This window comes from Diabrotica virgifera, chromosome 8 (assembly GCF_917563875.1).
Source record: "Diabrotica virgifera virgifera chromosome 8, PGI_DIABVI_V3a".
NCBI classification, from domain to species: Eukaryota; Metazoa; Arthropoda; class Insecta; order Coleoptera; family Chrysomelidae; genus Diabrotica; species Diabrotica virgifera.
In genome coordinates, this window is record NC_065450.1 from 40,860,517 (window position 1) to 41,004,695 (window position 144,179).

Genomic DNA, 144,179 nt, shown 5'->3' on the forward strand with positions numbered 1-144,179 from the left:
GTCGCATGATACCAACACAAAATATTTAGGCGGTAGGTCTGTTCCTTTTTAAAATAATTTAGCAGAGTACACTGGAATTACAGCCACTAGACATATTTTATTATATACGCGTAGAAATAATATTGGAAGATTTCTATTAATGTACATTTAAAGAAGCATACCCTAACTATATGCAAGTGGAATATAAAGCGTTTTTATAAAGCACACACTTGTTCTAATTACACTCTAACTGCGATCGAACAAAGGTGACATTTTGGCATAAATTGGTAACACTTATTTGAGAGTTGCGGTGATGACATTTCATATTTGTTTTTATTCTTTACTATAAGTATTTGTTTTATTATATTTATCGCTTTTATTATTTACTTTAACATAAGATTATAACTTAATTATTGTTTTTTATTTCTAAAGTTTTTACTTATTTACATTTAATATTAATTTGTTTTGTTGTATAATCCACTTCCGCAAAAATTATGTGATATATTCGAGTTAAAATGAATTCAGGATTTTTTTGTAATTGGGCAACAATGTCAACTTAAATCTCTGACTTAGATAATGACGTGCAACGGTAAGTATATTAGACGAACTGTAGAGTATTGAAACTGAAAAATTTATCACTAACTTACTAATAAGTAAGTACGGGTACTAATTATTACGTATTTTAAAGGAGAAAATTATTAAACACCTAATTTTATATTAAAAGCTCTACTTACTGAAATGGACGGTTGTAAGTGACTTGATAGTATATTAATGTCCGACTGGTATATTATTTGACAAATAATGACATGATTTCGAAGTCAGTTAAGTATAATATATTTCCCTAGGGCGTTATTTTGAAAAATAATTCCCTAGGGTATTAAATTTAAATAACTAGTTAAATACTGTTGACAAATAATAAGAACCTAAGTAAAACTATGGTTACCACAATTACGTTACTACTATTGCTGGTAAATGTACTTATTTTAAAACTACTTAATTATTTAAAAATTCATTCAAATTTTTTGCGTATAAAGTATATTTAGTCGGACATTAAACGTTGAAGGCACCACGGGTATTATAAATAATAACGCTTTCGGTCAACGTATATTCCTCGGAACAAAGGCCCTCGGTATACACACCATTGACCTCAAGCATTATTATCCTTATTTATTTAGCGTATGGCTAAGTAATCACAGAATATATATTTAGATTTATGCATTATAAAATGCATCACAAACAGATGTCCAGTTTTTTTTTATATTCGATTGACCCTTCGGTTGCCATTACAAAGTCTATAGGGTCGCCTGTGTATGCTCTGCGTGGGAAGTCCTGAACAATGTGACTGATCGTCTGTCTTGCAGCGCCACAATCACAAGAAGGCGAGGGAAGTTTACCCCATCTGTAGAGGGAATCCTCCACAGTTTGTTCGAATTTGATTAAGGGCTGCTCAAATCTTACGGGCACGTTTAAATTCGCCAGGTTTTTCTATGATGTCCGGTAGATTATGGTAATGCGGATCTGTCTTACTATCCCAATCTTCTCTCCATCGGGTACTCAAGTCAAAGTTGGATTGCTGAAGCGCTTGAGCAGATTGTGTAGGGGGTAACCTGGCTCGGAGACGGTTTCCAAGAATATCGGGGATGTCGTTGTGGACTAGAAGCTGGCGAATGTCCATTATTATGTTATATTCTTTAACCAATGCATATTTGCGGCGTAGATTGGGTAGTGCTATATTACTAAGGGTAGGTAGCCACATTGTAGGGGTGGGCTTAATTGTGCCTGTTATCATACGCATAGCACGGTTTAGTTGAGTGTCGACCAGCTGGGTATGCCTGCTATTTAGCCACACTGGTGCACAGTATTATGCCACCGGATACACCAGACCAAGAGCAGAGGATCTTAAAGTTGATACTGTGGACCCCCATGTAGTGCCGCAGAGTTTCTGTGTTATATTGTTGCGTGTTTTCAATTTTTCTGCTGTTTTCGTCAGGTGTTCTATGAATGTTTGCGTTCTGTCTAGAGTAACCCCACGGTATTTGGGGTATTGATTGTGTTTCAACAGCTTGTTATTAAAATACACTCGCAATTCTCTGTTTTCCAGCTTGTTGTTGAGATGAAAAGCTGATATTTCAGTTTTTGTAGTACTTAGTTGTAGTCTCAATTTCTTAAAGTATTCGCTGAGGATGGATAAGCCATTCGTGAGAGTGATTTCTGTAGTTTCTAAAGATTGGTGGCTTGTTGCAAGGGTCCAGTCGTCAGCATTTATTTTATTTATTTATAGTACTGTACAACTGACCTGGCCTGTTATGACTAATCCAGGTCGTTTCCTGATGGGATTACAGTAGTTTATCTTTACATCATTTACTTTAAGAATTTTCTATATTTGACTGATTAACAATAGCTCTAATCTACTACTAATTATGAAAACTACAAATTGTAAACAATTCTAATAAACAATCCTAATGAACAAATAATAACAAATAAACAAAAACTAATAAACAAAATATAAATTATTAATTTTTTTTAACATATAATTTTTATGAAAGTGCTCCCATTTCTCATTCTCAGATGAGAAATGCCAGCACTCTTCATCTAAAAATAGTCACGAATAATTTTAAGTGCAGGTCTAATCGACTTTATGATATTCTTAATGGTATATCGGTGAGCCTCAGACCATTGAGTTTTAAAATTTCAGGTTTTTAGTTTAATTTTTTTTGTTTGATTAATAATTTTTTGATTTTTGATTTATTTTATTTTATATTTGATATTAATTTTTAATTTTTTATTATATAAATATTTATTTAATTATCCCAATATTTTATTTTATATTTTTATATGTAATTTTAATTTTTTTGTATAATTTCTTATTCAAATTCATAGAATTTGGATATTATTTACTTGATTTCTTCTTCGTCTAATATTATATAATTAGTTGTCAGCATATCCAAACTTCCGAGATTCGGTTTCAGGCATGTCAGCAATATAGAGGCTGAAAAGTAAAGGGACAAGGACAGAACCCTGTGGAAGGCCATTGTTAAGTTTCATCTGTCTACTCGTTTCCTTTCCCATTATAACAGGGAAGGCTCTGTTTGTCAGCATGTTGTCAATGAGGTTAATTATCTTTCTGCAGGGAATAATACGTGCCAGTTTATATTCCCTGTCTCCAAACAGTATCATATTATCCTGCTGTTAGATCTATGAATACTGTTGCTGTCTTTTGTTTCTTTTGAAAACTAGCTTCTATAAAAGTTGATAATGACAGCACTTGGTTCGTACAGCTTCGATGAGGGCGTAAGCCAGCTTGTTCAATGGGAACGTTTTCTAGTATCCTGTGACTAATTCTGATTGAGGAGAGCTTTTCTAATAGTTTATATACCATTAACCTTATAATACCCTTGGTACCTTAATAACTATATATCATATGAAAGTAGACTTAAATTGAGGATTTGATTATATGTATTGTTGTGGAATTGTTTTTTAAGGAAATTCAAAAAATTAAATTTATATCAACGACCATGAAATGATAGTTTTTCATCACCCTGTATATGGCCAAATTTGTTTAGAATTTAATTTTGCTTTTTAAACAAGTGTTTCGGAAAAATTAAAACGATTAGTGATAATTATTCGACGAAATGGTCGGAACATTAAACAAAACATTTCGGTGATTAGAAAGTGGAGAGATCGTTGACGGGACAATAACGTTTTTAAGATCCTTCCGGGAAGGTATTTTAATGTGGTATACAAACGGTATTATTTTAGTTATAAGAGTAGAAAGTAGAAAATAACTAATTATGATTTTCCTTGAATTTGACAAATTGGAAAAGTTATGTGGAAGAATATTGGGTTTCTTAAGAAATAAATGGTTGGAGAGAGGTTGTTGTTGAGTGGACGAAAAATATCGGGAGAAGGGATAATGGATGTGAGAGTATGGATTGGAGAGGAAAATAAAGTCACTGTGTAATTGACATCAGAAGAAGGCAGTCGAGTTTTAAAATTGTATAATCAGTGTAGAGTGGTGTGATCAGCCTTTGCGAGCAGAGTCAAGTTGAAACCAAATCGTCGACCGGTTGAAGAGTTAATTTTCATGGTCCGAGGGAGATTCCTTTGTTTTGTCTAGAACGAGTAGCTGATTATTTTCCCTTTGTGCACTAGATATTCGAGCAAGTCCTGTGTGTTTTTCTTGGGAGCAGTTTTGACGAGGGGGATTTTTTCGCAACAACCAGAGAACACGTGTTGAGAGAATCAAGGACAGCGCAATCCAGAAAACGAGGAAGTTAAGAATAAAAGGTTAGTCAAATCATTTGTCTGAATGGAGAAAAGTTATTTATATCAAGACCATATTTGTTTACTTGTTTATTGAACAATATTTTTGTAACATAGTTAGTCATTTCAAATTTGAGAAATCAATTCAAAAGAAGAAAAGTAAAATTCATTCAATTCAGTATGAGTAAATAAGAAATTAATTAAATAAATAATTTTGTCAAACCAAGGAGATATCAAGGAGATAATTTATTAAGGTAGAGATTGTTGCAACAAAGGTAAATTTTAATAATTTTAAATCATATGTACACGGCATTTAATAAAAACAATAGATTACATGTATATAAATTTGACTGTTGTCAATTTCCCTGTTTCTAGAAGAAATAAAAAACCAGAAATACTAGAATCCACACATTACTGGTATTGGATCAAATACAAAATTAGCCCTGACAATAAAATTGATTGGAAAATTTAATTTGAATTTAGTTATGTCTTTACATAGGCAATAGATAAAATAATTGGGTAATCAATCAAATTAAGAATTTGCTAATTAATCTAAATAAATAGAAAAGGTAGAGAATAACAGTATATTGAATTATATATTGGCAAAAGATAATTTAATTCACGTACCTATGTTAGAAATTTTATTTAGAAAATTAGTTCGTATTAAATGGTAAACTAAACAAAACAACAAAACAATAACGTAACAAAAATAGATAGATACTATGTATTATTGGGTGCGTTCGGACGACCATAGCGGCTGGCTGGCAGCAGAAATCGGCTGAGTGGTTGCATCCAGCCGTGATAGGGAAAGCTTAGTAAATCTCTCAGCGGCTGGCTTCCAGCGGTGACGTCTGACAGCTACTGCTGGCTCAGCTATCCAGCCGCTGTGGTCGTCCGAACGCAACCATTGTTTTGAAAATTTGGCGGGATTTTTGATTTGTCGGGATTTTGGTCATCAGGATTTTGGCTGTCGGGATTTTGGCGTGTCGGGATTTTGGTCGTCGGAATTTTAGTTGTCGGAATATTGGCTATAGGGATTTTGGGGTAGACCCATAACAATATATTAGCTTTGACATTTTGTGTTAAAATTAATTACGTATATTTGTAATATGTTATTCTCTGGCTATTAGTTTTATCTTTAGTCCATCCTTTGACTGCAGAGCCAACGATTTGGGTTCAAATTCAATTGCATCAGGAGTTGCTTCACATTTTTCAATATTAAATTTTAATACGACATTTGAGACACATGCAGCAATAGCTAGGAGTCCTAGGCGTTTACCTAAAAAATAATTGACTTATATGCATGCTTATAATATAATACAACCTTACAAACACAAAATATTAAACACGGGTTTTTTGGTTTCTCATTTGGAAGTATATTTTTCTCGAGATATTAGACCGTTTCTATAATTTACCTAGGGTATCACGATAATTCCTTTTTTTTCGATTATAGCGCCATCTATCCACGATTCGAAAAAATGTCTCGAATAGAAGTTGCGTACTTTTACCTAAGGAATCCGAATCTACAATAAAAAAATGGGGGTTCCTATTTAAGATTTTAAAGTTACCCCTCACCCCACCAGGAAGTAGTATTGGACGGTCGTAGTTGATGTCATTCGATAGATTTTTGGAAAATATTGAACACGGAATTTACTAAAAAATGAATAAATATTTTCAATTTTGTTGCAAACCGAAACTACAGCCGCATCATCATTCCAGTTCAATCAGAGAGTGCAGCATAGACCAGTAAGGATTTGCGAAAAAACGTCTATTTTTAGATGTGAGAGGTGGCATTCGGATTTTTGCAGATAAAGTTAGGTGACACCTTCAGTAATAATAATGGACTAATAATGCCCGGAACATTAATAAAAAAATTAAAATATTTAAAAATTTCGAAAAACATCGATTTTTGTCTGCTTTCTTTGCTTATAACATTAAAACAATTCGTTTTGGAACAAAGTCGTAAAAATATAAAATAAAGATAATTAAATTTTGTATGATATACGACTGGTAAAAAATGTCTTAAGTTATTACCTTTTCTGCAATATAGCAATAAATACAAAATAAGGGGGCAAAATAAGTCTGTTGTTATTCAATATTTTTTAACCACTTTGGTGACACTTAGAACCTTAGTAATTCACATAGTAAATTCTTTGTAACATACTTAATTCGTGTACCAAATTTCATTAAAATCGACTCAACAAATTTTGCATAATAAATTTGCAATCTAAATGTTTTTAAAAAAGTTAAATTTTTTTAAAATCTTTCTGAACAAAAAGTAGACCATTTAGAAGGTGGCTCATTTTTTTACATATAAAGTGGTGCTCTACCTATCTAATACACTTTACAGAATTAAAATCAGATTATTTAAGGAGCCCCAGCAATGTTTTAAATTTATAAACAATGTTTTGGCTTATAAAAAATAGCTTTGTTTAATAATAAAAAAATTAATTTTTAGCAATGCAAATAATTAAAACCGGTATAATTTGACTTAAACTTTCAAATGGTGTCAGCAGAATTGCTATTTTATTTTTAATCAAACATTTTTCGCGTTCAAAAATTGCAATTTCTCGATTTTTTGAAAGTTCCACCGCGTCTATCTCGAAAACTATGCATCCTACTAAAAAACTTGTAAGAACATTTTTTGCTTAGAATTACCCCAGAAATACAAAAAAAGTGTTTTATTTTGCGAAAAACCGATTTTATATAATTCCTCAAGTTCTGTGTTTATAAAAATCTTATCGACATCCGGATCAACTGTTACCAAAAAATTCGTGTTCTACGGGTCAAAATACATAAAAAACTTGGGTAAGTCCATCTAAATAAAGGAGCCCGTAGCACCCCCTCCTGGCCACAGCACTAATTTGTTTATAAGGCAAAAAATTGTTTATAACTTGAAAACATTGCTAAGGCTGTTTAAATAATCCGATTTCAATTCTGTAAAGTGAATTAGACAGGTGGAGTTCTTCTTTATATGTAAAAAAATTGACAAATCTTTGTATGCTCTAGTTTTTGTTGTGAAAAAATTTAAATTTTTTAAAAAAAGTTTAGATTGCAAAATTATTATGCAAAATCTAGTAAGTCAATTTTAATGAAATTTGGTGTGCGGTTTTAGCACATTACAAAAATTTTCTAAACGAATTAGGAAGGTTCCAAGTGTAACCAAAGTGATGGAAAATCATTGAATAAAAACAGGCTTGTTTTGCCCCCTTATTTTATGTTTATTGCTATTTTGAAGCAAGGGTGATAAATTAAGACATGTTTAACCAATCGTATCTGATAGAAAATTTAATTATCTTTGTTTTATTCCTATAGAACTTTGTTCTAAAATGAACAGTTTTTAAGTTATAAGCAAAAAAATTAAAAAAAAAAGAAATTTTTTGAAATTTTTAAATATTTTATTTTTTTTTAATGTTTCGGGCATATTTGAGATGGTGCATAAATCAATTATTATTAACGAAGTTATCACCTAACTTTATCCGCAAAAATCTGAATGCCACCTCTCACATCCACCTAAAAACAGATCCTTACTTGTCTAGCAAGTACCTTTACCGGTTTCGAAACTTATTCGTCTCTCATCAGGAGGCATATATGCTGCTCTCTCTCTGACCCAACTAGGAAAAACCCAGGCGTGCAGTCACGGATTGCAACGAACGAAATGGCAGGGATGCCCTAGCGGCAACTGCTAGCAAAAGACTAAGTTTTCAATCTAATAGCACATAAAACAACACCAAAAAATGTTACTCTACATCCTACCAGACTGAAAACAATGGGAACTTCAGTCTGGTACGATGTAGAGTAACTTCTTTTGGTGTTTTTTTATGTGCTATTAGATTGATAACTTAGTCTTTTTCTAGCAGTTGCCGCTAAGGCATCCCTGCCATTTCGTTCGTTGCAATCCGTGACTGCACGCCGGGGTTTGTCCTAGTTGAGTCAGAGAGAGCAGCAAATGTGTCTCCTGACGAGAGACTTATAAGTTTTGAAACCGGTAGAGGTGCTTGCGGCACCCTCTGATTGAACTGGAATGATGATGTGGCTGTAGTTTCGTGTTGAAACGAAATTGAAAATGGTTATTCCTTTTTGATTTACATGTTTACTCTGATTGGAGTACGAAGGGAACCATTCTCGTGGAACTTTACCGCGCTGAGCAAATGGGACGTGAATTATAAATTGTAAAATTCCCTCAGCTTCCTTAGTCTCAGCATCCGTTATGGCTTACAAATTGTAGAAGCCTCGGAGGCGTAACCAGAGAAATTTCCCATTGTTTTCAGTCTGGTGGGATGTAGAGTAACATTATGTTGTTTTATATGCCATTAGATTGAAAACTTAGTCTTTTTATAGCAGTTGCCGCTAGGGCATCTATGCCATTTCGTTCGTTGCAATCCGTGACTGCACGCCGGGGTTTGTTTTTGTTGGATCAGAGAGAGCAGCATATGTGCCTCCTGATGAGAGACTAATAAGTTTAGAAACCGGCAGAGGTGCTTGCTGCACTCTCTGATTGGACTAGAATATGGTGCGGCTGTATTTTCGTTTTGCAACGAAATTGAAAATGTTTATTTATTTTTGAATTATTTCAACTTGAAATAACCAAAAAATAATGCACTTTTTTGGAGAAATAAAAAATATTATTACAACTTTTTTTAAATATTTAAAAAAATATGTGTACCTGTTTTTGAAAAATGTTTATATCATCAAAAGTAAGCAAGTTACGCTAAAAATAAAGTTGATCCCTTTTTTTTTGGTAAAAAAAACTCGGAAAAGTCACCCCCTAATTACAATCTTAAATCAAATTAATCATTACCGCTTCACAAGTTACTGTGCTCATGTATTATTGATATGATCTGTAAGTATCATCGGTTCAAAGGGCTTATTTAAAAAGCAAATTGGTTTTAAAGTAAATCTGTTTTAATTTTTAATTTAGAAAAAAAAAACTTTTTTTTAAATAACTTAAAATTTATTAGTGTGATCATAAATCACAAAGAGTAAAAAAACATAGTTTTTGCTTTTCTGAATATTTTGGATTTTTTACTTTTTTTTGGACGGCAAAAATTGGTTAAGACATGTCTGTTCTAAATTTGCATACAGTCGTGATTATTGACTAGTTAAAGTCCTTTTAACTACAGCTCCTTCAAAAATAAGCACTTTGAACCGATGAAACTTACCGACATAAACGACACATACACGAGTAAAACAACAAGTAAAATGGATTAATTTCATTTTTGATGCTAATTAGGGGGGCCTCCCCATGAGTTTTTTGACCAAAAAAAGAGACTAACTCTATTTTCAGCGTAACTTGCTTACTTGATGCTACAAACTTTTTAAAAAACATACAGGGTGGGGCATTAGTGTGACAAAGTCCAATTACTCGTTTGTCGTAAGAGATACGAAAAAAGTTATTTAGGTAAAAGTTGGGGCACACATAGTAGCATAATATAAAAATATTTTCAAATACACAGGGTCGTCCGTATTGACAGGGTGACACAAACTTATGTTTTTTTAAATAGAACACCCTGTATATTTTTACATTTTTGGATTCTCCTCGATGTTTCATTTCTTAAAATATATGGTTTTGTAATATTATACGAGGTAGTTTAAAAGTTAATTACGTTTTTTTGTTAATTTCGTAGCAAAATCTACACCCTGTAGAATTTTAGTGATTTGACATCAAATTTTTATTTTATGTTCAAACGATTTTTAATATAGTCTACTATTGTTAAACATCAACAGTATAGCGAAATGTGTAATTTTAGTATACAGGGTGGGTCGAAACTCGGAATGAGTATTTTCTGAGTTTTCTTAAATGGAACACCCTGTATTTAAGTATTGTAATGAAATGATATTTTATGGTACTATTTTATTTCTTAAGTATTCCCTATACCTAAGTGCTTTAATTTGTAAGTTATTCGTGATTCTTTAAGCCAAATATTAATTGTAAGAAAAATTACGTGAAATTTTATTAGGTGGCTGTGAAAATATTTAATCAAAAATAATTTTTGGAAAAGAAAATACATCATAATCTAGTCTGATCCTTAATTTATTACTATGGGATGAAATATCCAAATAAATTCGTAGTTAAAGTTGTTGGTGCCTAAAATATTAATAAAAACATACAATATTCTACCTAGTCGGCTATGACACTAAATTTCCTTAAAAATTTGACATTATACTATTTTTATAGATCCAGTTGCTTTGTTACCATTACTAATATGTATTTTTCTTATGAGAAACTGAATAATAAGATTTTGGTGCTAGTGGAATATAACAAAAATGTGCTACTAGTAATAAGAATTTTTCATCAAAAAATTCCCTGATAGACGACAACTAAGAAGAGAAACGTTTAAAAATATACTAGAACGGTTTCAATGGAATGATCACTTAGATTATGATAAATCTGCTCGGATAAAAACTATTTTAAGTGAAGTAAACAGCAATTAAATGTAATCCTTAGTGTCACTGAGGATCTGCATATTAGTACAATCGTTCTTACAATCTAAGTATCTAGTCTGTTGAAACCGTTTTAGTATACTCTCAAAAGTTTCTCTTTTTAGTTGTCGTCTATCAGGAAATTGCTGATGATAAATTTTTATTGCAAGTAGCTCATTTTTGTAATACTCTCCTAGCACAAAGCCATTTTAATCCGTTCCTCATTAGAAAAATTAGTATTAGTAATGGTATCAAATCAACTGGAACTATATAAATAGTATAATGTCAATTGTTTAAGCAAATTTTGTGACATAGCCAACTAGGCAGAATTTTGTATGTTTGATTCATATTTTAAGCACCAACAACCTTAACTACGAATGTATTTGGATATCTCATCCAATATTAATAAATTAAGGATCAGGATAGATTATCATATATTTTTTTTTTCGAAAAATTGCTTTTGATTGGATATTTTCACGGCTACTTAATGAAATTTTACGTAATTTTTGTTGCAATTAATGTTTTCTTAAAGAATGACGAATAACTTACAAATTAAAGCACTTAGGTATAGGGAATGCTTAAGAAATAAAAAAGTACCATAAAATATAATTTCATTACACTATTAAAATACAGGGTGTTCCATTTAAGAAAACTCAGAAAATACTCATTCCGAGTTTCGACCCACACTGTATACTAAAATTAAACATTTCGCTATATTATTAATGACTAACAGTAGTAGACTATACTAAAAATCGTCTGAATGTAAATAGAAAATTTGATGTCAAACCACTACAATTCTACAGGGTGTAGATTTTTCTACGAAATTAACAAAAAAACGTAAATAACTTTTAAACTACCTCGTATAATATTACAAAACCATATATTTTAAGAAAGGAAACATCGAGGAGAATTCAAAAATGTAAAAATATACAGGGTGTTCCATTTAAAAAAACATAAGTTTGTGTCACCCTGTCAATACGGACGCCCCTGTATATTTGAAAATATTTTTAAAATATGGTACTAGGCGTGCCCCAACTTTTATCTCAATAACTTTTTTTCGTATCTCCTACGATAAACGAGTAATTGGACTTTGTCACATTAATGCCCCACCCTGTATACATATTTTTTAACACTTTAAAAAAGATGTAATGATTTTTCTCCAAAAATTGCATGATTTTTTGGTTATCTCTTTTTTTTTATTTAATGGCATAGACGTTAGTCATTCAGCCAGTTGCAATAAAGACTATACAATCCTATCCCGAATACAAAAATAAACACAATCAATATACTAATACAATAAATAACACAATACAATAATAATACAATAAAAACAATTATGGATTTCTGATAAACTGATATAATATTTATGATAAAAGGATTCAAATCTGAACATAAATCATAAAAAATTTCACTCCCGCGTTTTTTTTTGAAGTTATACTTCTTTAGGCGCGATTGAAAGTAAAATTTCCTAATTCTGCGCGCATGCGCACACAGACAGTATGACGTTTAGTTGCCGAATCTTTCAAGTTATGTATAAATATATCAGTGCAAGAAAAGGTGTGAAAAGAATATATTAGTGTTTTTAATAAATATATTATTTATTATAATTTTTGTGTCTTTGGATTTGTCTTGCCCGGGAATAAGATATTTTATAATAATAGTAAGTATATTATTTAAAGTATTTTTGTATTACATTTGTCAGTATGAATGAGAAATCTTGTAACCTGTCATAGCAAAAGGGAGATAGCGCAGTGGTAGAGCGTGTGACCGGAGATCAAGAGGTCCCGGGTTCACATCCCGGACGATTCATATTTTTTTTTATATTTTTGGTATGTAAAGAAAGTTGGTTTAATATTTAAATAAAATACAAATAACCTGTTAAGTAAATTAATTTCGTTGAAATCATAATAATAGAAGTATAACTTCTTACGTGCGTACAAAGTACACACACATTCTTTTTTTTTTTTGGTTATTTCACGTTGAACTAATTCACTTTGAAATTTGACGGATATGACCTATTTTTTATTAGCTAGAACTTTGTTTCTATTAGGTCTAGAATGTTTTTTTCAATAAAATACTTACTGTTTGAGTTATTTGTCAAAAACCGCCTAAAATCGTATTTTTTTGTTGAAAAATGAAGGTATTTACTCGAAAATAAATCGAAAAGTATTACAGTGAACTCTCCCTTGAACGGACAGTGGTCGTTCCTCATAAAGTGTCCGTTTAAAGGAGGTATCCGTTGAGGAGAAAAAATATGTTACGTTAAATTTTTTTAAAATAAGTAATTAGAAATATTAGTTGAATATTACATACAGTTGAGTCCGCGAGTCTTTACCCGTGCGTCATTAATACCTGGCGAGATAAAACACATACTTTTTATCTCTTATAGCATCACTCCCTTCCACGCATGAAGCTCATGACAAACCAGCTGCCGTTTGTTATTAAGTTAAAACACATGTTATTTTTGTGAACCATCTAGACTCTGCATTGAAAAGAGATGGGTACAAAAAAAGACGATTCCGTATGTTTTCATAGTTTAAGTCTAATTTGTTTGACGTTTCTGCTTTGTTTACTTTTTGGGGCTGTCAGTCAGTTGAATTTTTTGCGGTTTTTGTCGAATTTTTGCGTTTGGAAGTTTCTTTATTATACACAAACAGTTGATTTCACAACTAATTTTATATTGGACTTTAAAATTTTAAGGTAAGCAATTATATTTTGGCAATTAATATTTAAAACCTACAAAGCTAACGTCATTCACACAGTAAAGAAGTGATTGTGTTTAGCTTTCCGTCAATGTGAATAAAATGACAATTAATTAGTTAGTACAGTAAAACCTGTGTTACCGGCCACCTGCCAAAAACGGCCACTTGTACTAACGACTAGTTTAAAAATTCTCCAAACCAATTATATGTAGACTACAAAAACTGGCAATACCGGCCACCTTTCTATATCGGCCAATAGTTCTTTCATTTTTAGTGGCCGTTATTGACAGGTTTTACTGTAGTTATACACTGTTACTAATAAACCAAGTATAAAAATTATACCGAGAATAAATCAGGTATACGCTCTGAGCTTCGCTGGTGGCGCTCCTAGCGGATTACTGGAATTATCTTTCACCGGTCATTTTTAAATTTATTATTTAATTGTTATCGCTTAACATTTACAACGCAAAAAATTAATCAAATTGTAATCGATTTTTTTAAGATTTTGCTAATCATTTTGACGTTCTATTGATAAAATATGAATTTCTTACTTCGGATACTTTCACAATTATCGTGTAGATGGCGCTAAGATTTTTAGATTAAATTATAATTACATATTACGGAACATTAAAAAAACTTAAATTCAGTATTTAAAACGTAAGTATATTTAAGGTAAAAATATATACCACAGCTTTGACCAACTAATATTTTTTATAATTAATGTTTTTAATTTAATTTTACATTAATCACTTTGACATTTATGTCAAATTTCCGGTAAACGTTTACAGACTTGCCACTACTGGCGCTCGAGAATTTGTAAATATCCCCTCTACGTACGAGCTCACAGCGGATAGGCAAAATCACTATAGTTCAGAGAAATAAGGGGAAAAATAGCTTGTTGGTGACACAACCCCCTCCAGGCCGAAACCAAATTTTTTGAGTAATATGGACATCTATAATAATAACCTATATATTTCCTGCAGCCGATTTTGATGATATACATAGTTATAAACAAATGAAGATCAAAAAACGGTAAATTTTCGCTTTTTTCGTCTATTACTAAGAAAATAGTCATTTTAAACAAATTTAAGAATAAGAAACTCATAAATGGTATAAAAAACTTCAATATGGCGTTTGCTTAATATGTCTATCCTTATTGGTTGCTTAGAAAATTGCAAAATAAATCATAAATTTTGAGTTTATATAAATATTTATAACTTATGTAAAAATTAACTTAAAACCTTCTTATTACACGGAATGCTGAGACTTATGGTGCTTAATTCATACCCTAAATTTCGAAGAAATTGGTCAAATAGTTTAAAAGTTATTTAATTTGTTTATCCCAAATTTATTTTTTTTGCAACACTGTAAGTCAGAAAATGATGAAGCTACAGTAATACTTTGGATAGTTTATGGAAGAAGGAAATTTACAGTATTAATTTAATTAAAAAAAAATTACAAAAAATAGTTATAAACATTGCAAAATTATTTTGCAAAAACATGTGGATTAAATAAATGGGGGGGCTAACTTTGTCCCTAATTGTCCTAGGGCAGTTGTTTTTCTTTCTAAATGTGTATAAAAATTCAGTCTTTCTAAATATGAAAAAATAATTTTTCTACAGGTAACGGTTAAAAAGTTATTCTAATTGTTTATAAGTAAGCAAAAAATCGACATGTTTTTTCAAAATAATTTTACACTGTTTAAAATTATTTTTTGTCATTTATTTTTAATAATGGTAATAGTATAAATGTTCTTCTTTCATAAACTGTCCGAAGTATGATTGTAGCCTCATAATTTTCTGACTTGTAGTGTTGCAAAAAAAATGAATTTGGGATAAACAAATTAAATAACTTTTAAACTATTTGACCAATTGCTTTGAAATTTAAAATATAATTTAAGTACAAGAAGTATCAGCATTCCGTGTAATAAGAAGGTTCTAAGTCAATTTTTACATAAGTTATGAATATTTTTAAAAACTCAAAATTTATGATTTATTTTGCAATTTTCTAAGCAACCAATAAGGATGGACATATTCAGCGAACGCCAAATTGAAGTTTTTTATACGATTTATGAGTTTCTTACACTCAAATTTGTTTAAAGTGCTAACTTTTTGGTAATAGACGAAAAAAGCGAAAATTTAGCGTTTTTTGATCTTCATTTGTTTATAACTATGTATATCATCAAAATCGGCTGCAGGAAACATATAGGTTAATAATATAGATGTCCATACTACTCAAAAAATTTGGTTTCGGCCTGGAGGGGGATGTGTCACGAGAAAAATCTTATTTCTCTGGACTACTACCAATAAACATGGAATAACTTAGATATAGGTTATACGTGGTATAAGAATTTAGTCCAAGTTTATACCGACCCACACCCTTGTTTAAGTCTGGTATAATCTATTTTATGACTGTCAATGTCATCAGAGGCAAAAATATATTATCTTTTGATTTGTTTTGTGAGTAATTATATAATAAAAAAATGTGTTTAAGGGGTGTTGCGTTGCGGCTGTCGAAGAAGTTGATAATTTAATTAACATGATAGAAAATACACGAAAAAGGAAACTTCTCAAAGATAGAATAAATCCCTTTTCACAATACACCGATAAGGAATTCAGAATTAAATATCGGTTTTCTAAAGATGGTGTACGGTTTTTAGAAAACCTAATAGGTGATTCACTTATTTGAATTTGATATTGCATGAAAAGTTGAGTAAACAGTCCATATAATGCACAAAAAATTTCAAGATGATTCGTCAATTAGTTTAAATTTTATTCAATTTGTTTACCCCTAGGAACTTTTTTTTGCAATATTATTGTTCAGAAAATAATATTGATACAGCAATTCTGTAGAAACCATATGAAAGAAGAATACTGGTATTTTAAACGTATTTAAAAAAATCAATAAAAACTCATTTTTATCATTCCGAAAAGTGTTCGCCTAGGTTAATTTGGTTTGTCAGTTACAGAGAAAAATCAAAATTGACATATTTGACACAATATATCATTGTTGCAACGTTGCCAAACTATTATTTCGGAATAAAGTGGGAATACTTATATCTAACTTATAGCGAGTTTATTAGTAACGAATTATTTTCGTACTATATCGACCTTATACTTAGAATAACTATTCTAGATATAAATACGGAATAACCTTAGAATACGAGTGTTTTATTAGTAACAGTGATAAAATATAACATTATTTTCTATAAAACTTTTTTAAAAATTTTACTTTGATTTTATCAGTGGGTAAAATTCTTCTTGTCCTTAGTCAATGGCATTACTTTTGTTTATTTTTGACACTCAACATATTGCAAAATACTTTAAAATAAATAATAATAAAACCTATTACATCAACACACTGTAAACGTTGTTGTATATTTAATTTTATTTCCTATAAATTGTTTATTTTATTAATCACGAATGATATTAAAAGAATTTATTAATGTACTTCAAATGTAGCTGCAATTCTGCCAAAAATTTTGAAGCAAAACTTACATTTGACATTCTATTTATTTGATAACGTCAAATTTTATAGTAAAACCCGTAATCGGAACAGTAGCCACTTTCTCTCACTTGTTGTTGCGTGAAATAGATTTCCGACTTATTTCGTATGCTTTAAATGATGACGCACGGGTAATGACTCGCGGACTCAACTGTAACACAAGTTGTGGATGAGACGCAGCATTCTCTAGGAACAAACGAACTTTTCGATTTTCTCTCTGCATTCTTCTATCAAATTTATTTAGCCAGTCTGTCATGATTTCCCTTGTCATTTGTCATCCATGATTTCTTATTGCTGTACCATTCGATAGGTAATTTTTCTGCGTGTGAAACCTTGAACCAACGTGGACTTTTAGTGTTCCCTGTTACCAATGGCCTTTCGTTGTTCCCCATTATATTGGTGCAAAATATAATTATGATCCTATCTTTAGAAGCCTTACCTCCAGTGCACCTTTCACCTTTCTTCTTCTTCTTCAAATGCAAATACACTAATGGATGTTAGCGATCACATTTTCCATTAACTCTCTATTTCTTCCAATGTGTATCAGAGATTGAATGTCGTTAATCTCTGTCCGTTGCCTTATGTTTCAGAGCCAGGACATTTTCTCCTTTCAGGGTATAACTTTACTTGGTTACTGCGGTAAACTCTAAAAATTAATCCCGTCTCATCTGCGTCAAAAATGTCTCGCGGAGAGTATACTCTCTTTAAAGTGAGCAGTTTTTTTTCCAGTTAGAAACCACTAATAAATCTAGAGCAGCTGCTTCGCTACACACAGATTTGAAGGAAATATATGGTGTTGCTTACAAATTTCTCAAACCATCCACCAGAAGTTTTCACATCATCGCTTAGTTCACTTGCAACTTCTAATGCATTTTCTTGAATAATTTTACCAGAAGCAGTAATATTTTTAGACCGCACTTTACAAAATCAATCGAAAACAATTATTTCTAGGTCTAATGCAGCACCCTAATCGACTTTTTCTTTCAAACTTAAAACTTGTTTTTGGGCGGACCCCATATTATTCACGTTGCAAAAACACTCATAAAAGTTACTACGTCTATTGAAATGGCTTAATCAGAAATTTCGGTTAAAATTCTTAAGTCCTTGTTCCAGTCAAAACAATAATTTAATGAGTTCCCGGTGTCGCATTTCTTTCATCGACGGACACAAACATTAAATTTTTATTACTTAGTGTTGAACCGTATCAAATAATATATCACGTCGTAGACATTTTGTTGATTTGAAATAATAAAAGTATTATACACATTTATATTGCAAAATATTACAATAAGAAGTAATCACTTAAAAAAAAAATGTTAATTTTTTTCATTTACTGTCCGCATTTACCCTCATTTACTGTCCCTGTACGTTGTTGAGAGTGTCCGTCTAAGGGAGTTAAAGGGTACAGGTTAATATATCGCCGAATGATTTTTGTTTAAAAATCGTCCGTATAGAGGAGGTGTCCGGCGAAGAGAGGTGTCCGTTAAGAGAGAGTTTACTGTAACTTGGTGAAAAAATGCTATAGAACAAAAGGTGCTTAGAATTAGACGTTTTATCCATTTCCGAACTTATTTTAAATATATATTTTTTCACCCTTATAAGGGGTGAAACTCACCACCACCGGGACAAAAGCACACAGAGGCCCAATATCATTTTTATTCTTTGACCCATGTGTTATTTATGTGTTTGCCCAATTTCATGTCAATCCAAGCGGTCCTTTAAAATTTAAAGCAAAAAACCGTGATTCAATGTATTATAAGTTGCTAACCGTTGGTAAGGGCAACCGACATAATAAATCATATTCGTAACGAAAAATAAATCTCCACTACACTTTCAAAATCATTTTTAATAATTAAATGTAATTTTCGGCTAAAATAATTTTTATTTTAAGATAATATAAGTCTTTCTTTTAGTCAATGACTGTGAAATAATTGCTTAATTGTTACAAATAAAGTCACCACGATTTAAGGAAACAAAAACAAGTATCTCGGCTTCAGTTGGTCGTAGAAAATTTTTATTTTGTTTTTAATCCTTACTTTGTCTTCAGCAACAATAATCTGCAAATTAGAAACCCATAGGATCTACATGGGCGGCTTCAGTTCTAAACGTTTATAACGAAATTTGCCCCCTAATTTTCAAACCCGAAATAAGAGGTTGAAAAATCTTATACGCATTTATTTACATTAGAATATGGAAATATAAGTCTTTAGAAGGAGGGTGGATCGTGGAATAACTCTCTACGATTTTTTTTGAAAAAGTTATAGCCTTCGACATTTGACCCCTTGGGATAAGCAAATTATAATATCTAAGCAACAAGTTTACCAATCGGGCCCTACAAATTTTTTGTTAAGGTATAATGCAATTGCAAAAAAACGGCCATTTTGGACCTTTCGCAGGCTGTTTTGCAATAACGTATTTACGTAATGAAACTTGCCATAGCTCAAATTGCAGTTTTTTTAATTTACTACAATTTTATATTTAAAAGTTTTTCTATAAAATGAATATCCTAAGCTGCAAAATTAAAAAAAACTTTAAAAATTGCAAATTTAACAAATGAAAAACGTCATACCTAAATAAAAAACCGCACAAAATTTTTGGGTTACATTTTAGTAGAAGTTATTCCTGCCATCGTCCTTTACAACACCTGGTAGGTTTCAAAAATTCCTGAATTATATCACGTTTTTTCATTCACAGCCTGGCGTATATGCGCTGAACGAATATTAAGGCACATATACATATGCGCTCCGCTCGGTGTGCGAGACGCTCGTGCGTAGCATGTTCGTCAGATTAGTATGTGTTTTCAAGTGGCGCGCAAACGGCACACACACGGCGCACCACGATCTAACTTCTGTCGGTTTTTCAACAAACGCTTTGATGGTTCGCAATATAGTCGATACGCTAATCTGAGATACAACTGACTACACTACAGTCACAATAAAAATTCAAAAAACCAATACATAAGTAAAAACTTCGAGATGTATTCTGGTATAAAATCGTTTATTTAAAACTATAAAATGTCATGGATTGCAGAACGTTTTCGTTTTAAACAGAACATCTTCAGTGCCTAGAATGAAGTATTTCCACGTTAGTTTAAAGCAAAAGGTTAAAAATGTGACTGTTAAAAGGAAAAATGTGGGAATACTTACACCCTGCCGAGTATTTTGAAACTAGCACACTGTAAATAGTGTTAACATCATCATATATGATTTACATAATGTAATATGTTAAAATGTTATGACTACAAGTCGATGTTAATAGATAAAGTGGAACACATGCTAAAAGGGTGCCATGGTTCCCTGCTCGAAGATGCTAGGTACTTGCCAATTCAATGGGCACAGACCAACTGAGAAATTAGGAAGTGGATATACAATTTGACAAGGGTGACATGACATGACAAGATAAAGCCAATTTTTGGTTAAAGTTTCATTTGATTTTGGATTTTTTAATAAAATGCAAAGGTTTGTCTGCAAAAATAATTTAAATTATTTGAATAATAAAATCTACTGTAAAGTTTAAATTAGCAACTCTCTATTCCAGAATAACTTATAAATTCATTCAATTTAATGCAGATATATTACATGGTTTAAGTTGTGACGTCATCGGATGTGAAATGACGAGATGAAAGTTGAGTTTTGTTGAAACAAGGAAATACACTACATAATAAAAGATAATTAGACTTACGTGGAAAAACAAAGCTAAACAAACCGAAAAAACCAGAATTTAAGAGTATTTTTATGTGATGAAATGTTGGTTGCCTAACAAGGCAAGCAGGCAACAAGTTGAAGGTAAACGGTAGAATATTGCGAGAAAACAGTATATATACAAAAGGTGGCTATTTATTGTGTTAAATTTATTATTATACTATTGTAATGAATAATTATGTCTGTTAAAAGTTGGAAAATAATTGTTAACAAAATTAAATAACTAAAGATTACTGTTAGTGAGGTAGATATATCGCACCTTGAAAACCATAGGGCAGTAACTGCAAAAATCATAATATCGAGTTATGAGCATTTTAAGTTTTTGTAAAGTTAATTTTATTTCCTGTAGTTCCAAAAATTAAGCTACAAACCTGATATTTGGTAAAATTGTCTTTAATTTTGCATATTTTTATATGAATTAAGAAGTACATAAAATTTCCTCCAGGAAATAGGTATTTTAGCACATACGGCCATATGGTTTTAAAGAATATATCAATTTTCGCAAATGACGCAGTAAAAATGCATATCAAATAACAGTTTTTTATTTAAGATTGTACTTATTTATTACAAATTTTTAGTGTTAACACTTAATTAAAGTCTTGCATATTATAATCTGTCTGTTCGGTTTCTATTGTTGCATTGGTCACGTGTAAATCCGCATAAACCTATGATAGTGCTTTTGAATAACATTAGCCTTACATAGTGAGAGTCTACATCTTGTTTTTTGAGATTGCATATTCCTGGTGGATGCGAATATGCTTTACTTAGTTCCATCTTAGCCACCATCCCTCGTTGTCTTTGCCTTATATTAATGGTTCTGAACTCTGCATCGTTGAAGCTTGCCTTAACCTGAAACTTATTTTTAAATGTCTTCTCCACCTAGCTCATCTTATGTCATTCCAGACGACCTGATTTCCTTCTTCGTCAATGTTATAATTGTTCCCCATTTCCTTACATCGTTTTTTAAAGTCCAATATATCCGATGTACACCTTTCATTAATTTTATATAAGGTTCACCTGTTCTTTCGCTGTTTGAACTACTGTGAACCATTGCGCAGCCACGTAAATTGGTCATCTTTTAAAGCCTTTTTTGTTTGTTTCTCAATCAAAGAATGCACGTTATCTAGCGTATTTTGGGAGTGACCCGTTATCAAAAATTTGTGGGTAATTTTAGGTATGTTCAATTTCTGTACTGCATATTGATAAAGATAGACAATATACACTTGTTCTTATTTCGCCCACAGTAGTTATCTGAGTATAATATTATTTCTTTTTCCCTGGCATGGTTCCTCAGAAATTGTAATAGGAACGACGCTATTTCATTCGAATCACGATTAGCAATTCGCTTGAACCAAAGACAGAAGTGTCCTGCATTTGTGGTCCGGTAAAAATTGTGAAATTAAATAATGTTGATAATCTGCTTTTGTAATAAAATAAAGAGACTTCGCCTGAAGGCGTCGCGCGTCGGTAGTAATGATTGTAAATCAAAACAAGAAGTCATGCAATTATTGGATTTTGCAGATTTTAAGTCATTTATTTCTCTTTCCTATTGAGTTCCACTTCCTGACGGTGAGTATTATAGGCTGTGTCTAATGTCGATTTATCTAATTAATTTCTGTAACTTTCTCACAGCAAGCAAAGGTATGTTTGGGCTTAAAGAAGTGTATATTAAATTCTGTGTGAAATATGGTCATCATCGTAGCGTAATTTCCGAACACCGAAACTTTTTCTTTGCAAAATTTTATATATAATCGCGATGAATATCAGCAAGAGTTTTGTCATCGCTGACGAATTATCTGGTAGTTTGTTTCCTTAGGTATTCTCCTTTTCATGAACATTTTTCAGTGCGTCACAAATTATAGAAAAAAAGGTAAGTCCGTGATAATACACATTTATGACATTTATTCTAACGTGACATTTTAGTTAAATCTGACAGTTGTCAAATTTTATTTTCAATTTGGAATAAAACCAAATCAATTGTGTCTATTGCATTTATAAAATGGTATTTTCTTTCATTTGTATAGTCTTATAAATTGTACAGATTATATTGATAATGTTATTATTTTATTTAATAAATAATTCTTTTTTGATTATGGCGCCATCTATCGACAACTAGAATAATCACCGAACTAGAATAATTACCGAAGTATTCCCAGACGTGCCTTTTTTTTCTGTCACATACAATTTAATGCGTTAGAGAGAAATCGAAAAACTGTGACGCACTGAAAGATGATCATGAGAAAAAGAATAGTGAGATTTCACTCTAAGAATGGACTCGATGTAAATCATTATGTTTTGTTTCACGACTTCGTTGATTCTTTTTCCATTCTTATGAGTTCTTCGCTTTTCTTTTGGGATAAACCCATCTGCAGTATGACGTTGCATATTAATTTGTTATAGTCTTGTCGCTTATTTCCAGTGTTGCAATGAAATCTCTATGCAGCACTCTTATGTTTTGTTGCATTCAAAGGATTTTTCCTTAGTACATCTCGCTTTTATTTTACGAGCGTGGGTCACATTTTGCACATATTGCCATATAGATCTAAGTTTTTGTTCCAATTTTAGAACCGTAGAGCATCAACTGCAGATAATGCCTGATGGTTTAAAAAGAAGAATCGATTTTTGATAAAAGCCATAGGGATGTATCTTTCTGGTGCCGAACTTAAAAATTTTTTGCAGATGCTGCTATATAGCATTAAAAAATAGATTTTTTTTCCTATTAGACTGCATTCAAAGGTCATTTCATGAAAAAATTGAAATTATTGCCATATGGTTTTCAAGGTGCGATATGTGTGAAGGATATGATTGTATATAGTATTGTGAAATGAATAAAAGTATGTAATAATATAATAAAATTAAACTATGTGACATAAAGTCTAATTCATCTTTATGTAGTTTTGAAAGGACTGAATGAATTGGAAGTAATGTATCTTGATAGTCTACCAACGTAGAATAGTGAATAAAATAATTAGAATGAGAGCTACCAATATAGGTCAAATTGTGGGTTGATGTCAGTATGTAAAGAAGAATCTAAATTGAATAAGTATATGAAATAGAAAAGTATGAGATTGATTTCTATTGGTGATAGTGGAGTGAACAGACTGAACTAAATGAAATATATTTAAGTGCAGAACTTTATGAACGTATGTGATTGCAACTGAAATCAAACAAATGAAAAATGTGAAAAAATTATTTTAAATTGGGATAAATGGATATTGGAAGTTGCCTGATATGAATGGAAATGAAAAGATAGATGAAAAAAGAAGAATAGTGAATGCATTAAAACTTAAATGTTATAGTCTAAAAGAAGTTTGACTGAATGGGTCGTAATGGATGTAGGTGTGCAGTATCCTATTGTTAAGTAAAGTCTAAGAATCTAAAAAGAAAAAAGTGACAGAATGTTACTAAGTAAGGAAAGTGATATATATGACAGACCAGAGTGATTGGATGTACGGTGTTTTTTATTATTGTAAACGGAGATGAGAGAAAATGAGTAAGTAACATAACAGGCAACAGGATAAGGGAGTGTGAAGAACATTCCAAAGAGACAATAAACCAGACCGATTTAAGGATTAATAATAATAAGAGCCATTTAAATAAATTATAAAAGAAATGGTGAGATGAGATATAGACGATATAGATCAACGTATTGTATCTAACTCTTCTGAGAATATACATATTTCTTTCAAAGTTGGAAATACCCTTGGCCACTTTTTGACAAATACTAAGGATACAATACACTATATGAATCGTAGTGGTGTTTATAGACTGACTTGTTCTGATTGTGATGCTTCTTACATCGGCAGGACTTACAGATCACTCTCAACCAGATCTGCTGAACATTCTAAAAGAGACACTACATCAGCCTTTTCCCATCATTTAAAAGTTAATAATCATCATCTTAACATCCCTGATGGTGTTAAATTAATTCATAACATCCAAGACAGAAACAATCTACGCCTGGATTTGTACGAGGACCTTGAGATTTCCAGAGACATGAGGACCAGCCCCAATTGCGTTAATCGTCAAACAACTTTAAATCGTCCTTTTACTCCTATCCATCGACAACTATTCCCTTAATCCAACCCTAGTTTTCTCTCATTATTCCCCTCACCCCCCTTCCCCTTTACTCCTATTCTCCATTTTCCCCCTCCCCCTCTTTTTCCACTACCCCACTAGTTTCTAACAATCTTCTCTTTCCACACTAATCACCCATTAACACATATCTCAACTTGCAATTTCTTTTCAACTTCATTACTGCCTCCCCCACTATCCCATCCCTAACACAGTTTTGATTCTTCTATTTTCCTATCCTTCATATTTTTCTCCACTCCTAGTCATTTCTGGTTTGACCTGGTGTCTCTGTCTCTTTTTTCAGGTCCTCTATATCTCATCTCACCATTTCTTTCATAATTTATTTAAATGGCTCTTATTATTATTAATCCTTAAATCGGTCTGGTTTATTGTCTCTTTGGAATGTTCTTCACACTCACTTATCCTGTTGCCTGTTATGTTACTTACTCATTTTCTCTCATCTCCGTTTACAATAATAAAAAACACAATACATCCAATCACTCTGGTCTGTCATATATATCACTTTCCTTACTTAGTAACATTCTGTCACTTTTTTCTTTTTAGATTCTTAGACTTTACTTAACAATAGGATACTGCACACCTACATCCATTACGACCCATTCAGTCAAACTTCTTTCAGACTATAACATTTAAGTTTTAATGCATTCACTATTCTTCTTTTTTCATCTATCTTTTCATTTCCATTCATATCAGGCAACTTCCAATATCCATTTATCCCAATTTAAAATAATTTTTTCACATTTTTCATTTGTTTGATTTCAGTTGCAATTACATACGTTCATAAAGTTCTGCACTTAAATATATTTCATTTAGTTCAGTCTGTTCACTCCACTATCACCAATAGAAATCAATCTCATACTTTTCTATTTCATATACTTATTCAATGTAGATTCTTTTTTACATACTGACACCAACCCACAATTTGACCTATATTGGTAGCTCTCATTCTAATTATTTTATTCACTATTCTACGTTGGTAGACTATCAAGATACATTACTTCCAATTCATTCAGTCCTTTCAAAACTACATAAAGATGAATTAGACTTTATGTCACATAGTTTAATTTTATTATATTATTACATACTTTATTCATTTCACAATACTATATACAATCATATCCTTCACACATATATCTACCTCACTAACAGTAATCTTTAGTTATTTAATTTTGTTAACAATTATTTTTCAACTTTTAACAGACATAATTATTCATTACAATAGTATAATAATAAATTTAACACAATAAATAGCCACCTTTTGTATATATACTGTTTTCTCGCAATATTCTACCGTTTACCTTCAACTTGTTGCCTGCTTGCCTTGTTAGGCAACCAACATTTCATCACATAAAAATACTCTTAAATTCTGGTTTTTTCGGTTTGTTTAGCTTTGTTTTTCCACGTAAGTCTAATTATCTTTTATTATGTAGTGTATTTCCTTGTTTCAACAAAACTCAACTTTCATCTCGTCATTTCACATCCGATGACGTCACAACTTAAACCATGTAATATATCTGCATTAAATTTAATGAATTTATAAGTTATTCTGGAATAGACAGTTGCTAATTTAAACTTTACACTAGATTTTATTATTCAAATAATTTAAATTATTTTTGCAGACAAACCTTTGCATTTTATTAAAAAATCCAAAATCAAATGAAACTTTAACCAAAAATTGGCTTTATCTTGTCATGTCATGTCACCCTTGTCAAATTCTATATCCACTTCCTAATTTCTCAGTTGGTCTGTGCCCATTGAATTGGCAAGTACCTAGCATCTTCGAGCAGGGAACCATGGCACCCTTTTAGCATGTGTTCCACTTTATCTATTAACATCGACTTGTAGTCATAACATTTTAACATATTACATTATGTAAACCATATATGATGATGTTAACACTATTTACAGTGTGCTAGTTTTAAAATACTCGGCAGGATGTAAGTATTCCCACATTTTTCATTTTAACAGTCACATTTTTAACCTTTTGCTTTAAACTAACGTGGAAATACTTCATTCTAGGCACTGAAGATGTTCTGTTTAGAACGAAAACGTTCTGCAATCCATGACATTTTATAGTTTTGAATAAACGATTTTATACCAGAATACATCTCGAAGTTTTTACTTCTGTATTGGTTTTTTAAACTATGGTATACAGCCAACTATTGGGATTTTCCCATTGATTTTTTAATAAAAATTCACTATATAGAAATAAACAAACCAAGACACGTTGAATGTTCGAGGAGCACTCCCAAACCATGATATGGGAGTACTCCTCGTGCTTGTTTATTTCTAGTGCATCTTTATTGTGATTGTAATGTAGACAGTTGTGTCTCAGATTAGCGAATCGACTATAGCGAATCGACTGTACGTATTTGGACGGGTGTGTGAGTGGTTTGTTGGTTTTGGCGCGCCTGAGTTAAATATTTGTTAGTAATGGAGTGGTCGGAACTGTCGGAAGGAAATATCAAACTTATTGATGTTTACCGTGGAAAATCATTATTGTGAAATACTCAACAAAGGACCATTAAAGCCGATATCTGAAGGGAAACAGAAGCTGAAATAAAAAATATACATGCGGACCAATGTAAAAAAAGGTCATTTCATTGTTGTCTTCTTACCGGGCGGCGTGAGAAATACAAAATAAGATTTACTATTTTATTTGGGCATAAGCCACAATTCGAGTTTGAAATCAAGTTTACTTGACGTTTTGACTTTCACTTCGGAAATCGTTATCAATATCAAAAAAACATTCATAAATTAAAAATTTTACTTTGTTTCTGGTGAAGTAACGCAGTTGGAATAAGCAGATATATTATAATAATAATTAATATTAGAATAATATACTAATTAATATAAGAACCTATAGTTTTCTAACTTCGTTTCTGGTAAAGCAACGGAGTTGGAACAAGCAGATATATTATAATAATTATTGTGTCACCGGAAAGCGAAAAAGGTAACGCACAACTTTGCCTATACTTCGTCTAATTTGCTTACCGTTGCACGTCATCCTCGTAATAGCCTGTGACGTCACATGATACCAACACGAAATATTTAGGCGGAAGGTGTGTTCTTTTTTAGAATCATTTTTCCTAGTACACTGGAATTACAGCCACAAGACATATTTTATTATATACGCGTAGAAATAATATTTGAAGATTTCTATTAATGTTAACCTAAAGAAATACACAATAATATGTTTCATTTAATTTGTATAAATGGATTATAAAGCGTTTTTATGAAGCACATTTGCTCGGAACACACTGTAACAACTGTAATCGAACGAAGCTGATATTTTAGAATAAATTGGTAACATTTATTTGACAGTTGCGGTGATGACGCTTCATATTTGTTTATATTCTTTACTCTAAGTATTTGTTTTATTATATTTACTGTTTTTATTTACTTTAACGTAAGATTATAACTTAATTCTTGTTTTCTATTTCTAAAGTTTTTATTTATTTACATTGAATATTACTTTGTTTTGTTTTATAATCCATGTTTACAATAATTATGTGATCTATTTGATTTAAAATTGATTCAGGATTTTTTATACTTTGGCAACTATGTCAACTTAGATCTCTGGCGTAGATAATGACGTGCAACGGTAAGTAAATTAGACGGACTGTATAGTTTTCTAAGTTCGCTTCTTGTGAAGCAACGGAGTTAAAACAAGCAGATATACAGTGATGAGCATGCTAATAACCGGCAAAATAGCGCAAAAGATGGAAAACCTATTAAGTTGTGAAATAAAAAGTAATGAAACTATTCGAGCTGAGAAATTTAGCGATATTAACATATAAATTCACATTATATTGATTGTTTCCCACCTTTACACCTATCCGAGGAGTATGTCAACTAAAACTGTCACTGTGTGACAGTGGCAGTTGCAAAACTCGTCCGATACGTCTAAAGGTGGGAAACAATCAATGTAATGTAAATTTATAGGGTAATATCGCTAAATTTTCCTGCCCGACTAGATTCATTTCTTTTTATCTCACAACTTAATAAGTTTTCCATCTTTTGTGCTATTTTGCCGGTAATTAACGCGCTCATCACTGTATTATAATTGTGTTACCGGAAAGCGAAAAAGGTAACGCAGAACTTTGAAGAGCCTACAATTTTCTAACTTCGCTTCTGGTGAAGCAACGGAGTTGGAAAAAGCATATATAGTATAATTGTATCACCGGAAAGCGAACAAGGTAACGCACAACTTGGAAGAACCTATAGTTCTCTAACTTTGTTTCTAGTGAAGCGACGCATTTGGAACAAGCAGATATATTGTAATTGCGTCACCGGAAAGCGAAAAAGGCAACGCACAACTTGAAAGAACCTATAGTTTTCTAACTTCGTTTCTGGTGAAGCAACGCAGTTGAAACAAGCAGATATATTATAATTGTGTCACCGGAGAGCGAAAAAGGTAACGCACAACTTGGAAGAACCAGTAGTTTTCTAACTTCGTTTCTGGTGAAGCAACGCAGTTGGAACAAGCAGATATATTATAATTGTGTCACCGGAGAGCGAAAAAACTAACGCACAACTTGGAAGAACTTATAGTTTTTAACTTCGTTTCTGGTGAAGCAACGTAGTTGGAACAAGCAGATATATTAAAATTGTGACACCGGAAAGCGAAAAAGGTAGCCCCCGAAATGTCCAGGAGTGAAACAATCGCTTATCGAAAGGCCACACGGTCGATAACTTACGCCTATTAGTTGTATAACTCCTATTTCATCTACATAATTGGTGAAGGAGTTAGTCAACCAACGGATTTAATGCTCTTACGGCGCCGTAAATTATCGCCCGTGTAGCCTTTCGCTAAAGTTAGAGAATTTTTACGATTTTATATCAGAAGAGCAGAAACGCGAAAGGGTTGACTTTATTGCAAGATGATAGTTCATTCGATTACATGAAATCAACTTTAACTTAAGAATATCCGAAAACCAGAAGAAAGAAAATCAGAGAATATCAGAAAAATCATAAATGATTACAGTGAAATCTTCTGTTAGTGATCCCATAGTAAATAACGATGAAAAAAACCTCATGATACGATTCCAAAAAAGGTAAACATTGGGCCTTACATTTAGTTTTCTCGCAAAATCAACACGAAACGTTTGAATTATTTTATTAGAGATATTTTTACTGTTTATTTGGAACGTCAAATAAACTTAATTCAAACTCAAATTGTGGCTTATTCCACATAAAATAGTAAATTGCATAATATGCCGTATAGTCTGGGCTGATTATCGGAGAATAGGCCATTTTTGGGAAAAGTTAGGTATAAAAGAATATAGGTATGCAAAGTCCGCAGATAGTGTGCTAATTTTTTTATAAACAAAATGGCGCCCGAAAATCGTTTTTTTTTCAATTTTTGCTCTATAATTCCAAAGATTTTAACTTTACACTAAAAACACTCAAATAAGAATTCACCGAAATTACATTCTGCATAGAGACGTGTTTTTCCCGATTCACTTTGACGAAAACTTTTCCCGGAAAAAGCGGGTTTTTCCAACAAAATCTTTAATTTTTAACTAAAATTTTAGATAAGTAATTGTTAATCAATAATTAAATAACCTGGTAATGTAAAAGCCCTTTTCGTATAGATTTTAATTTCAAAATCCAATAAAAATTGAATAAACAGTTTAGCAACAATTGAATTGTTAATTAAAAATTTACGGTGGCTATAATAACGCAAATGATTATGATGCATAAGAATAGCTATGATTTTTTAATAAAAAGATACTATACCTATCTAATGTACCTTGCAGAATTGAAATTGGACTATTTAAGCGGCCTCAGGAATATTTTAAAATTATAAAGAATTTTTTGGCTTATAAACAAATAGAATATCTCGAGAAATATTAAATTAAGTTAAATTATAAAAACGGTATTCAAAAAACATCGGCATGACGCTTCTTCTAAAAGGAAAAACGTTTAATTATGATGAGTAGTTCCTGAGATACAACCGGTCAAAATTGACCGAAATTTACGGCAAAGATATAAACAATATGATCATAATTTTCAAACCGTCACCTTTATATTTGTGTCCTCTTTCTCCACATAAATTTTCATATCCTTAGAATACTCATAACATATATTATTATAATAAAAACAATCGATAATACGTCTGAAAATTGCCAAAAATAGCTGAATTCCAATCAAAAATTAGGTTGGAGAAAATGTAACCCTCAAAGTTCAAAATCGGTATACGTTAAAAAAATGCATTTTCTCGGCTTCCCATGGAGCAATTTCCTTCATTCTTTTATTGTTCCCAAGTAACTCGAGTAGAGCCATCGAACTAACGTATTATTAAATGTCAAACTTGCTTTTGTTTTGTTATAATAAATTAATTTATTTATTATAACGCAAAATTTTAACTTGTTTAAATAAAAATTGTTTAAATAATTATAGAGCTTTCAAATGAGAATATTTATGTTTTTAACTTTTAAAGGTACACTTGTTGTAAGTTTATCTAAAAAAAAAGCCTACAACTGGAAAAATATGTAGTTTTCTGTTCTTTTAAATAAATTAATCTATTATAACAAAACAGAAGCAAGTTTGACATTTAATAATGAGTTAGTTCGATGGCTCGGCTCGAGTTATTAGGGAACAAAAAAAGAATGAAGGAAATTGCTTCATGAGAAGCCGAGAAAATGCATTTTTTAACGTATACCAATTTTGATCTTTGAGGGTTACATTTTCTCCAACCTATTATCGATAGTTTTTATTATAATAATATATGTTATGAGTATTTTAAAGATATGAAAATTGGTGTGGAGAAAGAGGACAAAAAACAAAAGGTGATGCTTTGAAAATTATGATCCTATTGTTTACATCTTTGCCGTAAATTCCGGTCAAATTTGACCGGTTGTATCTCAGAAACCACCCATCATAATTAAACGTTTTTTCTTTTAAGAGAAGCATCCTGCCAGTATTTTTCGAATACCGTTTTCACAATTTAATTTAGTTTAATATTTTCCGAGATATTTTATTTGTTTATAAGCAAAAAAATTGTTTATAATTTTAAAATATTCCTGAGGCCGCTTAAATAGTCCAATTTTAATTGTGTAAAGTACATTAGATGGGTATAGTGTCTTTTTATGAAAAAATCATAGTTATTCTTATGAATCCTAATTATTGTCGTTATTATAGCGACCGTAAATTTTTAATTAACAGTTCAATTGTTGCTAAAGTGTTAATTCAATTTCCATCGGCTTCTGGAATTATAATCTATATGAAAAGAGATTTTACATTACCAAGTTATTTAATTATTGATTAGCAAATACTTATCTAAAATTTTAGTTGAAAATTAAAGATTTTGTTGGAAAAACACGCTTTTTCCGGGGAAAGTTTTCGTCGAAGTGAATCGGGAAAAACACATCTCTATGCATAATTTAATTGCAGTGAATTTTTATTTGAGTATTTTTGGTGTAAAGTTAAAATCTTTGGAGTTATAGAGCAAAAATTGAAAAAAACACGATTTTCGGGCGCCATTTTGTTTATAAAAAAAGTAGCACACTATCTGCAAACTTTGCATACCTATATTATTAATACATGCAATAATAAGATTCGATTCCAGCAATAAAATTGCTGGTAAATAACTTTTCCTTGTATTTTGCTAATTAGCCCCGAGTAGTAAGAAAATAGTTTTAAAACAATACCAAAATAAGATATAGTAGAAGTACAGGACAGAAACATGATTATCTACAATTACTAAATGTTCGTAAGTTTCCTCTGGATCGCGGAAGGTTCGTCAAAATGAAAAATTTTAACGAACATTAACCGCGCCGCGAATGCGCGGCGCTCACACGACGCGGAGTTCGCGGCGCGGATATCTATCTCCGCCTTTAAGAGAATACCAAACCGAGCTAAGACCGTTCTGCTTAGAATGGATAAGATATATTTATACAAAGATGCCCACAATCAGATATGTTGAGAAGGATAACTAACTGGTCACCACTATGGCCCAGGTGTAGGGAAGACCTAGAAGTAAATGGCTGGATGATGTAGAAGACATAAGAGCGATGCATGTGATAGACTGGAAAGTTTAGTGCAAGGACAGTAAGAAATGAAAAAGAGTCACGACAGCATCAAAGACACTCAGCAAGTTGTAAATGACAGAGGATTATTCAACCTTACCCAAGAATAGGATTTTGAACGCGATGTCATTATCTATAATCCCTAGAGATTTTAACGTGAATGAATGAATGAGTGAATGAATGAATGAATGAATGAATGAATGAATGAATGAATGAATGAATGAATGAATGAATGAATGAATGAATGAATGAATGAATGAATGAATGAATGAATGAATGAATGAATGAATGAATGAATAAATAAATGAATGAATGAATGAATGAATTAATTAATTAATAAGATTAAAAGGTCGAGAGCTTAAAGAGTCTTGCACCTGCCTTATATCTGTGCTTGTGTTTATTACCGTGACCAGATATCTCGTAACGCGATAGTTCGTTAACCGGACAATTGGTAACGGACAACTCGTAACAGGGACAGTTCGTAACGGTGACACTTCGTAACGGCGACAGTTCGTAACTATACAAATTCGTAACGGACAATTCGTAACGTCCAAATTGAATTATTCTGTTTATTTTTGTTCACGTCGAAACTACCTAATTGAAATTTTGTTTATCAATTTAACGAAACAGTAGGTACCTGGATAAATATGTTGAACATATTTTATATTTCTTGTTTCAGAATATATTAAAAGTCTTTAAACACATACAATCTTTCAATATTTAAATACATACAAACTTTTAACAATATTTTTAAATCCCTCCTACTGTTCCTTAAATTTGCATATATCTACTTAGACAAAGGAATAATGAAGTAATTTGGTGAAATCCTTAAGCCGATAACCGTCTTTAGACATTCCTAACTTTCTAAGTAAACATTTTTTAAGTAATAATTATTTATCATATAAGTGTTAAAAGTACCCGTTTAAGGCACGCATATGAAAGTTTGCAGAATGAGCGATAGCAAGCTCTGTAATTCACATAAGTGCCTTAAAAATGTACTTTTTAACACGCATATCATACAATATTTTTTCTACAAACGTAATTACAGAACAATATCTACAAAAACTTTTACTTGAACTTGACTGACATTCCATTTTTATATTTTTTTGACATTACATCAAAATTGTCTATACGGTCAATACGAACTGCAGTGCCTTAAAAATATTTTAAAGCACTAGTGCCTTAAAGTAGCATTTTTAACGCTCGTATGGAGTGCTAAAAATTGCATTTTTAACACGGTTGTAGAAAAAGTATTTTATTTACATAATTTTTATTTGCGTGTTTAAATACTTTTATTATATTCTGAAACACAAAATATGAAATGCCTTAAAATGTTTATCCTGATACTGATTCGTTAAATTGATAAACATAATTTCATTTATAGTTTTAATAACAGTAGTTTCCACGTTACCAAAAATAAACAGCATAATTCAATTTGGACATTACGAATTGTCCGTTACGAACTTGTATAGTTACCAACTGTCGCCGTTACGAACTGTCGCCGTTACGAACTGTCGCGTTACGAGATGTCATGGAACCGTTTACTTCATGTCAATGCTTCGTCTCATATTTAATTTCCTTTTCTATTACTTCGAGCCTTAATCTGTCCATCTTTGTATATGGGCCTCCCCTTCTCTTTTCCCCTGGTTTCTATCCAGCGCGGTGGTCATCCATCTTGATCCGGCATGCTTTTAAAGGTCGTCGCTCCATCTAATCTGAGGCCTTCCTCTCCATCTTTTGTATTCTTATGTTCGCCAGTAGATAATTTGCTTGTTCCATCTTTCATCTGCTTGTCGGATGGTGTGATCTGAAAATTTCTATTTGAGTTTTGCCACATGTTCCTTAACGTTTCTATTTTTGGTTACTCCTCTGATCCAAACGTTTCGTTTGCGAGCTTTAATTTTTGCATGCAGCATCTGTCTTTCCATCGATCTTTGCGCTTTTGCCACTTTATCGATACTCTCCTTTGTAAGTGTCCAAACTTATAACATCAGGCCAGTCTGATTTTTTATTACGTATATAAAACCCATCCAATGCAGACACACACTTAGAAGAAATATGTGACTTACCTATGCATGCTCTTGGTCCCTCTCCGAATGGGAAAAAGGTGTAACCATCTGAATTGAAAGTATTATCAGCAAATCTTTCTGGATTAAACTTCAGGGGATTTGGGAAATATTTGGGATCCCTAAACATAGCAAAGTAAGGAATGTAAACTGCTGTTCCCTTTTCAATGACAAGATCTGTACCTTCAAACTGATAGTCGGCGAGTGCATCTCTATCAAGAACCGGTAAAAGGCCATATTTTCTTAAAGTTTCTGAAACAAAATATATTATATATAGACTTAGGCAAATATGAAAATTGCATATTTTGCATATTATGAATAAAATATGCAAAAATGTAAAATTTTGCATATTTCTATAAAAGTGTGCCTATTTAATTATTATGCGAATATTTAATTTTGTTTCAAGATATTTATTGTAGTTTTGTCCTTGAATAAGGGTTCCAAAATATGCTAGTTTATACCTCTAGGTAAAAACTTTTATTGGGATGGTCAGTTTTAGAAGTCAATTATGTTGTAAAATTGAAACCGGTAACACCTGTCTTTGTAATAATATTGTGAATTGCAATTTGAAACTACCGAAAATAAACACTGCTTGAAACTTGGATAAAATCTACATCTACGGAAAAGGACAAAGTTTACTGCTCAATTTGTGGCAAAACTGGAAGTACTACATCATTGTGTGTTATATTATATTATACGAGAATATTTTCTAAAATGTGCTGACACAAGGCAAGTTTGCAATAAATCGATATATTTTCTATTTTCTCAGGCCCTTTTTTAATACCTTGTGATGAAAAAATAGGATCTAAAAAATTCGAATCATTCAATAATGTACTGAAAATTCGCTTAGCATTGTTTTCTCGTACAATAACCTTTAAAATAAAATAATAAAAGAAACCAAGAACCTCCTGTATATATTTGGGGGACCTTCCTGCTTTCAGAGTCATATTTTCTTGATATTTTCAAGATTTCTGATTTTAATTGTTATGAAAATAGTTACCAGATCCTTTCTGAAGTACTTAGTTCAAGTAGGTACTGGGTGGGACACTCTTAGGAACCATTTAATGTGAAAGCAAAGATTACAGTAAATTTGAAAAATGCCCCAGTAATATCGGTTGATGTAGAAAGAAGCTTTTTCATTTAAAAAATATATTGTAATAGGTATGTACCTACTCAGAAGCCATAAGTTTTTGTTAAAAAAATTTAAACAGCATTTAAATTATTTAGTGTTAGCACAATTCGAAGTAATATCATTTATTTGTTAAAATACTTAAATAGTTGAATAGGTCTGGATCCCGCGTATGAAAAAAAAATTGATTAATAGCAAGCTGAAAATTTGTTAATAGCTTAAGGGTGTCCAGTCGGATAAACTTTGATATATGGGAACACTGTAACAGGGGCAGTTTTAATTGTGGAACAGGTTAAAAATTTGGAACGGTCAGATTACGAAAACGGCACATTTATTTTGTCCGACAGAACAGACTTAAACTCTCCGAACAGAGATTAATCTCTCATGCAAAAATCAGACTGCTATTTATCACCTGTCATAATTCCTGTCATTTGACATATTCTACATGTTCCACTCATTAAAACGCCCATTTGGTGATAAATAGCAGTCTGATTTTTGCATGAGAGTTTAATCTCTGTTCGGAGAGTTTAAGTCTATTCTGTCGGACAAAATACATGTGCCGTTTTCGTGGTCTGACCGTTCCAAATTTTTAACCTGTTCCACAATTAAAACTTCCCCTGTTCCAGTGTTCCCATATATCAAAGTTTGTCCGACTAGACACCCTTAAGCTATTAACAAATTTGCAGCTTGCAAATCAACTTTTTTTTTCCTACGCGGGATCCAGACCTAGAACACCTAAACTTAGTTTGCAAAATATATAAAAAATATTAATTACTATAAATTATGAAGATATTTTAAATATGTTTGTAAATAAAACGGATAGTACTTTCTGAGTTGTTTAAATATATGTATTTATATATGTATTTTTTATTTTTATATGCATATTTTCTAGATAAACATGCATATTTTTGTATAAAATACTGCATATTTATGCGCATATTATGATTGTATAATTTATGTAAAAAATCTAAATTTATCCAAATGGATTACAATTCTTCAGGACGTTTTCGGTCCAGTCATACCATCACCAGTGAAACATTATATTTTTAGTCGAAACTAGCGTATATTTTGATTAATAAAACATTCAAGTTACATGTCGATAATATTAAATTGTAAAATGGGTCGATTTAATTCATACGTAAAGATTCACTTTAAGGAAATAAAGTTTTACCTGCTCGAAAAAAGGGGGCCGTTCGCCCAGCGAGTGGTACAGGTCAACTCCAAAAATATACACGGTGCTCCATTAAAAAACGATAAGTTCCCTATCAATATGGGGGCCCTGTATATTTGAAAATATTTTTAAAGTACGGTCCTATATTTATCCCAACTTTTACATTAACAATTTTCTTCCTATCTTTTATCAGTGTTGCAGTAAATGGTCAACTTGGGCGCCCTGACATCAACACGACTCTGCTTTATTGGTAGAGTCTATGGGAAGTGCAGGGTAAATTGAAGATGTAATTACAAAAAAAAATGTATGTCTTTGTACTCACTTTATGGTAGGGGAGCCCAAGCGGGGATTTCTGCAGTTACTCGAGTGCGTCAGATTATCATATGGGGAGAAACCTGGTACCCTGCAGATGTACCTCTACCATATATTGGCTCTTAACACAAAGGAGTTCGTTAAGGGGGGCCCGAAAAACAATCTATCCTTAAAAAAACTCGAAATTGTCAGATTAAGATAAGGTAAGTTAAGTACATGCAAAAGAGTGTATATTTCAAAAATCTGACGATTTGAGCCGGGCGTAAGGAGTTTTGAGTCCCAAAGTTTCACAAGAAAAAAGCGAATATTTCGCGAAATGAATGACAGGTCGAAAAACTAAAAAATACGTGCTCAATATTTTTTTAAAAATGTGATGATTTGGAATGGTACCAAACACGACTCCCCACGGAGAGGGGTGGGGGTAAATTTAATATTTTAAAGACGAATCCCGCGATATTTCGCGAAATGAACATCAGATCGAAAAATTGTAAAATACACTTATTCAATATTTTTGAAAAATCTATCGAATGGCACCAAACACGACCCCCACGGAGGTGGAGTGGGGGGTTACTTTAAAATCTTAAATAGGAGCCCCCATTTTTTATTGCAGATTTGGATTCCTTTAGTAAAAATAACTAACTTTTATTCAAAACATTTTTTCGAATTATGGATAGATGGCGTTATAATCTGGAAAAACGATTGTTGGAAATGGAAAATTAAATTAAAAAATGGCAAGCGCCCACTAAAATGGAAAACTTTACTTAACTTTTTTTGGTTTTAATACCTACTCGTACGGTCGAGTGACTGCACATTTAGCATACTTTGCTCCCTTACTATTATAATGCACAAAAAATTACGAGATCTGGATTTCAATGCATATTTTTTTTATAATTCTCGTATTAAAGTTACACGTAAAGTTATGCGTACTGATGACAGTGGAAAAACTGCAGGCGACCCGGTCAACTTATATAAATATGCAAACAATACAGTATTTCTGGTAGATAGTGCGCAGGGGTTCGAAAGGATGATGGATAATATTGTAGAAACATGTAACAAATACAGCCTAAAACAAGATTGTAAGAAGACAAAAGTAATGTTCATTGGTAAGAACACCTACATAAATGCCCAAATTACAAAAAGCGATACACCGTTAGAAAAAGTGGAGAACATATTATGCTATTTGGACTGCAATCTTAAGGATACTTGGGATCATAGCTCGTATTTAAAAAGCCAGAATCTCTTTTAACGGTCATAGGAAGATTCTCTGCAACGTGTCTTTAAGTGTCTATATACGTATAAGTCGTAATAGAAAGCTAGAGCCCTGCAGAAGATGTCGTAAACCATTAGAGGTATTTGAGATGTGGTGCTATCGACCTATGTTAAAGGTCTCATATAAACACCACACAAATTACATGACTAGTCTCCAAAGTTTAAGAACAAAGAAATGATGAACACCGTAAAGAACAGAAATTTGGCTTACTTTGGCCACACTATGCGTAATAGTAAATACTGACTTCTACAGTTGATTCTACAAGGCAAGATTGAGGGCAAGAGGGGACCTGGACGCAGAAGTATATCCTAACTGGTCGATCTTAGGAAGTGGACTGGTCTAACGTCGACTGATGTATTTCGAGCTACTATGTATAATACTAGCATGGGCCGCATATGGAGCTCTATCAGACATCTTCAAGAGCAACTTGCCAAATTATTTGAAAAGGAAGACGTTCAACCAATGTGTGCTTCCAGTTATGACTTACGGCGCTGAAACATTATCGTTAACCCAGGCCACAGCAACGAAACTTACAGTGGCCCAAAGAAGAATGGAACGGTCACTACTTGGACTGACTCTCAGAGACGGGGTCAGAAACGAAGAAATCAGAGGAAGGACAGACGTCACAGTTGTCATAGAGCGAGTAGCATGGCTGAAGTGGAATTGGGTGGGTCATGTAGCCAGAATGAAGGACGGGAGGTGGACCCAAAAAATTACAGTGTGGAGACCAAGAGAAGACAGAAGAAGTAGAGGTAGACCACCTACACGATGGACAGACGACGTCAAAAGGATTGCTGGGAATTGCTTGCAGAAAGCCTAAGACCGACAAAATTGGAAGAAATTAGGGGAGGCCTATGTTCAACTTTGGATGCAGAAGGCTGGATGATGATGATGATGATGATGTATAATACAGTAAGATGGGTTATAGTTATAGTCCAAGTAATGAAGCTTAAAATAGGACAAAACCTCGCAATTTTTACAGAATGGATCGATTTGCTTGAATATTTGAGAATAAGTAGTGGATAGTCCTAGGATCAAAATCTATATCATGCCGAAAGGCGCTTTGCCATGGGTGTGGCTGCCATCCTATCTCGGGGTGGAAATTTTTTATTATATTTTAATTGCAAAAGTTGGTAAAAACGTTTATTCTAAGCAAAAAACGTTGTATACCTTTTTTTGATCAAATTGATAGTTTTCGATTTATTTGCTATCAAAAGTATTAGTTTTATATCGAAAAAATCAATGTTTTTAATAGGTTCTCTGCTAATAACTACAAAAGTTTTCGTTTTATCAAAACAACTTTACTTAACAAAAATGTACCTTTCGAAAAAGTAAACAAGACCGTTTTTTTTTTAAATATTCTTTAAGACCAATATTAATCGAGCTATACTTTATTATATAATGGCCCTTTTTCATCAAATGCTAAATATTGTAGTTTCAAAGTCAAAAGACGGGAAAACTATGCATTTTTCGAGGACAACTGGTTTAAACTAATCTAAAGTACTTAAAAATGTATATCTCCAGAAATAAAAAAAAGTCTCTAGCTCAAACATTAAGTGACTTATAATGAAAAGAATGTCAGTCAATATTTTTTTTTCAGCGAAAAAGTGATTGCAAGCAACCCCCTAATCACCACCCTAATTGAAATTAGTCATTGACCTTATTCGGTCCCTTTTTGTTAAGTATTATTAATAGGTTCTAGGACTGGCCTAAAATGATTAGTTTTTAAAAAAATACAGTTAAAAGCGAATAACGAATTTTTGTAATTTGGAAAAAATACATTTTCTTCAGAATAGCAAGATTAGGATCAGATGAAATTGTAGCCTATTTAATTCCCAAGCAACTGGTTTGCAAAACTTTTTTCTACGACAAAAACTGAGTGACCTATTGACAATTAAAACTTGTAATAACATGCAAAAACCACCTTTACCGACCCTTTCAAAGTCACCTCTTTGTGCGACTGAGGATTTTAAAAAGAATTACTATTAAAAAGCTTATAGATCTTGTAGAAACCTACAAAAAAGATAAAAAATAAAAAGTTACGGTTAAAAAATCAATATATTTTTTTGAAACAAAAAAGGAGAAATCCAATTTGAAGCATAATAATCTAAGCGGTGATTTTAGTCATTGGCCTTTTTGATTCCTATTTATTTATGTTAGAAGTTTGACTGGCTTAGAATGATTAGTTTTTAAAAACTGCAGTTAAAAGAGAATAACGAATTTTTGTAGTTTTGTAAAAAATGTCATTTTCTTCAGAATAAAAAGATTAGCAGCAGAGATACGAAAAAATGTTTCAATATAAAATTGTAGGTTTAAAGAAATTGGTTTAAAAAAAATTTCTACGGCAAAAATTGAGTGAATTGTAAAGAAGTGTATCGAAAAACATTGATTTTTCTATCCAAAATAATATTTTTGTTAACAAATAAATCGAAAACTATTAATTTTATCAAAAAGTCACAAAAAGAAATTATGTCAAAGTGTCACGGGGGCAAAAATTCGATAATAATTTTAGAGATCAAGTGCAATTTGTTGCAATTATTTCATGAATAAAACTGTTCAAAACCAAAATTTTATTGTAATTTATTTATGTAAGTTAGTCCAGAAAGCCACTGCGCATCCGCTAGGAAAAATATTCTAATTCGGATTTTTTGCACAATTTTACTCAAAAAGGACTCCTTTTAACAAATTTGCATGTTGCCAGGACCAAAAGGTGGTCAAAAATTTTTTAACGTTTTTTTTTTGTTTTTTTCCTAAAATTATTATTTAAGTTTTTTTTAGGTTTTTTGGATCATTCCAAACAGAAAAGGTCTTTAGTGACTTTTCTCTAAAAATGATAGTTTTTGACATATAAGCGATTAAAAATTGAAAAATTACGAAATCGGCCATTTTTAACCCTCAAAAACTATGTGAAAAACTGAAAATTTGAATGTTGCCAAGGTAGGTAGATATTCTTTAAACATCGATTGATGAAATCCCGAAGAGTTTTTTGCAATACAATGTTCAAAACTCCTTTGTTTTTTAATTACTAATCAAGCGTGCGCGACACTATTTTCCACCGACAGTATGGTGCAAATGAGAGGAATAAATTCGTTATTTCATAAACTGGCGACTTTAAGGAAAAATCCCGAAACAGGTCGATTTTTATTTTTAAGTTATGATATTGTGGCATATATGGTATACTAGTGACGTCATCCGTCTGGGCGTGATGACGTAATCGATGATTTTTTTTAAATGAGAATAGGGGTCGTGTGGTAGCTCATTTGAAAGGTTCTTCAATTCTCTAGTCAGTAATGTAAACATTTACATAATTATTTATACAGGGTGTCCTTCTACTTCTTTTTTTGTCAAATAATTTAATTTAATAAAAATTTGTTGGACACCCTTTATAAATATTTATATAAATGCAGTAGAACTCCAATTATCCGGATTAATTGGGACCGGGCCCGATCCGGATAATCAAAAATCCGGATAATTGGATTTTTCTCGAAAAAGGCCTTTTCCGGGAAAGAAACGTAATTGCAGCAAAACACAATGGAGAACATATACGGTATTTATTATGAAAAACAATATAGTATACACAACAATATGTAAATGACAAAGTTTACATTACGTAATATTGACACACAATACTGAATCGCAGGAAAATGAATTATTTTTTTACAAACTTGATTTTTTCTTTTTCTCAATCTGATCCGGATAATTGGCGATCCGGATAATTGGAGTCCGGATAATTGAAGTTCTACTGTGTTTATATTACTGAATAGAGAATTGAAGAACCTTTCAAATGAACTAGCACACGACCCCTACTCTCATTTAAAAAAATCATCGATTACGTCATCACGTCCAGATGGATGACGTCACTAGTATACCATATATGCCACAATATCATAACTTAAAAATAAAAATCGACCTGTTTCGGGATTTTTTCTTAAAGTTGCCGGTTTACGAAATAACGAATTTATTCCTTTCATTTTCACCATACTGTCGGTGGAAAATAGTGTCGCGCACACTTGATTAGCAATTAAAAAACAAAGGAGTTCTGAATATCGTATTGCAAAACCTTTTCGGAATTTCATCAATCGATGTTTAAAGAATATCTACCTACCTTGGCAACATTCAAATTTTTAGTTTTTCACATAGTTTTTGAGGGTTAAAAATGGCCGATTTCGCAATTTTTCAATTTTTAATCGCTTATATGTCAAAAACTATCATTTTTAGAGAAAAGTCACTAAAGATCTTTTCTGTTTGGAATGATCCAAAAAACCTAAAACAACTTTTTTCCATGTAAAAAAAAATTTAGGATAAAAACAAAAAAAAAAATTTTTGACCACCTTTTGGTCCTGGCAACATGCAAATTTGTTAAAAGGGGTCCTTTTTGAGTAAGATTGTGCAAAAAATCCGAATTAGAATATTTTTTCTAGCGGGTGCGCAGTGGCTTTCTGGACTAAGTACAAATTAGTACAATTAAACACAGTTGTTATAAATATTTGACGGTTGAAAGTCATCCCTTTTATAATGTTTAAAACATTAAAATTGCCATTAATGTCACTGAATGCATTTTTTCGTAGCAACAAAGGGCATCTGACGTAATATACTTGACGACGGGATATTATCAAAAATTTCCGGGTATGATATTACAAGAGAGTGAGAATAAATTGAAAATAATGCGACAGTTTTTCGAAAATTTGTTGTCTGCCCAATGACAACAAATTTGAGTAAAAATGAAGCATTATTTTCTTATTTATTCTTACTGTCGTGTGATATTCGTAATATTATTTTTTAATACGTATATAATGGATATTTCCTTAAATGTGACAGTTGTCAAAATTAGGAAACTGGTTGCCATTAAACAGAAACAATCTACTTAAAAAATTCTATCGATAATTTTCTACAGTAGATAATTTTCAGTATAATTTTAATTTGATTGGACAGAATTTAACACGTGATCAAATATCTTACTATACGATTGGAAGTTAAAATCATCAAAAAATAATCAGTTAAAATTTATTTATGTAGCTTTCTCTTGGTCAGAATCTCCTATGAATGAAATAATCGTATTATTTCACTTTTTACCCCGGAATCGGTCGCACCGTTAGAAAAAAATCTAAAAATCAAAAAATTTTATCTTTTTCCGTGATAACTGAATGAAAAATTTTGCAACATAACTTTCCACTCGTAAGTACCTCGTGGAAGGGTGTATAGTAATGCGTAGGATATTTTTGTGGAATTTATGACTGGTAAGAACCAATTAACATTAATAATTGTTAAAAATAGACATTTTTAACATAACAAGTACATAAATAAAAATACTATAAAACAAAAATTTGTTTTAAATTGTTAGATTTAATCTATCGCGCGACCGATTACATGACAAAAATGAAGGCGAGTGTTCCCGGGTTAAAAACTGTCAATTTTTAGAGAAACAAGCAATGTGTGGTTTTAGGGTTGTTTTTAGAGAAGCAAGCAAGTTATTATTAAAATAGATTCTCAAAAATATATGGCTTAAATTAGTAATATATGTTTAATGTTCTACTTACCATTAATAACCATATCCAAATAATTATTTTTTTGTACTCCTTCATATGTAAGGCCTTCGTAAGTTTTGTAATTATCTTGGACTGAATTTCTCAACTTTTCCTGTATATCTGGATTAACTGCCAATTCATATAAGGCATAACCAATTGCAGAACTAGTTGTTTCGTGTCCAGCCACTAATAAAAACATGGTATTCGAGATGTAAAGATACTGATCTAAAAAAAATTAAAATATATATTAGAAAAGGGTAAAAAATACACACATTTTTTATTATTCATTTAATATGAAAGATAGCTTATGTTTTATTTCGGTTCAGAGATGATCCATCATTCCCATACGTCCATTTCGGTCTTTCCAGACCTCCTCAGTGGGGCTACATGAACACCTCTAAATCTAAATAAAACCAAGCTGTCTATTTACGCTGGATTATAAAAATAATCATCGAAACAATCATCGGAGACGATCAGTTTGGATTCAGAGCCAGCATGGAAACGAGAGGAGCCCTCTTCAATTTACTAGTTCTCGCGCAAAAATGCTACGACCAGTAGAAAAATATATTAATATGCTTTATAGACTTCTAAAAAGCATTTGATAAAGTGAGACACGACCTACTATTAGAACGTTTGCAAGAAGTCGGTTTAGATGGAAAAGACATCAACTTACTAAAGAACTTGTACTGGAACCAAAACGCCAGAGTTAGAATCGACGGATCCACATCCGCAGAAGTAGAAATTAGGAGGGGAGTTAGACAGGGATGTGTTCTGTCACCTCTGCTGTTTAATCTTTACTCCGAGTTTCTATTTAAAGAGGCACTGGATGACTCAAAGGATGGAGTCAAGGTGAATGGAATATCAACAGCATTAGATACGCCGATGATATGGTGTTGATTGGGGATTCCGACTTGGGTCTACAACGACTCATCGACAAGACCAACTCGACCTGTGGTATGCAATTTGGTATGAAAATAAACATTAAAAAAACCAAAGTGATGTCTATCCGAAAAAACCAAAACCTACCTCAACCTTGCACAATAAATGGGCACATTTTAGAACAAGTCAATAGATTTAAGTGCTTGGGATGTTGGATCGATAGCAGCCTAAATTCTGATCTACAAATAAGATCGAGAATAGAACAGGCCAGAAAATCTTTCGAAAAAATCAAAAAACTGCTTTGTGATTCTCGAATAAAACTCGAAATTCGACTATGTTTATCCAAATGCTACGTCTGGTCGACTCTTCTCTATGCAGTTGAGATATATACCCTTAAAACATCAACCGTAAATAAGTTGGAGGCCTTTGAAATGTGGATCTACCGGAGAATTCTCAAAATTTCGTGGACATCGCATACCTCAAACGAAGAAGTGCTGCATAGAATAGGCAAGGCAAGAGAACTTTTGAACACAGTGAAAGTTAGAAAAACATCATAGCTAAGCCATATACTTAGAAATAATAAGTACCAATATGCTCAACTTATAGTGAAAGGAGAGATCAGGGGAAGGAGCGGACTAGGAAGAAGAAGACTATGGTGGCTCAGAAACATCCGACAATGGACAGGGCTAAATTTTGAACAGCTAATAAGAACAGCTGAAGGCAGAAAAGAGTTTGCAAATGTAGTAGCCAACCTCCATTGAGGAGACGGCACTTTAAAAAGAAGAATAAAAATAATTCGCATATCGGACGCTGTAGCGACATCTATTAAAGGAATGAGAAGTTCCATGTAAAGAATAAATCTAAAACCTTCCGTAGAAATAACTTCTAGATACATACTTAACCTCTGCCTTTTACAATTAACAATTTTTTTTTTATATCAAGGAGGTATTTATGAAGTTCTCTCATGCATCCGCAACAACAAGAAGAATCACCCGTTAAGAAAATCATCAACTAACGGAAGGATTTTTAGTACAGTGGAACCCCGATAAGTCGGCCCCCGATAACCCGGAACTCCGGCTAACCCGGACCGATTTTCATCAGATAAATATTTTGATTTTCAGTATTTTGTGTTTTGACAACGACACCCGATTTGGGCACCGAAATGTTAATAAAATTATTTTTCAATTTAATTGTGGCTTATTTCCCATCAAAATACATAGTTAATTATCAGATAAACATTTCAACAATAAAAATGTATGTAATATAATATTTCAGAGATAATGTGTATTTGTGTAATTTGAACTACACGATACGATAGTAAAAATGACTCATGGCACACGCCGCGCCGGCAGAAACAACAGACACCTGTCTGTAGTATTCCTTTATATATTTCAAATAGCATTGTTTAAAAAGACTAAAAGACTATGTATTTAAAAAATTCTTTTTTCAAACAATGGTCTTTAGTTTTCACTGTTCTTAAATAACATAACATCGATTGTGACTGTATTATGTGTAGTATAGTCTTGTATATTGTTCGCTTCTGTTTGTGTTTGCGTGTTTTTAGTAATTTAGATGTGTGCATATTTATATATATTTCATGTTATTTCAATTCTAACGGAGTCTATCTTTAAGTATACCGTATTTTATTAATTTTTACGATATTCTCCGGCTAACCCAGATTTTCGATAACCCGGATCGGCCGCGGTCCCGACTAATCCGAGTTATCGAGGTTCCACTGTACTTCAATGGCAAAAGATGTGATAGGCACAGTGACAGATAATGGATATGTGGAATTTTGTATTTCAAGATAAGGAGAGATTTAAAAAGGAAACGATAGACCCGAGACAAAAATAAAAATATGTTTTTTAATTAATGAAATTAGATTTAAAATTGCAAGTTACAAAAATAGCTGTATAAACAAATACTAATAAACATGTCCTTTACTTGTGTAGATAGTAGTATCTTAAAACTTTGGTTGTAACAAACATAATATAATCAAGGCGGCAAAAAATTCCATCAGATCACGCATTTCCTGTGTTTTTGGTAAAAATATATTACAATCAGTCTTTGTCAAGATTGGAATACAGTCGAACCCGCTTACTAGAATCCCTGTTATAGGAATATCCCGGTTTATGAAATAATAAATCGAGGTCCCGAAACGTTTTCATTTACTCATTAATAAATTTATCCGTTTATTGGAATATATTCTAATTAAACAATACCTCTTAATAGAATATTTTTTAGGTCATCCAATAAATTTTTTGTACAATTTACTAAAAATTTAAATTATGTTCGGTATTATGGTCTTTCGTCAAGGGCCTGTATAAAACCTGTAGTGCTGGTTTATATTATTAGGGTTTCTTAATAAGTAGGTAATAAATATTTATTACTTTGGTACGAGTACCAATTCGATCTTTAGCCGACAAAGTCATGGGTCATAAAGTAATTTTTATTTGTCTACAAAGTTCTATTATACATACATATTACCAAACACTTTTTACTGTTACAACACTGTTATAAATTATTAGAAGCAGTTTATTTAGAATTCACCCAAAGAGTACCTACTTGTTTGCAAGAAGCGAATCATGTCTTTGTTAAAATCGAAAAGAAAAGATCTTACTTTAACCCGACGTTAGGTTGAATAATGTGTAACAATTCATGTCTTGCCGCCAATACAACTTTGATTTAACCAATGGATTACGGATGACCACAAGGATTAACAACAATAAAGCTATAATTACCGATGATTTTTCAAAAAAAAATAAGTAATTTTATTATTTGCATTTTAATACGAAAATATTTACATATCTACATATTGCAAATATTTCCATTACTTTCATATTAATTACTGTATTCATTCACATACATAATATATATTGTAATTTGGTATTTAATTGACATCGAAAGACCTAAATCCATATAGGTATATATTGTTGTGATCTTATTTATTTATATGTGATGATATTCTTATATGTAATTTAATTTAATTAATGCATTAATGATAATCTAATTAATTAACCAGATCACATATCAATATGTTTTCAATCTCAGGGCAAATTATAAAATTACTTACTTACTTTCGTGACTTCTAAGTATTTCTCAGTGGTTCCTAATCGGGATAGGAAAAAATAAAATAATACACACATATGGATTACAATTATAAATCAAAATTTTGTTTATTTTATATAAATGGCAATTACTGCTTAATATTTGTTAGATCTTATATCTATTTAATACAAACATTTAAAAATGGGAATCTTATTTCCTTTTGGTTTCCAATTTATAACTTTTATTAATAATGAAACTATTAGGATTTATTAGCAACAAATTGATTTAAGTTTGATGAAAATCTTCTGATATTAGCGATTATGTTCTTCAATTTTTAATGTGGTATTTAATACAAAAACCCATACATTCATGTCTTGACAAATGAGACTGACCTTTATCTGGTGAACTGCGAATGTCCTCACACAAAACCCGTTTCCTCCTACCCTTGGTTGCGATGAAAAACTCGTCCTGGCCTCCAGTAATGTTCTCCTTTGAAAACTACCTCGTATCGCTCTCGTTCCTGCTTTTCTCGTGATGCCGTGTTCTACCTTTTTCGAACCACTTCAATCAGCCACCGGGACACTCTTTGCTCAAGGAGATTCTCTTCTCTCGACTCGGCCTACCTCTCGTTCCGATGGGTACTCAACACTCACGGAACTATACCGGCGTTTTCACTCTTCGTACACTACCGTCCACCACTGGACTTCGCCTCTCCACCGCTCAAAACCTTCTGATCTCTCATCCTCATTCATTCCCCTACTTTCTCAATATCCCTTCCAGATTCAAAAATCAGCATTCCACCACAAATTTTAATTCGCCGTATTCCTCAATACCAACTTTTAATCTTTCTAAATATGTTTAATGGATTTCAAGAAAAAATAATCATTTCCAAATTTAAACTTACTTTCTACTTTTTACAAAACTTAATGACCTATTATCTATTTCACTGAGTCTTATTTAGCGTAGGCTAATGATCGAATCTTCCGCGAACACTATAATGGTCCGCGTCACTCAACTTGTTTATCTTAGGCGCATTGTTACCGAGTTTCGTACGCTTCTTCGAATCACTTTCTTAAAAACTAAATATAATAATTTGTTGTATACAGGTAGTTCTAAATTTACATGCCCGTGGTTGAGAAAATTGAAGATCTTTTATATTAATTTGAATTTTGCTTATAATTATAAAATTTTAATTCTCATATCAAATAGGAATATAACAATATATAAATTGGCATAGTGTGTAAAACTACATATTGGCATAGTATGTAAATACCATTATTACGTGTATTCGGTACACTTATTTCGACTAGCCACCAATGATCGGTTATTAGAATATCTCGGTTATAAGAATATTTTTGCCTGGCACGAAGGCTATTCCAATAAGCGGGTTCGACTGTATTCTATTTGGAAATTTTTGAAAACATCTTTTGGTAGGCTACAAAAATCGCGCTAAAAGGTTAAAATACAAGATAAATAATTTTTATGTGCTATATTTTGCAGTGAAATGAAATATTCTGAGACGAATGCTATGAATTCTTTGGACTGACCATAGGACAAATAATTCAATTTTAAGAAAGCTAAAAGTTGGCCAACCACTTTCCAGTAAAATTCATCTCCAACAATTTAAATACTTTGGACATGAGAGCAAACACAGAAAACATGGAAAGGCTCATTATATAAGGAAAGGTGGAGGGCCGAAGATTACGAGGAATATCCCCTACAATATAGATCGATCAAATTACAGGAATATGCAAAAGACCTAATACATGAATTAAAAGAAATGACCAGAGACCAGAGACAGAGATCTTTGGAGACGGACAATAATACACAACATCACGTCGTCCACTACACTCCCTCCGGGGGGTCAGGATTAAAGGGAGATTTTGCAGTGATCAACATGTTCCATTATAACTGAAATATCAACGGCTTAGTGTCCGACATTCCGCGCTAACAATTTTCCTCGTGTAACGGGTGATTCTTCTTATTGTTACGGGTGAATGGGAGGACTTTATTATCTTTTCTGACGGTGATTCTTTCTGTCGGTAATCTTTTCTGATTATCGGTGATCCTTTCTCAGAAAAATTAAGACATAATGTGTTAACAGTAATCTTAACCTTCGTTAACATAGAAACAATTTAACTTTTGAGTTTTCAAATTGTGATAACTTTTTTATTAACGAGATAGAGACTTCAACTTTTGTGACATCACTACATTTATCCAGTAGATTATGTGAGCCAAATATAACAAATAAATCTTTATTCAGTTCGCAGCAGGGGGCTTAAATTGTTCCTACCCCCATAAACGACGGCATAGGTACATTTGTAACTTGTATTTATTTATTTTTAATAAATGTTATAAAAATCAGTACATGTTGTATTTAAGTGATAGTTTATTTGAATCAAAATACAAAAATGATATATAGATGTCGGAAAAACAATTTTCGTCACACAAAGGTAGAAAACATACTACACAACTCTTTCTCGTTTTAGGTTGTTTTTTTCTTTCGTTTTGACAAACATGGCAACTTCCGGTTACTGGAGTAGATCCACGAATGCTGTGAGATACTTGAGGAGGAGTATCTATCTACAGCAAGACAAAGACCTTTAGAGAGATCCCTCAAAAACTTCTTTCGTTGGTCCTTTTTTTTTTGTAATGGATTGTGCTCTCAATATAATGTAGGATGCTAAACCAGTGACGTCAATCATATTATAAAAAAAGGCCAAGAGCCAAAGCAATGTTAGACGTGTGATTTTATACTCACCCAGCATTTTATCCATGGTATCAACCACCCTTTAATTTTACTCTAATACTCAATAATTTCCGGCTACTTGTTATATGCATGGACGAGAGTAACACTACTGCTCTGTTTTTTTTAGCGAATAAAATCATACATCAGGATCATGATTGTATGCAAGATTTGTGGAAAAAATATGTAGCTCTTTTCTAACTTACTTTCATATTGGTGAGTAGAAATATCTTATTTTTTCTAAGAGAACAGCTAACGTCATTTGACATGAATTCTAGATTTTAGCAAGTTCAAAACTGGTAAAAAGTTATCTGTGGTAACATTCCGCCCAGAATCTTTATAAGACGTGACCAGATTCAAAAATGTTCGTTCGCCAACGTTAACTTGCCGGGAACCATAAATATGCTGTTTTTTAAATATAAAGGTGAATTTGTATGGGATAAGGTATTTAATGCATTACAAACCCAAAATACCATGTTTAGTGGGTTTTGAAGATATGTATATATTGTGTAAATTTTGTGCGGCCTCTAAATAGAAACAATTATTTTTCATCTATGGTTATGCATTGGGATGGTTTGTAGACTTGTTGCAAAGTTTTATTCAGCATTGTCCAGATATCTCGTATGAGTGGAGCCGTTATTGGCGGGTATTTTCGTTGTCAAATCTTATAAATTTTAGGATGGCCTTGAAAGGATCACGAGACATTACTGCACGTATTAGTGGCAGAGACTCCATATTCCACATCTCATACAAGTTTTCTTTGTTGCTTCTATATATACCTCTTTTGTAGGCATGTCGGCAAACTAAATGTAGAATCATTATAACTCATAATAATTTTCAAGTATACACGTATTGGCAAGCACCAAAGAACTTAATGTGAATAGAATCTTCCAATTGAAATACAATACAATAAATGCTACTCTTCCTAGAATTTGTTTACGACCACTATTTCCGGATTTATTGTTACAGTAATTTCAATAATTTACGATAGATAAGAAGGGTCACTTTAAAGCGGCTTCTAATCTTTGTTTGTAAATCCGTACAAGAACAAATTACCGAATATTGTTATTTATTTTTTCTAATAGCATACAAAAATGTCTACTTTCGCACACGTGTTTTAGTTTAGAAAGTTTTACTTTTCCGCACGCGTTTTACTTTTCCGCACGCGTTTAGATATTTTAATATGGCTTTAAAATAATTATAATACATGCAATAAACTAATATTTAGATATTATTTACTATTTTATTTCAAATGTATCTTATTGTGTTCCTGTTTTAATGAAATTATCTCGACAATTCGATAAAATAAAATTATTTTGACATAATATTCGGAAGTCAAATGGTAGACAATAACAGTCGTTTGAATCATGGTCATGGAAACCAAGATCGTCTTCATGCTAACAAATTATATTGAAAGTTTGGTTTTGACAACCTTGTTAAAGAATTTATTTGTGTATGTATTTTCATATTAATTAAATTAATTGATTAAGATTTGGTCATTTTTTAATGACTCGTAGAAAAAATATTGTTCCTAACTCTTGCAGAAAGTCTCTTTTCCGCACTCGACTGTTTCCCGAACTGCCGCTTCGTGTCGTTCGGCAAACTGCAGTCGCGTGCGGAAAAGTATGACTTTCTGCACTTGTTAGGAAAATAACTATATTGCAATAATAAACATTTTTTTCACCGGTTATGCTTGTATTAAACAATATTATCATTAAACGAACAAATATTTCCATTTAGATTAAGGATTATTTTTAAGAAAATGTATAACAGGTACAATTGTACCTATGCCGTCTGTTACCGGTGTAAAATTGTACCACTCGACAAAGGTTAAAGAACACCACAGCAAAGATCGGTTTCAACGGAACAACTTCTAAGGAGATCAAACTAAACAAAGTCTTGCAACAGGGTGACCCTATCTCTCCAACCACGTTTAACCTGATATTGCAAGTAGTAATAAGGAGGACAAACTTTGCAAACAAAAACATTATTACAGAGCAACTTCAAATAATAGCATATGCAGATGATCTCGTCACGATAGCGAAGACACTCTTTATAAAAGCAGTTGAAAAACTAGATAAGGAAGTAAAGGTAATACGGCTAGAGGTAAACCAGCTTAAAACAAAACTCATAAATATATAATAAGTACCAGGCAAAGATGAGGTCAATTTTGAACTCAAAAAATACGGAGGGGAAGAACTGAAGGAGAGATTATATCTACTAATTAAGAAAATATGGAAGGATGAAAAATACCGAAGGATTGGGAAAATGGGCAGATAATCGTATTACATAAGAAAGGAGACCAACAAACATGCAAAAACAACCGAGGGATGCTACTCAACACAACCTCTATAAAATGTTAACATCGATAATTAATAAACGATTAGCAAAGGTTACAAGAAAAATAGTCGTGCAATATCAGTGTGGATTCACTCAAGGAAGATCGATTATAGACGCCATTCACACAATTAAGCAAATAATGGAGAAAGCATGAGAACACAAAATAGAACAGGAAATGATTTTTATCGATTTTCAACAGGCATTTAACTCAATAAAGAGACAACAGCTTATATTGGCAATAAAAAACCTGGAGATACCCGCAAAACGTATAAGACTTATCACATCACAATGATTATGACGAGAACTACGGTTAGTATAAGAACACAAAAAGGTGAAACGGATCAAATAATTGTAAATAAAGGTCCAAAACAAGCATTCGAACATACTATGAGAAAAATAAATAAAGGAAATCTAGTGCACCAAGGTGGTGGCCAAGTTATTGCATATGTGGATGACATAGTACTAATCACAAAAACAAGAAAATTAATGGAAAATATGCCAAATTAAATACTAGAAAAAGGAGCAAAAAAAAGGATTAAAGCTAAATGAAGAAAAAACAAAAATAATGTGATTTGGAAATAAACCGACAAGCGGTGTCATCACAATCTGCACAAATAAGTTTGAAGAAGTGGAAGATTTTAATACATTGAGGTAACTATTTCCAAAACACGAGATAAAAGATCTGAAATCGAAGAGAGGATTATTGCAGCTAACAGGGCTTTCCATGCAAACAAAAAATACTTAAAAGCAAAATAATTAAGAAGAAGTCCAAAATTACCATTTACACTGAGCGGCACAAAAAATGGCCACCCCACAAAATGGGCAATTTTAGACGTCGTGAATTTTTTAAATCTGTTGTCCGATTTAAGTGATTTTTTTAACATTTTATAGCCTTATTCTTTAACAATGTCGCTGTAATAAAATTATTGCTAGACAGGTAAATGATCATTGTATACCGGGTGTACCAATCAAACTGTGTTTTATTCTCCTCAAAGTTCACCACACCCTGTATAATATTCTAGCATTTATAAAATATTGAAATTAAAACCCAACTATAGCCGCAGGTTTTCTTAACATTCTGTTTTTTGATTCATTCGCTTATGTTGGATAATAAAAAAGTTAGGTACTTTAACAACTAGCCATGTTCTTCATTAATACAGGGTGTTTCTAAATAAGTGCGACAAACTTTAAGGGGCAAATCTACATAAAAAAATAATGGCCGTTTGCTTTATAAACACATTATGTCGACAAATGCTTCGTTTCCGAGATAATGGATGCTGAATTATTTTCTTACAAACTGACAATTTATTTATTGCTCTAAAACCGGTTGAGATATGAAAATGAAATTTGGTAGGTTTTAAGATACAGTTATTGCACATTTTTTAACATGCAATTAAGAATTTTATATTCTCCATTGGCGCGCATACGGGTAATATGACGGGTAATATTACCCGCATGCACGCCAATGGTGAATATAAAATTCTTAGTTGTATGTCAAAAAATCTGCAATAATTGTATCTTAAAACCTACCAAATTTCATTTTCTTATCTCAACCGGTTTTAGAGCAATAAATAAATCGTCAGTTTGTAAGAAAATAATTCAACATCCAGTATCTGGGAAACGAAGCATTTGCCGACATGTGTTTATAAACTCATAGGACAAACGTTTCCATTCTAAACCAACTCAACATTAAAAAAAAGCTGTCCACAATATGTCTACAACGAATTCTGCAATTCTTTGGTCACGTGGTTCGCAGAGGTGACGACAGTTTGGAGAGATTAATTGTTTCTGGAAACGTTCCGGGGAGAAGATCAAGAGGACGATCACCAACTAGATGGTCTGACCAAATAAAGCATTCAGCTGCAAACTCATTCTGCGAAGCTCTTAGAGCAGCTGAAGATAGAGACCAATGGAGAAACATTGTTAGGAATATTGGAAGAAATCACGATCCTCAGTAATGGGGAAACGACAGGAGAGAGAGAGTTTATAAAGCAAACTGCCATTATTTTTTATGCAGATTTGCCCCTTCAAGTTTGTAGCACTTATTTAGAAACACCCTGTATTAATGAAGAACATGGCTAGTTGTTAAAGTACCTAACTTTTTTATTATCCAACATAAGCGAATGAATCAAAAAACAGAATGTTAAGAAAACCTGCGGCTATAGTTGGGTTTTAATTTCAATATTTTATAAATGCTAGAATATTACACAGGGTGTGGTGAACTTTGAGAATAAGACACAGTTTGATTGGTACACACGGTATACAATGATCGTTTATCTGTCTAGCAATAATTTTATTACATCGATATTGTTAAAGAATAAGGCTATAAAATGTTAAAAAAATCACTTAAATCGAACAACAGATTTAGAAAATTCACGACATCAAAAATTACCCATTTTGTGGGGTGGCCATTTTTTGTGCCGCTCGGTTATTATACAATAATTAGACCTATATTATATGTATGCTGCGGAAACACTCACTATGACAAAAAGAGCGGAAGAGGACTTGAGAATATTGGAGAGGAAAGTGATGAGAGCTATACTGGGATCTGTTAGAATGTCTGAAACATAATACAGGATTAGGACTAACAATGAAATAAAACAAAAGCTGAAAGATGGAGATATAATTAAAAAAATTAAATAGTACAGAGTTAGATAGTTGGGGTATATATTAGGGATGGCGGTTTTTGACAAAACACAGGTTTTCGGTTATACCGGCTTTTTTACCTTACGGTTTAACCTGGCGGTTATAACCGGCCAAAAAAAACCGGTTTTTGTAAAAACCGGTTTTCGGTTTTTTTAATCCAATAGGTTACAAAGTTACATTTACAATACACTTTAGTTTGCGATACTCCATTAGACTCGATATCAATGATCAAAATTAGTACTATCAAAAGTCGAAAGAACATGTATTACTTTTAACACGTTTGTATATTTTTTGTAGAATAGGTACGTTTTAACTTTAACTCATTTAAAACTTCCTGTATAAGTGTATCGTTTTGAAAACGTAGCGAAATTCTTGGAGATTCATATTCGTAATCGGTAATTCGATATTCATAGTGAGACAATTATTTTTGGTAATCAGAAAAAGTCATTCACCCACTTTCAATGTCAAGAGTTAAGTGTGAAAAATAGATGATGTTTGCGTCTAATTCAACCAGATCACTTCTTATGTAAATATTATGATTGCAAATACCTTTTCAAGGAAATATTATAATAAAACTTAATAATTGTTTCTGGCTGATGTGAGATTGCACTTTCAGTTTGCTTATGTATTTTATAAAATAAAATAAAATTTGAATTATAGTTTTGTTTTTAATAATTACTTGAGAATAGTAATTATGATTGGGATCCAAAATAATACCTAACCTAATCCTAATCACCGTAAGAACCTAATAACCGGTTTTTACTTTAAAAAGAAAAAACCGGTTATAACCGGGAGAAAAAAAATAACCGGTGAAAACAGTTATTTCGAAGTAAAAAAACCGGTTTTAGGTTTAAACCGGTAGGTTTTTCCCATCCGTAGTATATATGGAGAGCAGGTGGCGCAACAACCATCCACTCAATTTTACAATGAGAACCCGGGGTTAGAAGACGACGCGGAAGACCTAAAATAAAATGGTTACAGGAAGTAAATGAAGATTGGCATAGGGCAGGAATTAGAGACTGGCAGGGAAAGACAGGGGATAGAAAGAAATGGAAAAGCATAGTCAATACTATCGAATAGCATACTGGGACTGATCACCCCAAAAAAAGGTGGATCTAGATAGCTTTTTAGCGGCTCAATCCCACTTGGGATATTGAGCCAATTTATTATTAAATTATATAATATCATAAATTTTAAATTATATCCACCTTTAGCTACTTTTGGGAGTAACAATAGGAAAAACCGGAAAAGAGAGAACAGAGGAAATAATTTTGAAAGGCAAAAAAACATAATGTAGAATATATAGAAAGCTGCTAAGAAACAAGACTCTGAGTAAGAGAAGAAATATGAATCAATATAAGATCTTAATAAGACTTTGTTACATATGAGATGGAGACAACGACAAATTACAAGAAAGAAGAAGATAGCCTCCTAAAATAAAAAATAATAGTAAGAACAACACTGGGTCACAATGTAAGAAGAGAGGGAGGAATAAGAATAAAAAGAAGTGCCGAAATTGAAGAAGAAATAAAGGAAAAAATAGAGTCAGATACATAAAATATCTTTGCTTGGAATGGATAGTTCCTAAACAGAGACACCTACACTCAGATATGTTGAGGATGGTAACCAGTTGGACATCATTATGGACCAGGTGTAGAGGAAGACCTAAAAGATGGCTGGATGATGTAGAAGACGACATAAGAACAATAATGTTAAGGATTGAAAGTTGAGTGCAAGAATAGGAAGAAATGGAAAACAGTCACGACGCGACGGCAGCAGAGACGCACAGCAAGCTATAAATGACTATGAGGAGTAATCCACCTCAATCAAGAATAAAATAGTTAACGCCATGGCGTCAGTTATAATCCCTAGGGATTGTAATGCTTCATGAATGAATGAATGAATGATCCTTTCTGTCAGACGGGTAGGACTTTTTATCGTTGATTCTTTCCTCAGGCCATGTTCTTATTAGTTAACCTTTCTGTAAGTTGGAGGAACTGAGGCCTCATCTTCACTACCATCTACTTATATCTAGTTAGATTGCAAGCTACCAAAAAAACTGCTATAAAGGGAGGAGGTCAATATACTAATACATTAAAACATTCAAAAATTTTCTGTAAAGTTGTCAAAAACTGAGATGCGGAGACATTGAATTTCATTAGCAGTAGAGGAAATCAAACTGAAAAAATGGTAAAACCTCGCAATTTTTTCGTCCAGCATCGATTTGTACAAAAATCTGGGATTAGGCTCACTATACCCTCTAGTTCATTTTCAATATTGAGCCGTTGTACGCTTTTGGATTTTTAAGGGTGAAAATTGCCCCTAATTATAAAAAATGATAAAATAACATTTTAAACTTTAATATTGTCAACATTTGGTTCTTAGTAGGTATATAATGATTGTTTTATGCTTTAAGATATACTATCATAATATTTCAACCCATAAAACCGCCATTGTTGGAGCTATATATAAAAAATTTTCTTATCCTTAAAGAATAATTTCGGCTTGCATCGATTTACATAAAAATTTGGGATTAGGATCATCTCACCCTGTACTTCATAATCTATATCATGCTTAAGGGCGTTGATTATTTTTAGTTATTACTAGGGCGTTATTATTTAAAAATTATATAAAAACATTGTAAACTTTAATATGGGTAAAATTTGATATTGATTGGTAGACCAGGGCGCATCTGTAAAAATATTAGTACATTTGGACGTTGAGAGGTGACCCAAATTTTTTTGCAGAAATTGCTTGAAAATAAATCAAATAATAATATTTGAATTATCCTCCCTCTCAAAAAGGTCCGGAACATTGTTTAAATAATCAAAATGTCAAAAAATTAACGAAAAATTCGATTTTTTTCTTGGTTTTTTGATTATAACTTTAAAAGTATTCATTTCCGAGAAAAGTTGTACTGACATAAAAGTTGCTTAATTAAATTTCCTACAATATAGAATTGGTTAAAAATTTAAAAAATAGTCACCCTTGTTGCAAAATAGCAATAATTGTGAAAAAACCATACAAAAACAAGTATTCGCATTTTACGTTTTTCAACCATTTATGCTACACTTAGGACCGTCATATTTCACCCAGAAAAACACTATGATACAGTAAAATAATACTTTAAATTTCATTAAGATCGGTTCAACAGATTTTGCAAAATAAATTTTGCAATCCAGCTTTCGTAAAAAAAATTCATTTTTTCAAAATGTTACAGGACTGAAAATAAAGCAGATAGCAAGTTGAAAATTTTTTTGCGTTTAGAAGTGTACTGTACCTTTCATTTGCAATTTTGCAAAATTAAAATCGATTAACATCACGGCGTCAGGAATTTTTTTAAATAAACATTAATTATTGGTGCTACGCGCAGGACAGCGGATAGTTTGCTCTGATTGGGCATTCCAGTGACCTTTGATAATGATTGATACATTTTAATTTTTATTACATTTCGATATAAATAAATAAGTTTGTTTATTGCAAAATAAAAACACATACTCTATCTTTTAAAATAACACTTTTATTAGCAAAAACTTTCTTTGTTCGTATATTTTAACTTAAATAATAAAAGTTTATTATTTTTAAACGTATGCAATTGTTTAAATAAAATTTCACAAACAACAATAAAATTAGTTTGATTTTTGTGGAATTAAAATATTAAAATACATCAAAGTATAGAGTAAGATAATAATATATTAGATAATGATTGGAAGAAATTTTGGTGGAAATCAACTTGTGTGAATCGAACACCGCTGTCCTGCGCGTAGCACCAAAAATTATTGTTTATTTCAAAAATTTTCCGACGCCGTGGTAATTAATCGATTTTAATTTTAAAAATTGCAAATAAAAGGTAGAGTACACTTCTATAAGCAAAAAAAATTTCAACTTGCTATCTGCTTTATTTTCAGTCCTGTAACATTTTGAAAAAATTAATTTTTTTTGCGAAAGCTGGATTGCAAAATTTATTTTGCAAAATTTATTGAACCGATCTTAATGAAATTTACAGTATTGTTTTACTGTATCATGAAGTTTTTCTGAGTGAAATATGAAGGTCTTAAGTGTAGAATAAATGGTTGAAAAACGTAAAATGCGAATACTTGTTTTTGTATGGTTTTTTCGCAATTATTCCTATTTTGCAACTAGGGTGACTATTTTTTAAATTTTTAACCAATTCTATGTTGTAGGAAATTTAATTACGCAACTTTTATGTCAGTACAACTTTTCTCGGAAATGAATACTTTTAAAGTTATAATCAAAAAACGAAGAAAAAAATCGAACTTTTCCTTCAATTTTTGACATTTTGATTATTTAAACAATGTTCCGGACCTTTTTGAGAGGGAGGATAACTCAAATATTATTATTTGATTTATTTTCAAGCAATTTCTGCAAAAAAATTTGAGTCAGCTCTCAATGTCCATCTCAAAACAGATGCGCCCTGGACTATGGTTAAATAATGATTTTTTATACTTTAGGATATAATATCATAATATTTCAACCCTTAAAAACCACACTTAATAACACCCAATTTTTATAAGTAGATAATTTAATAGATCTATACAGAAAAAAAGTAGAATTAAAGAATTACAAAAACATTTATTTACACAAAAATACGAATTTACAAATAATATGTACAAATACAAATACAAATAGTTTTCCAGTCTTCTTCATACGAACCGGTTCTGTGGTATTATACATACATTGAAAATGATCCATAAGCGGACTATTAGAATTTTTCGAAAAAAAAAATTTGTTTTGGCAATAAAAAGTTTTTCAAAAATGATTTTGTAGGATTGTTGAATAGATATAAGTATATGACTGTGTAAACTAAATTCCGTAAGATCCCTTAGTTTTTAATTGGGGTGGGTTTAAAAGTCTCGAATAAGGGGGTGTATGCTCGTAAATAGAGCTTTTACACAACCATATCTCGCTAACTGTTCACTCTACTGAAAATCTATGCACAAGGGAATTTTAAATATTAAAAAAGATACAATTTAATAGTCTATGCTTTTTTTCGTATCTCCAGTATTTTCGGAGATATTTTGAAGTAATAGGTAAAAAATAGGAAATTGAAAAAAATAAATTTTTCTTTAAACTCCAATTTTTCTAAAATTATACCTTTTCAATAGATCAAACTTCTTCTATGTATTGATAATACAAATAAAAAAGAAATTACAGAAACGTGAAGACCAATTTTGAATTAGGAGGGTAGTTAGGGGGTTGTTTTCACTGATTTTTTTATAGAAAAAAGCAGGTACCGAATTTTTTTATCATAAATCGCTTAATTTTCCTTGTAGAAACTTTATATTATTATTTTTAGAAAGGTCTAACTGTATGCTTGAAAAAAGATTATTTAAGTTTTCCTCAAAAAATGCAACGTTTTTCCGTTATTTGGCTTTGAATATTTCAAATTATGCATTTGACGAAAAAAGCTAACTTTTAACATGCCGCATCTAGGTTTGTATTGGTCTTAAAGATATTACAGGAAAAGAATTTGATTTGTGTTACTAAAAGATACAATTTTGATATACACAGTTTTTTTGATTAAAAGCATGTTTTTCGAGGTATTCTCAAAAAACCCTATAAAAAAGTTGATTTTTCGTTTAAAAACAATTTCAAGCGCGAATTAGTTTTACGAAGAAAATGTAAAAAACATTTTTTGCTTAGAATTAATTTTTACATCGTTTTACATGGTTAAAATATAATAAAAAATTACCGCCCCCCGAGATGGGGTGGCAACCACCCCCAAGGTTTTAGCGTACAGCGCCATTATATAGAAAATGATCCTTGGACTATTCCCTACCTTCTGTGAAAATTTCAAATAAATCCATGCTAGACGAAAAAATTGCGAGCCAAAATGCTTCATTTCCTCGACTATGTCTAAGTTACGAAATTTAGCTAAGTTTCTTAGCTAAAAAGACTATTCTCTAAGAATCTAAGATATATTAAATAATTATAATTTGAATACTCACCAGGAAACTCTCCATTATGCTTTTTTTTCAAGTGGTTCACTACATCAACCGCATTAACAGGTTTGCCATCATAATCCTTCCTACATTCCATGGCTTCCAAAAATATTTTATGGAAATATTCCATGACCGAAGTTTCAAGGAAGTTTAATTTGAATAATTTTATCAAACTCGGTTTTAAAAAATAGAAAGTTTGTATCAGTCCGTTTCTTACACTAAATTGAAATATCCTGTGAACACAGTGTCGGAACTTGGATGGTTCTTTTTCAAAACAGCGTGGATCAGTTGCGAAAAAACAACGTGCAATCATTTCCGTGCTGAAATGGCCCGCTATAGCTTTTGCATCAACGGGTTCAGAAATATTTTCTAAATGTTCGATAAACTTCTGGTTGATTAATTCTATATTTGTAAAAAATGCTTTTGACATCGAAGAAGTAAAAAAAGAAGTTAACTTTTTCCTCGTGAGATTCCATTTTGGGTTTTTTTGAAAAAATACGAAGTTGGAGATTGTTTTATCATGGCTACCGTCTGCTAAACTTCTATCACAAAACATGTGGAAATCTTTAATCAAGATGTCTTTAATTAATTTAGGAGATTTTAGCACCAAGACTGGTTTGTCAAAAACAAAAATCCCAAAATATGGTTCGTCAGTTTCATCGTAGAGCTTTTTTATATGTTCTGACAAGTTTCGTTTAAATATTACAACGTCAAAAACGTTGCCAAAAAACGGAACCGGTTTTGAGGTATATACCCCTCGTTTGTTCCAGTAATCAAATTGTCTAGTGAAGTATTTGTATAGAAGGAAAAATATAGTAATGCAGAATATTACATAGTTTAATGCCCATGATGAATACAGGAAAGACATCACTATCTGTAACAAAGATTATATCATTTATTTATATTATTAAGGCAGAAACTAAAGGAATAAATAGGTATATAAAGTGGTAATAAAATATACCTATCAGTGATCTTCAATATTATATAGTTTAGACTCTCACGGTTGTGTTACTCGATTTCTTTGATTTTGTACTTTCAACAAAGAAAGAAAGCAAAAACCCCATAAGACAGTCAAAAGGCAAAGACATTGGAAGGGTTAAGAGAAGAATTACAGGAAAACTATGTAACCAAAAATAGAAGCTTTTGGTCAACAGACATATAAATGAAGGAAAATATAAAGAAAAAACAGCAGTAAGGGATGTAACAAACAATCCAAATCCAGAAAAGTAGAAAAGTGCAGAACATTTAGCTAAAGTATGGAAAGAATACAACAAAAATAAGAAAAATGAAACAATAGACGATAGAAACGAATCATATCAAGACAAAGATAACAAAGAATTAGAGTAAATAAGTAGAGAAGAATTATCAGATACAAGAAGTATCAAACATAAAAACTGAGTGGATGATAACTAAAGCTGGAGTGGATGATAACACAGACCCAGAAATGGTAAAATACATGAAAGAAGAGGGACAAAGACGGGCTATGGAAAATATAGAAAGAGGAATGGAAAAGCAACAAATCTCAAAAGACTGCTAAAGTCACCTTATAGTGCCAATATACAAATAGGGAGAACAAGTCAACTGCGAAAATTATACGGCAATATATCTGTTTATCATCTCATCAGTATGTTTTAAAATATAGACACGAAAATAGTAGAGTAGAGGCTAAGACAAGAGTTAGAAAAAGAACTGGGAGAAGAACAAGCAGCATCTAAAGAATTAAATTGGAAAGAAGGTAACAAACAAGAATAGAGTCTTAGCCCGCTACGATTCCTAATAGTCATGAATGAATGAATTAGAAATACTGAAGAAAGAACCAACCAAATTCGGAGAATAACAGGATATCAAAGATTGCAGCCAATAAAAATAGAAGCCTTATTGTATTTTAAGAAAAGTATAGTAATGCTCATCGGCAAAAAGGAAGAGAATGATATACATAAATACAGGGCCGCGTTTAGGCCAATTGACGCCCTAGTAGCCGCCCTTCAAGCATGTACCATTTTTGCGAAAAAAAATTGCAAGCAGATTTTTTTATTTAAATCAGAATACATAAAAATTGTTATTCCAGTTCGATCACATCAGATTTCTTTCCTGATTTTTCTTTGGAAAAATCATCTATAATGTTGTCATAACTTACGTCACTTTCTATGGACAAAATCGACAAATTGTTAAGACGTTCTTGCGTCATACTTGATCGGAAATTATTTTCATGACTATTTTAAATTCTTGACATTTTCGAAAATGACCTTTCAGCGGACACGTTGGTTGGCAACTGGGAGGCACAAATAAATGTGCAAAGCAATATCAAAATTAGGGAAAATATTTTTCAATCCACTCTTCTTTAAATATTTAGATATGTCAATTATTGGTGATTGGTGATTTTATTGTGGTGTCCAAATGAACCTTTAAGTGAATGCATTCATGTATGAATGATGTAAGTATCTATTAGTGCAGTCAGTGAGGGTATTCTGCTCCGAATTCCATCCTACTGCATCAATTTACTTCATATTTTCACTCTAAGTAGAGAATAGCTCAAGAAAAAAACTACGCTATATCCTATGCCGCTTTGAACTTAGGGGTGGTTCCCACCCGTTCCCATGGGTGGAATTTTTTATCAAACTAACACCGGAAGTGGCCCGAGAACCTAATTCTAAGCAATAAATTTTATAAATTTTTTTGAAACTCAATACTTTTTGAGTTGTTCGTGGTTAAAAAGTTTCCATTTTCATTGAAAAATGACACTTTTCGGAGACTGTTTTTTTGGGAATACCATAAAAATTGTGCACCTAACGAAAAAAACTATATACAACATTTTTGTAGTTTATGAAAAATCAGAGAGATTCATTTTTTCATAAATCTTCTAGTTTTAGTAAAAAAGAGACGGTAGCTGAAAAAAGATTTTTTTTGGTGCAGGCTCAAATCAGTGTATTCAACTTAAAATAACAGAGAAATTGTCGATTTTAGGGATATAATGCTACGAATACATTTTGTGTGATTGAGAAGACCTTTAAAACGAGAACCGTTAAATGTGATGTCGGTTACATTCAAACTAAGCGAGATATGGTGCAAAAAAACTTATGACTAATGTATTTTAAGGAAAAATGAGAAGTATATTTAACCCCTCATCCACCAGAATTTAAATGAATCGTTTTTCTCCAGAATACCTTCTACTATAGTATTATTCCTATATTCAAAAAGTTGGACGGGTTTAAAATGAATGGTTTTTGAAAAGAATAAGATCAAATTATAGAGCGTATTTTTAAATTTTCTTAAAAATCTTCCTTTTCTCCATGTAATTCGAAAGTGATAAGAGATACGTAAAAAATACCTTACAAAATGTTGGTTTTCTTTTGGACAACAATTTTAATTTTTTTTTCATTACTGTATCTCATTATCGTTTTCGAATTACATGGAGAAAAAGGAAGATTTAAAAAAAAATTAAAAATGCTCTCTATAATTTGATCTTATTTTTTTCAAAAACCATAAATTTTAAACCCGTCCAACTTGTTGAACATAGAAATAACACTATAGTAAAAGGTATTGTAGAAGCAAAACGATGCATTTATATCTGGTGGATGAGGAGTTAAAATATACATACATACTTCGCATTTTATCTTAAAATAAATTAGTCATCCTTTTTTGTTGCAACATATCTCGCTTAGTTTGAATGTAATCGAAATTTAACAGTGCGGTCGTTTTAAAGGTCTTTTCAGGCAGTACTTACAAAAGATATTGATAGCATTATACCCTTAAAATCGACCATTTCTCTGTTATTAAGTTGAACACACCCATTTGAGCATGCACAAAAAAAATTATTTTCACCTACCATATCTCTGTTTATGTTATAACTTATAACTAGAAGACTTATGAAGGAACGAATCTCTTTGATTTTTTATAAGCTACAAAAATGTTTTATATAGTTTTTTTCGTTAGATGCATAATTTTTAAGGTATTCGCAAAAAACCGTCCGAAACGGCGACATTTTTCAATGAAAATCGCAAATTTTCAACCACGAATAACCCAAAAGGATTCAGTTAAAAACAATTATAGAACAGTAATTCCAATAATCCCTAATCTTACGACTTCTGTCCTTTTTGAATGAATAGTTTTAAGAAAATGCAATTTATTTTCTAGAAATGAATGCCCACTTATATTCGATTGATGGATGTACTATGTACTTAAATGTTATTAGATTTTAATGTTTATATTATACAAATATTTTTTGTACAGTATTCTTGCGACCCTCTCATAATGTGTCGCCCTAGGCAACTGCCTATATTGCCTAATGGATAAAGCAGCCCTGCATAAATATAAAATGCAAAACTACTCATCTGTAAATAGTTACCGCATCTTGGAAGTATAATGACCAATAATGGAAAAATAGAACGAAATAACAAACAGAACAAAAAATCGAACAAACTACATTACGCAGCAACGCCAGTTCTGAAGAAAAAATTGTCACAAAAAAGAACAATGAAAATATATAATACGATTGTGATATAGTCCTTTTCATGACCATTTTTCAGTGCGTAACAGTTTTTCGATTTCTCTCTAACGCATTAAGTTGTATGTGACAGAAAAAGGCACGTCGGTGATTACAGACATTTATAACATTTCTTCTAGTTATTCTAGTTGTCGATAGATGGCGCCATAATCAAAAAAGATTTGTTAAATAAAATAATAATATTATCAATATAATCTGTACAATTTATAAGACTATACAAATCAAAGACCTCCTATGAGATGGACAGATGATCTGAAACGAACTGCCGGGAAAAATTGGCTACAAGTAGCGTACAACAAAAAACAAATGGAAAGGAAAACTTGAAGAGGCTTATGTTCAGATGTGGACGTGAATGGCTAGACGAAGAAGAAGAAGAAGAGAAATCAAAGAAAATACCATTTTATAAATGCAATAGACACAATTGATTTGTTTTTATTACAAATTGAAAATAAAATGTGACAGCTGTCAGATTTAACTAAAATGTCATGTTAGAGTACATGTCATAAATGTGTATTAACACGGACTTACCTTTTTTTCTACAATTTGTGACGCACTGAAAAATGGTCATGAAAAGGAGAATACCTACGATACCGTAGAGTGAAAATTGGACTTTGTAGAAAAAGCATAATAGTATTATAAAAGCAACGGAGATGAGAATTCTACGAGCTATAGTCGGAAAAACCAAATGGGATAGAATAAGAAATGACAATTGAGAGGGATAATCAAGCAGGAACCCATAATAAGGAGACAATTAAACTGATCTGGATATCTGATGAGAATTACACCCAGTAGAGGAAGAACTGGATACACCAAATAGTAGATTCGGGAAAGATTAAACAAAAAATCAACAGGAATGAAACTAATAGCAAAAGACAGAAAAGACTGGAAGATATGAGTGAATATGTAGCTAAATTAAACCCAAATCCGATAACTTAAAGGGTAAAAGGAAGGGTAAAAGGAAGGGTAGAAAGAAAGAAGGTACTTTCAACAGATACACAATATATATAGGTAATAATTATTTTTTGTCTTCATCAAATAACTTCAAAATATAACCACATTCTCCAGGATCATCCGTTACATCAAATAAAGGTGTTATGTATGATGCGTTAAATATTTTCACTTAAGGATAAGAACAGAACAAGTAGGTCACGGTAGAGGTAGAGGTGGAGGTCGCGGTCGATGTCGAAATCCATGTAAAACAAACACATTTTAGTGACTAGAAGAGAACAGAGCAGTGGACCGATTCTATAAGATCAACGCGAAACAATTACGTTCGTTATCCGACGGTTTGCTATTCTGTAAGCTAATTCGGGAAGAACCGGAGAAGCAGATCACGAAGCCGATTACAAAGCGAAAGCGATAACTTTTGGCTTGCGTTTCGTTTCGCTTTCGATAGTGATTGGTCGAACATTTTCACGTAGTACACAAGCGCAAGCGCTAAGCGGGTTGTTCGTTGTTGTTGATTCCACAAGGATTCTGTGTTTTTTGTTGATAATGAATTCGTGATGCTCTTACACCATATCTTCCGTAAGTTCCTGTAGCTCATCAAAAAGGAATCGAACTAGTTCTTTGCTTAAGCGAAAAATATCAATAAACCTTATATCTGTTACACCAAATGGGTCACATCTATCTCGAAGGAACCCGCTTTCCTCTCGCGTTAACCGTAGATGGTTTCTTCGCGAGTTTTCCATAATATAGAACAAATTGCACTGGCAACATTTTTATTAAAATATAATAAAAATATAGTTATTCAAGGAAAGGTTATATAAATACGTCATGTAACTGCTAGTTACTCTTCTTCTTTCTTTATTTCTTCTTTTTTTTTACTCCCTGCACGTATATTTGCAATGTTGCCGTAATTATTTATTCATACGTCGTTTAAACTCGTATATTATCGTATGCCGCTATGATAACGAAGCGAAAGCGAAAATTAACCTTATAGAATATGAACATAAATCAACTTCGCTATCGTTTAGCTTAGCTCTCGCGATAATAACGAAAATTATAGAATTCGCCTACAGGTAAGTCGCGCTGGAGGTTTAGCGCGATGCCATCCAGGAGGTTTACATCGATGCTTTTAAAAATAAAATGAGTTTGTTGTAGATGGATGTCTACTGCGCGGCCTACAAGGATGCTTCCCTGTGATTGGTCCGTTCGAAGCCCAAGTTGTCATTATCTGCGCTATCTGAGTTGATACTTTTTAGATAATCCCTTTTTTGTATTCAGTTTATTTTTGAATTTGTAAAGTAATTAAATTCAGTAAATTTTTGAAATATGAAGGAGGATCCGATTATTTACAGCTGGCATTTCATCACTATCATCACTTGACTGACACAACATCGCACAAGCACAGTCTTTTTGTCATTCAAATTTCATAAAACTACTTCACTTGATAATGGTTCTAGCTCGACTGACAGCGCAGGTGACCTCCTTGCTATGCGCTGTCGACATCGACCGCGACTTAACTAGTAGCATCCACCGCGACCTACACCTACACCTCGATCCACTTGTTCTGTTCTTACCATAAGTTCTTGTTCATCACTATCTGAATATGAAAAGCGCAGACGCGAAGTTGATGAAATATCCATTGTTTTAATTATTCAATAAAAAATAAATTTATAATATCTTTAATATAAAACATAACGACTTACTTCGAAAAAGATGAAAAAAATTAATGAAACGACCAAACATAAAGAATATGCATGTATATTATGAAAATAAATTACTTTTACTCAGTGACATTAGAAGGGTTACACCCAGAAGGAATCATTTCTTGAACTTAATTTTTTGGCAATAGAATGACTATCCTTAAAGCCTGCCATGATAACAATATCAATGTTTTATTTTTTATACTTTTTGTAAAAATAAAGTTTTATCTTTAAAAATAATAAATGATGGTTTTGCTTGTTTTCGATTCAGAGGGTTGCACACCAGCTAGACAGGTACTGTTTCTACCCTTTCAGGCGTCATCAGTAGCTTTCGAAAGTGTGCCCACCTCTGAATCGAAAAATAGCTCCACCATCATTTTAAAGGGAATCTGAAAAATAATTCAAATTTCCCATCAGACGCGATACAGCGACATCTACTAAAAAACTGAAGAATCTCAGATGCAGAATCCACCAATTTAATAAATTAAAATGATAGATAGTATTTTAAAACTGAGATTCTTCGTGTTTGAAAGTTCTTACTGGTACATCCTTAATCTGCGACTTTTTCAATTAATAAGACAGCAGACGACGAATATAGAAAACGAAAGGGAAACGATCACATTTCGCTTTCATTCGTCTAGGAAAAACGGACAGCAGAGGAACTTTCAGTACTCAAATCCGAGTAAAGGAAATAAAAATAATAAATGATGGTTTTGCTTGTTTTCGATTCAGAGGGTTGCACACCAGCTAGACAGGCACTGTTTCTACCCTTTCAGGCGTCATCAGTAGCTTTCGAAAGTGTGCCCACCTCTGAATCGAAAAATAGCTCCACCATCATTTTAAAGGGAATCTGAAAAATAATTCAAATTTCCCATCAGACGCGATACAGCGACATCTACTAAAAAACTGAAGAATCTCAGATGCAGAATCCACCAATTTAATAAATTAAAATGGTAGATAGTATTTTAAAACTGAGATTCTTCGTGTTTGAAAGTTCTTACTGGTACATCCTTAATCTGCGACTTTTTCAATTAATAAGACAGCAGACGACGAATAAAGAAAACGAAAGGGAAACGATCACATTTCGCTTTCATTCGTCTAGCAAAAAACGGACAGCAGAGGAACTTTCAGTACTCAAATCCGAGTAAAGGAAATAAAAATAATAAATGATGGTTTTGCTTGTTTTCGATTCAGAGGGTTGCACACCAGCTAGACAGGCACTGTTTCTACCCTTTCAGGCGTCATCAGTAGCTTTCGAAAGTGTGCCCACCTCTGAATCGAAAAACATCATTTTAAAGGGAATCTGAAAAATAATTCAAATTTCCCATCAGACGCGATACAGCGACATCTACTAAAAAACTGAAGAATCTCAGATGCAGAATCCACGAATTTAATAAATTAAAATGGTAGATAGTATTTTAAAACTGAGATTCTTCGTGTTTGAAAGTTCTTACTGGTACATCCTTAATCTGCGACTTTTTCAATTAATAAGACAGCAGACGACGAATATAGAAAACGAAAGGGAAACGATCACATTTCGCTTTCATTCGTCTAGGAAAAACGGACAGCAGAGGAACTTTCAGTACTCAAATCCGAGTAAAGGAAATAAAAATAATAAATGATGGTTTTGCTTGTTTTCGATTCAGAGGGTTGCACACCAGCTAGACAGGCACTGTTTCTACCCTTTCAGGCGTCATCAGTAGCTTTCGAAAGTGTGCCCACCTCTGAATCGAAAAATAGCTCAACCATCATTTTAAAGGGAATCTGAAAAATTATTCAAATTTCCCATCAGACGCGATACAGCGACATCTACTAAAAAACTGAAGAATCTCAGATGCAGAATCCACGAATTTAATAAATTAAAATGGTAGATAGTATTTTAAAACTGAGATTCTTCGTGTTTGAAAGTTCTTACTGGTACATCCTTAATCTGCGACTTTTTCAATTAATAAGACAGCAGACGACGAATATAGAAAATGAAAGGGAAACGATCACATTTCGCTTTCATTCGTCTAGGAAAAACGGACAGCAGAGGAACTTTCAGTACTCAAATCCGAGTAAAGGAAATAAAAATAATAAATGATGGTTTTGCTTGTTTTCGATTCAGAGGGTTGCACACCAGCTAGACAGGCACTGTTTCTACCCTTTCAGGCGTCATCAGTAGCTTTCGAAAGTGTGCCCACCTCTGAATCGAAAAATAGCTCAACCATCATTTTAAAGGGAATCTGAAAAATTATTCAAATTTCCCATCAGACGCGATACAGCGACATCTACTAAAAAACTGAAGAATCTCAGATGCAGAATCCACCAATTTAATAAATTAAAATGGTAGATAGTATTTTAAAACTGAGATTCTTCGTGTTTGAAAGTTCTTACTGGTACATCCTTAATCTGCGACTTTTTCAATTAATAAGACAGCAGACGACGAATATAGAAAACGAAAGGGAAACGATCACATTTCGCTTTCATTCGTCTAGGAAAAACGGACAGCAGAGGAACTTTCAGTACTCAAATCCGAGTAAAGGAAATAAAGTAATAAATGATGGTTTTGCTTGTTTTCGATTCAGAGGGTTGCACACCAGCTAGACAGGCACTGTTTCTACCCTTTCAGGCGTCATCAGTAGCTTTCGAAAGAGGAACTATTTTTCGATTCAGAGGTGGGCACACTTTCGAAAGCTGCTGATGACGCCTGAAAGGGTAGAAACAGTGCCTGTCTAGCTGGTGTGCAACCCTCTGAATCGAAAACAAGCAAAACCATCATTTATTATTTTTATTTCCTTTACTCGGATTTGAGTACTGAAAGTTCCTCTGCTGTCCGTTTTTCCTAGACGAATGAAAGCGAAATGTGATCGTTTCCCTTTCGTTTTCTATATTCGTCGTCTGCTGTCTTATTAATTGAAAAAGTCGCAGATTAAGGATGTACCAGTAAGAACTTTCAAACACGAAGAATCTCAGTTTTAAAATACTATCTACCATTTTAATTTATTAAATTGGTGGATTCTGCATCTGAGATTCTTCAGTTTTTTTTTTATCTTTAAATTTTTTTGTGAAAAGACCAATTTCTGGAAACCGGACAGTACAGAAATTTTTTTAGTTATTATTCCTCAGTCCAATTGTATTCAATGCAAGAATATTCCTCGAGTTTAAAGACACCAAAATTACCAACATTTTAGCGATTTCGACAGGGGTAGAATTATTGCCTATAGAGATATGGGTTTGTCGTATCGCGAAATTGGCCGTCGTGTTAATTGTACAGGCAATGACAGTTATGCGACTGTGTCGTGTGTGGATAAACGAAGGTAGAGGATCACGAAGAAGACCAACTGGTCAACCGAGGCGTACCACAGGACGCCAAGATAGACGCTTTAGACTCCTGGCTCTGCGAGACCGTTTTGCTACTACGCGTCAAATCGCTGACCAATGGTTTGGAGTAGAAGGTAGATTTGTTACTATAGGTACCCTATATCGCAGCATTCGAGCCTTTAGACTGGTTTCATTCCGCCCACGACGAGTACTTCCTTTGACTGCTACCACTGCTATCAACGTTTGAATTGGTGCAGAGAACGGCAGCATTGGGTGGCATAGTGCAGCATTCAGCGATAAATCGCGATTTTGTTTAGGTATGCATGATGGTTGTAAGATGATCAAACGCCGCCGTGGAGAGCAACGACATATCGGGTTTGCTGTTGAGAGGCATCTACACAGGACAGTTGGAGTAATGGATAGGGGTGTTATTGCCTATGCTAGCCGATCACCACTTTTGTTTATTCGAGGCAGTATGACAGATACGCGTTATGTTGATAACATCTTACGAACCACTTTACTGCCTTATCTAGACGGCCGTCGAAACGACCTTTTTCAGGAAAGCAACACGCGTTCACATATTGCTCGTCGAACTATGGACTTTCTCCAAGAAGCTGGCGTTAATTTTTTGCCGTGGCTACTCCTTTCAATGGGTTTAAATCCTATAGAACCTGTGTGGGATATGATGGGGAGGAGACTGTTCACTTTGCACCATCCTCCACAGACTTTGACACAGTTAATCCATGGTATTCAAGTTGCTTGGAAGGAGATGCCACAAGCAGACGTCGATCATCTCATTTTTTCAATGCTTGGACGTGTACAGGAGTGTACTCAGCTAGGGGGTCGCCAAACACATTATTATTTTTTATTACATATCAATAAAAAGTCTTGCCAATGTAATCGTTTCATTGAAAATGTACCATGTTGCCAAAAAATTAAATTCTAGAAATGATTTCTTCTGGATGTAACACTTCTAATGTCACTCAGTACATATTTAGGTAACATTTATGACCTCCATTATCACAATAGTAACGACTAGACAGAATATAAACAAATTTAAAAATATCCTACCATAAGATAAGAGCACAAGCTCTAATATAAAAAATGCTGATTAAGTGTAAATTTAATAACAAATAAATTTAGAAAATGCGCTTATTAACGCTACCCTCTGTCGACGAAATTATGTTAAAACGCTTATTGGTGTGATACATACCTACTTAAAGAGTTTGAGAAAATTAAAACATAAATATTAGGTACCTTACATTGTAATTAAGTGGTGGATCCACACTATAGACTAGGGCATTTAGCACTAAAAACACCCGAATAAATCGATTTTTAAATACAGCACCTACCTAGAGACTTGCAGTTTTTTGCATTATGTTCAGGATGATGCACTTTAAAATGCATAAAAGTGCATAAAATTCATTCAAAAATTGCATAAATAAAAAAACTAAGTCAAAATCAGTATACTAAGGACCAAAATTTATTATTTGGGGGGTTTTTGGGGTCACTGAACACAATTAGGCTATCAGAACTGACCCACCGGATCACCCGGTGCTTTTGTTGTTGTTGAGCACGAATGCGCCGTCAGAACAGACACCAGGGCGCCTGGTGCCTAGTAGTGGTGTTGATTATAGTTCCTTTGGAGTATTCGTTACAAATCGTTACTTTTGTATAAAGTAATCATTTACAGTGTGCGTTACTTTGATTACTATGATTACTTTTGTATTTGAGTACCGGTAATCATATCGAGAAAAGTATTTCTCAGTAAGTATTTTGTATAGGTATTCCGATATAATAACGATCTTCACCGATCTGTTTAAGAGATAAAAGGGATTTGATTACTTTTGTTACTTTTGTATTTGAGTACCGGTAATCATATCGAGAATCGTGTTTCTTAATATGTAGGTATTTTGTAATAACACCCTTAAAATGCTTCATACGGATAACGATATTCGATAACACCCATAAAATGCCGGTCCCGTCTGTTACTCGCTGGTAGGAATGGGAAAAACCTACCGATTTAAACCTAAAACCGGTTTTTTTACTTCGCAATAACCGGTTTTACCGGTTGTTTTTTTATCCCGGTTATAACCGGTTTTTTCTTCTTAAAGTAAAAACCGGTTATTAGGTTTTACGGTGATTAGAATTAGGCTAGGTATTATTCGGATCCCAATCATAATTATTATTCTCAAGTAATTATTCCAAACAAAACCATAATTCAAATTTTATTTTATTTTATAAAATACAGAAGCAAACTGAAAGTGCAGTCTCACATCAGCCAGAAACAATTATTAAGTTTTATTATAATATTTCCTTGAAAAGGTATTTGTAATCATAATATTTACATAAGAAGTGATCTGGTTGAATTAGACGCAAACATCATCTATTTTTTACACTTAACCCTTGACATTGAAAGTGGGTGAATTACTTTTTCTGATTACCAAAAATTATGCTCGCTCTGACTATGAATATCGAATTACTGATTACGAATACGAATCTCCAAGAATTTCGCTACGTTTTCAAAACGATACACTCATACAGGAAGTATTAAATGAGTTAAAATGTACCTATTCCACAAATATACAAACGTGTTAATAGTAATACATGTTCTTTCGATAGTACTAATTTTGATCATATTGATATCGAGTCGAATGGAGTATCGCAAACTAAAGTGTATTGTAAATTTGTAATATTGTAACTTTGTAACCTATTGGATTAAAAAAACCGAAAACTGGTTTTTCCGAAAACCGGTTTTTTTGGCCGGATATAACCGCCAGGTTAAACCGTAAGCAAAAACCGGTATAACCGAAAACCGGTGTTTTGTCAAAAACCGCCATCCCTACTCGCTGGGATACGATTGGTAGAAAGTAATCAAGTGTACTGGTTGTAGATACAATAGTTGTTACTCGCTCTGATATGATTGGTAAGAAGTAACGAAGTAATCAGAGTAATCAAAGTAATCAAAGTAACGATTTGCTTCTCTGTATAGTAATCGTTACATTCGGTATTCGTAAGTAACGAGTACTTTGTAACGAATAGATACTTTTTCAACATCACTAGTGCCTAGGGCACGTCATGTTCTGGAGTTTCGAGAGTTTTCTGTACTAAGTTGATGCAAACGGATTACTCACGAGTTTTTGGGGTTGCTAAACACAACTGCCCATCACAAGGGACACCGGAGCCCCTGGCCCTATGGCACGTTATCATCTGGAGTTTCGAGGGTTCTCGACATTAAATAGATTCAAACGGATTACTCATGGGTTTTTGGGGTTGCTGAAGGCGAATACGCCATCAGTACAAACACCGGAGCACCTGGTGCCTAAGGTATATCATCATGTGGAGTTTCGAGAAATTTCGGTGCTAAATTGATGCAAACGAATTGCTCATGGGTTTTTAATAGAAATTAAAACCGGCCCTCAAAGTTCCTAATGCCCAGCGTGATGGGCACGTTATGTTTTAGAATTTCCAGGCTTTTCGACACTAAATTTGTACACACCGTATACTCGGAGTTTGTTGAGTACGATTATGACGTAGATGAAGGCTTCTGAGTTATCTGGTATGCAAGGGCTGATACAAATAAAAAGAAATATAATAGTCAATACGGTTGCTCTTAAAAAATTTCTCTTTATTTTTTCCAATTAGTGTATGTATTTATTTTTTATGAACAGGAGAAACCCTGTTGCACTTAGGTACACTTCAAATATAAGTAAAAAAATCCTACACTACGTATGTTTACCAACAATCAAACCAATAAACAGCAAAGATATAATATAAATAACTATATAATAAATCAATTCAACAATCCCAAAAACCCAAAAGTAATTTGTTTGCATCAATTTGGTACCGAAAACTCTCGGAACTTCAGAAGATAACGTACCTTAGACACCAGATGCTTCAGTGTCTGTTCTAACGGCGTATTCATATTAAGCAACTCCAAAAAGCCATGAGTAATCTGTTTGCAACAATTTACTACCAAAAACTTTCGAAACTCCAGAAGATGACGTGCCCTAGGCACCAGCTGGTCCGGTGTCTGTTTTGATGGCATATTCTTGCTCAGCAACCCCAAAAACCCATAAGTAATCTGTCTGCATCAATTGGGTACCGAAAACTTTCGAAACTTCAGAAGATGGCGTGCATTAGGCACCATGTGCTCCGGTGTTTGTTCTTATGGGGTATTCGTGTTCAGCATCCCCAAAAATCTATAAGTAATATGTTTGCATCAATATAGTACCGAAAAACCTCGCCCAGAGGATGACGCCCCTTGCAGTTACCACGGGGACCAGGTACTATGATGGTCTGTTTTGATGGCATGTTCATGTCTATCGACCTCATATACCACCTAGTAATCCATTTTCATCAATTTAATGCCGAAATCCCTCAAAACTTCAGAATATGACGCCCCTTGCAGTGACCTTGAGCACTTGAAGGTGCACAGGAGGTCGGTTCTGATGGCATATTCGGGTTTAGCGACCTCAAAAACCCTCCAGTAATCCATTTGCATCAATTAAATGCCAAATACCCTCGAAACCCCAGAAGGTGACTTGCCCTAGTAGCGACCCTGGGCACCAGGTACTCCGGAGGTGAATTCTGCTGGCATATTCGTGTCTAGCGACCCCAAATGCCATGAGTTATCCGTTTACATCAATTTAGTGCCAAAAACCCTCGAATCTCCAGAAGATGACGTCCCTTGCAGTGACCTTGGACACCAGGCGATCCGGCGGTCGGTTCTGATGGCGTATTCGTGTTCAGTGGCCCCAAAAATACCCCAAATAACAAAATTTGGTCCTTACTATACTGATTTTGACATCATTCGTGGAATATACTTTAGCAGAATTATGGAAGTGAGTAGATATTGAATTTTAGAACGTCTTTTGACGTTGTCCGATGCCTAACTTCCACGTCTCTCTATCATCCCATTGGCTATCTCTAAGATCCCTTGTACTCATTGCTTTGGTTACCCCTTCTTTCCATTTCTTTTTGGGTCTTCCTCGTTTTTCTCAACTGTTTCCTCTTAATGTTTGTTGTTAAGTAACCATTGAATAGATCAAGAATAGATCATAAAGATATTGAATTATAGATTGTATAATAAAAGTATAAATGACGAAGTAGCCTCTTTGTACCTATGTACCTAAGAAACGGGATTATAGAAACATATTCATTTTATATTAATAAATATTAGACTACTAACTTAAAATCATAATAAAGAGGAACTAGATATAAGCAAACCAAGATACGTCGACTGTTACGAGGAGCACTCCCGAATCATGATTTACAATGTATAAACTTTGTAATAGACCAGGGCGCATCTGTAAAAATATTAGTACATATGGACGTTGAGAGGTGACTCAAATTTTTTTGCAGAAATTGCTTGAAAATAACTAAAATAATAATATTTGAGTTATCCTCCCTCTCAAAAAAGTCCGGAACATTGTTTAAAGAATTAAAATGTCAAAAAATGAAGGAAAATTTCGATTTTTTTCTTCGTTTTTTGATTATAACTTGAAAATTATTCATTTCCGAGAAAAGTTGCACTGACATAAAAGTTGCGTAATTAAATTTCCAACAATATAGAATTGGCTAAAAATTTAAAAAATAGTCACCCTTGTTGCAAAATAGCAATAATTGCGAAAAGACCATACAAAAACAATTATTCGCATTTTACGTTTTTAAACCATTTGTGCTACACTTAGGACGTTCATATTTCACCCAGAAATACTTTATGATACAGTAAAACAATACTGTAAATTTCATTAAGATCGGTTTAATAGATTTTGCAAAATAAATTTTGAAATCCAGCTTTCGCAAAAAAAATTCATTTTTTCAAAATGTTACAGGACTGAAAATGAAGCAGATAGCAAGTTGAAAGTTTGTTTGCCTATAGAAGTTTACTGTAACTTTCATTTGCAATTTGCAAAATTAAAATCGATTAACTACCACGGCATCAGAAATGTTTTAAAATAAACATTAATTATTGGTGCTACGCGCAGGACAGCAGATAGTTTGCTCTGATTGGACATTCCAATGACCTTTAATAATGATTGATACATTTTAATTTTTATTACATTTCGATATAAATAAACAAATTTGTTTATTGCAAAATAAAAACACATACTCTATCTTTTGAAATAACACTTTTTTTAGCAAAAACTTTCTTTGTTCATATATTTTAACTTAGAGAATGGAAGTTTATTATTTTTAAACATATGCAATTGTTTAAACAATATTTCACAAACAATAATAAAATTAGTTTGATTTTTGTGGAATTAAAATATTAAAATACAACAAAATATAGAGTAAGAAAATAATATATTAGATAAACATTGGAAAAAATTTTGGTGGAAATCAACTTGTGTGAATCGAACACCGCTGTCCTACGCGTTGCACCAAAAATTAATATTTATTTAAAAAATTTCCTGACGCCGTGGTAATTAATCGATTTTAATTTTGCAAATTGCAAATGAAAGGTGCAGTACACTTCTATAAGCAAAAAAAAAATTCAACTTGCTATCTACTTTATTTTCAGTCCTGCAACATTTAAAAAAAAATTATTTTTTTGGGGAAAGCTGGATTGCAAAATTTATTTTGCAAAATCTATTAAACCGATCTTAACTAAATTTACAGTGTTATTTTACTATATCATCAAGTTTTTCTGTGTAAAATATGAAGGTCCTAAGTGTAGCTCAAATGGTTGAAAAACGTAAAATGCGAATACTTGTTTTTGTATGGTTTTTTCGCAATTATTGCTATTTTGCAACAAGGGTGACTATTTTTAAAATTTTTAACCAATTTTGTATTGTAGTAAATTTAATTACGCAACTATTATGTCAGTACAACTTTTCTCGGTAATGAATAGTTTTAAAGTTATAATCAAAAACCAATAAAAAAATCGAATTTCTCCTTCATATTTTGACATTTTGATTATTTAAACAATGTTCCGGACCATTTTGGGTGGGAGGATAACTCAGATATTATTATTTGAGTTATTTTCAAGCAATTTCTGCAAAAAAACTTGAGTCACCTCTCAACGTCCATCTCAAAACAGATGCGCCCTGGACTATAAATCATGATTTGGAAAGTGTGTATACATACTAATAGTACATTCTTTCACGGTTTTTGCTGTAAATTTTAAAGAACCGCTTGGATTAACATGAAATTTGGCATACGCATAGCTAACATGTTAACGAAGAGAAGTGGTATTGTTCAGATGTGTGCGTTTGCCGTGGGGGTGAATTTCACCCCCTCTCGTGGGCAAAAAATACATGTCCGAAATAAGTCGGGAAATCGATAAACTGACTAATTCTAAGCAACTTTTGTCCCTTAAAGTTTTTTTACCAAGTCAATGCTTTTCGAGTTATTTGCGAGTGAACTTGTTCATTTTTCAATAAAATAACCACCTTTTTATACGGTTTTTCGCAAATAACTTAAAAAGTAAGTATTTTGTCGAAAAAATCAATTTTAGCAATAATCTAGACTATAAAAAAGTGAAAAAAATGGTGTATATATTAGGTCTCTATACTTAGCAGAAGCAGAGTTATAGCTAATGAAAAATAGGTTCATATTCGTCAAATGAATAATCGAATATTTTAACTTCAAATAACTAAAAAATGAAGCACTTTTTGGGGAAAACTCATTAAAACTTTTTTAAAGTGTTTAAAAAAGTTTTCTTTTGTTTTACAAAAAAAAATATTTCTAGCATCAAAAATAAACAAGTTACGCTCAAAATAAAGTTGGACCCTTTTGTTTTGGCAAAAAAAATCGGGAAGATCAACCCCTAATTAGCAACTTAAATGATATTAATCATTATCACTTCACAAGTTACTTTACTTATGTTGTGTTTATATGATCTGTAAGCTTCATCGGTTAAAAGTGCTCATTTTAAAAAAAAATGGGTTTTGAGATAAAATTTTCAACATTTTTAATTTTGGAGAAAATGCATTTTTTCAAAATAACTTAAACATTGTTAGAGATACCAAAAATTTGAAAAAATAAAAAAGTCGACTTGCTTTTCTGAATATTTTTTTTGTTTTACTGTAAGACAAAAATTGGTTAATATTTGGTGTATCTAAATTTGAATATACTTGTGATTAGTAAATCTTTCAAGCCATTTTAACTACAGCCATCTCAAAAATAAGGACTTAAAACCAATGAAACTTACAGATCATATAAGCAATACATACAGGAATAAAGAAACTTGTCAAGTGGTAACGATTACGTTCATTTGAGATGCTAATTAGGGGGTGATTTTCCAGATATTTTTACCAAAAGAAAAGGGACCAACTTTATTTTGAGCGTAACTTAGTTATTTTTAATGATAGAAACTTTTTTTGTAAAACAAAAGAAAGCTTTTTTTAAACACTTTAAAAAAGTTGTAATGAGTTTTCCCCAAAAAGTGCTTCATTTTTTGGTTATTTCAAGTTAAAATATTTGATTTGGAATTTGACGAATATGAACCTATTTTTCATTAGCTATAACTGATAATGGATTTTTTAATCCGAAAATGTTCTCTGATGTAATGTAACCATTATTTAGGGTCTTTTAAATATACCTTTTACAATGGATCTAGTATTTTTATAATTAAACTAATCCCTGGTACCGTATGACCAAAACTAGGTATGTGATAGATATCTATACAGTGTGGGCCAAATAAACAGTCCTCCTCGATATTTGGCAGTATTTATTAGATTTTAAGGAAATGCCGAAACAGGTCGATTTTTGATCTAAGGGGGACACATTTTTACGGTACATACATCTGTCATTTGTCAACTCCCTCCCTTCCACTTCCCCACCCCTTATTTTTAAATAGGGATAGGGGTTGTGTGCTAGCTCATTTGAAAGGCTATTTAAAGATAGATATATTAGTTATGAGAAAGACAACGTTCGGATGGAACTTTTCGTGAATGCAGCTAAAGGGTTAATTAACTCTGTGTATGCACTTGTACTATTGTAAAGGTCTTTGCTCTTAGGTGTTTTGAGCTGAGGGCAAAGGTCAAGGTAAGGAAAAGACAAATAGAAATCAATTGTTAGATTGTATTGTTCCCAGTCAAAGGACTAAGGGATGTCAGTTAGTTTGTATCACTGTAGGACACTGTAGGTGACTGACACTAGAAAATCTTTTAAATGTAGAGAAGTACAGAAAATTAACTAATTTTATAAAGGGAAAGGCCAAGTAATAATATTAGTTAAAAAATATCTCCTTCTAGAGAAAGTTCCGAATAAGGTGCGATCCATAGCCTTAATTTAGATGTCATCTTTTCACACAAATCTGTTATATAAACAAACCATTGATATTTTATTATTGACCCAAAATTTTATTATAGAATGGTTTAGTAATAGAATAATATCATGGGTAGTACCATGAAAATTTAAAAAAGACACAAATAGGCGGAATTTACGAAAAAAGGCAAAAGGTGCAAAAAACAATTATAATAGGCAAAATAGGCAAAAAAAGGCATTTTGCCTATAATCCGAGCTTTAGCTATAACTCTGCTTCTGCTAAGTATAGAGACCTAAAATGTATACACCATTTTTTTTTACTTTTTTACAGGATATATTTTTTTGAAAATATGTTTTTCGATCAAATACTTACTTTTTGAGTAATTTGCGAAAAACCGTCTAAAAGCGTGGTTATTTTGTTGAAAAATGAACAAGTTCACTCGCAAATATCTCGAAAAGTATTGACTTGGTGAAAAAACTCTGTAGAACAAAAGTTGCTTAGAATTAGTCAGTTTATCGGTTTCCGGACTTATTTTGGATATATATTTTTTCACCCACGAGAGGGGGTGAAACTCACCCCCGGGCAAAAGCACACATCGGCACAATATCACTTTTTTTCTTTGACCTGTTAGCTATGTGTATGCAAAATTTAATGTCAGTCCAAGCGGTTCTTTAAAATTTAGAGGTTTTGCAATATTTTACCGTTAAAGAACGTACTATAAATTAGGGATGGCGGTTTTTGACAAAACACCGGTTTTCGGTTATACCGGTTTTTTTTGCTTACGGTTTAACCTGGCGGTTATAACCGGCCAAAAAAATCGGTTTTTGGAAAAACCGGTTTTTGTTTTTTTTTAATCCAATAGGTTACCAAGTTACATTTACAATGCACCTTAGTTTGTGATACTCCATTCGACTCGATATCAATATGATCAAAATTAGTACTATCGAAAGAACATAAATATCAATATAAATAAAACACAATTTTTAATAAAACCATTTTATTCTATTAATTAATATATTTATTTATTATTTGATTATTATTATATATTTATTGATTATTATTAAATATAATATAGCGTAAGATTAATATATACATTGGATCGAAATAAAATTTGATTTGTGTGAATCCCAAAGATTTGTGAATTTCAGTAGTCAAATGTAGAGAACAGTAAACCAAAATTATTATTATACTACTGCTCAACAGAGAGCGCTGAAATAATTCAGGTTCTATCGTCATTGAATATATTATGAGAGTAGAATATAATATGCAATTATTGTATTCAATTAATGATGCAAATTTAATGTACCATTTAAAAATATAATCCTCTAAAATACCCACCAATTTTCCTCTCCTCCCAAACCCAAAAAAATCCCCAACCATTTCAACTTATAAAAAATTTCCCAGACTCTTTGAAATGGGATTTAAAAAAAATAATATCAACAAATATTTTACTTAAAAATAAATTGGATAATGCAATTTATCGTTTATTTTTACTACCATAAAAAAATGTATCATGTATTACTTTTAACACGTTTGTATATTTGTAGAATAGGTACATTTTAACTCATTTAATACTTAATGTATGGGTGTATCGTTTTGAAAACGTAGGAAATTCTTTGAGATTCGTATTCGTAATCAGTAATTTGATATTTATAGTCAGAGCATTATTTTTGGTAATCAGAAAAAGTAATTCACCCACTTTCAATGTCAAGAGTTAAGTGTGAAAAATAAATGATGTTTGCGTCTTCAACCAGATCACTTCTTATGTAAATATTATGATTACAAATACCTTTTCAATGAAGTATTATAATAAAACTTATAAATTGTTTCTGGATGATGTGAGATTGCACTTTCAGTTTGCTTCTGTATTTATAAAATAAAATAAAATTTGAATTATGGTTTTGTTTGGAATAATTACTTGAGAATAATAATTATGATTGGGATCCAAAATAATACCTAACGTAATCCTAATCACCATGAAAACCTAATAACCGGTTTTTACTTTAAAAATAAAAAACCGGTTATAACCGGGACCAAAAAAACAACCGGTAAAACCGGTTATTGCGAAGTAAAAAAACCGGTTTTAGGTTTAAACCTGTAGGTTTTTCCCATCCCTACTATAAATCATAATTTGAGAGCGCTCTTTGTAACATTCAACGTGTTCTGGTTTGTTTATTTCTAGTGCACCTTTATTGTGATTTTAATGTATGTTTTTATACAATCAGCTGATAAGTTATCTGACCGTTCAAAGTATATGCAATGATTTGTTTCTACGCCCGAAAAAATATGATTCATTTATTCACTTTGCATTCATTACAGTTTAGATAAACACTTGTGTTTTAAGTAATGTGTAAATACTTTTCAATGTTATCAATTTATTTATTTATTATTTATTTCAATAATATAATAAACCTGCATTTATGTAATTTATAGATCTGACTAAGAACTTCGATTGTGTAAAATTGCTAAGATTGCTAAAGGAAAAAAATCAGCCCAACAAGATGATAAGGATAATTAAAGACATTAATACGAAGAACAAAACCAGAATAAAAGCCGAGTATAAACTAACATCGGAAGTAGAAATTAACTCAGGAATCAGACAAGGGGAAAGCCCATTGCTTTTTAATTTAGTAATGGACAAAATCATAGAAAACATTAAAGGTACTGGAAAAGGAAGGATATAAGATGGCAGAAAAACAAATAAAAATCCTCTGTTATGCTGACGAAGCAATCTTAATCTCCAATAACGGAGATAACCTACGGCGAATGGCACAAACTTTCAATAGAGTGGCGAAGAACTACAACATGAAAATTTCAACAGCTAAGACAAAATCCCTGGTAGTGTCAAGGGAACCCATAAGGTGCAAATTAGTAATTAACAACGAACTAATTGAACAAGTCTCGAGATTCCAATATCTGGGAGTCGAAATATGTAGTTATGGAGATGTTAAAGACAGCGTCCGAAAGCAAGTAAATAAAGCCAATTAAGTGTCAGGATGTCTGAGGGATGTCATCTTGAGAAACAAAAATATGAGGCTGGAAGGGAAAGTACGCATATACAAATCATGTGTAAGACCGATCATGACGTACGCGATAGAAACAAGATGTGACACAGCAGAAACCAAGAGGATACTGAGAACATCAGAAATGAGAAGATTCTGGAGACAGAATACCGAACGACAGAATAAGCAGTCATGTCAAAGATACGGCCCGCGATCGAAATGTGTCACAGAAAGAAGAATCATGTTTTTTAGAGCTTTTAGACTTCACTCGATTGCTCTACGGAAGTTTTAAAATGCGTACACTACACTACATTTATAAGTCATTTCAAAGGCAGCGCGTGCCTAGACAAGCGAGAGAGATAGACAGTAACACCATCTCTTAGCGGAAACACCCTATTATTTTTGTTGAGAACAATAGAATCTTCCACGCGCTTCGAGTCTAGACTAGAACCTTCCTTATCGATATAAAAGAAGTGCGTCGACGTGTCACGTGTCACGTGAGTCAGTTGCGAAGTAGTGGTTGAGAAGGTATTGTACATTTGTTTGTGTCGTGCGTGTGCGATATCCATAATTGTGTCGAGTTCCATATTTGTTACGATTTCGGCATAATGTCACAAAAACGTAAAGTTGATAGTGAACGTAGAGTTTTTCAGTCTAAATGGGAAAATGCATATTTTTTCATAGAATGGAAAGGTAAACCACTGTGTTTGATTTGCAATCAAACAGTTGCTGTTTGTAAGGAGTTTAACTTGAAGAGACACTATGATACGAATCATAAATCAAAATTCGATTGTTACACTGAAAAAATAAGAATGGACAGATTGTCATCTTTAAAATCTAAACTTCAAGGTCAACAATCGATGTTTACTAAAGCTAATACTGAGAGCGAAGATGCCCTGAAATCAAGTTTTATTATTGCATTAGAAATCGCGAAGAGATCAAAACCTTTCACTGATGGTGATTTTATTAAAGACTGTATGTTGAAAGTTGCCGATGTTTCATTTCCATTTCAAAAGTCAATAATTCAAAATATTTCGCTGTCAAGAAACACTGTTGCTTCAAGAATAAATGATTTATCTCAAAATTTGGTTCTTCAACTGAAGGAGAAAATTAAGGAATTTACAAACTTTTCACTGGCTGTTGATGAGAGCACTGATACTGTTGATACAGCTCAACTTGCTGTTTTTATACGAGGTATTAACAGTAACTTTGAAATAACTGAAGAACTATTAAAGTGCGTTCCATTGACAGGTACTACAACAGCAAATGATATTTATTCTGCATTGGAGCATTGGATGGCAGAATATGGACTCGATTGGAATATACTTAGCAGCACAACTACGGATGGCGCTCCTGCCATGGTTGGCCAACATTCGGGCGTTGTAACTAAATTAAAACAGAAAACATCAGGAAATTTTGTGGGATTTCACTGTATAATTCACCAGGAATCATTGGCATCCAAACATTTAAAAATGGACCATGTCATGCAACCTATAATTAAAATAGTAAATTTTATAAGGAGCAGAGGACTAAATCACCGACAGTTCAGGCAGTTTTTACAAGATTTGGACGAAAAGTTTTCTGATGTCCCTTATTTCACCGAAGTTCGTTGGCTCAGTCGAGGAGTAGTTTTAGAAAGATTTTTTGCATTACGTGACCCTATTCAAGCTTTCATGTTAGAAAAAGGCAACCCAATTGATTATGACAATGACTGGTGGGTTGATTGTGCCTTTTTGGTAGATATGAATAAACACTTGACTGATCTGAATGTAAAGTTACAGGGTAAAAATCTGATTGTCACTCAAATGTACTCATGTATTCAAGCCTTTGAAACAAAGTTGAGGCTGTGGGAAAATCAGGTAAAAAATCAAACTTTGGATCATTTCCCTCATTTAAAATCATTTGGCACAGTGGATCAAAAAAAATTGGATCAATATTCTCAACTTCTGCAAAATCTTATCACGGAATTCAACAATCGTTTTGAAGACTTCCACAAAATGAATGAAATGGAATTCCCAATTTTCAACAATCCATTCAATTTTGAAGCTTCACAGGTACCAGTTCATTTGCAAATGGAGTTGATAGATCTTAAATCGGACAGTATTTTGAAAGAAAAATTTAAAGAGGTTAACGCACTTACATTTTATACACAATATTTCAAGAGTTTGGATAACTACCCGGAATTAAAAAAGCATGCAGCACGCATTCTGTGCATGTTTGGTAGCACCTATTTATGTGAGCAGATGTTTTCCGTCATGAAAATAAATAAGAACAAACATCGCACAAGACTTACAAATGAACATCTCCAATCAATTCTTAAAATAAATACAACGAATATGATACCTGACATCAATGAGCTTGTCAAAAACAAGAGAAGTCAGGTATCTGGATCCTCGAGCTCAAAATAATTACCCTCTTTTATAACTTTGATATGATTTTTAACAACCGTATATTATAAGTATACTATTAAATAAAATGTTATAATAATTCAGTACATTTTTTTTATTTGAATCTGGCCCGCCGACACATTCTGAATTTAATATATGGCCCTCTGCAAAATTGAGTTTGACACCCCTGGAATAAGAGATCTCTCTATATTATAAGATCAGAATAAGAGAGAACTATTAATAAATAAATGTCATGTTACTAATAAAAAGTGTTATGAATAACTAGGCTCAAAAAAAATGTTTACAAACACTCATAGATTACCTGATGTCTGCTGCAGCGAATTCTGAAAGCGTTTCTTGTAAGAGAAGATTCAAATTAAATCGAAGAATCAAATTGACTTCAAGTTAGTTAAAAATTGTCTTCAGAATCTGATTCGTGCTAAGGGAGTTAGGTCGAGAAAAGATACATATATAGTGCAGCAGATATGTGAAACAATTGTGCATTTAATGATCGAAGTATATAACTTGGAACACATATTATACTGCACATATAAAGGTTCAAATTTAGATATGAGGACATCTCAGATTTTGCCTTTTACAAAAATGGCGGGGATTCAAAATGACGACTATACATTGTGACTAATAGCACGATAACTTTTGAACGAGACTTCATATTTCAACCAAATTTGGTACATAGGTTCTTTTTTGATGTATACGATCGAGGTCTTGAACCGGAAGAATCGGTTTACCAGAAGTTGTGTTTTTCCTGGTTTTTATATAAAATATGCAGTTTTTTTTTCAATTATTTCACACTGTATGTATTAATTTTTCAAAAATTTCATACCACCATTGAAAAGAGGGTAAAAATAATTTTTAGGAACAATTTTTAACTTTCTAGTTATGTTAGTTACCATTTAATAAATGCAAAACATATCTTCACATGTACCTATATGCGGCAGATTCGTGCAAATATTATAAGAATTATTGTGCATTTAATGGTAGAAGCATATAATTTAAGCCACATCTACTACACATATAAAGGATCAAATTTAGATACGAGGAGATCTCAGTTTTTGTTCCTTTTACAAAAAAGGCGAGCATTCAAAATGGCGACTATACATATGTGATTAATAGCACGATAACTTTTGAACCAAACGTCAGATTTCAACCAAATTTGGTATATAGGTTCTTTTTTTGATGAATAATATCGAGGTCTTGAACCGGAAGAATCGGTTTACCAGAATTTGTGTCTTTACTGTTTTTTTATGTAATAATATATTGTTTACTTTTAATTCTTTCACCCTGTATATATAAATTTGTCAAAAAGGTAATAACGCCATTGAAAATAGTGTAAACATATTTTTTAGGAAATATTTTGAACTTTTCAGTTATGTTAATTATCATTTAATAAATGCATAACGTATATTCACATGTACCTATGGGCTGCAGAGTAATTTTGAATACCAGCCATTTTTGTAAAAGACTAAATCTGAGATGGCCTCATATCTAAATTTGAATCTTTGTATGTGTAGTATGTGTGGTCCAAATTATATGCTTCTTCCATTAAATGCACAATAATTCTTATACAGGGTGTCTGCGTAACTTGGAACCATATGGGAAACTTTTTTATTATCAATTTTACGAAAAAAAGTAATTCTTTATAAACTGCTCTGCATAGTCTAAAACCTAAGATACAATCATCAGATATCAAATTTTGTCAACAGTATACGAGCTGTGTCAAAAAATATGAATTTCGCTCAAGAGCAAACTACCTTTATATTTCAAAATATCAAAAAATTTTATTATGAAAGGTTATTTGTAATTAAAAACCATATTCAAATATGCAATAACAGCCTTCTACTTGAAAAAAAAATTCTGAAATTTTCCTAAATTACCGATTCCGAACACAATTTTTATTTATTAGACATGTAATAACTCTTTTCTAAAAAAGTTTCCCATATGATTCCAAGTTACGCAGACACCCTGTATTATTATTTGCACGAATCTGCCGAACATAGGTACCTACATGTGAAGATACGTTATGCATGTATTAAATGTTAATTAATATAACTAAAGATTTCAAAATATTTCCTAAAAAATATTTTTACGCTCTTTTCAACGCCGGTATCACGTTTTTGGAAAATTATTATATACAGGGTAAAAGAATTAAAAAAGAAACAACATATTTTTACATAAAAAAACAGTAAAAACATAAGTTCTGGTAAACCGATTCTTCCGGTTCAAGACCTCGATATTATTTATCAAAAAAAGAACCTATATACCAAATTTGGTTGAAATCTAACATCTCGTTCAAAAGTTATCGTGCTATTAGTCACATATGTATAGTCGCCATTTTGAATGCCCGCCATTTTTGTAAAAGGGACAAAAACTGAAATGGCCTCGTATCTAAATTTGAACCTCTATATGTGCAGTATATGTGGTCCAAATTATATGCTTCTACGAATAAATGCACAATAATTCTTATATTTGCACGAATCTGCCGCATATAGTTTCATGCCGTCATAGAAGGTACATGTGAAGATACGTTTTGCACTTAATAAATGGTAATTAACATTACTACAAAGTTAAAAATATTTCCTAAAAAATATTTTTAAGTTCTTTTTAATGGCCGTATTAACTATTTGAAGAATTAATACATACAGGGTGAAATAATTGAAAAGAAAACAACAAATTTTTACATTAAAACCAGGAAAAACACAACTTTTGATAAACCGATTCTTCCGGTTCAAGACTTTGATCTTATACATAAAAGAAAGAACCTATATACCAAATTTGGTTAAAATCTGAAGTCTCGTTCAAAAGTTATCGTGCTATTAGTCAAATATGTATAGTCGCCATTTTGAATCCCGCCATTTTTATAAAAGGCAAAATCTGAGATGGCCTCCTATCTAATTTTGAACCTTTATATGTGTAGTATATGTGGTCCAAATTATATGCTTCTATCATTAACTGCACAATTCTTATAATATTTGCGCGAATCTGCCGCAGTAATATAGAAATGATAAAAATTATTAATGAAGAAAACCGTTATAATAGGTCGCCACGCTGCTAATGATTATAATATACAGGGTGTCCAGAAACTCTACCGACAAACGAAGACAGGAGATTCCTCAGATAATTTTAAGACATTTTAACCCAATTCACCTCGTCCGAAAATGCTTCCTTCCTAAGGGAGCTAGAGCTCTTTGAAGATGGAGCCATGTAATTAGTTTTTCTTAAATACCTCCAGAACGCTTCTGTTTAGAAAAACCAAAATTTGTATACATATTTACTTTTCAGAAATGAATCGATTTCATCCATTGCGAATTTCTAGTACCGGTCATAGGCGTCCGTTTTGGGTAGGGCAACGGTTATTTTATCGCATAACTTTTTGTCTTCAACTTTTAAGCAATTTTGATACTGGATTATTAAATTGTGAGGTATTCTAGTACTAAAATGTACTCTTACTTTAAGTCGCCAGGACACAACGTTTTCTAGAAAAATCAATTTGAAAGTTTTTAGTTTTGGGAATTTACAAAAAAAAATTGAAAAAAATTAAAAAAAACGATGTATTTTACCAACTTAAAGCAAGAGTAACTTTTAGTACTCAAATATCTCATAGTTAAATAATCTAGTGTCAAAAATACTTAAAAATTAAAGACAATAAAGTTATGCTATAAAATAACTGTTGACCTACGCAAAACGGACGCCTATGACCGGTACTAGAAATTCGCGATTAATGAAATCGATTAATCTCTGGAATTTAAATAAATGTACCAGATTTCATCTTTCTTAATAGATTTTTAAAATCTTTTTTTTGAAATTCAAAGAACGAAAAATTTTCAAAACGATTTTTCTAGAAAACGGTGTATCCTATCGACTTAATGTAAGAGTACCTTTCAGTACTAGAATACCTTACAATTTAATAATTCAGAGTCAAGAATGCCTAAAAATTAAAGACAAAAAATAAAGGCGATAAAATAACCGTTGCCCTACCCAACGGTAGGGCCGGACGCCTATGACCGGTACTATAAATTCGCAATGGATGAAATCGATTCATTTCTGGAAAGTATATACGCATACCAATTTTAGTTTTTCTAAATAGAAACGTTCTGGAGGTATTTAAGAAAAACTAATTACATGACGCCATTTTCAAAGAGCTCTAGCTCCCTTAGGAAGCATTTTCGGACTAGGTGAATTGGGGTAAATTGTCTTAAAATTATCTGAGGATCTTCTGTCTTCGTTTGTCTGTAGAGTTTCTGGACACCCTGTATATGACGTAAACCTCCCCATACCAGACCACTGACTTACAACATCATTTTTACACATACCCAAAAAAAGTAAATAAATACTCACATTCTGATGAACCAAGTTCTTAAAAAATGTAGTAAATTACTGTGCTTTCTAAAAATCCATTTATGTCTTTCAGATTGTTAGCTATTAGCAGTGTGTCGTCGACATGCCTTACAATAATAACTAATTTTCCGAACGAGTTAAAATAGAAATGAAACAAAAAAATCAGCAGAAAAATGTAATGTGAATAAATTGCCGAATAAAGATATTAGAAAGAAATGTGAGGAGGAAACAGCAGTACAAATAATGGAGATATATAAAGCAGAAAACGTTAGAATGGCAGACGAGCAAAAAATCAATAAAAGCAGCTACAAATAAATACCAGGAGAAAACAAAAAACGAATGATATATCCAAGAATCTAAAGAAATAACAACAAAAAAGGAGCAAGCAAGAATTAAATCGCTGAGAACGGATAAAGAGGAAGACAGACAAAACTATGAATACTTATACTAAGAAAGAATGCTATGAAAATTGTAAAGATGTGTGGATAAACATGCAAGAAATGAACAGGAAGGAACAAATAGAAACACAAACAATGTTTATTAAACTATTAAAGAAAGAACTAAAGATCACTAGAGAATCCTTTTTTTAATCTTATTTATTAAATTAACATTGCACCTAAGCCTAAGACTAACCAGCTTTTTATATTTAACTTACTCTGCTACTCTACTGTCCTTGGTATTTCCAAAAGTTCACCGTAAAATATAATAATAATTATTATTATTGTTGCACACTTCACTGTTTTGGCAAAGTTCACTACCCGAATTTCAACTGACATATTTATACATTATTTATCACTATCACGTGTCTACATTTATCACTTATCCGTGTCTATAATCAATGCTATCACACAAGTTCAAAAAGTTTGGTGCGTTTGAGCTTACTGATTAAGTTTTGGTTATCTAAAAGTTTTAACACTTGCCTGTTTATATGATTGTGGGGTCTTAACCCGGTCATTGCCGGAGAGCCAAATTTTGGTGGAGAGCTAGGGTATACCATAACAAATAAAGTATTAAAAGTCCCCATCGATCCCATGTGTGCAATAAAAGTTATTCGGGGTCAAAGGTCAAAATTTGAGATTTTTTGGATTTTTTCGAAAACGGTAAGCTTTATCAAAAAAGAACCTTTAACCAAAGTTGTAGACCTTAAAATCCTCTAAAAAAATAGTTGTTACTATTTTTTTCCTAAGAGTTGCCACTGACATTCTGCCGGACAGCAGTTGCAGTCAGATATCGGAATCAGTCTCATATATACATTAACGCCTGTCACGGCGACAACTGCAACTAACGTCTGCAGTTGCTGTCTGTTGTCATTGTCGGCTGCTACAAGATATTAACATCATTAATCAGACAAAAACTCTCAAAATACATTGAAACTAAAATAGGAGACTACCAGCACGGATTTAGGGAGGGAAGGTCAAAAATAGACGCAGTTCACATAATCACACAGTCAATTGAGAAATGTTACGAACATGATATCGACTTACACATCCTTTTCATAGACTTCAAGCAAGCCTTTGACAGCTTAACAAGACCCGACCTAATAGAAGACATGAAAACCCTAGATATACAGGGTGAGTTTTTAGTGCGGGATCGGTCGATAATTCCATTACGGTATAGAATATCAAAAAAAGTTATTTAGAAAAAATGTAGGCAATGATATTCTCCACGCTTGGAAAATATGTCCATTTCTACAGGGTGATCAATAACAGCGTGGTATATCAAACATATAATTTTTTAAATGGGACACCCTATATATTTTTTCATATTTATATTCCCCTCATAATTCTTGTTCATATAATATAGGGTTTTGCATTACTATACAGAGTATTTAACAAGTTATGACCATTTTTATTTCGAAATCCCTATGAGATTAACACCCTATATTTAAAGAAGTAATTCATAGACAATAATTTGTTTTATGTATTAAGATAAACAATATACTGTAGTTTTTAAATTAAGTCCAATTGAAATTATTGACGACTGTTTGTATACAGGGTGAACTACAAAACCAAATTACTATTTTCTTTTTTTTTTAATGGATCACCCTATATTTTATTTTTCGAAAATATTGTATTTATTATACTCTTTCATTTTTATATAGCATTCCCTATATCTAAACTTATTACTTTTGGAGATATTTTTAGTTTTCTTCAACTTTCGGGAATACATTCAATTTTTCTAGTAGAAATAAGTTGGTATTGAATGATAATTAAACAAAATTATTTTTATTCAATAAATAACTAACACAAAATATAAACCATAGCAATATGCAATGAATGTATCAATAAATGTGATATTAAGGAATTATCATATTTCCCTAATATACAAAATTCATACAATTCCTACAAAAAAAATATAGGTATCTTGTGTATAATAAAATTACAAGGTTATTTTTATTTAATAAATAACTCATACAAAACATAAATCAAACAATATACAACTAATTTAAGAGTTTTTAGATTATTATATCAACAGCATTCTAAGCCAAGAAATTTTTAGTAACACATTCCTAATTGCAGATTGTGACCCGCAGTTATTAATAATATAATTTTCATATTAAATTTAATTAATATGCATCAAGAAATCCCTACTTTGTTAACACTCAAACTAGGTGATCTATAAATATTTAAGGTGATATTTTTAGAGATTATATGATTGGTCCACATTTTTTGACGGTTGTGGTTTTTATACGACGGTGCTCCAGTTCTTCCAAAATTGATTTTTTTAAGTGGGGCTATATAAAAAAACCTTGTATACAAGAAGCATCCAACAACGCTTGATGATATGAAAAATAGAATAAAAGAAGCTTTTAATAATATTGACTTACAAAAATGTTAGAAATGTGGCTCGGTCATTTGAATATCGGTTACAAAATTGCATAGACGTTGAAAGTAGTCATATTCAATATTTATTTTAGACTTATATCCTTAACATCACATTAATTGGTACATTCATTAAATTTTGTTATGGTTTATTATTTTTTTGTTAGTTACTTATTGAATGAAAATATTTGTTATATTATTACATAATACTTATTTGTTAAGTTATTTATATTTATAAAAATTGAGTGTATTCCCGGCAAATGAAGAAAACTAAAAATATATCATAAACTAATAAGTTTAGGTATAGGACATCTATATAAAAATGAAAGAGTATCATAAATACAATATTTCAAAAAAAAAAAATATAGGGTGATCTAATAAAAAAATTGAGAAAATCGTAATTATTTTTTGTAGTTTAAAAGTGCTTATAAAAATGAATGTTCTACTAAAAAATTCTTGGCTTAGAATGCTGTTGATATACCAATCTAAAAACTGTTACATCAGTTGTATATTGTTTTGATTTATGTTTCATGTAAGTTATTTATTAAATAAAAATAATCTTGTTATATTATTATATACAATACAAAGTTTTTTTTGTAGGAATTTTACGATTCTTGTATATTAGGGAAATATGATAATTTCTTAATATCACATTTATTGGTATATTTACTGCATATTGCTATGGTTTATATTTTGTGTTAGTTATTGATCTAATAAAAATGGATATGTCGAAAATTTTTACCTGGGCCAGAGAAAAGCAGCCTATGCAGTCTCTGATGAACCTCTAACAAGAGGTGAAATCGTCGATAAGAGTGCTGGCTGTACTCTCTGATCTGAGTAAAAATTAAGACAGTTTTGGTTTCGCACCGCAACTGAATGGATAAAAAATGGTATACATTTTTATTTTTATATTAGTATTACTTCTATAGAGTAACTAGGTCCATTTTCCGTTGGAACTTTACCACGCTGCAGACGGGGGTTGTGAATTGCATAGTGTAGAATTCCTTCCCTTTAGTCTTCACTGCAGCATCCATTTGGCTTGCATATTGTAGAAGCCTTGGAGGTTGTCACCAGGAAATGGGCCAATAAAGTTTTTCAATTAAAAATCTTTTAAAAATATTTAATTTACAAATATTTTTATTAGGTTGAAAAACTTAGTCTTTTATTTAGCAGATGCCGCTAGGCACCTACTACCATCTGGTCAGTTGCGGTGGGAGATGGATATGTCGACAATTTTTACCTGGGCCAGAAAAAAGCAGCCTATGCAGTCTCTGATGAACCTCTAACAAGAGGTGAAATCGTCGATAAGAGTGCTGGCTGCACTCTCTGATCTGAGTAAAAATTAAGACAGTTTTGGTTTCGCACCGCAACTGAATGAATAAAAATGGTATACATTTTTATTTTTAAAAATAATTTTGTTTAATTATCACTAAATACTAACTTATTTCTACTAGAAAAATTGAATGTATTCCCGAAATTTGAATAAAATTAAAAATATCTCGGAAAGTAATCAGTTTTGAAATAGGGAATGCTATATAAAAATGAAAGAGTATATTAAATACAATAATGTTGAAAAATAAAATATAGGGTGATCCTTTTAAAAAAATAGAGAAAATTATAATTTGGTTTTCTAGTTCACCCTGTATACAAATATTCGTCAATGATGTGAATTGGACTTAATTTAAAAACTACAGTATATTGTTTATCTTATTACATAAAACAAATTATTGTCTACGAATTACTTCTTTATATACAGGGTGTTAATCTCATAGTGATTTCGAAAAAAAAATGGTCATAACTTGTTAAATGCTTTGTATAGTAATGCAAAACCATATATTATATGAACAAGAATTATGAGAGGAATATAAATATGAAAAAATTTATAGGGTGTCCCATTTAAAAAATTATATGTTTGATATACCACGCAGTTACTGATCACCCTGTAGAAATGGACATATTTTCCAAGCGTGGAGAATATCATTGCCTACAGTTTTTTTAAATAACTTTTCTCGATATTTTATATCGTAATGGAGTTATCGACCGATCCCGCACTAAAAATTCACCCTGTATGTACCAATGAAACCTATAAAGCTTACGGAAATTACAATGAAAGGATCGACTGCAGCAATAATTACAGATAACGGAATCACCAAAAATATAGAAATAGCAAGTGGAGTACGACAAGGCAACTCTCTATCAACGTCAAAATTTAATGTCGCTATAGAAGGAACAATAAGAGCTACATAAATAAAAGATACGATTATAACATCGACGTTGCAAACTTATGGCGTATGCTGACGACATAGCATTAATTAGCAAAACTTAAAAAGTTTAAAGGAAGAATTTACGAAGTTATGCAAAGAAGCATCCAAAAGGGGTTTAGAAATAAATCAGAACAAAACAAAATACCTAACATGCTCAAGAAAAAACCCAGTTAATGTGATAAGCTTATTGGTGAATATGAATTTTAAAAGGTAGAACATCCTAAATATCTTCGAGTTTCAGTTAATGGAACTAATGATAGAAGTATCGAAATTAATGAATGAATCTGGCAGGAAACAGAACCTACTGGAAATACAGTAACTTCCTCAAAGAAAAGAAGCTTACTCAGAATACAAAACTGAAAATTTACAAAGCAGCAATTAGACCAGTAATCACATTTGGTGCTGAAGTAATGTGTTTGACACATAAAGAGGAAAAAAGATTGAGAATCCTAGAAAGGAAAATAATTCGGAGGATAGCAGAACCACTAAACATAGGTAATAATGAATTTAGAAAACTCATGAACCACGAAGTAAGGGAACTTCTGAAAGGAGAAGACATCGTCAGATTTATCAAGGCACAGAGACTCAGATGGATGGGACATATAAAAAGGAGGAATCCAGAAGCCGTTATCAAGAAAATTTCCAAATGGAGACCTGTATCAGGTAGGAAGAGGAAGACCCAGAACTAGATGGGAGAACCAGATAGTCGAGGACTTTAAGAAGATGGGAGTCAGAGAATGGGTAACCAGAAGCAAAAACAGAAACGAATGGAGGAAAATTGTAGAAGATGCTAAGTCGCACAACCAACTATAGAACCAAAATGTTAATGAGGATTGATTCACCGCGAAAAACGAATCGGAAGAGACCAAAGAGGGAGGCAATCACTCTGCTAGGAGTGTAGATGCCATGATGATGATGATTAGCAACTGATGTTCTGCCGGACAGAACTTGCAGTCAGATGTCGGAATCAGTCTCATATATACATAAACGCCTATCATGGCGACAACTGCAACTAACGTCTGCAGTTGCCGTCTGCAGTCGTTGTCGCAATCGTACCTTTAGCCTTTTCTATTCGAATTTTAATTTCCTGGAAGTAATCATTTGTGGAGTATATCATCATTCCAAGATATGCATATTGGTGTATTCGTTCAACGTTGGTTCCGTTTTTGAGAATATTCTCGTTACTTCTTTGAGTTTTTGAAATTCTCACAAATTTTGACTTCTTGATGTTCATTGTTATCGCGTATTCTTGGCTATACACTATACACCGCTATTCTGTTCATCAGTCCCTGAAGATCTTCAATAGTTTCGGCTAGGATGACAATGCCATTTTGCCAAGGGTCACGAGAACAGATAATCCGGTCAACTTAGACATCAAAATAGTTGGCAAATAACAAAAATTGCCGGAGAGCCAAATTTTGGTGGAGAACTAGAGTTTACCATAACAAATAAAGTTTTAAAAGTCCCCATCGATCCCATATGCGTGCCAAAAAAGTTATTCGGGGTCAAAGGTCAAAATTTGAGATTTTTTGGATTTTTCTCGAAAACGGTAAGTTTTATAAAAAAAACATCTAACCAAAGTTGTAGATCTTAACATTCTCTACAAAAATAGTCCTTACAATTTTTTTCCTAAGGGTTACCATTCCTGAGATATCGCGATTTTAAAAGTTACTTTATACATTATAATAATACACATGTCATATTATAAGCCACGTATAATGCATAATGTGCCACTTAAGACAAGTATAAATGCCTATTTGTGTCTCTTTTATATAATATATTACACTATTCTGAAAATATTTCTTCAAAAGATAATCAGTCCCAAACTGAATTTCCTCTATCCATGTGGCCTTGAAAAACATTTGGCTATACCATTGTTTAAAAAAGAACAGATCGTCTATTGTAAACTAACAATGGCTACAGTATTATTGTCCGTAGGTCTTGTTCATATTATATGTTTCTTTTAGTGCTAAAGGTTCAATTCAAGTGCGAATATCAAATTAACAGCTGTGAATATTAAAGTGAAACGAGCTAAAAATGACGCAGATGCCCTTATAATTGAGACAGCAATTGACAAATTTAAAGCGTCGTTTAAACACAACGATAAGTCACAGCAACTAGTTGTGATGACAAGTTGAAACGCTGTTTAGACGCTGCGATTCAATGCGATACCACCTTCAACTCAACTCCAACTTTGATAAGTTGTGCGATGCACCATTTACACACAATGATAAGTTGCAAAAACTCGATTCACCTTGATAAGTTGTTTGATTTATCGCTGTGTTTAAACGACCCTTAAGACAACAAACACAACAATTGTAGCTGGTGAAGATGTTGATTTGTTGGTACTGCTTACTACAAGGACACCAGTAGATAAAGTTATTTATTTTCTGAAATCTGGAAGGGCTCAACAGCGAACAGAGATATATTCTTCGAAAAGTTTATCGGCTTATCCCAAATGCCAAAAGTACATTTTATTTTTACATGCGATAACCTGCTGCGACACTACGTAAGCAATGTACAGAAGGGGCAAAACGTCAGTACTTACATTATTAAAAAAAAAAAAAAGATTTGACTGACTGCTGTAAAGTTTTTACAGAACTTGATTCCACACCGCAAACAATAATTACGGAAGGAATTCGCTTTCTTCTTGCGGTTTATGGAGCTAAAAAAAATAGTTGTCTTGATAAATACAGATATGTACTTAACTTTTGTAAAAAAATACGCGAAACAAGAAACAAGTACAACTATCATGTCTTCCTCCAACATCAGCATCTGCTTTTCAACATTTGTATTGAGTATTCGACTATTCAATGAACTGAATCCAGAAGACTGGGGTTGGAAATTAATAGATAATACTCTGAAACCGATTAAAACCTTACTCCCACCTGCTCCAGAAAAACTCCAGAAAAACTATTTTTTGCAATTGCAAAAAAGGTTGTAGTGCCAAATGTGAATGTAAAAAAGTCGGGTTGCTGTGTTCTCTAGCGTGTACCAACTGCCAAGGTCAGTCTTGCTCAAATGTCCAGTTTAGTACAACAGAGGAAGACTCCTGTGATTTTAATGAAGAGACCAATGACTCAGTCACATTTGAACAATTTTTGAACATCCAGCAAGAGGAAGAGGAAGAAGAAGAAATCGAAGAAGACTTGACTGTTGAAGTAGACTTTCAAGAATATGAATCTGATTAAAATATCTAAAGAAATCAAAACAATAGTTAACCTAATAATCAATGGCAATATCAAAATTCAATATCAATAATAAGGTAATATTAAGAATTTGACCAGTATTGTTTCCTTAAATTATCCTAAAATTTAAAAAACAGTTAGTAGAGCAGGCTTACAGGGTAAACCAAGATAAAAAAAAACGCGCCGAGTACACTACCTCACAGGTGGTGTGGAAACGTGTGCATATCATGCGATATCTCAGGAATGGCAATAATTATACAAATTAATAGTGCAAAGTAATGACGTCTATCATCGTACCAACTGTAACTGCCGTCTGCAATTGCCGTCGGCCATCTGCAGTCGTTGTCGGAATCGTACCTTTAAGCAAATTTAAACAAAATGAGAACAATGCTTTAGAATAATAAAAGACATACAAAATGACGAAAAGAGAAAAATAATAAAAGAAAAAATCAGAAGCTACAAATTGAAAGAAGTAGAAGTTAAAAAGAGATACCAGAAATATCTAGAGGAACATAGGAAAAGAGAAAATAAGTACCAAACTATAGAAGAAAGATGGAAAGATTATAAACATAGTCTATTAGTAGCTGCAAAAGAGAGCTGTGGAGTAACAAAAATAAATAATAACCCCAAAAAACGCACGGCATGGTGGACAAAAGACTTAGAAAAAATAGTACAAGAAAAGAAACAACTGTGGAAAAAATACTTAACAGACAGAAAACAAGAAAGCTATGACAAGTACAAAGAGAAAAGAACAGAAGTTAAACAGATGGTTATAAATAACAAAGACAGGACGTGGGTAGAATTTGGAAATAAATTAACAGAAGCATTCGGTGAAAACCAGAAATTGTTCTATAACACACTTAAGAGCATGCGAAAACCAAAACCAAATACATTGAAAAACGTGAAGGATAAGAATGGAACCATACTCACAGAAGAGAATGAGATTATGGAGAGGTGGAGAGAATACTTTGAAGAACTCTTGGAAATGGAACAAGTAGAAGAAAATAAGTTGGAACAAAACAAAAATCAACACACCCCAGAAGAGCAACAGGAACAGATAGAAAATATAACACAAAAAGAATTAACAAATGCAATCAACAAAATCAAGCTGGGAAAAGCACCAGGACATGACGATATAACTGCAGAAATGGTCAAATACATGAATGAAGAAAGACAACAAGAATTATTAAACATCATGAACCAAGCTAAGAAAGAAAAGAAAGTACCACTAGACTGGAAGATAGGCATTATAACACCATTGTATAAAAAAAGAGATAGCAAAGAATGCTCAAACTATAGAGGAATAACACTAGGAAGCACAGTGGGAAAACTGTATGCTAGTATACTAGAAAAGAGGCTAAGAGAAAAACTAGAGAACACCTTTGAGGAGAGCCACAGTGGTTTCAGAAAAGAAAGAGGGACGAATGATCAGATTTTCATAATCAGAAAAATAATAGAAAAAGCTCTTAAAACAGAAAAAGAAATACATGCATGTTTCATAGATATGGAAAAAGCTTTCGACAGATTTAAAAGAGAAGGTATTTAGAAAATACTAGAGAAGAGAAATTGGACAAGGTCTAATAGGATGCATCCAGAGTTTATATGAAAAATCGAAAAGCTATGTAAGGACAAAAAATGAAAAATCAAAAGTATTCGACACCAACATTGGATTAAAACAGGGTTGTGTCCTGAGTCCACTACTCTTTAACCTAGTACTAGATGACGTAATAAAAAACTGCAAACACAAAGGGAGAAAATATAATGTAGGATATTGGAAGTTGAGAATGATACAAATGACAGAACTATGCTACGCAGACGACCTGGTGATCATTGGGGAGTCAGAAAAACAATTACAAGAAAATATAAACATATTGTATGAAGAGATAAAAATGAGAAACATGAAAATAAACAAAGAAAAATAAGAAAAAATGATAATTGGAAGACAAAACGGAAAACACAAAATAGAAGTAGATGGCAAGCAACCTGAACAGGTAGACAGATATAAGTATTTTGGGGTAATCATAAGCCGGAATGGAAAATTAGAAGATGAGATAAATGAAAGAATTGGAAAGACTGGTAAGCTGTACAATAGTATTAAGAGTAACTTTTTAAAAAAGAAAGAAATACCTAAGAATATAAAAACCGAAATAGTAAAAAAGATTGTGAAACCCACTCTAACCTATGCCTGTGAATCTTGGGCATTAACATAAAGGCAAAAGAATAGACTAATAAGCAGAGAAATGAGATTTTTGAAAACAATAGAGGGAAAAACAAGGAACGATAAAATTAGAAATCAAACCTTTAGACCAAATCTGAAAATACACCCAGTAACAACAACAATCGAACAAGGACAACTTAGATGGCTCGGACATGTACTGAGAAGAGAAGAAGAAAAAATAGTAAGACAGATATATGAAGGGAGAGATATGGGAAGAAAGAAGAGAGGTCTACCAAGAAAGACGTGGACAGAAGAAGTGAGGGAAGCGGCCGACAAAAGAGGAATAAAATGGGAGGAAACAAAAGCATTGGCCATGGATAGAAGGAAATGGAAGGAAATGTGGAAGAAAACGACGGAGAACCTAACTCCGTAACAACTCACACCGAAAGGTAGACGAGTCCTGGATTAAGTGAAGTGAAGTGAAGAGAACAATGCTCTGCACAAGAGGTTTGAAGTAGAAGCTAAGAGTTAAGTTGGCTAGGTGCTACGTTTTCTAGAGTTTGGTTTATGGAATGAAAGCTTGGACCTTGAATGCGGTATTAATGAAAAAATTGGAATCAATCGAGAATGTACAGAAGAATTCTGAAAATATCATGGACAGAGCACGTTACAACAAAGAGGTTCTGAGAAGGATTAATAAAGGAATGGAAGTCTTAAATACAATGAAGACAAAAAAACAATTGAATATCTCGGACATATTATGCGTGGAGAAAGATACCACTTGCTCCAACTGATTATACAGTCATATCGTCAGTCTAATAAGCAAATTGCCTAAGTCACAAATTGAATATTTACAGGAGAGACAAAAAATGTGGAACTTGCCTATGTCCAAAAGACACCAAAAGAAATAAAAGAGAAAATTGCCAAACTCCATGCAATACATAATTGACCAAAATTAATTAAACAAAATATTTACCCAAACTTTCTACTATTATACTATATGCATAATATTAATAATAATAATAATCAAAATATATTTATTTACTTAAACGTTTTCAATCAAAACAACTTCAGAGACACTGATACGTACAAGCGAACACCTGATTAACAATGGATATAGGCAATATTCGTATGAATGTGAAAAGGACGTTGGACTTTAGCAAACTTCGTTTAGTGAAATTGGCGCTAAATAAAATAATAATGGCGCTTGTGGGAATTGTCAGGCGGTAGCTTTTACCGTCTACTACTAGATGACACCAAAAAACAATTTTCGAAAAAAATGAACTTAGTCAATTTGCTTATTAGACCGACGATAGGGAGACGTAGAATATCATGGCTGCGCAATCTGAGAGAATCGTACGGATATACCTATAGCCCAGTCGGGATAGCATTTGTCCTTGCATTAGGAGCTGCTTCAAATTTTATTTTGTCATTTTTTAGAGGGGGTCAATAGTAGTGTAATTTTAAAATCTCGACTGAATTCCACCATTGCGTTAGCCGCCATCTTGATTTTAAACGAGAACCGTTTTTGCTCAATATCTCCGCCATTTTCGACTCTTCGATAAAAAGTGTAGTTACTGAAATTGTTGAAAATACGATTTTCTATAATTTCGTTTATTATAATTTTTTTCGTGCGGTCGATATTTTCCGAGTTATGGGGGGGGGGGGGGGGAAATACTAACAGTTAGGGCATAATTATGAAAATATTGAATTATCTGGCTTATTATTAGTTTTACAACAAATGTGTACGTGCACAAAAATGAAGAGAATTACATTTTCTACAATTTTGATCTCCTTAATTTTTTTGATGAAGTCAATATTTAAGGTACTACGTACGCGGTAAAGGTGCGAGGGTAAGACCTGATTGATTTTTTAGCAATTGTTTTTGTTTAATATCTCCGCCATTTTCAACTTTTCGACAAAAAGTGTAAGGACTGAAATAGTTGCAATTACGATTTACTACAATTTTTTGAGAAAACCAGTGGCGGGTCTACGAGGGGGGGATCGGGAAATTTTCCCTAAGAGGGTCTAAAATTAAAAATAAATTGTTGAAATATAAAAATATATTAGCTGACATGAAACTTAAAATATCGACAGACAAATTCAACCAATTAAACCCGCTAGTTAACGAAATAAAGTGAACTTAATGAATATAAGATATTATTTATGTCTTTTATGTAATTAGTTTGGTTGGTGTTTCATTGAAAGTTTCAAACATCGTATAAAATATTATTCTCTTTATTTTTGTTTATGTACAATTATGTCGTAAAGTTAATAATAAATGAGACAATTCAATAATTATTATGCTTCCCCTCCGCTTCCACTATTTTCCCCCGTAACTCGGAAAATGTTGATCGGATAAAAAATTGTGCAATAGAATATGTAGGGAATTGCATTTCCAAAAATTTTATTACCTACCGTTTTTGTCGAAAAGTTGAGAATGGCGGAGATATTAAGCAATAACGGTTCTCTTTTAAAATCAATATGGCGGCTAATGCAACCGCGGAATTCAGTCGAGATTTTAAATTTACACTCCTTTTGATCTCCCCTAATGGATAAAATTATAAAATTTGGGGCAGCTCTGAAACACGATTCAATTCAATAATTATGCTCCCCCCACCACTTTTTACTATTTTCCCACTTATCCCGGAAAATATTAACCGCATGAAAAAAATTGTTAAAAAGAAATTGTAGGAAATCATATTTGGAACAATTTTAGTTGAAAATGGCGTAGATATTGAACAAAAACTATTGCTATAAAATCAGCCAGGTCTTACGCTCGCGCAATTACCGCATACGTACTACCTTAAATATTAATTTTAGCAAAAAAATGAAAGATGTCAAAATTGTGTAGAATTTAATTCTCCCTATTTTGGTATAGGTACATTTTTGTCGTAAAAGTAATAATAAACGAGATAATTTAATAATTGTGCCCCAACTGTCCCTATTTTTCGCCATAACTCGGAAAATATCGACCTTTCGAAAAAATTGTAATAAAGGTTATAGAAAATAAAATTTGCAACAATTTTGGTTGGTATACTTTTTGTTGAAAAGTTGAAAATGGCGGAGATATTGAGCAAAAATGGTTCTCGTTTAAAATCAAGATGGCGGCTAACGCAACGGCGGAATTCAGTCGAGATTTTAAATTTACACTACTATTGACTCCCTCTACAGATCAGAAAAATAAAATTTGGGGCAGCTTCTAATGCAAGGTTAGGCCTGTTATTCGTCTAACCCGACTGGAGTACTACATTAATTGAACTTTTCAGAGCAGCCGTCTCTAAAGCTGTGAGTAGCTATGATGATTGTTAATCTCCATCGCGAAAATGGCACTTGAAGAAGATACGAAGTTTCCGATGTAGCTCTCTGTTGTGGATAGGTCATCAAATCAACTATTCAGAGCAGTCGTCTCTAAAATCCGAATAGCTATGATTATTGCCGACCTCCGTGGCGGAGATGGTACTTCAAGAAAAATATAGTTACTCTCACTAATACAGTCCAATAACTGTAAACCATAGGATCATACTGGTTGGAGCATTTATTTGTAAACTAATACGTTCAATTGCCTATCTTTTGTTTGCATTTCGAACTCGAATTTATTCAGTTTCTTTACGTAGTTGTTCAATTTTCCCATGTCAAAAATATTATTATATTTTTTACTGTGTTTAATCTCTTATTAAATACCCTTAACTTAAAATAAATCTCAAGCCAGCCCTGTTCATAGTACAATTTCATCCCTCATATTTCTTACCCTCTCTCCTCACCCTTACAGACAGAAAATTTTGTATTCGGGACGCATCTAAACATTCCGTATATGTATTTGGAACCTAGGACTTTTCTGTTGGTTCGTTGCAGCACGCGGTCATATTTTAACCAATAGGCGGCGAGGTTCCAAACGCATATACGGAATGTTATTCGGTTCCAAATTCATATACGGAATGTTAAATATTCGTACACCGAAAAAGACAAGTTTTTATTAGAGTCTGTTAAAAGGAGATTAATTTTAAAATACTTGTTACTGTATTATTAAATAAAAATAAAACAATCATAGTATTTGGAATGTTATTTGGTGCAAAATTCATATAAGGTATGTTAAATATTCGTAGAACAAAAATACGATTTTTATTAAAGCCAGTTAAAATGAGACTGGTTTTTAATAGTATATTATACAACGAGCATTTAATGATGGTGATTATGAAGCGAGTATAAGGGATACGAAACGAGCCGCCTAGCGGCAAGTTTCGTATAGAGTACGAGCTTCATAATGATAATTAAATGCAAGTTGTATACACGATTTTTTCCATGATCGTTCACAAAAAAAATATATTCAGCTTTATTAATTTTGTAAAAATCTGTATCATAATGAAGTTCATTATGACACAGGTAGTGACATCATAATTGATATATTATAGTATGAGAATAGAAAAATTATTGTTAATGTATTATTAAAGATCCACAAGGAAAAAGGTTTTCCTGTAGTTAGCTGTATACCATATAATACAAAAAAACGAATAAAGTCCTTTATAAAAGGTCTATATTTAAAATCCCTAAAAAGGGCTACATCACAGAACTAGTTTTCAATTGGTTGACCAATCATCAGTGCTTTCCTAAAATGAATATAACCTTATAAAATGGTGCAAAGGTTTTAAAATTTTGACTACGGTTAAAAAAAGTTGTACGTTATACTCACGTGATCTTACGTGCTAACCATCAAAATATTTGTAATTATGTAATATAAGTAAATAAAATTTGTAATATTATATTTTGGTGGTTAGCATGGTAAGGACACGTGAGTAGGTATAACCTACGACTTTTTTTAAACGTAGTCAAAATTTTAAAACCTTTGCATCATTTTATCAGGTTATATTCATTTTAGGAAAGCACTGATGATGATTGGTCAATCAATCTAAAACTAGTTCTGTGATGTAGCCGTTTTTAGGGATTTTCAATATAGACTTTTTATAAAGGACTTTATTCGTTTTTTGGTATTATATGGTATACAGCCAACTACAGGAAACTTTTTCCTTGTGGATCTTTAATAATACATTAACAATAATTTTTCTATTCTCATACTATAATATATCAATTATGATGTCACTACCTGTATCATAATGAACTTCATTATGATACATATTTTCATTAGGATACAGATTTTTAATCAATCGAATCGCGATATGACATTCGCGATAAAGGTGGCACACGCGCAGTAACCAATGGCCAATCAAATACATACTCTTTGACAGTTCTTAATATGTAAACAAACTGTCAGACTGACAAACTACTTAATTTGTTTGCGTTACAAAATTAATAAAATTGAATATATTTTTTTTGTGAATGATCATAGAAAAAATCGTGTAAACAACTTGCATTTAATTATCATTATGAAGCTCGTACTCTATACGAAACTCGCCGCTAGGCGGCTCGTTTCATATCCCTTATACTCGCTTCATAATGACCATCATTAAATGCTCGTTGCATAATACACTATTAAAAACCAGTCTCATTTTAATTGGCTTTAATAAAAATGGTCTTTTTGTTCTACGAATATTTAACATGCCGTATATTTATGAATTTCGCACCAAATAACATTCCAAATACTATGATTGTTTTATTTTTATTTAATAATACAGTAACAAGTATTTTAAAATTAATGTTCTTTTAACAGACTCTAATAAAAACTTATCTTTTTCGGTGTACGAATATTTAACATTCCGTATATGAATTTGGAACCGAATGACATTCCGTATATGCGTTTGGGACCTCGCCGCCTATTGGTTAATATATGACCGCGTGCTACAACGAACCAATAGAATACTCCTAGTTTCCAAATATAGGTATATACGGAATGTTTAGATGCATTGGGGACAGAAGAAATCTCTCTTCTCCTACACCCGCCAAAGGGTGAGCTTCGCACTCTCTCATCAGCCGTTCGACGGTCAACAAGTACCACTCACAGATCAAAGTTCAATCTCATACTCTCACATATGTACAAGTTATCGTACAGTAGTTCTTCGTTTTTAGTGCGATATTCTATATATTTATTTTGCTGTTGTTTATTTTCCTATTTTCTTTTGTAGTTTATATATTTAGATTTTCATTTGTTGTATGATCATAGTTAGTTTTTCTCCTTCTTGTTTTCGTGTTACCAGGCATTGGTTACAGCAACCAACTATAATATAATAAACAAGCTGAAAATTCGAGCATTATCATAACGAAAACTTTGTTTATTTACTTATTTTAATTCGTAATATGGAAAATTGCTATTATGAAAAGTAGTTTAGAATTAATAATTATGTTTTAATGTGCAATTATATCATTCTAATTTAAATGTTATGAACTATAAAGGTAGTTTACTCTTGATCTAAATTTATATTTTTATATACCTCGTATAAAATTAATAAAACTTTATATAATATTTATGTTGGTTGCATCATAAATCTTAGAACATGAATAACTTTTTATGAAGAATAACTTTTCTTCGTCAAATTAAAAATAAAAGAGTTATAAATGAAAATGTTGTTGGTATCCATAATTTGAGAAAAATCTTCAAATATTTTTTTCCATTAGAATTGCACATATCAGACCATAATTTTTTATACCAAACAATATTATTTCATATACTGTCGGTTCGCTAAACTCAGACACAACTGGCAAGTGATTTTAGTTAATAATAAAAAAAAAATAATGACTTATTAGTTAATAATTACTAAATAATTAGTAATTTTGCCAATTTTGGCAAAATTCGCAAAAAACAAAAAAATTACCTACTAAAATCACTAGCCAGTTGTGTCGAGTTTAGCGAACCGACTATACAGGGTGTCCAGAAACTCTACCGACAAACGAAGACAGGAGATTCCTCAGATAATTTTAAGAGAATTTAACCACATTCACCTAGTTCGAAAATGCTTCCTAAGGGAGCTAGAGCTCTTTGAAATGGCGTCTTGTAATTAGTTTTCTTAAATACTTCCAGAACGCTTTTAGTTAGAAAAAACGGAAATTGGTACACATATTTATCTTCCAGAGATAAATCGATTCCATCTATGGTGACTTTGGGTGGTGGTTTTGGGTGGGGCAACGGTTATTTTATCGCATAACTTTTTTGTCTTTAACTTTTAAGCACTTTTGATACTGGATTATTAAATTGTGAGGTATTCTAGTACTAAAAGGTACTCTTGCTTTAAGTCGGTAGGACACACCGTTTTCTAGAAAAATCGATTTGAAAATTTTTCGTTTCCTGAATTTGAAAAAAATTTTGGAAATTAAAAAAAAAACGGTGTATTTTACCAACTTCAAGCAAGAGTAACTTTTAATACTAGAATACCTCATAATTTAATAATCTAATGTCAAAAATCCTTAAAAATTAAAGACAAAAAAGGTATGCGATAAAATAACCGTTGATCTACCCAAAACGGACGCATATGGCCGGTACTAGACATTCACAATTAATAAAATCGATTCATCTCTGGAATATAAATAAATGTACCAATTTTGGTTTTTCTAAATAGTTTTTTTTTTATTGAAATTTTTTTTTGATATTCAAACAACGAAAAATTTTCAAATCGATTTTTCTAGAAAACGGTTTATCCTATCGACTTAAAGTAAGAGTTCCTTTTAGTACTATAATGCCTTACATTTTAATAATCCAGACTCAAAAGTGCTTAAAAATTGAAAACAAAAAAGTTATGTGATAATATAACTGATGCCCTACCCAAACAGACGCCTATGACCGGTACTAGAAATTTGCAATTAATGAAATCGATTTATCCCTGGAAGATAAATATGTGTACCAATTTTCGTTCTTCTAAATAGAAGCGTTCTGGAGATATTTAAGATAAACTAATTACCAGACGCCATCTTCAAATAGCTCTAGCTCCTTTAGGAAGCATTTTCGGACTAGATGAATTGGGTTAAATTGGCTTAAAATTATCTGAGGAACCTCCTGTCTTCGTTTGTCGGTAGAGTTTCTTAACACCCTGTATTTTAATTTCATAACAAATGGAACAGTTCATTTATCATAAAGGGTAGGCCGTATACTCGTAAATATATACCTACTTAATAAATTATTGATTTTAAAATATACTCAAATTGTATTTTTGAACATCTTATTTATTTTATATAATAATTCAATTCACTATCAAATGTCATTGATGTTTTATTAATACTTAATTTAAAATTTAGTTTGACATTCACGAAGTGTCAAACTCAAATGTAAATAAACTATGCTTTGCTGAACAAATTGAGATTAAATAATAATTCAAAATAACCAAATACTGTTAAAATTATTCAAATGCATTAATTACAAACGTCACATAATATAGGTACCTTCACTAGACGTTTCACGTAAATTGTCAAGGTCAAGACAGCAAATTAGTTACCATTCCAATCCAGAGATGTGGCTGTCAGTCAATTCTCTTGTCATATTTAACAACTGACAGTTGACAATTAAATTAATTTGTTATTTACTTTTTATTTTACAGTTTGTGGCTTAATTATTTTATTATAGTGGTGTTACGTTTTTAATTAGATTTAATCACAATTTTAATCAATTGTATTAACCTCCTCTCCGTTTTTATGAGCAGAATTTTTAGTTTACATTGATCATCCCGTATTGTGTTTCTCCCCATTAAAAAAAAACATAATAGATCCTGAAACAGTTTATTCCAATAGACAAGTGTGTCATCAACATTTCGGGCCTATTATATTTTTGGAAGTTTGTAAAAGATTATAAGGTAATATTTATCTAAACAATCATCCTACAAGATTCTTTCAAACATTTTCGTTCGACTCAATATTACACATCAGTGCTTTCACTTGACACATGGCAGTAGTGTTTAGCATTTTGAAAACAAATTGGAATATTTGAAGTTTTCAGTAAAATATTGAATAAAACATTGAATTGTCTTTCTGTTGTTTTAATTTCCTGCGAAATTTCATCAAAAATCCCGCAAAATTTATAATTTGAAATTCCCACGTAACTAAAATTTGTCAATTTAGTTCCCATTCCAATCAAGAGATGGCGTTAATTCGGTCCGAAAGATTAACATGGTCGTGAAACGTCTATGAGTATGTATGGTTTGTGGGTACCTTGTTGTGCATTACGTCAATGGTTTTTAATTTCAAAAATAATTTATATACGCTGTGAGCTCGTACGTAGAAGGGATATTTACAAATTCGCGAACGCCAGTAGTGACAAGTCTGTAAACGATTACTGGAAATTTGACATAAATGTCAAAGTGATTAATTTAAAATTAAAATTAAAAACATTAATTATAAACAATATTAGTTTGTCAAAGCTGTGTTATATATTTTTACCTTAAATATACTTACGTTTTAAATACTGAATTTAAGTTTTTTTAATGTTCCGTAATATCTAATTATAAATTAATATATTAATCTTACCGCCATCTACACGATAATTGTGAAAGTATCCGAAGTAAGAAATTCATATTTTATCAATAGAACGTCAAAATGATTAGCAAAATCTTAAAAAAATCGATTATAATTTAATTACTTTTTTTGCGTTGTAAATATTAAGCGATAACAATTAAATAATTTTAAAAATTACCAGTGAAAGTTGATTAGTAATCCACTAGGAGCGACACCAGCGAAGCTCACAGCGTATAGGTACAATATATAACATGAATTTACAAATAAATTAAAGGAATAAACGGTTTACTTACACAAGATTCGATATTTGATGTAAGATGTAAGAAGGTAGGTAATAAATTGATTTTTTTATAGTCACACAAAAATACGACAGCGCTTGTTCAATTCTAGAAGAGAAATGTCAAACATTTGTAAAACTACTAGATAATTATTACTAGTCTACTCGTAACTTATTGAGTTTGATGTTTAGCTTTTTGAAAAGTAGCCTACTTCCTAACCAACCATTTGAGCTGACGTTTAGTGCGTCGGTAGGAAATAACCGGATTGTGACGTCACATTTTAGACTTTGAGGTCGATTATCTCGAAGACGGTTCGAGATATCGAAATGCTGTTTTCAGATTTGAATTCAGAAAGCAAAACTACATAAGAGTCCATCGATACACCTGCTCTAAGTATTGCAGTAGCGGCAACGCAATAACACACAGACTTTTGCAAATTTATAAACGAAAAGTTTTCGTTGAAAAAAACAAAATAAGTTCTTAATCAAGTAGTACCGAAAACCACAATAAATATCGTTCTCACACCACTAGATTGACAACAGGTGGAACTTCTCTGGATACTACCCCCGTGATTTTCAAAAATTATAAATCATACGGGTGCCGAGAAGAAATTAAGATAAGGGAATTTTAAACAATTCACGTTCCATCTGCTAAGCGTGGTAAAAGTTTCAACGAGAAAGCTTCCTAAGTGGGACTACTGATGAGAGGAAAAAATCCCCGAAACTGGTATAGACTCCTCCTGCTCTCTCCGATTTAACTAGAGTATAATGCTGCTGCATTTTCGAATTGCAAAAAAATTAAAAATGTTTATACATTTTTAATTCATTTACTCTTTTGTGGAGTACTTAGGAAACTTTCTCGTTGGAACTTTTACCACGCTGAGCAGATGGGACGTGAATTATTTAAAATTCCTTCATCTTAATTTCGTCTTGACACCCGTATGATTTATAATTTTTGAAAATCACGGGGTAGTAACCAGAGAAGTTCCACCTGTTGTCAACCTAGTAGTGTGAGAACGATATTTATTGTCGTTTTCTGTACTACTTGAGTGAGAACTTATTTTGTTTCTTGGTAGATGTCTCTACAATATCCGTGGCATTTCTTTTTTGCAATCCCGAAAGGCCCAAAGCGAAGTACCTGGTTGAATTTGAGAGAAGAGGATATGGGATTACTGATGAGGGGAAAAAATCCGCGAAACCAGTATAGCCTCTTCCTGCACTCTCCGAATTAACTAGAATACAATATGCTGCTGTATTTTTGGATTGCAAAAAAATTGAAAATGTTTATACATTTTTAATTCATTTACTCTTTTGTGGAGTAGAGGAGAGAAGGGTAAAGTGGAATAGCTAAACTTTGAAATTAAATAAATTTTACAATTTTCGAAATGAAATTTTGTAAAATACACATCTTATTACAGTATAGTTTAAGATCATTATGTCGAAAAATATATTAAATTAAGTTAATAAATTTTTTGTTATGCGTGGGTTTGTCAGACATTGTCTTTTTTCACTTTACCCGCATGGTTGGGTAAAGTTAAATAGTCTAAAGTACGGTTTGAAATCGGCCTAGCTTCTTACTTGGCGCTTCTTCTTCATTTTTTCCCGATTTACCCCTCCAATTTAACGTACCAACAGAAATTCCGTGTTGCATAGCAGCTTGATTTTGGCAAAGTCCCCCGTTTGCAAAGATTTTATTCCAGATGTGATTGGCTCCACAGACTATTGTTAGTTGTTGAGTCGTTTTTCGTTTATAATTTCGCATTTTACACCTGGAAATACACATATTCTTTTTTAATGGTAGCAATCAAGTATAATTACAAGTGGGGCGAAATGATACGATATTTCACTTTGCTCCATCTATTAAAATTTCACATTGCCCCAAATGGATTTAAAAGCAAACTTGCCCAGTCAAAATTTTTAACCCCAACCTAACAATCTATATTTTAATATAAAAGATAGTTAAGTATGATTGCTTTTGTGTGTTGCTTTCAAAAATATGTTTAGTTAAATAAGAAAGAAGAATTAGCAATTACACTCACCTGTAGATTTTACAAATAGTCGTCCAAAAATGTATATACAGTGATATTTTCAATAACATCGACAGACGACCGTTACAAAATGATCGATAAGCACGTACTACTTCTAAACATTGTTTGGATTGTAAACAGTGATGGCTCCTTATGCGGAAGAATTTGAAAACGAGCTATTTCGCTTTACCCCACTATTTCACTTTGCCCTTCCCTCCCCTACTTAGGAAGCTTTCTCGTTAGAACTTTTATCACGCTGAGCAGATGGGACGTGAATTATTTAAAATTCCCTCATCTTAATTTTGTCTCGTCACCCGTATGATTTATAATTTTTGAAAATCACGGGAATAGTAACCAGAGAAGTTCCACCCGAAACCGGTACAGACTCTTTCTGCACTCTCCGATTTAATTGGAGTATAATGCTGCTGCATTTTCGGATTGCAAAAAAATTGAAAATGTTTATACATTTATAATGTAATATTTGGCAAAAATAGACCAACACGTTAAACATACTAAACATATAGACTGATATCACCTATAATTTCGAACTAGTGCTCAGTATCTATTGGTCCATGGTATTCCAAGCATTTAATGAGTAGAATGACATGAATGATATACAAGAAGACAGGACAATTCGCCAATTATAGTTGATTATTAAATTAGAGTATAAAATACAGCACAATAAACTGCAATGTTTTATCAGGATCTTAAAAAAGAAAATAGCATACAACTGCCATGATTTGAAAGGCTAGTGCGCACCCTTTGTTTCAAAATCTGAAAAAAATTTGGAAGAGAGTTCTTAATCCTACAGTTAATTAAAATAGAAATTCGACTAATATAACATTGATACTTACTTCTAATTTTTTAAACTCAGCAGAAAACAAAGATTTGTCCTTAACTGCACTTTTGTGTAATTGAACATACTTATGTTTATAATTATTATTAATTGAAAATGTGAAGTACTAGACTTAAAAGTATTTGTTGATAGCGGATTAATTTTTATTTTGATATTTGCGATATCTTATTTTTCAGGGACGGCTTTCATACATATCCTGAATGTGCATAATTAAAAAACTACAGGTATTTAAAAAGGTATGCTAGAAAATTAACTGACATTTATTAGCATACACTGACCGGCACGAAAAACGGGCACCCCAAAAAATAAGTCATTTTTGATTTCTCGTGTCTCCTAAACCTGTTGTCCGATTTAAGTAACGTTTTTAGTATGTTATAGCCTTATTCTTTAGCAATATCCCCGTAATAATATTTTTACTAGATAGGTAAATTTTCATTGTATACCGGGTGTACCAAGCAATCTGGGTTTTTTCTCAATTTTCATAACACCCTGTGGAATATTCTAGTCTTTATAAAATATTGAAATTAAAACCCAACTATAGCCCCAGATTTTCTTAACATTTTGTTTTTTTACTCATTTGCTTATGTTGGATAATAAAAAAGTTAGGGACTTTAACAACTAGCCTTGTTCTTTATCAATACAGGGTGTTTCTAAATAAATGCGACAAACTTTAAGGGGTAATTCTGCATGAAAAAATAATGACCGTTTGCTTAATAAGCCTGTGTCCGCAAATGTTTCGTTTCCGATATACGGGATGTTGAATTTATTCTTACAAACTGACGATTTATTTATTGCACTTAAACCGGTTGAGTTATGCAAATGAAATTTGGTAAGTTTTAAGAGGTAGTTATTGCGCGATTTTTGGCATACAATTAAAAATTTGATATTTACGATTGGCATGCATGCGGGTAATGTAATAGGGTAATATAACCCGTATTCACGCCAATGTTGAATATACAATTCTTAATTGTATGTCAAAAAATGCGCAATATGTCAAAACCTACCAAATTTCATTTGCATATCTCAACCGGTTTTAGAGCAATAAATAAATGGGTCATTATTTTTTCATGCAGAATTAGCCCTTAAAGTTTGTCGCATTTATTTAGAGACACCCTGTATTGATAAAGAACAAGGCTAGTTGTTAAAGTTCTTAACTATTTTTTATTATCCAACACAAGCGAATTAATAAAAAAACAGAATGTTAAGAAAACCTAGGGCTATAGTTGGGTATTAATTTTGATATTTTTTAAATGCTAGAATATTCCTCAGGTGTTGTGAAATTCAGAAAGAAACCCAGTTTGATCGGTACACCCGGTATACAATGAAAATTTACCTGTCTAGCAACAATATTATTACGGCGATATTGCTAAAGAATAAGGCTGTAACATATTAAAACAATTGTTTAAATCGGACAAAAATGACCCATTTTTCGGGTGCCCGTTTTTCGTGCCGGTGAGTGTATACAGGGTAGCGAGAAAGTATGGAAACACTTTAATTTCTCGGAAACCGCTTGAACGATTGTTATAAATTTTGGTGGGTAAGGGTATTTCAATACGATTAATATTATAGTGGTAATTACATTGTTGTCAAATCTTCCGTTTTTCAGAAAATCTAATGAACTTTCTCATTTTAAATGGAACACCCTGTATATTTTTGTGTTTTGAAGTCCTTAAGAAATACTAATTATTTTTTATGTTATGTTCCCTATACCTAAATGACATAATTTCGGAGTTATTGCTAGTTTTATTAAAAAAAAATTTTTTAACAAATTATATAAATTTATTTTTTTGGACCGGGTAGATATTATTTTAGGTTCTTTGGGTCATTGGGAACAAAAAAGGTCTTTTGTAATTTTCCTCAAAAGTTAATCGTTTCCGAATTAAAAACATATTAAAACTGAAAAAAATCGAAAAATGACGATTTTCTGGGTGCAAAAATATAAGTAAAAAATATTATCTTTGAAACTATGAAGTGCCTAAATTCAAGTTCAAACCTTATTTTATCAGATGCCGATAAGTGATTTGGTCTTATTTTATTCTACAACAATATTTTTTAGTTGTTGATGCAGCCCGATAGCCCGTCCTCGCATATGAGCTTTATTAACAATTAAAAAAAAACAATGTTTTAGAATAAAATATTCCAAAAATTATTATAGACATCTGATAGAAAAAGGTTTGAGCTTTAATTTAGGTACTTCGTGATTTTAAAAAAGGTTTTTTTACTTGTGTTTTTGAACTTTGAAAATCGTCATTTTTCGATTTTTTCAGTTTTAAATTGTTTATAACTCGGAAACGATTAACTTTTGAGGAAAATTACAAAAGACCTTTTTTATTCCCAATGATCCAAAAATCTTAAAATAATGTCTACCTGGGCCGAAAAAATGGATTTTTATAAATTGATAAAATCAATTTTTTTAATAAATGTAGCAATGCCTCCGAAATTATGGCATTTAGGTATAGGAAACATAACATGAAAAATAATCAGTATTTCTTAAGGACTTCAAAACGCAAAAAATATACAGGGTATTCCATTTAAAATAAGAAAGTTCGTTAGATTTACAGAATACCGGAAGATTTGACAACAATATATTTACCACTATAATATCGGCTGCATTAGGACACTCCTACTTACCAAAATTTATAAAAATCGTTCGAGCGGTTTCCGAGAAATCACCGTGTTTCCAATGTCTATTAAGCTAGAAAGACCATTTCATAAGGGAGCCATGAGACACACCCCATATTTTTTTGCTATTTTATTGCTAATTTATTACGCAAATTAAAAATTTATTGCTTCATCCCCTTCAGAGAAACAGGTGGCCATTCCAGCTTAATATTAAGCTAGAAAGGCCAACATTCATATATCCGGAACGAAAGTAGATAGAGAGTTGCTTCCGGTGGCCTATTTTATTGCTAATTAATTGCTAATTTATTACGCAAAACAAAAATTTATTGCTTCATCCCCTTCAGAGAAACAGGTGGCCATTCCAGCTTAATATTAAGCTAGAAAGGCCAACATTCATATATGCGGAACGAAAGTAGATAGAGAGTTGCTTCCGGTGGCCTATTTTATTGCTAATTAATTGCTGAAAGATTGAGTTTACAAGAATTTACAAACTCACCCCTTCAACCCCTACCGATATCATCATTCCCCGAAATCCACAAAAAGTGAAAATAACCAGTTTAAAGAGTTAAACCAAGTACGTATTTTTTGCTTATTCATTGCTACAGGTCTAAGCCAAAAATTAATGTTTTGCTTCCTCCCCTAACGAGCCACAATGGCTACTGCGGTTTAATACTTAAGGCTACAATACTCAACACTCCTATTTCAGGAAGGAAAGCAGATATACGGTCGCTTCTGGCGGAATATTTAATTTTTAATTCATTTCTGAAAGATGGGGTATACCAGAATTTACAAACTCACCCCCTCCAACCCCTACCGTTATCATCGTTCCACGGATTTCACAAAGAGTGAAAATAATCAGTTTAAAAACTTAAAACCAAGTGGGTATTTTTTTCTAATTAACAGCTGCAGGTCTACGCCAAAAACCAATTTTTTGCTTCATCCCCTAACGAGAAACAATGGCTACTGCGGTTTAATCCTTATACTACAATACCCAACACGCCTATTTCAGGAACGAAAACAGATAGAGGGTCGTTTCCAGCGGCATATTTTATTGCTAATTAATTTCTGAAAGATATGGTATACAATAATTTGCAAACACACCCCCTCCAACCCCCACCGTTGTTGTCATTCCCCGGATTTCACAGAAAGTCAAAATTACTAGTTTAAAAACCTATGACCAAGTGGGCATTTTTTTCCTAAGCAACTGCTGCAGGTCTACACCAAAAACGATTTTATTGCTTCATCCCCTAACGAGCAACAATGGCTACTGCAGTTGAATATTTAAACTACAACACTCAATTCTCATGTTTCAGTAAAGAAAACAGATAGAGCGTCGCTTCCGGCGGCCTATTTTATTACTAATTAATTGCTTATTTATTACGCAAATTACAAATTTATAGCTTCAACCCCTTCAGAGAAACATATGGCTATTCTAGCTTATTAAGCAAGAAGAGGCAACATTCATATTTCTGGAACGAAAGTAGATAGAGAGTAGCTTTCGGCGGTATATTTTATTGCTAATTAATTGCTGAAAGATTGGTTATACCAGAATTTACAAACTCACCCCCTCCAACCCCTACCATTATCATCGCTCAACGGATTTCACAGAAAGTGAAAATTACCAGTTTAAAAACCTAAGACCAAGTGGGTATTTTTTCCTAAGCAACTGCTGCAGGTCTACGCCAAAATCGATTTTATCGCTTCATCCCCTAACCAGCAAAAATGGCTGAATACTTAAGCTACAACACTCAATTCTCCTATTTTAGTAACGAAAGTAGATAGAGGGTCGCTTCCAGCGGCATATTTTATTGCTAATTAATTTCTGAAAGATATGGTATACAACAATTTAAAAACTCACCCCCTCCACCCCCACCGTTATCATCATTCCCCGGATTTCACAGAAAGTCAAAATTACTAGTTTAAAAACCTATGACCAAGTGGGAATTTTTTTCCTAAGCAACTGCTGCAGGTCTACGCCAAAAACAATTGTATTGCTTCATCCGCTAACGAGCAACAATGGCTACTGCGGTTGAATACTTAAACTACAACACTCAATTCTCCTGTTTCAGTAACGAAAGCAGATAGAGCGTCGCTTCCGGCGGCCTATTTTATTGCTAACTAATTGCTTATTTATTACGCAAATTACAAATTTATAGCTTCAACCCCTTTAGAGAAACAGGTGGCTATTCTAGCTTAATATTAAGCTAGGAGAGCCAACATTCATATTTCTGGAACAAAAGTAGATAGAAGGTAGCTTCCGGCGGCATATTTTATTGCTAATTAATTGCTGAAATATTGGGTGTACAAGAATTTACAAACTCACCCCCTTCAATCCCTACCCTTATCATCATTCCTCGGAATCCACAAAAATTGAAAATAACCAGTTTAAAGACCTAAAACCAAGTGGGTATTTTTTGCTTATTAATTGTTACAGGTCTACGCGAAAAAGGAATTGTTTGCTTCATCCCCGTAACGACCAACAATGGCTAATGCGGTTTAATACTTATGCTACAATACCCAACACTAATATTTCAGGAACGAAAGTAGATAAAGAGTCGCTTGCGGCGCTATATTTTATTGCCAATTAATTACTGAAAGGTGGGGTATAGAAGCATTTACAGACACTCCCTCTCCAACCCCTAGTGTTATTTTCATCCCCTTAATTTCACAAAATGTGAAAATACCCAGTTTAGAGATTTAAATCAAGTGTGCATTTTTTTGCTAATTAATTGCTGCAGGTCTACGCCAAAAATGAATTTTTTGCCTCATCCCCTTACGAGCAAGAATGGCTACTGCAGTTTTATAATAAACCCACAGTACCCAACACTCATATTTCATTTATAATTTTCTTAAATGCTCGTTAAGAATATCTGTACAGTTCAATATTTATTTGTAGAGTTTTTTATACTTTAGAGTCCATGTTAAATTGTCGATATCCATTATCACATATCTGTAGCACGTGACCCAATGCTCAGATTTTGTATATCGTTTTTTAATAACTAAATGGTAATATTGGCAGATTCTCTAAAATCTGTACATTTAAAATAAAGTATGCAACGTCCTTAAAAAACGAATATACTAAGAGAGTTGACCATAATTTTTGCATTTATTCGTGCTAATAATAAGCTGCGAAAGAATTTAAGCCTAGGTACCAAAAAATTAAAGCAAGTGTTGTTTATTTAATTTTAATTTACTTTATCTTTAATGTACATTAATAATCTGAGCGCTATTTTTTTTTGTTTCTTTAACGAAAAATGATTTTTCTAGTAAATCATCGAAGCCCATCCAAGATGTGTTTCCTCTTCGATAGGTATAGGTTATATAGTGACCACCTCGATTTTCATTAAAATCAGACAAACTGGTTCCTCCTACACCAGTGTATCCGATAGCACCCATTAATACTACCTGATGATCGTCGTCGTGGGATATGTTTAAATTTTTATGGAGTGTCTTTAATGGTATGGTTTTAATTTCTTCATGTTCATTATAGACTTGAAAAACCACAACATCCCCTGCAATGAATGTAAATTAATTAACTTTTGTTTTTTATAAAATACCTGTAGAGAATTTGGAATGAAATTCAGTAAAAAAAAAGACAAAAAGGGTGGTCATTAGCAAGCACCTAAACAGAAGTGTGAAGGTCAATGTCGACAAAACATTGACCTTCACACTGTGACAAAACAAAGATCTGGAAGGAGTGAGGAGTAACAAGAATAACGTACCTTGAAAGCAACCTTGATGAAAGTTTGTACCACTCACTGGAAGTAAGAACACATCTGGAAAAGGAACGTACAGTGTTTTACAAAATGCAAAAAGTTATATGCAACCTCCAGCTGGATATCTCATTGAGAACTAGAATACATAAGTGCTATGTTTTCTACATCTTCTTCTATGAGGTTGAAGCCTGAACAATGACAGAAGTAACACAAAAAAATCCAAGCATTCGAACTCTGGTGCTACCGTAAAATGCCCAGAATGTCCTACATGAGCCATACGACAAATGCGGAAGTCTTTCGGAGGGTGAACAAGGAAACAGAGCTTATGCTTATAATAAAAAAACGGAAAATACAATTTTTTTATCGTAAGAAATCAAAAGTATGAACTGTTCCAACTTAACGAAAATAATCAATAGCAAAAGGGGACCAGGAAGAAGACGCAACTCTTGGCTTAAAAACCTACCACAATGGACGAATATGACCTCCACAGAACTATTCAGGATGGCTGCAAATAAGATTAAATGGGAAAATGTAATAGTCAACGTTCTTAAGGATAAGGCACCGTAAGGAGAAGATAAAATATATGAGTAATTCCACATAAATTCTCTATATTTCTGTCACAGATTGTGGATTTTTTGAAATTTAGGGGCATGCTTCTGAAACCACTCTTTGTTCGTTCTTTAGGACCTGAAAGTCAAGCTGTTTTGGGAATTGAAATCGAAACTTATGTCATATGTCCGAATTATCTTTCCTATCGTTGTTTGCATTCATTAAATGCTATCTTGTAAATTTTTTGGTACAATATATCAACACTGTCGATGTAAATTTGCACGTTAAAGAAGATGGCCTTAAAAGAATTTGTCTAAAGTCCAAAGTAACGTTCCTATTAAATATTTGTGAAAAAGAGACAAGTGTATTTTAGCATGTTTTTAAAGCGAAGGAACATTCCTACTAACTATATTTTTGAACAAGCGTATTTTAGAATTTTTTGCGTTGTTCTGTACTCCGACTGTAATTTCAACACAAAAAAAAGATACAAGAAACATTTCCATATGGCATAAACAGAATTTGCCTAAAACCGTAAGGAACTATCCTACAAGCTATTTTTTAATGAGAGATTAGAGTATTTTAGCATTTTTTTTTTTTTCATTTTTATGCATTTATTTGTAATCTGGCCATAATTACAACGATAAAAAAGTAACAGGTCGGTAACATTTTCGATGTAAAATTTTTCACTGAAAAACGTGATACTAACAGAATTTAGCTAAAGCCTGAAGGAACTTTCCTATAACCAATTTTGGAAGGATAGATTAGAGACAAGTGTAGTTTAGCATCCTTTTTCATTTTTATGTATTTATTTGAACTCTGTCCATAATATCAACCCTAAAAAAAGTATCAGGTAACATTTTGGATTTAATATTGCAGGATAAAGAAGATGACACTAATAGAATAATTAATACAATGCTCGTAGGAACATTCATATAAGCTATTTTTAAAGTAGATGTTAGTGGATTTTTTCTATAATCCATCTTCATGTGCCGTTCTCGTGATGAATTGATTAAAAATAATACTTTTATACTTAAAAGTAATTTAAGAGAATACCCTTACTGTTCTTAATATTGTATTCAGATAAAAATCTCAAACTAAATCACCACCAAAATGGCGCATCAAAACGGATTGTAGAAAAAGTAATTAAGCTTAAAAAACATCTTAAAATCCACTAATCTCTCCTTCTAAAATTGGTTATAGGAAAGTCCCTTCAGGCTTTAGCTAAATTCTGTTAGTATCGTGTTTTTCAGTGTAAAATTTTACATCGAAAATATTACCTACGTGTTACTTTTTATCGTTGTAATTATGGCCAGAGTACCTACAAATAAATGCATAAAAATGAAAAAGAAAACATGCTAAAATACTCTAATCTCTCATTAAAAAAATAGCTTATAGGATAGTTCCTTACGGTTTTAGGTAAATTCTGTTTATGCCATATGGAAATGTTTCTTGTATCTTTTGTTTGTGTTGAAATTATAGTCGGAGTACAGAAAAACGCAAAAAATTCTAAAATACACTTGTTCAAAAATAGCTAGTAGGAATGTTCCTTCGCTTTAAAAACATGCTAAAATACACTTGTCTCTTTTTCAAAAATAGGTAATAGGAACGTTACTTTGGACTTTAGACAAATTATGTTAAGGCCATCTTCTTGAGCGTGCAAGTTTACATCGAGAGTGTTGTTATATTGTACCAAACAATTTACAAAATAGCATTTAATGAATGCAAACAAGGATAGGAAAGACAATTCGGACAGATTGCGACATAAGTTTCAATTTCAATTCCCAAAAAAGCTTGACTTTCAGGTCCTAGAGAACGAACAAAAAGTGGTTTCAGAAGCATGCCCCTAAATTTCAAAAAATCCACAATCTGTGACAGAAATCTAGAGAATTTATGTGGAATTACTCATATATTTTATCTTCTTCTTACGGTGCCTTATCCTTAAGGACGTTGACCATTACATTTTCCCATTTTATCTTATTTGCAGCCATCCTGTTCATATTCGTCCATTGTCGTAGGTTTTTAAGCCAAGAGTTGCGACTTCTTCCTGGTCCCCATTTTCTATTAATTTTGCTTTCATTATGTTCGTTAAGTTGGAGCAGTTCATACTTTTGATTTCTTACGATGAAAAAAAATTGTATTTTCCGTTTTTTTATTATAATCATAAGCTCTGTTTCCTTGTTCATCCTCCGAAAAACTTCCGCGTTTGTCGCATGGCTCATGTAGGACATTCTGAGCATTTTACGGTAGCACCAGAGTTCGAATGCTTGGATTTTTTTTTGTTACTTCTGTCATTGTCCAGGCTTCAACCCCATAGAGGAAGATGGAGAAAACATACCACTTATGTATTCTAGTTCTCAATGAGATATCCAGCTGGAGGTTGCGTAGAACTTTTTGCATTTTGTAAAACACTGTACGTTCCTTTTCCAGATGTGTCCTTACTTCCAGTGAGTGGTACAAAGTTTCATCAAGGTTGCTTCCAAGGTACGTTATTCTTGTTACTCCTTCACTCCTTCCAGATCTGTTTCGTCGACATTGACCTTCACACTTCTGTTTAGGTGCTTGCTAATGACCACCCTTTTTGTCTTTTTTGTACTCAATTTCATTCCAAATTCTCTACAGGTATTTTATAAAAAACAAAAGTTAATTAATTTACATTCATTGCAGGGGATGTTGTGGTTTTTCAAGTCTATAATAAACATGAAGAATTTAAAACCATACCATTAAAGACACTCCATAAAAATTTAAACATACCCTGTAACGTTACAAACGTCACATCTTTGCTATTTATTTTCAAATAATTATTTTATTCTATTTTCTTTAATAATTCTTTAATAATAATCCTCTTCTATTTATAGGCATATCTCAACAATCTTGTTCTATCTCAGAATTCACATTCTTATTCAATCGTTCTGTGGTTCATGACAGTGACTTCGCACTGTCGTTTCTCGTTTCAAATTTTAAGCCCCCACTCACCAACTCTGTCAATGTCAAGTGAACCCTTCCTCTTTGTCAAAATGAAGAATATTTTTTTATTTTAATCTTAAAATCTACTTAAGGCAATGTCTGGCCTCACAGTCACATTTTCAAACAGACGTTCTTATTTGGGGTAAGTGTTTAAATTTAATTGTACACATTTTTCTAAGCCTATATCTGTAATCTTTTTTATGTTCCTATCTAACCTTACTTTTCGTACTTTTTATTTTTGTACCGCATGGTAAAACTATTTATATTATCTATTATCTTCATATGTATGTAGTAATCCACAACTATTTAACTACTAACATTATGTAATACTATTCATTTTAAATATAGTAATGACTAACTAACTATTCATTTTGTTTAACCTTGCCTTTCTGCAACATTTCTGGATTATTTCTTGGAATGGCAAGGATATCTTTCATTTATTCTTGGTGTCTAGTTGTATGGTGATGTATTCTAGTTTTCTGGACAAATTACAACAGAATAGAACAACCCTTCACCTCGTGGGAGGACTTCCTGCAACTGGAGCCCCCAATGAAGCCGGCGATGCAGCGATACGCGACATAGACAGCTAACGAACAACCGACACCTGTAGGCCTGGTGCCACGAATATCTACAAGCCCCAGAGCCCGTCGCAGAATCAACAGCAAGACACCAAGAAACCGCAGACAGATACCAAGTGCCATCGATAAGTATAATCTGTGATCTTTAAAGTTTCGGCAAGGTCTTGTAAATTATTTTTTAATACTTTAATTATGTCTTTTATGAAAAATAAACATGATTAGTTAAATATTATTGTTTTATTTGCTCCATTCTGCATTTTCATTGTTCATGTTTTTGATTAGGACAAGGTGGACTCACAACTTGGGAGATTGAGCTAGTCTAGGGTAGACGATAGCTATCATAGTTGATTGAAATATTATTCTCGAATATTATTTCAATTATCTGGGGTAGTTTATCGCCTAGTTTATCGACGATCATCAGCTAGTATTAATGGGTGCTATCGGATACACTGGTGTAGGAGGAACCAGTTTGTCTGATTTTAATGAAAATCGAGGTGGTCACTACATAACCTATACCTATAGAAGAGGAAACACATCTTGGATGGGCTTCGATAATTTACTAGAAAAATAATTTTTCGTTAAAGAAACAAAAAAATAGCGCCCAGATTACTAATGTACATTAAAGATAAAATAAATTAAAATTAAATAAACAACACTTGCTTTAATTTTTTGAAACCTATGCTTAAATTCTCTCGCAGCTTATTATTAGCACGCATAAATACAAAAATGATGGTCAACTCTCTTAGTAAATTCGTTTTTTTAAGGACGTTGCATACTTACCCTCTATCTACTTTTGTTCCGGAAATCTGAATGTTGGCTATTCTAGTTTAATATTAAGCTGGAATAGCCACCTGTTTCTTTGAAGGGGTTGAAGCAATACATTTTTATTTTTCGTAATAAATTAGCAATTAATTAGCAACAAAAAAGGTCACCGGAAGCAACTCTCTATCTACTTTCGTTCCGGATATATGCATGTTGGCTATTCTAGCTTAATATTAAGCTGAAATAGTCACCTGTTTCTCTGAAGGGGTTGAAGCAATAAATTTTAATTTTGCATAATATAGCAATAAAATAGGCCGCCAGAAGCACCAGATATCTGCTTTCGCCCCTGAAATACTAGGGTTGAGTGTTGTAGCTTAAGTATTCAACCGCAGTAGCCATTGTTGCCCTTCAGCGATGGCCTTCAGGGATGAAGCAAAAAAATCGTTTTTGGGGTAGACCTGTAGCAGTAACTTAGGAAAAAAAATACCCACTTGGTCTTAGGTTTTTAACTGGTAATTTTCACTTTCTGTGAAATCCGCGGAATGATAACGATTGGGGTTGGGGGGTGAGTTTGTCAATTGTTATATACAACAAATTTCAGCAATTAACTAGCAATAAAATATGCCGCTGGAAGCGACCCTCTATCTGCTTTCGTTTCTGAAATAGAAGTGTTGGGTATTGTAGCTTAAGTATTAAACCGCAGTAGCCATTGTTGCTCGTTAGGGGATGAAGCAAAAGATTAGTTTTTGGCGTAGACCTGCAGCCGTTAATTAGAAAAAAAATACCCACTTGGTTTTAAGTTTTTAAACTGATTATTTTCACGCTTTGTGAAATCCGTGGAACGATGATAACGGTAGGGGTTGGAGGGGGTGAGTTTGTAAATACTGGTATAACCCATCTTTCTGCATTTAATTAAAAATTAAATATTCCGCCAGAAGCGACCCTCTATCTGTTTTCTTTCCTGAAATAGGAGTGTTGAGTATTGCAGCCTTAAGTATTAAACCGCTGTAGCCATTGTGGCTCGTTAGGGGAGGAAGCAAAACATTCATTTTTGGCTTAGACATGTAGTAATTAATGAGAAAAAAATACGTACTTGGTTTTAGCTCTTTAAACTGGTTATTTTCACTTTTTGTGGATTCCAGGGAATGATGATAACGGTAGGGGTTGAAGAGGGTGAGTTTGTAAATTTTTGTAAACTCAATCTTTCAGCAATTAATTAGCAATAAAATATGTCGCCAGAAGCTACCCTATATCTACTTTCGTTCCGGAAATATGAATGTTGGCTATTCTAGCTTAATATTAAGCTGGAATGGCCACCTGTTTCTCTGGAGGGGATGAAGCAATACATTTTTGTTTTGCGTAATAAATTAGCAATTAATTAGCAATAAAATATGCCACCGGAAGCAACTCTCTATCTACTTTCGTTCCGGATATATGAATGTTGGCCTTTCTAGCTTAATATTAAGCTGGAATGGCCACCTGTTTCTCTGAAGGGGATGAAGCAATAAATTTTTGTTTTGCTTAATAAATTAGCAATTAATTAGCAATAAAATAGGCCACCAGAAGCAACTCTCTATCTACTTTCGTTCCGGATATATGAATGTTGGCCTTTCTAGCTTAATATTAAGCTGGAATGGCCACCTGTTTCTCTGAAGGGGATGAAGCAATAAATTTTTGTTTTGCGTAATAAATTAGCAATTAATTAGCAATAAAATAGGCCGCCGGAAGCAACTCTCTATCTACTTTCGTTCCGGATATATGAATGTTGGCCTTTCTAGCTTAATATTAAGCTGGAATGGCCACCTGTTTCTCTGAAGGGGATGAAGCAATAAATTTTTGTTTTGCGTAATAAATTAGCAATTAATTAGCAATAAAATAGGCCGCCGGAAGCAACTCTCTATCTACTTTCGTTCCGGATATATGAATGTTGGCCTTTCTAGCTTAATATTAAGCTGGAATGGCCACCTGTTTCTCTGAAGGGGATGAAGCAATAAATTTTTGTTTTGCGTAATAAATTAGCAATTAATTAGCAATAAAATAGGCCACCAGAAGCAACTCTCTATCTACTTTCGTTCCGGATATATGAATGTTGGCCTTTCTAGCTTAATATTAAGCTGGAATGACCACCTGTTTCTCTGAAGGGGATGAAGCAATTAATTTTTAATTTGCGTAATAAATTAGCAATAAAATAGCAAAAAAATATGGGGTATGTCTTATATCTCCCTTATGAAATGGTCTTTCTAGCTTAATAGACATGTGTTATGTCATACTTTCTCGCTACCCTGTATAAACTGCTAGTCAAAAGTTAGGGATATAGAAAATTCTGCTGAATTTTTATAGTAGATTTTTTCGTGGCCAGATTAACGGATTCCGCTAATTTTTTTTTATTATTTTAGACTTTTCTTTAGTATTTACACAGTTATGCAAAGGTTTACTCAAACTTTTTTTTTGTACTTATATCGGGTGGAAGAAAATAAATTTAGAAAATAGACGGTTTTGTAATTTAACATGTGTTTTAACCGAAACAAAAGTTTGAGACACCTTGTAGGGAGAAAAAGGCACAAAGGTGAGTATACCTCGATATTTTGTTGTAGTCTCATATTTTGTGAATATTTTACTTTTTTAATTTCTCTGATATCTTTAATAACAAAGAAACTAGACGATATTACTCTTTAATATGTGTTTTAACTGACGCCATGCGTCACATCACACATGTGAAACATAGAAAAACATATTAAAGAGTAATACCGTCTAGTTTCTTTGTTATTAAAGATATTCGAGCAATTAAAAAAAAACAAAATACTAAAAAAAAGTGAGACTATAACATAACATCGGGGTATACTCACCTTTGTGCCTTTTTCTCCCTACAAGGTGTCTCAAAGTTTTGTTTCGGTTAAAACACATGTTTAGTTACAAAACCGTCTATTTTTTTGTTTCTAAAGATATCAGGGACATTCAAAAAACAGCATGTTCACAAAACATAAGACTACAATATTATTTTGATGTATACTCACATTTGTACCTCGTTCTCCCTACAGGGTGTCTCAAACTTAACACAAGAAAAACATATTTTTTTTTTTCCACCCGGTATAAGTACAAAAAATGAGTTTGAGTAAATCTTTGCACAACTGTTTAAATACTAAAGAAAAGGGTAAAATAAAAAAATACCGCAATCCGTCTGTTCGCGAAAAAATCAACTATGAAAATCAGCAGAATTTTCTATATCCCTAACTTTTGACGAGCAGTTTACAATTATAGATTTGATTAAATTTTATGGTTCAAAATGAAAGCGGTCATATCCTAGGTCTAGTTCTCTTCCTTCTATTTATGGGCCTCCGTTAGGTTTTTAACCATCTGCCATCTTTCTTCTTTCTATTTGTCCAAATTACGGAAATAATCTCGATGTCTCATTCTCCATCCTCAAATGAGCACATATCTCTCTACCTTTATAATTTGGACGTGGATACACACTATGAGACCTAATTTTGGCGTTACATTCTTCTTATTCTTCTTCAGCCTGTTTGCATCCACTCCTGGACAAAGGCCTCCCCATGAGTTCTCCATTCTTATCTGTTTTGTGCTATTTGACGCCAGTTTCTCCCCATTTTTGCTTTGATGTTGTCTAGGCATCGTTCTTGTGGTCTTTCTTTACTACGACTGTGCTTGCGTGGTCGTCCTTATGCAAGGTTTCTTTTCCACCTTTCGACATTTCGATTTTTTGTCGTGCCACGTGTCCTACGCAGTTCCATTTCATTTCCGCAATTGTTCCAATTACATCTTCCACCTACGTCCTGCTTCGCAAGTCATTTCATATAATGTTCCCTCAGAGATACTCCTAATTTTAGAAATAACATGATGGAACTGGAGCAGGTACCACGGAATAGGTTCCAATCGTCTATTCCACGCACCAATGACAAAAAGTCGACGGCATCGGCACAGTATATAGAGGTTCCACGACGCTGGAATCGAAACCGATGCCGTCAAAGTTTTGTCACTTGTAATACGTGGAATAGTCTCATTGAAACATATTCCGACGTAATCATGTCCGAGCGAAACATATTCCGAGCGAGAATCCAGGGCCCGGATTACGTACACTCGATACGCATCGTATCCGCCATGTTTTACTGTAGCGCCTTATGGGAAAATATGGCGGATACGATGCGTATCGAGTGTACGTAATCCGGGCCCAGTTTGAGTTTATTGTAAATTGAGGATTGCGGTCGATGCGGCGCTGTTGGAATCGAAACCGATGCCACAGTATATAGAGGTTCCATGGAACCTCTATATACTGTGGCATCGGTTTCGATTCCAACAGCGCCGCATCGACCGCAATCCTCAATTTACAATAAACTCAAACTGGATTCTCGCTCGGAATATGTTTCGCTCGGACATGATTACGTCGGAATATGTTTCAATGAGACTATTCCACGTATTACAAGTGACAAAACTTTGACGGCATCGGTTTCGATTCCAGCGTCGGCCGTAGTTGAGTACACTTTCCGGAACGACCGGGCAAGAGATTTGAAATGAAACTTGAACTGATCTCTCGGAATAGGTACCATAGAGAAACGAATCGGCAGCGTCTGTTTTGACATCTCACATCTGTTTAATGTTTAATGTGATGGGTTCAAAAGAATTTCAGGTAGATACGGCTGTAACATATTTCATCCATAGATTCCAACACCTCACATCTGTTTAATGTGATGGGTTCAAAAGAATTTCAGGTAGATAGGGCTGTAACATATTTCTAATTTATGGCGAGTATAGTTGTCATTTAAAAGTTAAAACTGTTAAAATTTTGACTCTTTCGCATTATGTTTTTATTTATATGACTATAATTTGATCGATCCTATCTTCTGTAATAACTTAGGGTCTTCACTTTCCATTTGCATAAACGAATTCTGAATAAACCTCGACTTTAGGTAATTTAAAAACCCATAATTGCATGTAAGAAAAGTTGTTTAATAGTTGTTATACAGATTAACGAATTGTAGGAAAAACATGGAAAGAAATATAACCTTCTACTACTGACGTGTACTTTCTGGAGCATAGCTACTGACGTGGTACCATGTAGACCCCATGTAATTTTTATTTGGTATTGCCAACATTTTTTAAAAATAAGACAAATTATGTTAAATATAATTTATTTGACATATTTTACATTAGTGTATGTATTTTTTTTATAATATTTTTCCAAATTGTTAGTTATTTAACATATTACAAATTACATGTCAAAATATCCTAAATAATGAAACGGTTTACTAAAAATATCGTAATTTTTTTATTGTTTAAAATGTTTATAAAATATTTATGGAAAATGAAAGATCAAATATACAAGATAAGAAAAAATAAAATAATCCAAAAAAATAAACCCCCTATATGAACAACTACAACACCCAAACTTTAGCAATTTTGGAATTCAGATAAAAAGTACTTTGCACATTCTTGACAAATATTAGCTCTACAGTTATCACACATTGATATCTTACAAACATTACATGAATTCTTAGTCTTTTTATCATTTTTTCGTGGGCAGAGCCCACATCTTTTTCGTTTTTGGTTCATGTCGGGATCGGGATGCACGTTTTCATCAATCATCGGTATTCTACTTATGTTCATTCTCAATTCTTTTGGAAGTCTTTGGTTGATAAGTCGTCTATTCAAATGTCGTTCAACAAGTTGTTTGGCGAGCAACTTCAAAAAGTCTGCCCGTAGTATGTTGTTTGGTTCTGGATAGCTTTGGTGTAATATATAGGAATTAACTCCTGCGATATCGATGATGGAATAAAAAACCGCCATAGGCCAACGCCTAGTACGTCTACTTGAACTATAAATTGCACATTTCTTATCCAGGGCATCTACTCCCCCTTTGGTTTCATTATAAAATACAATCATTTCAGGTTTACCAGTTTCCTCCCTCACTATCATGTTCTAATTCCGAATCTGTGTCATGCTCACTTTCAATGTCATTTAAAGCGTCACCTGACTCTTCCGTATCGCTAACCTCACTTTCTATCTCGTCATACCATGCTAACAGAGTTTCTTCATAGTTTTTATCACCGTAATTCACTGTTTTGGATGAACTTGCCATTTTCGCAAATTTTCACAAACACTGACGTGGTGCCAAAATGACCCCTTTCAAACTTTAGTTAATTATACACTCAATACTATACTACTGAATAGCTTATCAATAAGTGAAATAATAGACGTTACTGTAACTTGAAGGTAGCTGTGAGTCACAAACCTATGATAGCAAGAATAAAAGATTGCGCGTAATTTGAATTTAGTCTGGGGTCATGTGGGCACCACGTCAGTAGTAGAAGGTTAAATATATTTAAAAATCAAATTAAATACATCCACTAGATTAAAAATACAAAATTATAGGTACCCACTAGTTTGATCGTTTAAATTTGATGCAGCGCAAGACAATAGTGGCACAACTAGGAAGCTAGGGCGATCGATATACCGTCTTTTCGGAATCAGAAACTCGCATTAGGTCTCTGGAATAGGTATTTGTTTGAAATAGGTTCGGTTCCAACCTATTACCGAAAAATGCTATTCTGTACCACAGGGGCAGCCCCGTCGGGGTAGGCAAAGTGGCAACGCCTAACCTCTTCAAATGTACAATACAATAATAAATAATTTATTAATATAAATTACTTATCTCAAAATTGTAATTTATAAATTTTGATACAATACGTAAGAATCTAAAATAAAAAAGCTACTTTTTATTTTTTCTTCGAAGTTGTAATTATTGTACGCTCCTCGTAGTAGTGCTACTCATTTCTATTATGGCACTACCCTATAGTCAGGCACTTTTCAAATCCGCCTAAAGAACAGAACAGAATGATATGCGTCTCTCATTCTTTCCGCTAAGCACAGCGCTGTACCTGTGGCTTGTCTAGCCGTAGTGGACGAGAATTTCCGGGAACTTTTTGGGGCTAGGTTGTCCTTCTACAATGGTTGTTCCGAGCTGCATCTCGGGATAGCCAATTGTATGTTTTAGTATCCTGACTACAAATACTGGAAAAACTAAGAGTGCGAATTTTCTCATGAAATTTGATACATGGGGTTAGAATAATATTTGGAACAACTTTTCCAAATAACTTTCTCCGATATCTCTAACGCGAAGCAAAATATCGAAATTCGCACTGTTTGTAGATTCGCAGTAGATAGCGTTTAAAATTTAAATTTGAATTGACTACTAGTTCTGGATCCCGCGTATGAAAAAAAAGTTGATTAATAGCAAGCTAAAAATTTGTTAATAGCTTAAGGGTGTCTAGTCGGATAAACTTTGATATATGAGAACACTGGAACAGGGACAGTTTTAATTGTGGAACAGGTTAAAAATTTGGAACGGTCACACCACGAAAACGGCACATTTATTTTGTCCGACAGAACAGACTTAAACTCTCCGAACAGAGATTAAACTCTCATGCAAAAATCAGACTGCTATTTATCACCTGTCATAATTCCTGTCATTTGACATATTCTACATGTTCCACTCATTAAAACGCCCATTTGGTGATAAATAGCAGTCTGATTTTTGCATGATAGTTTAATCTCTGTTCGAAAAGTTTAAGTCTGTTCTGTCAGACAAAATACATGTGCCGTTTTCGTGGTCTGACCGTTCCAAATTTTTAACCTGTTTCACAATTAAAACTTCCCCTGTTCCAGTGTTCCCATATACCAAAGTTTGTCCGACTAGACACCCTTAAGCTATTAACAAATTTTCAGCTTGCTATTAATCAACTTTTTTTCATACGCGGGATCCAGACCTATATGACTATCTTAAAAAATGTGAACCATCACACTTGCTTGACTGCAAAATTTTGAATCTCTATTTATTTTGATAGCATTAATATATGGATGTCTTCATCTTAAATGCGACACACTGTATATATAGGTATACGAGTATATAATATGTATAGTTGTAGAGTATAGTATAGAATATATATAAAGGTATATGTGTCACCTACCCGCATACTGAGGTCACGAGCCGCCACTGCTGTACCATCTTTACAGTCCTAACATGGCTCGTTCGAGCGCCTTCTGTGAGTTCCATTATGAGTTCACCGTTTTCGTCCTCCACAGCACTCTATTCTCCCAGTCACCTCTAAGTTTTAAGTCTATCATAGCATTTCCTATACACGTTTTTCTTCTTATGGCAGGTCTTTCCCTTTGTCTTCTTTTCGGCAAGTCCCAGTCCAATATTTTTTTCGGTCACCTTTGCTCTAAGATTCCTTGTACATGCCCGTACTACTGCAGGGCTCGGTTTATCAACTGGTTTGTAATTGAGCCTTCTACTTCTACTATCATTTTGTTTCATATTTCCTAGGTTTTTATTCTATCCTCGTTATTCATACAGGGTAATAATCAGAACTATGTTCTAAAACATCACTTTTTTTTCAAAAATGAATAACCATTTTCAATTTCGTTGCAATACGAAACTACAGCCGCATAATATTCTAGTTCAATCAGAGAGTGCAGCAAGCACCTCTGCCAGTTTCGAAACGTATTAGTCTCTCATCGGGAGGCACATAGGCTGCTTTCTCTGACCCAACCAGGACAAACCCCAGCTTGCAGTTACGGATTGCAACGAACGAAATGGCAGGGATGCCCTAACGGCAACTGCTAGCAAAAGACTAAGATTTCAATCTAATAGCTTATAAAATAAGGGAGCGTTCAAGTATTATGTAACGCAGTTTGGGGGAGGGGGGTCTTGTAAAACGTTACGGCGCGTTATATGGGGGGAGGGGGTTCGAATAGCGCGTTACGTAACATTCTTTTTTAACTTAACTGAAAAAAAAAATACGGAATTTCTTTTATGCTTTACATAGACCCCTGAATTGTATTATGTTGCACCATCACGCTCCGCTCATGTTCCGACAACAGGACAATAGTACCTATTCAAGTGAAAAAATCTTAAAATTTGTAACACAGATGAAACACAGTAACATGTGTTTGTAATAATTTAAGATGGACCTCTCTCCACAACAAAAGATTAAAAGATACAGATGTTATTTAGAGATTGTAGAGGGAACTACTTGTTCATAAATCATGTATGTTTTCTGAAATCGTTTTCTGCAGTAGGTATTCTTTAATGTTTTAAATAAGCAAATTTTTAAATTATTTAAAAATGTCTTTAAATAAAAAGCATTAAATACAAAACCCACTATATTGATACTTAGGTTAGAAAATTGATAGATATTAAAAAAAAATAATACCCTTATTTAAAGTGTGATTCCTGAATTATTAATTTTAGTTTTATGTGATTAATATCTTAACGAAAATTATACATAATTTCAAAATTACACCTTGCATTATTCATAATAGACCCTACATAATACACATTTTTGAGATGAGGTTGTTAAGCAGCTTCTAAAAATAAAAATATACAGGGTGTTTAATTAAAATTAAAGATTATGGACTATGCTAGACTTGAGTGAATCACCCTGTATATTCAAATTTATGTTTAAATAGTCCATAGTTGAATTTAGAAGTTGACGTATCCTAGCGTTTTTATAATTTTCTAAAATAATAACACATGACAACAATTTTATTCCATAAGTGGTTTCCATACATTATAATTTTAAATGATCACCCTGTATTATTCATAAAGACCATGAAATCAGATTGTTAAGCAGGTTTTAAAAATATAAAAATATACAGGGTGTTCAAAAATAAAGCTTATGGACTACGGTAGGCTTGCATGAATCACCCTGTACATTTAAATTTATGTTTAAAAAGCACACATTTTTATATATGAAAATCTACGGGTCTCAGCGTTTTTTTAAATTGATTAAAACAAGGACAGAAATAATTTTATTCTATAACAATATAATAATAATAGGAGATGGCAGTAGACTGGTTGCAGCATGCAATAGTCGTCTCACATGAGGAAAACTGCCCGTTAAAAGAAAGTCACCCTCCCAGGCAAGTAACTTGGTGGAATAAGGAGCTGTCTGATCTCAAAAGAGAAACAAGACGGCTCTTCAATAGGGCGAAGAAATCAGGTGATTGGGAAGCATATAAGGCTAAACTGAAAACCTATAATAAGAAAATCCAATCCGCTAAGGAAAGATCCTGGAGAGAATTCTGTGAAAACATTGAAAGTGTACCTGAAAGCGCCAGGGTTAACAGAATCCTCAAAAGAGATAACATTAACAAACCCAAGTCAATAAAATTGCCCAATGGGAAGTATACGGACACAGAGAAGGAGGCTGTAGAGCATCTTTTAAGTGTTCACTTTCCAGGGTCGACGCAATTGACTGCTAATAACAATCATCAAGCAAACAATAGCCCAACCAAGAGGGACTGGCTGACCTCTGACGAGATCTTTGGTTCTCACAAGGTCAGATGGGCTATTGAAACTTTTGAACCTTATAAAACTGCGGGACCGGATGGTATATTTCCTAAGCTTCTCCAGGAGGGTCTGGAAATAATCATGGGTCCCCTGATCACAATATTTAGAGCTAGCCATGCTCTGGGATACATTTCCAAAGCTTGGAGAAGGGCAAGGGTGGCGTTTATTCCCAAACCAGGAAAAACAGATTACACCTTAGCAAAATCCTACAGGCCTATAAGTCTGACCTCATTCATGTTAAAAACCATGGAAAAAATCTTGAACGAACACATCAAGAAAAACAATTTAATTGAAAATCCACTGCACCAACGGCAATGGGCGTATCAGGCAGGGAAATCAGGTGAAGCCGCCCTGCACAATCTAGTGTCGGAACTCGAAAGGAGTCTGCATCAGAAAGAAGTCGCCCTTGCTGCATTTTTAGATATAGAAGGTGCATTTGATAATACCTCAATCGAGTCTATACAAAGCGCACTGGTGAGGAAGAAAATCAACAACACAACATGCAAGTGGATTATTCAGATGCTTTAGAGCAGAATAATATCCACAGATACGCATGAAGATACCATAAATCTGAGGCCAACTAAGGGATGCCCTCAAGGCGGTGTATTGTCACCGTCATTATGAAACATAGTTGTCGATGATCTGATTCATGGGCTAAGCGCCCAAGGAATCTGGGTCCAGGGTTTCGCAGATGATATCGTGATAGTAACTAGGGGAAAATTTCCCAGCACTGTTGCGTATCAGATGCGATATGCCCTTCACTACATAGAGAACTGGTGTCTGAAAGAGAACCTCTCCGTGAACCCTTCTAAAACTAAACTGGTAGCCTTTACAAATAAGAGGAAGCTTACTGGATTGAGTGAGCTGAAATTATTTGGAGAGGTACTGGAAAGAACCAATGAGGTTAAGTTGTAACCCTAAGGGTAACCCTGGATTCGAAACTTAATTGGAATACTCATATTACCAATATAACCAATAGGGCTAAGCGACTCTTCTGGAACTGCAGACGAGTTGTAGGTAAAACCTGGGGATTGAAACCAAAGGTGATATGTTGGTTGTACACATCAGTGATACGACCGACAGTTACTTATGGGTCAGTACTCTGGTGGAGAAAGACGGCTTTACAATCTTGTGTGACCACTCTCACCACCCTACAAAGACAAGCGCTTCTAAATATAACAGGAGCCTTGAATAGTACAGGAACGGCTTCATTAGAGGCTATCACAGGTCTCCCTCCGCTGGAATTGTATATTTCGGCGGTAGCCTTTATGACCATCCTGAGGCTCAAAGCAAACAATACTTGGAGGCCAAATTATTTATTGAATAGCCACACAAACATTACTGGGACTATACTTGAGGAATACATCTTTATGATGAACTTAGATATGATGACACCAGAACTAATCTTCACTGAGAAGATTAACACAATTATACCATCTAGAGAACAAAAAGTCCCAAACATTAATGGAGACTTAATATGGTTCACTGATGGATCTAAAACTGCCCATGGTACTGGATCAGGAGTCTTTGGGCAAACATGTAACTATAATAAATCTTACAGCCTAGGTCAACATACAACGGTGTTCCAGGCTGAAGTTTTTGCTTTGGTGGCCTGCATTGATGAAATAATTGATGAGGACCCTAAAGCTAAGAGAATCAACATTTACACAGATAGCCAATCGGCTATTCTGGCTGTAAAGAACCCTCTCACCAAATCAAAACTGGTGAGAAACTGCAAAGATCTCCTCAATAACCTGGCAAAAGACAACAAAGTGTCTTTAATATGGGTGCCGGGTCATGAAGGGGTGCATGGGAACGAACGAGCAGATATGTTAGCGAAACAAGGCTCGAGAAAAACTTTTGAAGGCCCAGACCCTTTCTGTGGCATCACTAAAGATGCTATGAAAAACGAGGTTCAGAAATGGCTGATAAAGAATCATCAAAATAAATGGAGAACCACTCAAGGGCAAGTCCAGACTAAAAAAATAATCAAGAATATTGATAAAAAACTCTCGAACAGTTTGATGAACCTCAATAAAAGAGAGATCAAAACGGTCACTGAAATGGTGACTGGACATTGTCGTTTAAGAAATCACCTATACAAACTAGGTAAGGTGAATGAACCATGGTGCAGAAAGTGCGAAATGGAAGAAGAAACTGCCATACACATACTATGCTATTGCAGTGTGCTAGGTGATGTAAGGCAGAACTTCACTGGTCAAATGAGGTTTGAACCAGAAGAGATCTTAAAACTACCAATAAGAAAACTGTTGGCCTTCGTTGAGGCCACAGGACTTATTAAAGTTTAAGGAGAAGAACAGGGTTTGGTACAAAGGTCTTATGACCAAGTGCCAGAGACTAACGAGTCTCGCCTGAGTTAAGAAGAAGAAGAAGAAGAAGAATTTTATTCCATAAGTGCCTTCTTATACAGGGTGTTTCATTAATAATTGTCCATATAGTAACTGGAGAAACCTTAGCACAAAATACGAAGATTTAACCTAAAACGCTTAAATAAAATGTGGTTCCTTACTGAGTTACAGGGTGTTTTATCTAAAAATTTAAAAATTATTTTTGCTCAGCATTTTAAAACTGTTCGATGTATCGTTTTCATACTTAGCAGAAAGTGCGGCTACTATACACCCTACTAAATTATGGTACACAAACGTTTCTAGCTACTACCAGAGGCGTATGACAGGGGATAGTGAATGGTTGACCCTTCTAAAATTCTACGCCACTGAAGGAATTACTATTTCAGTGCCATTTTTAGATTTTCCAATACTTTCTACGTAAATAATATACTCTTCATTGGTAACGATAAAGTCATTAGTTTTCGAGATATTTGAAGTTAAATATGAAACGGCACAGTTATTTTGATTAATTTTATGATATGATTCATATGATTAAAATTTAAAAATTATTTCTACCCAGTACTTTAAAACTATTTGGCGTATCCTTATTATACTTGGCAAAAAGTGTAGGTACTGTACACCCTACTAAATTTAGATAAATAAACGTTTCTAGCTACTACCAGAGGCGTACGACAGGGGATAGTGGCTGGTTGACCCTTCCCGAATTCTACGCCACTGACGAAATTGCTATTTTAGTGCAATTTTTTGATTTTTCAATACTCTTTATGTAAATAAAATACTCTTCATTCGTTACGATAAAATGATTAGTTTTCGAGATATTTGAAATTAAAAATGAAGCGACACAATACATTAATCAAAATAACCGTGTCGTTTCATTTTTAACTTCAAAGATCTCGAAAACTAATGATTTTATCATTACAAATGAAGAGTATACTATTTTCATAGAAAGTATTGGGGAATCCAAAAATTGAACTAAAATAGCAATTCCACCAGTGGCGCAGAATTTGGAAAGGATCAACCATTCACTTTCCCCCGTCGTACGCCTCTGGTAATAGCTAGAAACGTTTGTTTAACATAATTTAGTAGTTTGTATAGCACCTATACTTCCTGCCATGTATGAAAAGGATACGTCGAATAGTTTTAAAGTGCTAAGCAAAAATAGTTTTTAAATTTTTAGATAAAACACCCTGTAACTCAGTAAGGAACCATATTTTATTTAAGTGTTTTAGGTTAAATCTTCGTATTTTGAGCTAAGGTTTCTCCAGTTACTATATGGACAATTATTAATGAAACACCCTGTATATACAGGGTGTTTCAGAAAAAGGTAACACGATCTCTAAGATAGGTGAAAAACTGAAAAATAAGTGGGGTTTGCTTAGTATAAGATTTTTGTAACGACATGCGTTTTCACGATACAGGGCGTTGAAGAACAATAAGTTTTACACATTTTTTTCACTATTGTTCCGAAACTACTGCCAACATCGTATATTATTTGTTATACAAAAATTTTTACTAAGCAAAATAAAATATTGAAATAATAAATATGTTATTTTATTTTAAGTTTTTATTAAAAAAGATAAAATAGAAGAATGCACGAGAAGAACAATAAAGGATGAAGCCAAAAATGTATGTAAGAATGGGGCCAAGCAGGAAAAATGTAAATGTAAATGTAAAATTAGTAATAATAGATTATTATTCTAAGTTCTGGACATATTTCATGTCATGGGACATGCAATTACGATTGGCAGGGATAACCAGACACATGAACTAAAAAGAAAAATGGTTCTTGGGTGGGCACGTGGGCAGCATTTGGAAAACTGAGAGAAACTTTTAAAAGTGAGTTGCCCACATGCCTAAAGAGAAAGGTATTTGATCAGTGCGTCCTCCCAGTCTTGACGTACGGATTAGAAACACTTACCTTACCCAAAGCCTCGGCTACCAAACTAAGAGTAACGCAGAGAAGAATGGAGCCGTCAATGTTAGGAATAACTCTGCGAGACAAAATTAAAAACGAAGAAATCAGGAAAAGAACAAAGGTGACTGACGTCATCCAAAGGATAGCCAGGTTGAAGTGGAGATGGGCAGGACACATAGCCAGAATGACAGATGGGCGATGGACAAAAAGGTTATTGGAATGGAGGCCAAGAGAAGACAAGAGAAGCGTCGGTTGACCGCCTACAAGATGGACAGACGACGTAGAAAGCTAAATAAAAACTGGATAAGAGCGGCGCAGGATAGACGTAGTTGGAAACGAGGGGAGGAGGCCTATTTTCAGCAGTGGATTTTTGAGGCTGGATGATGATTGTAAGTTTTTATTATTACCTCAAATGCGATTAGAATAATAACAAAGTTCTTTTACCGGGTTTCCGGTACTTTTCGTAACCTAGTTTTCCATTTAGGTTCAAATGGTCACTTGGGTGTTACGTAACGTTTAGGTAGGAGGAGGGGGGTACATAAAAACGTTACGGTGCGTTACATGGGGGAGGGGGTCAAAAATCTTCAAAAATTGCATTACGTAATACTTGAACGCTCCCTAATACAAAAAATATTAACCTACATCCCACCAGATTGAAAAAAAAGAGGGAACCTTCTCTGGTTACACCTCCGAGGCTTCTACAATTTGCAAGCCATAACAGATCCTAAGACTTAAAAAAGATGATTGAATTTTACAATTTATAATTCACGTCCCATCTGCTCAGCGCGGTAAAGTTCCAACAAGAATGGTTCCCTTGGTACTCCAATTAGAGTAAACATGTAAATCAAAAATGAATAACCATTTTCAATTTCGTTGCAACACGAAACTACAGCCGCATCATTATTCCAGTTCAATCAGAGAGTGCAGCAAGCACCTCTACCGGTTTCGAAACTTATTAGTCTCTCATCAGGAGGCACATAATTTTTTTTTGTTTGAGTGTTGTGTTTTATTTCTATATCTTTTATACAGTCTGTTCCAACGAAAATTTGGCCCCCCCCAGAAACTCAGAAACCAAGAGCTTCTTCAAAATTTAAAAAAATAAGTCAATTTATATTGGGACGGGGACGAATTTCCATACAAAATCCATGCCCTCAAATGTAACCCCCTACTGCCCCGCATCAACCCCCACTTTTTTTTTAATAGCAAGTATGGTCGAGTGGTACATCAATTGAAAGGTAATTTTTTTCTCTATATGACACTCTTTTTTTTATTTACGTAATAAGTTTAAAGATAATTTTGGACTTAAAAAATGTATTATAAATTAGTCAAATCCAAAATTATCTTTAAAGTTACCAAGCAAATTAAAAAAAAATAGAGGGTCGTATAGAGAAAAAAAAATTACCTTTCAAATGATGTGCCACTCGACAACATTTGCTGTTCAAGAAAAACGGGGGGTTAATGCAGGGCAGTAGGGGGTTGCAATCGAGGGCATGAATTTTGCATGAAAATTCGTCCCCCTTCTAATACAAATTGTTAATTTGTGAAGAAACTCTTGGTTTCTGAGTTTCTGGGGGGGGGGGGGGGTCAAATTTTAGTTGGAACACTCTGTATAAATACCATCTCGGCTTATCATTGATCCTAAATCTTAAAAGTCTTATGACTATTACTAGTCTATTCTAAACTTACTTTCAAATCTTCAACCGCTAATTCAATCTTGTAAGAAATAGTCCTACCAAAGAATATAATACTCTCTTAGCAGAAGCGTTTGAATGGAACAGATAGCTACGGGGTGTCTCAAACTTAACATAGGAAAAACACTTCTTTTCTTCCACCCGCACAGTGTGTCGATTAGAACAAGCTATGTGGACAAAATTATTTTTCATCATATTTACATTTGTATCGAGCAATAATATAATTTGGTAATAAAATAAATCATTTTTATTAGTTAAAAACTGAATCGGAGAGGTCTAGAAGCCCAGAAGATAAATAAAAAAATTAACAACAAAAGTTTTTCTATATTATAAATACAAATACATAAATATATAAATAAATATTCGTCTGATTTTGAAGTAGATTTGACATAGTTTGAGACTCTACTGTATGAGCTATAATCAACTTTAAAACCTCTGCGTACAATTGACCAGCTTTTTTGTTTAGAATTTCTCTGAGGCTATTTATCAGTGAATCAGATGTTATGATCAACATTGAAAGTAAATCTGTAGTCGTGGCAATACGTGAACAGTCTCTGGTGTATTACACCCGGAACTTGCGGCAATCTTTGTTCCTTGCTTCTTGAGCTTTTTTGAAAGCGGTCCAAGTGGAACTAATGCTGATTTGATTACTTCCATACCATATATAAGTATTTAATGTACGATGGCTTTCAGTACCGTGAAATGGCCCTTATGACTAAGAAAAAGTTCTCTGTATTCAAGAGAGAAATTTTGAAATCTCAAAAAAATGTTGTGCTCGAGTGTTTTGGTTATAATAAGTCTTATTATCAGTCAATAAGGTGCAGATATTACATATAGCAAATTTAGCCCTGGTACAAAAGGGTCCCAGTCATTGCCATCATTTGAAAGTATCAAAACGAAGGAAATTCATTGGTTCATCATAGAAAGTTGTTTGTTTATCAGATACATTTATTAAATTAAAAAAATTAGCACAAATATTATCCATCTTCAACGACTAATCTGTATAAATTAAGGAAAACTTAAATTTCGTGTGAAAAAATGATGAACGGAACTCACTGATTTATTCTATTACAATAAAAATACGTACCTACCTTTGGACGCTATTACTAAAAAAAAAAGAATGATGTGCAAGCGTGTGCATGTGCAGGTTATAATAAGTATTACATATTATTAATAGGAAAGGTGCAGATATGATAATATATTGAAAATTTAGTTTGGGTACAAAAGGGTGCAAGTAATTGCCACCCTTCCAAAGTTTCAAAACGAAGAAATTTCCTTTGTTCATCATAAAAACTATTTTTAATATTGTTTGATTATTAGATAGATTTATTGGATTAGCAAAAATGAGCATTTACCAGCATAACCATTAGCCATCTTCAACAATTGGAGCCAGTTATGCAACAAGGAACCAACCGACATTAACATAGTTTTGAGAAAATCAAGAAAAACGTTTTATATGTTTGATGAAATTATTTGGATACAAAAATAATAAGAAACGACACAAAAGTAAACTCATTTATTAAAACTTATGGGTATTAATGCTGTAATCAAATTAACAACTAAAAAATTAACTCCTAATGTAGAAAAAAATCACGTGGTTCTTTGTTGCTAAATATAACATTAACAGTCTGCATCTGGTTCGAAATCTGGATTTCCGCTAAATCCGTCTATATGTTGCTAAATATAACATTAACAGTTTGCATCTGGTTCGAAATCTGGATTTCCGCCAAATCCGTCTATATCCTCGACTATAGTACTATCTGCTATAAGATTTGTATAAAAATGGTGGTAACTTAAGGGTATTAAATGCAGGTAACTTTGTATATATTCAAGTTTTGCATCTGAAACTGGCTTTCCTTTAGGCCACAACGGTTCTAAATATATGGCAAACTGTGGTCCAGTTGAAGGTTCTCTTCCTGTTCCCTTTTTTATGCTTACTTCTGTATAATCGTCCTGGTCTTGATACGTCGTTTTAAAAAATATGCTATAAGGCTTTTCCTTACATAATTTAATTTCTTTAGTTTTTAACCAACTTATTGTTTGGTTGGTTTTACTTTTTTTCTGTTAGTGATTCTTTTTTCTAATTTTGCGGTACTCAAAAAATCAGCCGCAGAATCGAAAATACAGCCGCACCATGTTCTAGTCCAATCAGAGAGTGCAGCAAGCACCTCTACCGGTTTCGAAACTTATTAGTCTCTCATCAGGAGGCACATAATGCTGCTCTCTCTGATCCAACCAAAACAAACCACGACGTGCAGTCCCGGATTGCAACGAACGAAATGGCATAGATGCCCTAGCGGCAACTATGCCATACTATCTATCAATACTCATACCTCTCGCACATTGCAAATATCATAAGAATCTTTCTTATTACCCATTTCGTTAGTAATCAATATATCCTGTTCATAAAAATTACTGATCTCTAATAATTCTGCACGTGAACTATTGCTGGTACT

General features: G+C 32.8%; 1 protein-coding gene across 1 annotated transcript; it reads right to left on the reverse strand.

Moving 5' to 3' along the window:
- Window positions 1–4,541: 4,541 nt before the first annotated feature.
- LOC126889533 (cytochrome P450 6j1-like) lies at window positions 4,542–114,294 on the reverse strand. Its single transcript, XM_050657885.1, has 5 exons — window positions 114,190–114,294; window positions 61,802–62,669; window positions 44,186–44,398; window positions 34,770–35,018; window positions 4,542–5,521 (listed from the first exon to the last, which is right to left on the reverse strand). Exons 2-5 carry the CDS (start codon window positions 62,661–62,663, stop codon window positions 5,355–5,357), a joined length of 1,491 nt encoding a protein of 496 aa, XP_050513842.1. The 5' UTR covers window positions 62,664–62,669; window positions 114,190–114,294; the 3' UTR covers window positions 4,542–5,354.
- Between the last annotated feature and the right edge of the window lie 29,885 nt (window positions 114,295–144,179).

Excerpts from the sequence above, each read along its gene's own strand:
- LOC126889533 (XM_050657885.1), bottom strand. The coding sequence starts at position 62,663 with ATGTCTTTCCTGTATTCATCATGGGCATTAAACTATGTAATATTCTGC. Across the intron at positions 35,019-44,185 it reads TTTGGATATGGTTATTAATG|AAACTTTAAGAAAATATGGC; the intron begins GTAAGTAGAACA and ends ATTTTGTTTCAG. Across the intron at positions 5,522-34,769 it reads GGGACCAAGAGCATGCATAG|GTAAACGCCTAGGACTCCTA; the intron begins GTAAGTCACATA and ends ATTATTTTTTAG.